At 39.2% G+C, this 144179-nt stretch overlaps 1 long non-coding RNA gene across 1 annotated transcript; it reads right to left on the bottom strand.

Moving 5' to 3' along the window:
• Positions 1-82150: 82150 nt before the first annotated feature.
• LOC122026352 lies at positions 82151-82744 on the bottom strand. Its single transcript, XR_006124116.1, has 3 exons — positions 82665-82744; positions 82306-82443; positions 82151-82219 (listed from the first exon to the last, which is right to left on the bottom strand). It is a non-coding gene; the product is annotated as an uncharacterized LOC122026352 (long non-coding RNA).
• Between the last annotated feature and the right edge of the window lie 61435 nt (positions 82745-144179).

Genomic DNA, 144179 nt, shown 5'->3' with positions numbered 1-144179 from the left:
ACTTAACTAACAACATATAATAGATCATACATCATGAAGGAACATAAACAAGCATGATTAGGTCTTAAAATTTTACTCTAAGCCTTGTATTCCATCTTGGCCGAAACCTCAAGAGTGAGGTTCTAGACTTTTTGTTACAACATGAAGCATAAATTGTAAACTTGACAACCATAAGTGACCATAACTCCTTATCTTGGCTGAAACTTGCAAGGAAAATCCTAAGTTTTTCAAACAACTTTTAAACATAAAGCGTACGAGAACTACTTGTACTGCAGGTGAGGGAATATTTACATCCTCTCGCTTAATTTACTAAGAGAATACCCTTTGCTTCTTGAAACTTTTCCCTAGAAGAATTTCTTTGGCTTGGTTTCGGCAATGGTGAGGGTGAGGCTTTGGTTTTTCGGTGGAGAGAAGAAGGAAGGAAGAAAAGAGAAGAAAATGAAGTTCTCTTTCCCGTTTTCTTATTTATGTTGAATGAAGGAAGAAGGCAAATTCATCTTTTTCCATTAGGGAGGAAGAAGGCAACTCCAACTTTTCCTTCTAAGTCTCCTTCTAAATGAAAGGCCTTCACCTTAACTACAATTCCCCTTCTTTTCCTAATAGCACACCCCTGTTGGGGCTACTGGTTATCACATACATGCATCTAACATAAGGTCCAAGGTTCAAACCTTGGTCATGCCTCTTTTTGGTTCTATTTTTCTTTTATTTTGGAAAAATCCACATAAGGCCTATTTTAATCATGGTAAAATTCATAAAATTGCTAGGCATCCTATGGGTGTTACAACGTTTAAGTCAAAAAAAATCATCCTTGAATAGAATCAACTACAGTCAAAGGTCGTGAATATTTAGAAATTCCAATTTAAACCTAGCATCCTAAAACAAGTAGCATACTTAAAAAAAATTAAACTCTTAACCCCTCCAAAACAACTCAGAGTATAAATATCTTAAAATCTTTTAACTTTAGTCATAAATGTTTATCACGATATTGCAGAAAGCTCGCAAGATTCTTAGGTGTGTATTGCCGCCCAGTCCAATCAAGTACCAAGTCCTTCAGGCTCATCATTATTCTCACCTGCATCATTCAAATCCAATGAGTCTAATGACTCAACATGCTCTAACCATTATGTCAAATATTATATAAGCATACACATGCAACAGTAGGAATACCTGTAATGAAATACCTTTAACAAGAAAAAGTGTAGCTTCCTTAAATCATGAGCATCAAATAGCTTAACCATAAGTCATTTAAAATCATGAGCATATGCCTATATCCTTAATCATTAGAAATTGTGAACATCATAATCTTTGCTATAAATCATTATCATATCGTAATCATCATCATAGCTTAATCATCATCTTCGCATCATCATCATCATGAATCATCTATCATAAAATTATTACTATTTAGGTGAAGTTTGATCCTTGTTTGTGACCAACTTATATCATTAGTCGATTGATCAATCTAGCATTAAGAAACCATAGTACTCGATGGCGGGGACATCAGCAACCCTTTTGTCACTGAGCCCTGGCCTATCATTAATCTGGTATTGGGGTCCCACTGGGGCTTTGTCCTGTAAACGGGATCCCTCTGAGGCCTTGGCGCTCATAGTATCATTATTTGTCACAAACAATTCACATTCCTCCAAATAAATTTTAGCTTATCATCACTATGAAATTATCATACTTCATAACATTTTTTTTCCCTTAAGACCATGCATGTAATTTACATCATTAAATTTTCATAAATTAACATATTATTCATGCATGCATAATATTACGTATATTCCATGCAACATGTATTCCATAAAATTACATACATGAAATAATTAGATTCCCTAAATTATCATAAAATGAACATTTTTATTTTAATCATATATTAATGTTATTAGGACGCTGCTGGGACTTCTAAAATACTAAGGTGCAAAATGACCATTTCTTCTTTGAAACCCTAACCTTCCCACTTAATCCTTTGACCATAAAACTTTGACCCGAACGTAATTAAATTGATCATAAGACCCTAAAATAGATCTTTAATCATTCCTTAAACATAAACCCGAGCCCCTCGACTATGTTTCGTAATTCTTTTAAAATTTGAATTGGAGTCTCGATTTTAATCTGAATCAACCCAAAACTTAACTAAATTTTTTTCCCAAACCCAACCATAATTTATCATAACATATTTAAACCATTTATCACCTAATTACAGTAACTCCCAAAATTCCAGAATACTCCAGAAAAATCCCCTGTAATACTCCATACACTACAACAAAATCGCTCATAGACATCAGTGGAACAACAACGATTTTAAGCTAAAACCGATGTCTTTGAGTATTTTACACCGGTTTTTCTAAAAACCGGTGTCTATGAGCGCAGATTTTAGCTCATAGACATCGGTTTTTTAGGCGATGTCTATGAGCGCCCTCTACAGCTGAAGCATAAGGAACTGCTTTCATGTCCTCTATCTCTTTCGATGTCTTTGGAGACATCTCTTTAGATAGAGCTACTCCATGTCTAAAAGGTAAGAAACCTTTCTTGGAATCCTGCATGCTAAAACGAGCAAGGATTGTATCTATATATGAAGCTTGGGACAGACACAACATTCTTTTCTTACGATCCCTTATAACTTTGATCCCAAGAATGTGTGCACAATCTCCTAAGTCCTTTATATCAAATTGTTTGGACAACCATACCCTTACGTCTGATAATACCTTGACATTGTTGCCAATTAACAAAATATCATCTACGTATAGTACAAGAAATACCACCACGTTTCCGTTACACTTCTTGTATACACAAGATTCATCCGGACTTTGAATAAATCCATATGACTGGATTACTTCATTAAACCGGATGTTCCAAGATCTTGAAGCTTGCTTTAGTCCATAAATGGACCGATTGAGCTTGCACACTAGATGCTCTTTGCCTTTTCAATGAACCCTTCGTTACTTCATATGGATGTTCTCTTCAAGACTTCCATTAAGGAAGCATCTTGACATCCATTTACCAAATCTCATAATCCATATGAGCAGAATGGATAAGAGTATCCGGATAGACTTAAGCATGGCTACGGTGAAAAGTTTCCTCATAATCGATTCTCTTTCCGAGTGTACCCTTTCGCAACAAGCCTAGCTTTGAAGGTTTCTACCTTCCGTCTGTCCCTCTTTTCCTTTGTAGATCCACTTGCATCCAACGGCTTTTATACCATCGGTGGTTCTACAAGCTCCCGGACCTTATTAGATTACATAGACTCTATTTCGAATTCATTGCCTTTTGCCAAGATCGCATCTATATCTTGGAGTGCTTCATCATATGTTCGTGGATCAGGTTCATGTTTACCCGGATCAAGTCCAAGACTCTCCCAAAAACATGAATATATCGGTTGCCTTACAACCCTCCCACTACGACGAGGCAATGTCTGTGGTTGTGTATCATGTGTGACACGTGTTGCGTCTCTTGTGGTACTTCATCTTGTACTGTTGGTACAGTAGACATGTCCTCTCTAAGTTCTTCTAAAACAACTTTACTCGACTTGTGATCCATTATATAGTCTTCTTCTAAAACGGGCATTGGTGCTAACAATGACCTTCGGTCTTTAGGACTATAAAATAAACCACCTTTCGCCCTTTGGGATATCCTACAAACATGCGAACTTCACGAGATTCTAACTTATCAAGATCGGTTTCAAAGACATGTCGAACTACCCAAACCGAATATGTCTTAGACGGGTTTCGCCATTCCACAATTCTATGGGAGTAGAAGAAACGATTTAGAAGGTACTAAGTTCGGAATGTTCGCTTTTCCCGAGCATATCCCCAAAATGAATTTGGTAATTCAATAACTCATCATCGATCTAACCATCTCCATAAGAGTCCTATTCCTTCGTTCTGCTACACCATTCTGTTGGGGTGTTCCAGGTGCAGACAATTGGGATTGAATCCCAGCTTCTGATAAGTAATTCCTAAACTCTCCTAAGAGGTATTCGCCACCACGATCAGATCGTAGTGTCTTGATACTTTTACCTAATCGTTTTTCCACATCAGCCTTGTATTCTTTGAACTTATCAAAGCACTCGGACTTGCGGCGCATTAGGTAAATATATCCGTATCTTGAATAATCGTCTATGAAAGAGACAAAATATTCAAAACCTCCTCTTTCCTGGACAGACATAGGACCACACAAATCAGAGTGAACCAATTCTAATACTTCTTTGGCTCTATACCCCTTGGCCTTAAAAGGCCTCTTGGTCATTTTACCTTCCAAGCATGATTCACAAGTTGGAAAATTTTCCAACTCTAATGAACCCAAAAGTCCATCGGCTATAAGCCTCTGAATCCTACTTAAGTTAATATGACCAAGCCTTAGATGCCAAAGATATGCTTGGTTCATTTCTGAAGGTTCTTTTCTCTTATTTGAGTTAGAAGATGAATTATAAATTTCCATGTTTTGCTTTGTGGAAGAAATTGGATTTAAAGTATACAAATTGCCAACTAATGCACCAGAACAGATAATCACTTTATTTCTTTTAATAACTACATCGTTATCGAAAAAACCGAATATCCATCTAAAAATAGTTTAGAAACTGAAATAAATTCTTTCTAAACTGGTACATAAAGACAATTTCTTAAAACCAAATTTTATTTCTACTAAAAGATAAGTAGACGTCTCCCATTGCAACAATGTCACCTTAGTAGCATTGCCCATGTAGACGGTAATCTCCCCTTCAGATAGTCGTCGGGTTTCCTGGAACCCCTGCAAGGAATTGCAGACATGATCAGTGGCTCCCGTATCTACACACCAGGTGCTGGTAGATAACACCGCTAAACATGTTTCAACAACTAGAGCATGAGATATACCTTTGTTTTGGTTCTTACGAGGACAGTCCGCCTTCCAATGTCCTGCCTGCTTGCAGATGAAGCACTTGCCCTTCGGCTTCTTCACTCCAGCTTTAAATCCCGTACTCTGAGATTTATTCACTTTCTTTGCTGAACCAGCTTGTTTCTTCTTCTTTCCTCTCGGTTTAGAAGTAGAACCATTTTCAGCATAGTGAATTTGAGAATTGTGACGAAATAATCCTTTTGCCGCTTGAAGTTCTGTCAGTAGTTCCCCTAATGAATAAATCCTCTTATTCATATTATAGTTCAGGCGGAACTGCTCAAAACTTCTAGGTAGCGTTTGGAGGATCATATCGATCTGGGTTTCCCCATCAATTTCTCCTCCAAGGATCTGTATCTCGTTCAGATAAGCCATCATGTTTAGGATATGATCCCTTACAGGAGTACCCTCTTGCATGGTGGTTGTCATTATCTTTCTCATAGCTTCTTGTCTAGAAGCCCTATCCTGGTGACCAAAGAGTTCATTGAGATTGTTCATAATATCATAAGTCGTTGGTAAATCTTTATGCTAATGTTGCAATACATTTGACATTGAAGCCAAAATGTAACACCGCGCCATCTCATCTGCCTTTACCCATCTCTTATGATATTCAATCTCCTCTTGGGTAGATTCACCAGTGGGTGCATCAGGACAAGGTTCAGTCAGTACAAATTTATAGCTTTCAGCAGTCAGAACAATATCCAGGTTTCTTTTCCAATCTATGTAATTTGGTCCAGTAAGTCTATTTTGTTGAAGTATGATGGACAGTGGGTTGAAAGTCATCCTAAGAATCACAAATAACTTTTGGTCAGAACTCTAAATTTAGAATAATATTGATTCCTCAAACAATACTATTTTAAATTAACCAACACCTCATAACACCGTGAATTTTGTATGCCACGTTAGTGTGGACGTATACAATTTCAACATTTGTAAAAGGAGGGTTTTAACCCATTAATTTTATTATCTTGTCAACCTAACTTTTGACAAATAAAATTAATAGTTGGTATTGGTCACACAAATAATAACAGTGACTCCGTTGGGGAGGATACTATTAGATGTGTCTAAGTGTACACCATTACTTGACACTAAGTCCATTAATAAGATTATGCCCCTTCCATTGGGGAAGATCACACGCTCTTGATTAACTTCCTATAGTCATCCAAAAATGGAAGTCTGTTCTAGTGATCCGCAAACAAGCTCATCCGTTATGGAGGAAGGCACTCAGAGCCAACGCGCAAGCTTGTTTGCATCACTTACAAACCAGTAATGGAGACCATGAGATTTACTTAAAAATCCCTCTCCCACTTAGTTATTTATAAATGAGGAATTTTAACTATGCTAGCCTACTAAACTTGTAAACTAACATGCACACACAGCACAATATAAAAGCAATAAATAGAAAATCTAATTTTCAACTATTATGGCTTTTATCTTTAATTGTCTTCCGTGTGTTGTCATCCGAAGCTGCTGCCATATTTGGCCACCGCCACCGGGTCTAACTGTCGCATCCATCTTGCTCCTAGTTCCGCTGCGCCTCTGGTCCTTAGAAGGTTCCACGCTTTGCAAGATTCGATCCGCGACATAAATAGAATTTTACATTTTGATCCTATATTCCATAAAAGGAATGTACATGTATCTAGATCAAAAATAAAATCCTAATAAAACTAAATACAGCTCCTGCTGTATTTTAATACAATCATGCACACACATATAAATGCCCTTGACATGTCCAAGGGTCCAATCACATAATAACTAAAAGCAAAATAGTTGGATCCTGCATCCATAGAGTTAGCACATCCTACTATTAACCTGCCTAAATTATGTATGACATGTGCATAATTAACCTAATACCAAATACACAGAGGCAAAACCCTAGCTCTGATACCACTTGTTGGTTGCTACTCGGAAAACCTATAGGTTCCACTGTACAAAAATTTTGTACAAAGGTCTGAACCTTTTCCTAGCTACCATGTGTTCTTTTAAATTAAATTTTGGATCGCCTGCGGAACTTAACACGTTTGATCCAAAACTTAATCTATTTGTTCTTTTAGGTTTTGACTTGGATCTCCTGGGGAACTTAACACGTTCGACCCAAGTCTCCTTAAGTTATTAATTCCATTAAATATTAATTTCCATAAAAGGTTCCCAGTACTGACGTGGCGAGGCACATGGCCTTCTTGGATATGGGAGCAACCACCACCGACTAGACAAAACCTTTAATAGAAAGCTAATATTTAATTTCCTAAAATAACTTTAGGTTAACCAAAAAGAACAATCAAATCACAAGGAAAAGAAAGAAACAAAAGAACACAACTTCGAAAAACATATTCAAAATTCTAGAACGTAAGCCTCTTGTATTTGGTATTATTTCCATAAATAACTAGCATGATGCGGAAAAGGAAAAACTACTAGTTATACCTTCTAGAAAGGCCTCTTGATCTTCTACCGTATTCCTCTTCTAACCTCGAACGTTGTGTGGGCAACGATCTTCCGAGACGAGAAACCACCAACCACCTTCTTCTCCTCCTAGCTAGGTTCGGCCAACAAAGAGGAAGCTTCACCAAGGAAGAAAATCAAAACACTAACCAAGCTCCAAGAGATGCTAGCTTTTTCTCCTTCTTCTTCTTCTTCTCCGAGTAGTATCCGGCCACCACAAGAGCTCCAAGGGAGAGGGAGAGGTTCGGCCACCACAAGAAGAAGAGAGGGAAAGGGTGTTGGCCGGCCACACCAAAGAATAAGAGAGGAAGAGAAATAATAAGGGTTATACCATGAAGGCACCCTCACCCCTTCTTTTATATTCCTTGGCCTAGGCAAATTAGGAAATTTAATTACAATAAAATTTCCTCAATTTCCTTGACATGATTTAATTTAGAAAAATAAAATAAATTTTCCAAATCAAACTTCAATGGCCGGCCACATCATTGGAGAACAAATTGGACAAGTTTTAATCAACAATTAAAACTTCCTAATTTGTTTCCGGAAATTTTAAAAAATAAAATTTCTCTTTAAAATCTCTTCATGGTTGATAAAAGGAAATTTCTATAATTTTAATTTTATCAACATGTGAATAATATTTAAAGAGAAAATAAAACATCTCTCCAATCTATAAATAAGGAAAGAGATCTAATCTCTTTCTTTAATCTTTTGTAGATCTTTTACAAGAGAGATATTTTATTTTTAATTCTCTTTAAATTATATCTTCCACATAATAATAAAAATTAAAATTAAATTTCTTTTTAATTTAATTTGGCCGGCCCTACTAGCTTGGGTTCAAGCTAGGGCCGGCCACCCAATTTTATACCTAGGCCGGCCCTAGCTTGTTCCCAAGCTAGCTTGGCCGGCCCCTATTGGGTGGGTATAGAAGGTGGGTATAGGTGGATATAGAACTCTATAAATAAGAGGCTACGATAGGGACCGAGAGGAGGAATTGGTTTTGGTCTCCCGATAAAATTAAGCATCCCGTGTTCGCCCCGAACACACAACTTAATTTTATCAATGATAATTCATTCCACTAGAGAAATATAATTGAACTACCGCACCAATCCCAAATTATATTTTTTGGGCTCCTTCTTATTATGAGTGTGTTAGTCTCCCTGTGTTTAAGATATCGAATGTCCACTAATTAAGTGAGTTACTGACAACTCATTTAATTAATGTCTAAGTCCAAGAGTAGTACCACTCAACCTTATCGTCATGTCGGACTAAGTCTACCTGCAGGGTTTAACATGACAATCCTTATGAGCTCCTCTTGGGGACATTATCAATCTAGTATCTCTAGGACACAGTTTCCTTCTATAATCAACAACACACACTATAAGTGATATCATTTCCCAATTTATCGGGCTTATTGATTCATCGAACTAAATCTCACCCATTGATAAATTAAAGAAATAAATATCAAATATATGTGCTTGTTATTATATTAGGATTAAGAGCACACACTTCCATAATAACCGAGGTCTTTGTTCCTTTATAAAGTCAGTATAAAAGAAACGACCTCAAATGGTCCTACTCAATACACTCTGAGTGTACTAGTGTAATTATATAGTCAAGATAAACTAATACCTAATTACACTACGACCTTCTAATGGTTTGTTCCTTTCCATTCTGGTCGTGAGCTACTGTTTATAATTTATAAGGTACTGATAACATCATCTTCTGTATGTGACACCACATACTATGTTATCTACAATATAAATTAAATGAACAACTACAAACAAATGTAGATAATTAGACCAAATGTGATTCTTTATTCATAATGAATGTTTACAAAGCTTAGGCTTTCAGTATACACTCCAACACAACCCCCTTATAACCATAGAGAACGTGAGGTTTTATGACTAAACACAAAAAAAATAATCATGTTTTCCATGCTATAAGCTATAAAAATGTGAATAAAATCCTATTATCATATTTTTCATGCATAAACATACAATCACATGTAATATGGCTTAAATGATGAGAAAAAGATGGTTTAAGCATGCCTTTGTGTATTACACACACAAAACTTGATTCTAGACGCGAGGGGGTAACACCGGAGGGACAAGGAATGATTTTAACTTGAAAAACTCCCTGAAGACCTTGATAAACTTTCTATAGCTGTTGGGGAAGGGGGCGCCGCCAGAGAGGGTAGGGTTTAGAGACTTTAGGCGTGAGATTTTGTTAAGGTTAAATTAGGGATAAAGCCTCTAAGTTTAATATATATAGATGTTATAAGTTAGGCCAAAAAAACATCAATCCCTAACAGGTCTATTAGGCCCTTTAGCATGTGAGCAGAATAACTCATTTAGATAAGTTCTCAAAAAAAGATGATAACCAGACCCTCAAAAAGTCTTCATCTTTGATAAAACTTGAATATCGGTTTAAAATAGACCTCGACATGTATAATAATCATAAAATATCATATACATATTGATAGATCGTTTGGAGCGATAGAGGGGGGGGGTGAATATCGCGCCTTTTAAAACTATTCTTTTCTTTCAAATCAAAGTCGTGCAGCGGAAATAAAAAGGAGACAAAGTATTTTACTTCGTTCGGAGTCTAGCTCGACTCCTACTCGAAGGCCCGCAGTCCTTGACTGCACCGATGGGCAAAGCACTAAAAATCTTCTTTCCGAAGTCAAAGAAGCGAATCGTACAGATACAAGAATATTAAGATAGTAACACACCTACTATCTTATGTAAATTAAGTGCAATATAAAATAAATATACCGACAATAAGATTTGAAAGACGAAGCTTGGTCGGCACTAATGAAGTTGCTTGCTGAAATCGTAGGCGTGAATAGCTTGCAGAAGAGCACCAGAATTGATTAGAAAGTTGTATCCTGCCTCTGACTTCGAGCCTCAATTTATAAAAGTACTGGAGGTTCGGTCTACCGATCCCTCTTTTCGGTCGACCGAATCAGCTCCATTCCTTCCTCGCTGAAGACTGCAGCTGGCTCGATCTGTCGCAGTAAATGCTCATGAATGGTTCGGTCGACCGAACCCATTTTTCAGTCGACCGAACAGTCTATTTCCCTATCCGTCGAAATCTGCCGAGATCCTCATTAATGCTGTAACAACTTTAAGCAAATTAGACTTGGAATAAATTGTTACCATATTTGGATCTTCCTATCCGGGACTTCTCTCATAATCGAGGTCGATTTCGGACTCGTATTCTTCTTCGGACTCGGAGTCAGAATCTTCGTTTCTTGCCATAAATGCAAGAAGGCTCGAGTGCTTCGTTTGTTCCGCATCGGATTCGTCGGAAGAAGTTTGTCCCATGTCGCTTGAAGAGCCTTCTTCCGTCTTGTCGATTTGGGTCTTTCTTCTTTCCGATTTGGGCATTCATTTTTGAAATGCCCCTTCTTGTTGCATCCATAACAAATCATTTCTGATTTGTTTTGGATCTAGTTCGGTGGAGTCTTTTTAGTGCTTCTTCTAAACTTCTTCTTAGTCAACAGTCTTCGGACCATGTTGACTAATTCTTCTTCGTTAGTTGAGTCAGAGTCTGATTCGCTTTCTAACTCGATCTTCGTTTTTGATTTTGTCTCCTTGCTCGACCCTGCATACAACGCAACACCTTTCTCGCCATGGCTCATGTTAGATTGCTCGTGTAGTTCTAATTCATAGAATAACTCGTCTAACTTAAGAATTGAAAGATCCTTAGAAACTTTATAAGCATCTACAATTGATGCCCACAAAGCATTCCTCGGAAAGGCGTTCAAAGCATACCTTATAGTGTCACGATTTTCGAGATTGTGTCCAATCAGGTGAAAACCGTTGAGGATGTCCTTCAATCGAGCGTGTAATTGCGAGGCCGTCTCTCCAGGAAACATTTTTATATTTAACAAATTGTTTAAAAGTAGATCTCGTTTGTTTACCTTCGAGTCATCCATTCCTTCGTGTAGTTTGACTAGCGAGTCCCACAATTCTTTGGCGTTGTCGTAGGGACCAACTCTATTAAACTCCTCCATCGTGAGCCCGCACTGAATGCTATTGATTGCTTTGTAGTTCAGTTGTGCCTTCTTGATCATCTGAGGAGTCCATTCTTCTGGTTCTAGGGTTGTTCCGTCCTTCATTGGGGGAGTATAGCCTTTCAAAACTGTGAACCAGAGCTCAATGTCAGACTTTAAGTAGCACTCCATTATATTCTTCCAGTAACTAAAATTCTCTCCTTTGAATAGTGGAGGTCGGACCGTACTATAGCCTTCTTGATATGAGTTCAACATCCTTGCAAGAAAAAGTTGAAGAACAAAATATTTCCAAGACTTTCGTCTTGGGATTAGTAGTGCTTGAAGAAAAAATATTCTAAAAGGAAACGAAAGAGTTTTAAAAATTCTTTGAAAATCGGTTAATAAATTTCATAGCTAACCAGCTCTGATACCAATTGATAGATCATTTGGAGCGATAGAGGGGGGGTGAATATAGCGCCTTTTAAAACTATTCTTTTCTTTCAAATCAAAGTCATGCAGCGGAAATAAAAAGGAGACAAAGTATTTTACTTTGTTCGGAGTCTAGCTCGACTCCTGCTCGAAGGCTCGCAGTCCTTGACTGCACCGATGGGCAAAGCACTAAAAATCTTCTTTCCGAAGTCAAAGAAGCGAATCGTACAGATACAAGAATATTAAGATAGTAACACACCTACTATCTTATGTAAATTAAGTGCAATATAAAATAAATATACCGACAATAAGATTTGAAAGACGAAGCTTGGTCGACACGAATGAAGTTGCTTGCTGAAATCGTAGGCGTGAGCAGCTTGCAGAAGAGCACTAGAATTGATTAGAAAGTTGTATCCTGCCTTTGACTTCGAACCTCAATTTATAAGAGTACTGGAGGTTCGGTCGGCTGATCCATCTTTTCGGTTGACCGAATCAGCTCTATTCCTTCCTCGCTGAAGACTGCAGCTGGCTCGATCTGTCGCAGTTAATGCTCATGAATGGTTCGGTCGACCGAACCCATTTTTCGGTCGACCGAACAATCTATTTCCCTGTCCGTCGAAATCTGCCGAGATCCTCATTAATGCTGCAATTAATTTTGATTAGATCGGTCGATCGATCAGCCTTTTCCCTTTTTTGCTGATCGATGTTTGTTAACTTGGTCTGTGCTGAGTCACCAGGGATCGGTCGACCGATCTTACTATTCGGTCGACCGATCAAGCTTTGATCAGATTTTGACTTTGATCTGGTCTGAGCCGTTTGCTTTTTGATTTTGTCTGTTATGCTTTGTTCGGTCGACTAAACTGCTGGTTCGGTCGACCGATCCAGTCTGACATGTAGCACAGTGTTAGAACAAAAACTTCCTACAACATAAATGTTAGCATACAGCATAATAATGAATGAGTAATAAAAGAACAGTAGAACTGATCTCAAATTGAAAACCTTCCCGATTTCTTCAGTTGGATCAGCGACCTAGGGTTGTTCCCTTCTGGAACTCGACCTCACAGTCGCTCCTCCAATTTGTTTACCTCAACCCACCTGCTAAAATTTGATCCTCCAGATCTAGTTTGGACTTTTCACTCAGCCTTGATCGGCTCCCCAGGACTTTTCCTTCGATCTTCGGCCCTCCAGACCTCTCGATCATACCACCAAGCATTGGGTCCCCTTGACCTGCTTGGATTTGCACCTGGGTTCCATGATCTGCTAAGATTTCGCCACCTAGCCTCCAGCTAGGGCTTTCTCGGTTGAGTAAACATCCTGCACACTCAGTCAACTTGTTAGATCACAACAAGACTTAACTTGAACCTTTGACAACATCAAAACTCAGGTTTGATTCTGGTGTAGCTTGCACCAACACATATATATCATTTCATTTTATTTTATTTTTATCGAACTTTCATTTAAATTTTTCACATATTAAATAATTAAGAATAATTATTTAATAAAAAAATTCTTTCCCATTAAATCTTGCTGATAGTATACCACTAATGCAATTAAAATCAATTAATTATCATGTTTTATTATTTCTTAAATTTACATGCATGTGGTTTATGTTAGTGTATTTTATTTTTTTTTATTTTTTTTATTTTAGATGTTACACTCCGTGTTTCCATTGATTAGAAATTACTCTAACATTTGATCATATCAAACTTTATTTGTGCATTCACTGTTTGATCATATCAAACTTTGTTTGTCAAATTCAACTCCTTGAATTTGACTTTCTCAATGGAAAATAGGGAAACCAATAGTTGTGTGACCCTCAATGGTTCAGGGATACAACTAACTGTGGGTTCATAACTCTTTGTGATTCAAGACTATGCTTGTCCTTTATTCGAGCATACCCTTAATAGCCTCATCCTATGATTAACTCCTTAATTAGAGGATGTCTGAGCTAATTTTGATTAACACCTAACGAATCATGGTAAGAGCATCTAGTAGCACCGCCCCATGATTCCCTAGGTATCACTGAATAGTATCTGCAAGAACCAGTCGATTATGGTTAACGTACAATCCGATCCCTTTATCTCATATCTCCAGGTGGAATCTACAATCATTGGTACATTGAGGATTGTATATTGATTCAACAACTATGTGATATATCTTATAGTGATATCTCATGTGTAATTAGGAAACTCCTTTCCTAAAGTACATCATATAGCTCTGATCAGAGAATTCATTCACTATAAAATAATATATTATATAGGATATCAACACCTATGGGTGTATGGTGAATCCTCGACTACAATACACTGACTCTTACATGTTTCATTACTACACCCAATCTCACCACTTAATAACCCTAATAGAGTTGGTAAATGAGTCAAAGTGCAGCCCCAGCATATAAAGTCTCAGTGTTGCCCTAGGTCAAAAGTACTATTAGTGTACCACAACTAAAGACTTACCCACTGGATAAATAATAACCACTTGGAAAGTCTGTGTGAGGGAGTTCGATGAACTCATCATATGATCACTCATCTATATGTTTGAACATCTCTATGCCTTTACCAGTGCAACATGGTACACTACATCATAGATGCTAGTCTCTAACTCAAACAGTCTTTTACCCTTATTTATTAGGTGGCCCAATTGACTAGGAACAAATTTAGAATATACAGTGAATATTAATGTATTTTATGATGACCATCATATGTACCACCACATCTCACTATAGTATATTCAAGGATTTTATCTGTGCATATAACATGAGTATAAAGATAAAGTAATACCAAATCGAATTGAATTATATTAAAATAATGATTATTTATTTACAAGAGTCAATAAAGCCCTAGCCAACAGTTGTAAAAATAAAGTCCTAGCCAACAGTTGACTTTACAGGACACCTACTCTAACAAACTCCCACTTGCCCTAATGCCAACTACTCACTAGTTTCAAACTCATTAGTTCGTGATGCTTTTTCAAAAGATGGTCTGGAAAGGGCTTTGTAAGTGGATCAACAATATTATCTACAGAGGGAACTTTCTTAACTTTAGTGTCATCTCTTCCCACAATCTCTCGGATGATGTGGAACTTTCTCAGTATATGTTTGAATCGATGATGAGATCTCTCGGACAATAGCACCAGTATTGTCACAGTAAACCTGTACTAAATCAACTCCATTTGGATTAACACCCAGCTCTTGAATAAAATTTCTAATCTAACCTGCCTCCATTGCTGCTTCTGAAGCCGCAATATATTCTGCCTCTATGGTGGAATCCGCAATTGTGTCTTGTTTGGAACTTTTCCAAGAGCTGCACCACCATTCAATGTGAATACATATCCAGAGGTTGATTTCGAATCATCCACATTTGATTGGAAGCTAGAGTCAGTATAGCCTTCCAATTTTAATTCTATAACCCTATATGTCATGAACAAATTCTTTGTAACGCCCGCCCTTTCTACTACTTAGAAAGGACGGGGTTACTGGGAACATACATACATACATATATAAATCATGGCAGCAGAAGAATTCTTTTTCTTTATTAAATCATAAAATCATATTAACAAGACATGACATGTGAACAATATATAATCATGTAATAATCATGTAACATATTAAACATGTGACATGCTAATCCTTTCAACATATCATGTGAACATACTAGCATTCATACATATAATTTTGTTTAATATCTACTACTTGAACATAATACATGATATTTTAAACTAGAACATAAATCATGCAAACATGGAATAAGGAAAAACATAAGTGTATAAACCATCCAAACAGGTTCAAGTTAATATCAAGTAGTATCCATTAAAAGCATCAAGTAGCATAATAGGTTCACATGTGAAACTTAGACATATATAAGTCTTGAAACATAAATAGATCTATTCCACCATGCCACTGCCACACACATCTTTGCCTTTCCTGCCGCTCCCCTTAATTTAGCAATTCTTTACCCTTTTCTGCAGTACAAGGAAACATAAAACTATAAGCACATAGGCTTAGTAAGATCCTTTCCTACTCACAAAAACCATAAATCATGAATTAAGCATAGAGTAGTGTCATGTTCATTTACCCAACATCTAGGTTTAAAATAATGTCATACTTATTGTGCAAACCATAAACCTAGCATATAAGAGCATAAGCATAAGGTAGTAGCATGTTCATCTAGGCATCATAAACATATCTCAACGAACATCTTCTTAAGGCATAGACATCATATAGCATGAAAAACATATCAAGAGAGAATCTACCTAAAGCATACGAAATCAAATAACATGAAATATGTTGATGTAAGAAGATCTTTTGAAAACGTATATCATATAGCATGGAATGAGTAAATGCAAAATGATCTTTTGAAAACATATATCATATAAGTACTTAAACATAATCTCAACATGAGGGTCCGACATTGTACCACATACATGAATTTTTGTGCGCATTCTAAATAAATCCGAGATAGCTAATCTCGAACTTATTAGGAACTAGGCCCGTTTCTTTGACCATCGACCTAAGGGCAACTTAGGAGCCCATCCCGTGGACCATGCTTAGGGTCCGGTACAAGCCATACAAAAGTAAAATAGCATACATGTTCCTTGTCATATCATAGCATATCATGTTTCTTGTCATATCGTGAGAGTGCTCTTTCATGTTTCTTGACATTTAGAAGCCCTAGGTAGCTCCTTAACCTAATTTCCTTGTCTTGGCCGAAACATATAATCATACTCATGGGCTTTCAAGCAACATAAAAACATGGAATCATTAACCTAATATCTCATGACACTTAGCATAACATGTGAGACATTTAGAAGCCCTAGGTAGCTCCTTAACCTAATTTCCTTGTCTTGGCCGAAACATATAATCATACTCATGGGCTTTCAAGCAACATAAAAACATGGAATCATTAACCTAATCTCTCATGACACTTAGCATAACATGTGAGACATTTAGAAACCCTAGTTAGCTCCTTAACCTAATTTCCTTGTCTTGGCCGAAACATGTAAGCATGTTCATATCATTTTAAGCAACATAAGACATGAAAAACTTTAAACTAGCATCCTACAGTGGGTTACACATCATAAGGAATTATATGCAAGCATAGTTGAGTTTCTAACTTCCTCTAATTCATTTATTCCTTCTTGGCCGAAACCTTAAAGGAGCATGATTCTAGTTTCTTTTAAACCATTTTAAGCATGAAACTTTTAAGCTAATACCATACCATACATTTCATAGCAAGTGAGTAAGCACAAATGAGTTTCCAACCCTAATGCTCAAGCCTTGGCCGAAACCTATAAGCATGTTTCTAGTTTTCTTTTAACAATTTAAAGCATCACACTTCATCACATAATAGTTACTCATCATAGGGGGTCATAGGCAAGCATGGTTAAAAACATTTGAATCTTATTTCATGTCTTGGCCGAACATGTAAGGCTTATTCCTAAGTTGTAAGCAACATTAGAACATGGAAAACACTCAAAGCTACTTGTACTGCAGGTGAGGGGAATACTTACATCCTTTCGCTTGGTTTACTAAGGAAAAGTACCCTTGCTTTGTGAAGTTTCCTAGGAAGAAGACCTCTTAACTTGAATTCGGCAATGGGAAGGAGAGAACTTAGGGTTTTGGTGGGAGGAAGAAGAAGAGAGGAAAAAATGAATTTTCCATTCTCTTTCTCATATTTATTCTAAATGAAGGAAGAAGGTAAAACCATCTTTTCATTAGGAAGGAAGAAGAAAACTCAAACTTTTCCTTCTAAGAGAAGGGAGTATTCACCTCCCTTACCCTTAACTACCATGTCTCTTTCCTTCTTAACAGCACACCCCTGCTGGGGCTACTAGTTATCACATATCTCATAAGGCTTGTAACTTGCTAAAAGGTCCAAGGTTCAAACCTTGGACATGCCTCTTTTTGATTTTATTTTCTTTCATTTTTGAAAAATCCACATAAGGCCCATTTTAATCATGCATAAATTTATGTAGAATTTCTAGGGATCCTAGGGGTGTTACAATCCCCCATACCTCATAAAAGTTCGTCCTCAAACTTAGAATAGCTCTGGGTGTTTGTGTTTTATATCATCTTCGCGTTCCCAAGTTGCTTTTTCGGACCGTTGATTTTGCCACAGGACCTTTACTAAGGGCACCTCTTTGTTTCTTAGTCTTTTGACCTCTCAGTCTAGTATCTGAACCGATCGACTCTCATAACTTAGGTCTTCTTGAACCTGCACTGTCTATGGCTCGATCACTTGGTCTGTGTTAGAAATACATTTCTTGAGCAATGAAACATGGAACACGTTGTGAATAGCCGACATTTCCGGAGGTAGCTCCAGTTCGTAAGCTACCTTGCTGACTCTTCTCGAGATCTGGTATGGTCCCACATAGCGCGGGCTTAGTTTTCCCTTCTTTCCAAATCTCATCACTCCTTTCATTGGAGCTACCTTGAGAAAAACTAACTCCCCGACACTGAATTCCAACGGCCTACACCGCTTATCCGCATAGTTCTTTTGCCGACTCTGAGCAGTTTCTATTCTTTGGCGAATGTTCTGTATAGCACGGGTGGTGTTGTCAATGAAATCTGTTCGGAATCCCATCTCCTTCTTCTCAGCACCTTCGTACCAGCATATAGGGGACCTACATTTCCTCCCGTACAAAGCCTCGTAAGGTGCCATTCCAATAGTAGCTTGGTAGCTATTATTGTAGGTGAATTCCGCTAAGCATAGATATCGGCACCAGCTCCCCTTAAAGTCTAAGGCGCAAGCTCGTAACATATCTTCTAGTACTTGGTTCACCCTTTCTGTTTGTCCGTCGGTCTGAGGGTGGAAGGCAGTACTGAACAATAGTTTCGTGCCAAGAGCCTTCTGAACACATTCCCAGAAATGTGAAACAAAGCGACCATCTCTATCAGAAATGATGGTCTTAGGAATCCCATGTAATCTAATAACTTCCTTGACATATAATTGAGCCAGTTGCTCAATGGAGTAGGTCATCCCGATTGCTAGGAAGTGGGCGGATTTCATCAATTTGTCCACGATTACCCATATGGCATCGTAGCCGTTCGTCGTTTTGGGTAGTCCGAAGATGAAATCCATAGAAATATCCTCCCATTTCCATTCTGGGATCTGAATTGGCTGCAGTACTCCTCCAGGTCTCTGGTGTTCCGCTTTAACTCTCTGGCAGGTCAAGCAGGTACTGACATACTGTGCCACGTCTCTTTTCATACCGAACCACCAGAATTTCTTTTTCATGTTTTGGTACATCTTGGCCGATCCAGGATGCATCGCATAGGGGCTACATGGGATTCCTCCAGTATCTTCTTTCACAACTCTGGATCATCGGGAATACATAAGCGATCCCTGAGGTGTAGTATTCCACTGTCAGCGATACGGAATCCATTATTCTTTCCCTCTAAGACCTCTTGCTTGATCCTTTGGATGCTTGGGTCACGGGTTTGTTTCCCCAATATATCGTCGAACAATGTCGGTGCTATTGTCAGGGTAAAGAGCTGTCCGGACATATTGTCGACCCCATAACACATAATTTCCCTTGGCTTCCCAATAAATTCAAACATCAGTTCTGCTTCAGGCCAAAAGACCACTTTTCTTTTTCGGCACTCAATCGAAGCACCGTACTTACTCAGGAAATTCATGCCCAATATAATATCATAATTCTGCATGTCAAGCACTATCAGATTGCAATAGAGTTCTTTGTCTGCGATTCTGATGGGTGTGGCTCGCATCATATGAGTACATGGCATCGCTTCTCCCGAAGGCAGGGTTGTTAAGAACTTGTAATCTAAAGCTTGTGGTGGCATGTCTATCTTCCTTGTGAAAGGTGTAGAGACGAACGAGTGTGTCGCCCCAATATCAAACAATACAGTAGCATGCTGACTGGAAATAAATATCAGACCTGTGACAACCGTAGAAGTGTTCGCCACGTCCTCCTTGGTGAGGGAGAAAATTCTGGCATTGGTCCTAACTCGCGGCGCTTCCAATCTCCCTTGGCTTATTTGAGTCCCTTCTATGGCAGTATGCATCTGGCGTAGCTGTGAGGGAACACCCCTGTTTTGGACATACTGCTGAGGAGGTGTCTGAATCTGGGTAGGGCAGTCTCTGGCTCTATGCCCTTCCAGTCCACAGTTGTAGCACTTATTTGTGCCCATATGGCATTTTCCAGGATGCTTCTTTCCACATGTGATACACTGAGGGAACATGGGTTGCTTGCTCGCTGGACCACCCTTAGAGTCGTTCCATTGCTTTCTCTTACCAGTGTGGCTTCCTTTCCAGCTGGCTTTACTACTTTGAGGTTTCTGTCCTCCTGACTGGACTTGACTCTTTCCCTCATTCAGCGCCATCAGATAGTGTTCAGTGATCAGGGCACTGCTGATTAGCTCTTCTGCGGTCTGAGGTCTATTAACTCCGCCGGCCACGTTCAGAGCTATTTCGGGTCTGAGCATCTTCAGCATGAGTCTGACCCTTTCTCTTTCTATACTGACCAACTCTGGACATAGGTGTGCTAATCAGTTAAATCTTTTCACCGCTTCGTTAACTGATAGGTCACTTTGCCGGAACTCGGTGAACTCATCGTAGTGCTTGTTGGTGACACGCATATGGAAGAATTCTTCGAAAAATTCTGCTTCGAAGTCCGTCCATCTCATTTGGTTCACTTGTCTTTTTGCTTTAACCCTATCCCACCACATTCTGGCATCTCCCGAAAGGCAGAACGATGCACACTTGACCTTTTCATGTTCAGGCCAATCCAGCAGCTCTACTATACTTTCTACTGTCTTGAACCAGGCTTGAGCGTCCCATGGTTTACAAATACCAGAGAAATTTTTGGGCTTCAGCCTTTGCCACTGAATTAGGTACGCCTCTTGTCGAATTACTGGGGTTGGGCCTATTGGTGGTACTGGTGCAGCTGCAGGTATGACTGGCATCGTATTCTGGTTCACTGGTGGGGTGGCAGGGTTCCCTTGTTGATTCATTAGAGTATTAATCACTTGTTGTTGTTTCGTAACCAGATGGTGAAGTTCAGTAACTACATGCATCAGATCAAGTGGGGGTACGCCCTCATCAACCCTGTTATTGCGTCTTCTAGCCATGCTTATCTTCATAAATGACAACAAGGCTAACATAAGTTATCATCATTCCTACCTATATTCATGCATACTTAGCCTAAAAGCATTCCTTATCGTACATAAAGAAATAAGGTAGGCATATATCATACATGAAAGAAAATAAGGTAGGCATAGAATTTCTTATCAGTCTAACTTACATTCATACATATTTAGACTAAATCATTCCTTATCATACATAAAGAAATAGGGTAGACATAGAATTTCTTACTTGGAGAGGCAGGATGGAAGCTTGATGTGCGTGTAGTGGGAAGGCAGAACTTTGCTCTAATACCAAACTGTAACGCCCGCCCTTCTTACTACTTAGAAAGGACAGGGTTACTGGGAACATACATACATACATTCATAAATCATGGCAGCGAAAGAATTCTTTTTCTTTATTAAATCATAAAATCATATTAACAAGACATGACATGTGAACAATATATAATCATGTAATAATCATGTAACATATTAAACATGTGACATGCTAATCCTTTCAACATATCATGTGAACATACTAGCATTCATGCATATAACTTGGTTTAATATATACTACTTGAACATAATACATGATATTTTAAACTAAAACATAAATCATGCTAACATGGAATAAGGAAAAACATAAGTGTATAAACCATCCAAACAGGTTCAAGTTAATATCAAGTAGTATCCATTAAAAGCATCAAGTAGCATAATAGGTTCACATGCGAAACTTGGACATATATAAGTCTTGAAACACAAATAGATCTATTCCACCATGCCACTGCCACACAAATCTTTGCCTTTCCTGCTGCTCCCCTTAATTTAGCCATTCTTTACCCGTTTCTGCAGTACAAGGAAACATAAAACTTAAAGCACATAGGCTTAGTAAGATCCTTTCCTACTCACAAAAATCATAAATCATGAATTAAGCATAGAGTAGTGTCATGTTAATTTACCCAACATCTAGGTTTAAAATAATGTCATACTTATTGGGCAAACCATAAACCTAGCATATAAGAGCATAAGCATAAGGTAGTAGCATGTTCATGTTAGGATGTATACTAAAAGCCTAGCTTTTGGTATAAACATTTATCTAGAAATAAAAAATCACATTGGTCAAATGTCTACATTTATGATAAATGTAGTTGTTCAATTAATTTATATAGTAGATAACATGGTGTGTGGTGTCACACAGAGAGCATCATGTTATCAGTACCTTATAAATTATAAACAGTAGTTCACGACCAAGATGGAAAGGAACAAACCATTGGAAGGTCGTATTGTAATTAGGTATTAGTTTATCTTAACTATATAATTACACTAGTACACTTAGAGTGTATTGAGTAGGACCATTAGAGGTCGTTTCTTTTATACTGACTTTATAAAGAAACAAAGACCTCAGTTATTATGGAAGTGTGTGCTCTTAATCCTAATATAATAACAAGCACATATATTTGATATTTATTTCTTTAATTTATCAATGGGTGAGATTTAGTTCGATAAATCAATAAGCCCGATAAGTTGGAAAATGATATCACTTATAGTGTGTGTTGTTGATTATAGAAGGAAACTATGTATTAGTGATCTAGGTTGAGAATGTCCCCAAGAGGAGCTCATAAGGATTATCATGTTAAACCCTGCAGGTGGACTTAGTCCGACATGATGATAAGGTTGAGTGGTACTACTCTTGTACTAAGATATTAATTAAATGAGTTGTCAGTAACTCACTTAATTAGTGGACATTCGACATCTTAATCACAGGGAGACTAACACACTCATAATAAGAAGGAGCCCAAAATGTAATTTGGGATTGGTGCGGTAGTTTAATAATAGTTCTTTAGTGGAATTAATTATTATTGATGAAATTAAGTTGTGTGTTCGGGGTGAACACGGGAAGCTTAATTTCATCGGGAGACCAAAACCAATTCTCCTCTCGGTCCCTATCGTAGCCTCTTGTATATAGATATTTATACCCACCACATACCCACCTTCTTACCCATCCAATGGGGCGAGCCAAGCTAGCTTGGAACCCAAGCTAGGGCTAGCCAAGACCAAGTGGATGAGCCAAGTTGTTGGCCGGCCAAAGCTTGGGTACCAAGCTTAGGTGGTCGGCCACTAGAATATTAAAAAGGATTTTTATTAAAATGATTTCTTATGTGGATATCATGTTTTTAAAAGAGAGTTTAAAAATTAAAATTTTCCTTTTATAGCTTTCTACAAAAGATTAATAGAAGAGATTAATCTCTTTCCTTATTTATAGATTAAAAGGATGGTTTTAATTTTTGGTAAAAACTTTCCTTATTTATAAATCATCTACATGTTTAAAAGAAAGTTTAAAATTTAAAATCTTTCTTTATGTGATGATTAAAAGGTGGATTTTAAATTTTAAGAAAACTTTCTTTTTTAAGCATGTTCATGATTTAAAAGAGAGTTTAAAAATTAAATATTCTCTTTTATAAGTTTCTACAAGAGATTAAGAAAAGATTCGATATCTTTCCTTATTTGTAGATTAAAAGAGATTTTAATTTTTAGAGATAACTTTCTTTTTATCCTCATGTTTAAAAGAAAGATTTTAATTTATAAAATTTCCTTTTTACCAATCATGAAGGGATAAAAATTATTGGAGAAATTTTTTATAAATTTCTGGAGACAAATTAGGAAGTTTTAATTAATTAAAACACTCCTTGTTTGTAGCTTTAATATGGTCGGCCATTATAATTGATGAGAAGAAAGTTGTTTTTAATTAAATAAATTTTCTTTTTCAATGGCAAAAGAATTAAGGAAGTTTTTGTTAAAATTTCCTTATTTGCCAAGACCAAGGATTATAAAAGAGGGGGTAGAGGTGCCTTGATAGGTGAACGACTCTATTCTATTTTCTCCCTCTTTTCTTCCTTGGTGTGGCCGACCCTTCTCCTTTTCTCTCTTCCTCTTGTGTGGCCGAAATCCTTTATCTCTTGGAGCTTGGAGGACGTGGCCGGATGTAGCTTGAGGAAGAAGGAGAGAAAGCTTGCATCCCTTTGAGCTTGGTTGATGAAAAAGGTTCTTCATCCTTTAGAAGATATGCTTGGCCGAAACTTGAAGGAAGGTAGAAGAAGGTGCCTTGGTGGTTCTCATCTCGGAAGATCCCACACAATGTCTGAGGTTAGAAGAGGAATACGGTAGAAGACCTAGAGGTTTTTGTTTGCAAAAGAAAAGGTACACTAGTATTTAATTTCTGCATCATACTAGTTTTATTTCTTTGTAAAAATACCAAATACAAGAGGCATGCGATTCTAGTATTTCGAATTAGTTTTCGATGTTGTGTTCTTTTGTTTTATTTTCGAACTTGCGCTTCGATTGTTCTTTTTGGTTAACCTAGAGTTATTTAAGGAAATTAAATATTTGCTTTCCTTAAAAGTCTTTGTCTAGGCAGTGGTGGTTGCTCCCATATCCAAGAAGGTCATGTGCCTCGCCATGCAGTCCTGGAAGCCAATTTTGGAAATTAATATTTAATGGAATTAATAACCTAGGTGATTTGGATCAAACGTGTTAAGTTCCACAGGAGATCCAAGTCTAAACCTAAAAGAACAAATAAGTTAAACATAGGATCAAACGTGTAAAGTTCCACAGGCGATCCAAGTTTAATTTAAAAGAACACATGGTAGGTAGGAAAAGGTTCAGACCTTTATATAAAATTTTTGTCCAGTGGAACCGTTAAGCTTTCCGAGTAGCAAACAACAATTGGTATCAGAGCTAGGGTTTTGCCTCTGTGTATTTGGTATTAGTTTAATTATGCACATGTCATACATAATTTAGGTAGGATAATAGTAGGATGTGCTAACTTTGTGGATGTAGGATCCAACTATTATGGCTTATAGATATTGTGTGTATGATTGGACCCTTGGACATGTCAAGGGTATTTTATTGTGTGTGCATGATTGTATTATAAAATACAGTAGGAGCTGTATTTAGTTTTATTAGGATTTTATTTTTTGATCTAGTTACATGTACATTCCTTCGAGGAATATAGAATCGAAAAATGTAAAATTCTATTTATGTCGCGGATCGAATCTTGCAAGGCGTGGAACCTTTTGAGGACCAAAGGCGCAGCGGAACAAGGAGCAAGATGGATGCGACAACTAGACCCAGTGGCGGTGGCCAAAGATGGCAGCAACTAGGGTTGGTGACACACGGAGGACAGCAATAGATAAAAGCCATAATAGTTGAAAATTAGTTTTTCTATTTATTGCTTTTTATGCTGTGCTGTGTGTGTTTGTTAGTATGCATGTTAAGTAGGCTAGCATAGTCAAAATTCCTCACTTTAAATAACTAAGTGAGAGAGGGATTTATTTTTTAAATAAATTCCATGGTCTCCATTACTGGTTTATAAGTGATGCAACAAGCTTGCGCGTTGGATCTGAGTGCCTTCCTCTATATCGGATGAGCTTGTTTGCGGATCACTAGATTAAACTTCCATTTTGGATGACTATAGGAAGTTAATTAAGGGCGTGTGATCTTCCCCATCGGAAGGGGCACAATCTTATTAATGGACTTAGTGTCAAGTAATGGTATACACTTAGGCACGTCTAATAGTATCCTCCCCATCGGAGTGACTGCTATTATTTGTGTGACCGAAGAAAACCAACTATTAATTTGTCAAATAAATAGGTTGACAAGATAATAAAATTAAAAAACTCCTCTTACAAATGTTTGATTTTGTATACGTCCACACTATCGTGACATACAAAATTCACGGTGTTTGAGATAATTTTTATTTTGTCATAAAGATTTATTGACAAAGATAATTAATGGGTAAAACCCTCCTCTTACAAATGTTTAAATTTTGTATACGTCCACACTATCGTGGCATACAAAATTTACAGTGTTTGGGGTGTTGGTGAATTTAAATAATATTGTTTGAGTAATCAATGTTATTTTAAATTCAAAAGTTTTGACCAAATATTTGATCAAAGACAAATCAACTATTAATTTTATTCGTCATAAAGTAAAGTTGACTAGATAATAAAATTAATGGATAAAATCTCCTCTTTGATTTTGTATACGTCCACACTATCGTGACATACAAAATTCATGGGGATTTTAAGGAATTGATCTTGACCAAATATTTTTGTGATTCTTAGGATTTAAAATGTTTGTCAATTCTCTAGTTGTTATACTATAGAAAAGACTTAGTAGTCCCAATTGTAATAATTGGAAATAGGACTTGGACATTAAGGTAAGCTATCTTCTTAGAACTAAGAATAATATAGGTGTATTTAATTCATTAGTTGAAACATGTTTAGTGGTGTTATCTACCAAAACCTGGAGTGTAGATACAGAGGCCATTAATCATGTCCACAATTCATTGCAGTGTTCCAGGAAAGCCGACAACTAAATGAAAATAAAAACACCGTCCACATGGGCACTGCTATAAAAGTGGCAGCTGTTGCAGTGGGAGATGTTTATCCTTTGATAAAATATGGATTTTAAGTAATTGTCTTTACGTACCAAGTTTAGAAAGAACTAGTTTTCAGTTTCTAAACTATTCAAAGAACTTGATATTCTGCTTCTTTTAATAACAAAGTTGTTATTAAGAAAAAGAGGGAAGTTATATGTTCTGGTACGTTGGTTGGAAATTTATAAATCCAATAACTCCCACGATGCAACAAATGAAAATTAGTAACACATCTTCTAACTTTAAGAGAAAGCAACCTTCGGAAATAAACCAATTATATCTTTGGCATCTAAAGCTAGGTTATATTAACTTGAGTAGGATTCATTGGTTGCTGATGAACTTTTGGGTTCATTGGTTGTGGAAATCTTTCCAACCTACGAGTCTTACTTGGAAGGAAAAATAACCGAGAAGCTTTTAAAGGGTATGGAGCCAAAGATACATTGGAATTGGTTCATTCTGATTTGTGCGACTATCCAGACAAGAGGTAGTATCGAATATTTCATCTATTTTATAGAGAACTATTCAAGATACAAATACATTTACTTAATGTGCCACAAGACTAAGTGCTTTGATTAGTTCAAAGAGTACAAGGCTGATGCGGAGAAACGTTGAAGTAAAAGTATCAAGTCACTATGGTATGATCGTAGTGGCAAGTACCTCTTGGGATAATTTAGGAGTCACTTATCAAAAGTAGGGATTCAATCCCAACTAACTGCACCTAGTATACCCCAACAGAATGGTGTATTAGAAAGAAGGTATAAGACTCTTATGGAAATAATTAGATTGATGATGAGTTATTCAGAAAATTATCAAGTTCGTTTTAAGGAAATACTCTGGAAAAGATAGTGAGCATAGTACCTTCCAAAGTCAGAACTCTCTAGTCATATAGAATTGCTGAATAGGCGTAAGCCTATTTTGAAGCATATTCGGATTCGGGTAGTCAAGCACATATGCTAAAGAGAGACAATGATAAGTTGGATAGGAATTCACTTGTTTGTGGGTTATCCTAGAGAAACGAAAGTAGGTTTATAGTCTTAAAAATCAGAAGGTCATTGTTAGCATCAATGACTGATTTTTAGAACAGGACTATATAATGAACCACAAGCCCATAAGTAAATTTGTTCTTAATAAAAGACACGTCTAATCTAGTACAAACTGTACAAGATGAAATATCACAAGAAACTGCAACATGTATCACAATTCATACACAATTATAGACAGTGCATCATCGCAGTGGGAGGGTTGTCAAACAACCTAAAAGATTCATGTTTTGGAAAAATCTTTGGACTTGATCCCAAATGAACATGAGCCTGATCCCGGACATATGATGAAGCACTCCAAGATAAAGATGCAACATCTTGGCAAAGAGCAATGAATACAGAATTAGAATATATGTATTCTAATAAAATCTGGAAGCTTGTAGAACCACCAGATGGTGTAAAAGCCGTTGGGTGAAAATAGGTCTATAATAGGAAAAGATAGATAGACAGGAAGGTGGAAACTTTCAAAGCAAGGCTTGTGAAAAAGGAAACTTTTTCACTGGTAGCCATGCTTAAGTCTATCCGGATTCTTTTATCTATTTGGCAAGTGGATGTCAAGACAGCATTCCTTAATGGAAGTCTTGAAGAAAGCATCCATATAAAGCAACCAGAAGGGTTCATTGCAAAGGGCAAAGAGCATCTTGAGTACAAGCTCAAACAGTCTATGGACTGAGACAAAGCTTCATGGTCTTGGAACATCCAGTTTATCAAACTAATCCAGACCTATGGATTTATTAAGTAACCGGATAAGTTTTGTGTATACAAAAGGTGTGATGGAAACGTGGTGGTATTTCTTGAACTATACGTAGATAACATTTTTGGTAGTTGGAAACAATATCAAAGTGTTGTCAGAAGTAAGGGTATGGTTGTCCAAACAATTCGATATGAAGGACTTGGGAGAATGTATATATTCTTGGGATCAAAGTAATAAGGGATCGCAAGAAAAGAATATTTTACTTATCCCAAGCTTCATATATTGAATAAATCCTAGCTCGTTTTAAGCATGCATAATTCCAAGAAAGGTTTCTTACCTTTTTAGCATGGAGTAACTTTATCTAAAGAGATGTCTCCGTAGACATCCAAGGAGATAGAGGAAATGAAGGCAGTTCTTTATGCTTCGGCTGTCGGAAGCCTAATGTATGCCATGCACGAGATCAGAAATCTGTTTTGCCAAGGGCATAGTTAGCAGATATCAATGTAACCCTAGACAAGGGCATTGGACTACAGTAAAGCATATATTGAAGTACCTTAGAGGCACTAGAGATTATATGCTAGCTTACAAGGCAGTTAATTTGGTCCCTGTGGGTTGCACGGATTTTGACTTCCAATCGGATAGGGAGGTAAAGTCATAACTATGGAAGAGTGATAAGCATAGGTGTTTTTCTGGACTCCACCATAGAAGCTGAGTATATGGCAAGCCTCTGAGGTAGTCATAAAAGCTGAATGACTCAATAACCTCAAGATAGACTTAGATATGATTTCTTGTTTGTCCAAAGATTATTACAATTTATTGTAATAATAGTGGTGCAGTAGCAAACTCGAAGAAACCATGAGTCTATAAGGCAAGTAAACACAATAGAGCGCAAGTACTACCCAATACAAGAAATCGTATAAACGAGGAGAAGTTGTTGCTGCCTAGATTGTATGAGATGATGACCTATAGATCTTTTCACTAAGGCCCTTAAGGCAAGAGCTTTTGATGGGCATGTTGAAGGGTTGGGATTCAGATGCATGGCAGCAAATATAGTAGCTTAGTCTTTTAGTATAAGTGGGAGATTGTTAAGATGTATACTAAAATCCTAGCTTTTGGTATAAACATTTATCTCGAAAATAAAGAATTACATTGGTCAAATGTCTACATTTATGATAAATGTAGTTGATCAATTAATTTATATTGCAGATAACATGGTGTGTGGTATCACACACAGAGGATCATGTTATCAGTACCTTATAAATTATAAACAGTAGCTCACGACCAAGATGGAAAGGAACAAACCATTGGAAGGTCGTAGTGTAATTAGGTATTAGTTTATCTTAATTATATAATTACACTAGTACACTTAGAGTGTATTGAGTAGGACCATTAGAGGTCGTTTCTTTTATACTGACTTTATAAAGGAACAAAGACCTCAGTTATTATGGAAGTGTGTGCTCTTAATCCTAATATAATAACAAGCACATATATTTGATATTTATTTCTTTAATTTATCAATGGGTGAGATTTAGTTCGATAAATCAATAAGCCCGATAAGTTGGAAAATGATATCACTTGTTGTGTGTGTTGTTGATTATAGAAGGAAACTGTGTCTTAGTGATCTAGGTTGAGAATGTCCCCAAGAGGAGCTCATAAGGATTATCATGTTAAACCCTGCAGGTGGACTTAGTCCGACATGATGATAAGGTTGAGAGGTACTACTCTTGGACTAAGATATTAATTAAATGAGTTGTCAGTAACTCACTTAATTAGTGGACATTCGACATCTTAAACACAGGGAGACTAACACACTCATAATAAGAAGGAGCCCAAAATGTAATTTGGGATTGGTGCGGTAGTTCAATAATAGTTATTTAGTGGAATGAATTATTATTAATGAAATTAAGTTGTGTGTTCGGGGTGAACACGGGAAGCTTAATTTCATCGGGAGACCAAAACCAATTCCTCCTCTCGGTCCCTATCGTAACCTCTTGTATATAGATATTTATATCCACCACATACCCACCTTTTTACCCATCCAATAGGGTCGGCCAAGCTAGCTTGGAACCCAAGCTAGGGCCGGCCAAGACCATGTCGATGAGCGAAGTTGGTGGCCGGCCAAAGCTTGGGTCCCAAGCTTAGGTGGCCAGCCACTAGAATATTAAAAAGGATTTTTATTAAAATTATTTCTTATGTGGATATCATGTTTTTAAAAGAGAGTTTAAAAATAAAAAATTTCCTTTTATAGCTTTCTTCAAAAGATTAAGAGAAGAGATTAATCTCTTTCCTTATTTGTACATTAAGAGGATGGTTTTAATTTTTGGTAAAAACTTTCCTTATTTGTAAATCATCTACATGTTTAAAAGAGAGTTTAAAATTTGAAATCTTTCCTTATTTGTTGATTAAAAGGTGGATTTTAAATTTTAAGAAAACTTTCCTTTTTAACCATGTTCATGATTTAAAAGAGAGTTTAAAAATTAAATATTCTCTTTTATAAGTTTCTACAAGAGATTAAGAAAAGATTTGATATATTTCCTTATTTGTAGATTAAAAGAGATTTTAATTTTTAGAGATAACTTTCTTTTTATCCACATGTTTAAAAGAAAGGTTTTAATTTATAAAATTTCCTTTTTACCAATCATGAAGGGATAAAAATCATTGGAGAAATTTTTTATAAATTTCTGGAGACAAATTAGGAAGTTTTAATTAATTAAAACTCTCCTTGTTTGTAACTTTAATATGGCCGGCCATTATAATTGATGAGAAGAAAATTGTTTTTCATTAAATAAATTTTCTTTTTCAATGGAAAAAGAATTAAGGAAGTTTTTATTAAATTTTCCTTATTTGCCAAGACCAAGGATTATAAAAGAGGGGGTAGAGGTGCCTTGATAGGTGAACGACTCTATTCTATTTTCTCCCTCTTTTCTTCCTTGATGTGGCCGGCCCTTCTCCTTTTCTCTCTTCCTCTTGTGTGATCGAAATCCTTTATCTCTTGGAGCTTGGAGGAGGTGGCCGGATGTAGCTTGAGGAAGAAGGAGAGAAAGCTTGCATCCCTTGGAGCTTGGTTGGTGAAAAAGGTTCTTCATCCTTTAGATGATATGCTTGGCCGAAACCTGAAGGAAGATAGAAGAAGGTGCCTTGGTGGTTCTCATCTCGGAAGATCATTGCCCACACAATGCCCGAGGTTAGAAGAGCAATACGGTAGAAGACCTAGAGGTTTTTGTTTGCAAAAGAAAAGGTACACTAGTATTTAATTTCCGCATCATACTAGTTTTATTTCTTTGTAAAAATACCAAATACAAGAGGCATGCGATTCTAGTATTTCAAATTAGTTTTCGATGTTGTGTTCTTTTGTTTTATTTTCGAACTTGTGCTTCGATTGTTCTTTTTGGTTAACCTAGAGTTATTTAAGGAAATTAAATATTAGCTTTCCTTAAAAGGCTTTGTCTAGGCGGTGGTAGTTGCTCCCATATCCAAGAAGGCCATGTGCCTCGCCATGCAGTCCTGGAAGCCAATTTTGGAAATTAATATTTAATGGAATTAATAACCTAGGTGATTTGGATCAAACGTGTTAAGTTCTGCAGGAGATCCAAGTCTAAACCTAAAAGAACAAATAAGTTAAACTTAGGATCAAACGTATAAAGTTCCGCAGGCGATCCAAGTTTAATTTAAAAGAACACATGGTAGCTAGGAAAAGGTTCAGACCTTTGTACAAAATTTTTGTACAGTGGAACCGTTAAGCATTCCGAGTAGCAACCAACAGTTCATCTAGGCATCATAAACATATCTCAACGAACATCTTCTTAAGGCATAGACATCATATAGCATGAAAAACATATCAAGAGAGCATCTACCTAAAGCATACGAAATCAAATAGCATGAAATATGTAGATGCAAGATGATCTTTTGAAAACATATATCATATAGCATGGAATGAGTAAATGCAAAATGATCTTTTGAAAACATATATCATATAAGTACTTAAACATAATCTCAACATGAGGGTCTAACATTTTATCACATACATGAATTTTTGCGCGCATCCTAAATAAATCTGAGGTAGCTAATCTCGAACTTATTAGGAACTAGGCCCGTTTCTTTGACCACCTAGGGGAAACTTAGGAGCCCATCCCGTGGACCATGCTTAGGGTCCGGTACAAGCCATACAAAAGTAAAATAGCATACATGTTCCTTGTCATATCATAGCATATCATGTTTCTTGTCATATCGTGAAGAGTGCTCTTAATCCCAACTTATAGGGAAGCATCTCTTAGGCTTTTCATTATACATAAGCCTTGCATAAGCATAACATGATGGCATAAAGTGCACATAACATATAGCATATCATAGGGAGTCATAACATGATGGCATGAGTGCACATAACATATAGCATATCATAGGGAACCATAACATGATGGCATAAGTGCACATAACATATAACATATCATAGGGAATAATAACATGATGGCATAAGTGCACATAACATATAGCCTATCCTAGGGAATCATAACATGATGGCATAAGTGCACACAACATATAACATATCATAGGGAATCATAACATGATGGCATAAGTGCACACAACACATAGCATATCATAAAAATCATTTTCATGCTTGGATGGGGTTTTGAACTTTCTACAAACCCTAAATCATGACTTGGCCGAAACATATAAGCATACTCATGGGTTTTCAAGCAACATAAAAATATGGAATCATTAACGTAATATATCTCATGACGCTTAGCATAACATGTGAGACATTTAGAAGCCCTAGGTAGCTCCTTAACCCAATTTCCTTGTCTTGGCCGAAACATATAATCATACTCATGGGCTTTCAAGCAACATAAAACATGGAATCATTAACCTAATATCTCATGACACTTAGCATAACATGTGAGACATTTAGAAGCCCTAGGTAGCTCCTCAACCTAATTTCCTTGTCTTGGACGAAACATATAAGCATACTCATGGGTTTTCAAGCAACATAAAAACATGGAATCATTAACCTAATATCTCATGACACTTAGCATAACATGTGAGACATTTAGAAGCCCTAGGTAGCTTCTTAACCTAATTTCCTTGTCTTGGCCGAAACATATAATCATACTCATGGGCTTTCAAGCAACATAAAAACATGGAATCATTAACCTAATATCTCATGACACTTAGCATAACATGTGAGACATTTAGAAGCCCTAGGTAGCTCCTTAACCTAATTTCCTTGTCTTGGCTGAAACATATAATCATACTCATGGGCTTTCAAGCAACATAAAAACATGGAATCATTAACCTAATCTCTCATGACACTTAGCATAACATGTGAGACATTTAGAAGCCCTAGTTAGCTCCTTAACCTAATTTCCTTGTCTTGGCCGAAACATGTAAGCATGTTCATATCATTTTAAGCAACATAAGACATGAAAAACTTTAAACTAACATCCTACAGTTGGTTACACATCATAAGGAATTATAAGCAAGCATAGTTGAGTTTCTAACTTCCTCTAATTCATTTATTCCTTCTTGGCCGAAACCTTAAAGGAGCATGACTCTAGTTTCTTTTAAACCATTTTAAGCATGAAACTTTTAAGCTAATACCATACCATACATGTCATAGCAAGTGAGTAAGCACAAATGAGTTTCCAACCCTAATGCTCAAGCCTTGGCCGAAACCTATAAGCATGTTTCTAGTTTTCTTTTAACAATTTAAAGCATGACACTTCATCACATAATAGTTACACATCATAGGGGGTCATAGGCAAGCATGGTTAAACACATTTGAATCTTATTTCATGTCTTGGACGAACATGTAAGGCTTATTCCTAAGTTGTAAGCAACATTAGAACATGGAAAACACTCAAAGCTACTTGTACTGCAGGTGAGGGGAATACTTACATCCTTTCGCTTGGTTTACTAAGGAAAAGTACCCTTGCTTTGTGAAGTTTCCTAGGAAGAAGACCTCTTAACTTGAATTCGGCAATGGGAAGGTGAGAACTTAGGGTTTCGGTGGGTGGAAGGAAGGAGGAAGAAGAAGAGAGTAAAAAATGAATTTCCCATTCTCTTTCTCCTATTTATTCTAAATGAAGGAAGAAGGCAAAACCATCTTTTCATTAGGAAGGAAGAAGAAAACTCAAACTTTTCCTTCTAAGTGAAGGGAGCATTCACCTCCCTTACCCTTAACTACCATGTCTCTTTCCTTCTTAACAGCACACCCCTGCTGGGGCTACTAGTTATCACATATCTCATAAGGCTTGTAACTTGCTAAAAGGTCCAAGGTTCAAACCTTGGCCATGCCTCTTTTTGGTTTTATTTTCTTTCATTTTTGAAAAATCCACATAAGGCCCATTTTAATCATGCATAAATTTATATAGAATTTTGAGGGATCCTAGGGGTGTTACATTCTTAGTCCTTCGTAAGTACTTAAGAATATCTTTCACATCTTTCTAGTGTAATGGACCGAGGTTTGACTGATATCGGCTCGTGACACTCAGAGTGTATGCTATTTAGGTCTTGTAGATATCATACTATACATGATACTACCAAAGGTAGAAGCATAGGGAATGTGTTTCATCATCTCTATCTCTTTGTTTGTCTTAGGGAACATTGACTTGGATACAGTTATACCATGACACATTGGTAAGTACCTTCTCTTAGATTATTCCATTGAGAATCTTCTGAGTATGGTATCTATATATGTGGATTGAGTCAGCCCCAGCATTCTCTTTGATCTATCTCTACAAATCTGTATTCCCAATACATAAGATGCTTCACCCAAATCCTTCATAGAGAATCTACTGGCTAACCATACATTTTTATTGACTGAATCATTCCTACATCATTCCCAATGAGTAGAATGTCATCAACGTACAATATTAGGAATGTCACTACACTCCCACTAACCTTCTTGTACACACATGGTTCCTCAAGATTTTTAATAAAATTAAACGGTCTAATTATATCATCAAATCTGAGGTTCCAACTTCTCGATGCTTGTTTGAGACTATAAATTGATCTCTGAATTTTACATACTTTATGCTCACTTCCCACAAATGTGAAGTCTTCAGGCTAAGACATGTAAATCTCTTCCTTAATATCACCATTAAAAAAATGGCATCTTCACATCCATCTACCATATCTCATAGTTATACTCTGTAGCTATGGCAAGCAATATCTGAATGGACTTAAGCTTTGCGACTGGTGAAAAAGTTTCATCATAGTCAATTCCTTGTCTTTGATTATATCCTTTTACTATCAATCTAGCTTTGAAGGTTAATACCTTTCCATCAACTCCAAGTTTCCTCTTATAAATCCATTTGCATCCTATGGGAATGATTCCTTCAGGTGGATCCACTATTGACCAAACTTGGTTTGAGTACATGGAGTCCATTTCGGATTTCATGGCTTCTAGCCATTGCATCAAGTCAATATCAGATATTGCTTCCTTAGGATCTAGGATCACATCCATGATTAAGATCATTCTAATTTCCTTCAAGGAGTAGACCATACCTTACAAGTAGTCTTGAGATCCTATCTGATCTCCTTAAAGTGTGTACTTGTTCAACTGGTGTTGGGGTGTGGGCTCTATTATTTCAGTTATGGAATCGTCTCGAACCTCTTCAAGTTCTATCACCCCACCTTTTCTATCTAATAGAAACTTCTTCTCTAAGAAGGTGACATTTCTTGAAACAAATACTTCTATTTTCTTGGGATTATAGAAATAATATCCAATAGAGCTCTTTGGATATTCCATAAAATAACACAAAGTCGATCTACTATCTAGTTTGTCTCCCACTACCTGCTTCACATAAGTAGGATATCCCCATATTTTCAAGTATGAATACTTGGAGGGTTTTCCCATCCATATATCATATGGTGTCTTTTCTACTACTTTTGTATGGACTTTATTCAACAACATTGCCATAGTTTCGAACGTATAGCCCCAAAATGATGGTGGTAAATTAGTGAATCCCATCATAGATCGAACCATGTCCACCAGTGTTCGATTACAATGTTCTACTATACCATTAAGTTGTGGTGTTGCAAGAGGAGTCCACTGTGAGAGAATCTCATTCTCTTTTAGATAGTCCTTAAACTCTATACTTAAGTATTCTGCACCTCGATCTGATCAAAGCTTCTTAATACTTTTTCCTAGTTATTTTTCTACTTCATTTCTGAACTTTTTGAACTTTTTAAAAGATTCAGACTTATATTTTATCAAATATATGTACCCATACCGTGAATAATCATGAGTAAAAGTAATAAAGTAGTAATGACCATATTTCATGTTAACACTTAATATGTAAAATACTGAAAAAGGGCGAATAATCATAAGGGAATTTTCTGGAATTTTTAGAAATTTTTTGAAAAATTTTCGGAGGTCGTATGGTGTTGGTTACGGGGACAAAAACTAGGTCTCGGGAAAGCCTGTTTGAGCTACCCTATTAAAACGAGGAAATGTTTGAATTTCCTTTTTAAATATTTTTCATTTATTTTTCTTTTTTCTTTTCCTCCGTTCCTCTATTGTGTCGTTTCATACACCGACCCACACCTCACCCATTGTCGTTTCTTCTTCTTCCCAAAACCGATGACGACGCCCCCGTTGGTTCCTTTTCTCCTTCCCTCGCATACAAAACTGTCGGTCGAAGGAAAACCTAGAGCAATTTCCTCCCATTCTTCTCCTCTCTTCCCCGGTGTGTTGGTCCCTTTGGAGGCCGGTAAGAGGGGAGGGGTGAATTGCCCTACAAAATAAAACTCGAACCTTTCTCGGATTTCAACTATATAATGAACACTTGTAATAAATAAATAAAAGAGACTAAGTAAAGAAAAACAGACACCAGAGTTTTACTTGGTTTGCAATCAGGGGATTGCTAATCCATGGAATGTAAGCGCACTATCTGTTTCTCCTCTGGGCGGAGTAGCCTCTTTACAACGTTGGCAGCACAAATGAAAAGAACAGAATTGGAAGCACAGAAAGAATTGATTACAAGTTCGTTGATCTGAATGTGCAGACCAGTACTATATTTATAGTACTGGTCCGGGCACCTTGAAGGAGTTCCGGGCGCCCTGGAGGGGATAAAATTCTATCCCCAACGATCAGATCGCGTTTGATGCGATCCTGGTCAAAAGTCAGCTCCGGGCGCCCGGACCCTCAATAGTGCCCAGGGCGCCCGGAATGATTCTGGGCGCCCGAACCCCTTAAGTCAACTTTGTTGACTTTTTGTGGTCCGATTCTATTGCTCCGGTTTAGCTCGTTTCGGTCCGGGTCTGTTCGCTCCCGCTCCGTTAGCTTGGGTGATCTCGGCCTTCCGGAATAGGACTCTCCCGAACCCATGTTCCGGCCTTCTCCTCGAGCAGCCTTCCTTCCCGGTTTCTCGTCCCTCGAGCGCCGCGCACGCTCTTCTCGTCGACCGGTGTACTCTTCCACGGACTCCTCGTCCCTCGGACGCACCGAGCCCGTCGGATCTCTCCCGTGCCGTCCTTCTCGCTAGCCGCATCTTCCGCTCGACTTCCTGTGTTCCTAAGCTCCTACACACTTAGACACAAGGGTTAAACAAACGCAGGACCTAACTTAGTTTGTTTGATCACATCAAAACACCTTGGGGTTCCAACAATCTCCCCCTTTTTGATATAAGCAACCCAAGTTAAGTTAGGGTAAACATATGCAATAAAAACAATTTATATTCAAATAAGTCCAAGTATTTTTCAAATGAAAAATTATATTACCTTCCCCTAGACTTAACATATTTCTCCCCCTTTGATCACATAAAAATTGGGGTTATAAACAAGTCTAAGGTAAATTAAAAAAACTTAAAGTGTAACATATTAAAAAAATGTCTTAGTAAAGGCACCCTTCAGAATTTTTCTTTCGAGAAAAGTAAAACATTTTTCAGATAAAAAAAAGTCATAAGTGTAAAAAAAAATTTTAAGTTTGAAACTTATTTCAACATTCCAAAACAAATTTCTAATTTAATATTCATAAGAAACAATTCTAAGTCAATTTTAAGCAAAATTATAAGGCAAAAAAAATTCTGAGACAATTTTCATAAAAATTTCTAAGATAATAAAAAAAAATTCTAAGTTAAGTTAAAAAAAATTTTAAATATTTTCTAACACAAATTGAATAACTCTTTTTAAAGCATTAAATAATTTAAATTAATGCTTTTTCAGTTTAGTCAATTAAACTTTTCATTTCGATACTTGGCTTCCAGGTCGTGGCGAGGCACTAGGCCTTCTTGGTTATTGGAGTAACAACCACTTCCTTAGACAAAGCCTCATAAAGAAATTAGTTGCTTAATTTCCTTGCTGAAAATGCTAAGTCTGACTTTAATTTTAAGTTAAACAGGTTTTTGGAACCCAGTAGAGGTTCCTACCTACAGGATTAACCAAGTATTTCCTAGGTATATAGATTTTTGATATATTTCTAATTTGACTTTGATGAAATCTATAATACCAATTTAAACCTCTATAATTTCTAAAAGTAGAAATATTTGAACCATTTGATTTTTTCAATCTTTCTATTTCTTCTTTTAGTTTTTCATTTTCAATTTTTAATTTTTCAAAATCCTCTATAAGACATGATTTTGCCAAAATTCTCTTTGTTTCTAAAATTTCATTTTCTAATTTGGCATTTTTATTTTCTAATTTATACATGGATTTAGTCATAGCTTTGATACCGGAGTAAAGCTGATCAGGGGGTAAGAGGCATACCTCACTTACCATGTCGGACTTGAAGCCTGAATCTCCCCCTGCTTCACTGCTTTCATCCGAGGTCGCTCCCCCTTCATCGATGCTAGGTTTTGATATACTTTGTCTATCATAGCTTGCCATTAGTGCTATCCCGGCATATTCTTGAGCTTCTGAGTCGGATAAAGAAGTGTCGTCCCAAGTTGCTTTTAGGTTGTGTTTCTTGGGAGACTTCCTTTTGACCTTTTTGAGTTCTGGGCAGTCTTCTCTTAGGTGTCCCTCCTTCTGACACTAGTAGCACCGCACCTTTCTTCCACCTTTTTGATTCTTTTTATTCTGCATTTTAAATTTATTAGATCTAAAAAACTTTTTAAAATTTCTTACCATGTATGCTTCTTGATCGTCTTCGGAGTTTGACTCAAGTTCATCCTTCTGGGTTACGTTCAGCGCGATAGTCTGGGTTGTATCCTTTGTCGTTCCTGCACACCTGGTTTCATGCAATTCAAGAGTAGAAAACAACTCTTCTAAAGTACTTACCTCCAGGTCTTTTGAGATGTAGTAGGCGTCGATGATTGATGTCCATTCCGGAGTTCTTGGAAACGCGTTGAGCGCGTAGCGTATAGTGTCCCGGTTTGTTACCGTTTCACTGAGGTTCTCGAGACCAGTAACTAGTTCTTTTACCTTTGCGTGCAAACCAGCTACTTTCTCACCTTTCTCCAGACGGATGTTCATCAGTTTGTTGCGGAGGATGTCCCTTCTAGCGAGCTTCGCTTCGGACGTGCCTTCGTGGAGTTCCAAGAACTTCTCCCAAAGTTCTTTAGCAGATAAATAGTTTCCGATGCGGTTGACCTCTTGAAGCGGTAACACGCTCAGCAGGTGATGTTCCGCACGGCTGTTTGCTACCGACTCATTCTGCTCCTTCTTTGTCCAGTCGCTCTCTTCTTTATCTTTTCCATCTTTATCTATTGGAGCTACAAAACCATATTTCATAATAAACCGAATTTCAAAATCTATTTTTAGGAATACCTCCATACGGCGCTTCCAGTCTGCGAAGTTCCCCTCGAATTTTGGTGGAACAATGCTTGGTCCGGCCATCTTTGTTGCTTCGATCGACGATTAGTCCTCCTGAAGCGCCTTGCTCTGATACCACTTGTTGGTCCCTTTGGAGGCCGGCAAGAGGGGAGGGGTGAATTGCCCTACAAAATAAAACTCGAACCTTTCTCGGATTTCAACTATATAATGAACACTTGTAATAAATAAATAAAAGAGACTAAGTAAAGAAAAACAGACACCAGAGTTTTACTTGGTTTGCAATCAGGGGATTGCTAATCCAAGGAATGTAAGCGCACTATCTGATTCTCCTCTGGGCGGAGTAGCCTCTTTGCAACGTTGACAGCACAAATGAAAAGAACAGAATTGGAAGCACAGAAAGAATTGATTACAAGTTCGTTGATCTGAATGTGCAGACCAGTACTATATTTATAGTACTGGTTCGGACGCCTGGAAGGAGTTCCGGGCACCCTGGAGGGGATAAAATTCTATCCCCAATTATCAGATCGCGTTTGATGCGATCCTGGTCAAAAGTCAGCTCCGGGCGCCCGGACCCCTTAAGTCAACTTTGTTGACTTTTTGTGGTCCGATTCTACTACTCCGGTTTAGCTCGTTTCGGTCCGGGTCTGTTCGCTCCGGCTCCGTTACCTTAGGTGATCTCGGCCTTCCGGAATAGGGCTCACCCGAACCCATGTTCCGGCCTTCTCCTCGAGCAGGCTTCCTTCCCGATTTCTCGTCCCTCGAGCGCCGCGCACGCTCTTCTCATCCACCGGTGTACTCTTCCACGGACACCTCGTCCCTCGGACGCACCGAGCCCGTCGGCTCTCTCCCGTGCCGTCCTTCTCGCTAGCCGCGTCTTCCGCTCGACTTCCTGTGTTCCTAAGCTCCTGCAAACTTAGACACAAGGGTTAAACAAACGCAGGACCAAACTTAGCTTGTTTAATCACATCAAAACACCTTGGCGTTCCAACACGGTGCTCTAGGGTTTTGTTTTCCCTCTTCGTCCCTTCTGCCGAAGCCGTCGACGCCCTCTCCGATCTCCTCTGTGCCAGCCACCGAGACCCCACAGCGGATCTCTCACCGTGCCCTAGTCTCCCGCAGCATCGCCTCACCCGATCCCCATCTTCCTCACGTTGCCTGTGCCCTAGGTCCTTCGCCGGCACATCTTTGCTTAAGTTGTTTCCGGCCAGGAGCAAGGAGGGTTCAAGTCCTAGTTTCTTCCTCGTGCCCTAGCTTGCGATCCTCCTTAGTCGCCGCCTCTGCTCGATCACATCAGCGACCTCCTGCTTGATCTGGTTGATATCAGTGGGGTTCAGTGAGGTAAGATTAGGTTGTTGCATGATTTGTGATCCCACTTATTGAATTCAACTTGATCTAATCAGTGGGAAGGATTTCAGCAGGGAGATTTCGTTCTGTGGAGTGTTCTTGATTCTGGCAGCAAACCCATCCTGCAACACCTTGTTCCAGCAGCAACAACGGCTGTGAATTGAGGTAAGGGTAGGTATTTGATACGTTTTATAGTTAGACGAACATGTGTAGATTGATTAGGTTGATGGGTTGAATTAAGTATGAGTTGGATTACATAATTAGTTGTTTATGTGAAGTGGGTTTAGGTTTGGATTTCTAATCTAATGGATTGAATGGGATTAGGGTAACTAATCCTAATTATCCATTGGATTTAATTTAGATAGGTCAATCGTGATGTGATTAGTGTAACACCTGCCCTTCATCTACTGATAGCAAGGGCGGCGCTACGCGAACATACATACATGCATATGCAATCATTACAACGGAAGTAATTAAAGTTAAGCATATAAACAAAATATGTGAACATGCTAGCATTCATGCATATAACTTGATTTAATATCTATTACTTGAACCATGATACATGATTGTTTTTAACTAGAGCATAAAGCGTACCAAATAAGAGGGAATGAACTACTAAACATGTATTTCGTTCTCTAAAGGGGCACTTGGTATTTTTTTTAAGAAAGTTCATGATAACTAACATGATGGAAATATAGGAGTCTAACACAATTTATGAACAAGAATGTGGGGTTCGAAGCATAAACCAAGTATCTAGTCATCCATCACTTAACAATTCAAGCATGATGAGAAGGATCTTAACAATTCTCTACTTATACAAGTTCTTAACATTTCAAGGTTTCATGGAAGCAAAAGAGAGTATAAGTTCACATTACGCATCAACCATCCAAACAAGTTCAAGTTAATATCAAGTAGCAACCATCAAAAGCATCAAGTAGAAAAACAAGTTAACATGCAGAACTTAGAATATGCATGTCTTAAAACACAAAACAGATCTCTTCCACCATGCCACTGCCATACACATCTTTTGCCCCTCCTGCTGCTCTCTTTAGTTTAGCCATTCTTTACCCTTTTCTGCAGTACAAGGAAAGTAAAACTATAAGCACATAGACTTAGTAAGATCCTTTTCTACTCACAAAAAAAACATGCATCATGAATTAATATAGAGTAGTGACATGTTCATCTAACCCACATATAGCTTTAACATTTGCATACTAGCATAAAGTAGTGTCATACTCTTTTGGGCAAATCATAAACATAGCATACGAGAGCATAAGCATAAGGTAGTAGCATGTTCATCTAGGCATCATAGACATATCACAAGAGAGCATCTTCATGAAGCATAAAAATCAAATAGCATGAAATAAGTATATGCAAAAATGTTCTTTTGAAAACAAATATCATATAAATACTTAAACATAAATCTCAACATGAGGGACCGGTATTGTACCACATACATGAATTATGCGCATCCCTAAATAAATCCAAGGTAGCTAATCCCGAACCTATTAGGGAACTAGGCCCGTGTTTCAACCTAGGGGCGACGTAGGAGCCCATCCCCTGGACCATGCTTAGGGTCCGGTACAAGCCATACAAAAGTAAAATAGCATATCATGTTCCTTGTCATATCATAGAGAGTGCTCTTAATCCTAACTTATAGGGAAGCAACTCTTAGACATTTCATCATACATAAGCCTTGCATAAGAATAACATGGTGACATAAGGTTCACATATCACATAGCATATCATAGAGAGTCATTATCATGCATAGTTGGGGTTTTGAACTTTCTACAAACCCTATGTAATGCCCACTAAGCTTGTAAGATAAATATATGAAGGTGGGATTTGGCCTTAGAAAAATAATAGGAAGTGAGTTGAAGCAAAAAGAAATAAAATGAAATAAAAAGAAGTGAAGGTCAAGGATTGAACCTTGAACCTCTTATATTATATTTCATAGAATTAATTAGTAGAAACCAATTGGGATAGAGAGAAGATATTGATAGCAAAGGAGGAAAACTCATGATAAAGGTAAGAGTAAAAGCTAGCCAAAAGAAAACAAGAAAAGAGCAAGAGAAAGGCAACTTGCCTTCCTCCCTTTCTCTCCCTCTTCCTCTTTGGTTTTGCCGAAAATTTAAAGAGGAATTAAGGGGATTCATTCCCCCTTATTTCACCATGAATGATGAGGATAAATAAATAAATAAAAATAAAAATAAAATAGAAAAAAAGTCTAAGGGAGAAGGAAAGCAAAAACTAAGTTTGCTACCTCTTCCCCCTTAACATAAAAGAGAGCAAGAAAAGAGAAAATTATTTTTCTCTCATTTTCTCTCATTCATCCTCTCCCTCACCGAGAACACCACAGTCCCCTCTCCTCCATCTTCAGCCCCAAAGCCAAGTTTTTTCCCTAAGAAAGCCTAAGATACAAGGAGGACTAAGCAAGGGAATCAAGGGAAAAAGAACTAGAAGAAGAGGCTATTTCTTCTCCACCATACCTTAGATCCACAAGCGAAAAAGATGTAAGCTTCCCCTCACCCATGGTACAAGGCTTTTAAGTGTTTTTCGGATTTTATGAAGATTTTAAAACCTAGAAACAAGTTTGAGAAAATTCGGCCAAGAAGAGCTTTCAAAATCTAATGGTGTTTAAACTAGTCTTCACTACATGATAGATTTTCTATGCTATGTAGAGGGGTTCTTCTTCATGTTTTTATACCAATATGATGCTTGATCAGAGGAGTACTGAACCCTAGAATTTCGGCCAAAAATATTCTTAAGAGGCTAGGGAAATTTATTGTTTTACCCAACTAGTACAAGGGTCTCCCTATGAAATATTAAGGATCATGTATTAGTTTTTTCTTCCTTAGAAGATATTTTGAAACTAAAAGAAAACCCACTCATATGATTCGGTCAAGAAAGGGTTTAGGGTTAGGAAGACCTTTAAATTTAAATAACCATGCTCATGTGATAGAATACAAAGATCTTAAAGGGTTTGTATGCTTGAATATTGCTAGAATTTCATGAACTCCTTCTTAGGGTTTTTCGGCCATGATGAGGTGGATAGCTTAGAAAGGCTTAAAATTTTTTTAATATGCTCAAGACCTCTGTGCTGTTTAGATATGAAAGTTATTCAATGCCCTCATGCTTAATTAGGGTGTAGAAAAATTAGTGGCATGACATATAACATGTATGACCACAAGGGGTCCTAGCTTATTCATGAATCAATTTGTATATATGTTTCTTAGTAACTTTTGCCATGAAACTTACTTAGGTTTTTCATGCTTTAGGCCACTTAAAAACCTAGCTAAAGAATGGTAGGTTTCGGCCATGAGAAAAAAATAAAAGAAAAAGAGAAAAAGAAACCTAGAAAGCCTAAGACACAATTCATATGTATACTCATTATGCTTGTCTTTATACATGCTATGAAACTTGTATAAATTCTCATGCTTTTAGGCTATTTGAAGCAAGTTTATATTCTGTGAGTTTCGGCCAAGTAGGGTTTAAAAGACCTAGAGGCCTTAGAAATGAAACCAAATGTGTTAAAAGTACTTCTTATGGAAATAGGATAATGTATTGATTTTGTCACATACTTGTATAATTTTTCCATGATCTAAATGGACCATTGTGAGTCTCGGCCATGAAGGTTTAGATGCCCTAGAAACCCTAGGACTTAAATTAAATATGCTCATGTCACTCTACATGAAAAATGATAAGTAGAAAGCCAAGGTTCAATTGCTATATGTTGCTTTATGACCTAAAATGATGCTTGGGTATGTTTCGGCCATAACTATTGGATGATACCTTGTATGAATTTATACATAATGTTAGACCAAGTTCACATGCTTGTATGCTTGTTTGTAGCCCTAATGAGAACTTGTTAAATTTCGGCCATGACATATGTTAAGGGCTTAAAGAACTTAGGAACTAATTCAAATGTGTCAAATGTGTTTACCTTGTTCCTTGGTAAAAATGTTATAAATATGATTTAAAGTTGTCCATGCTTTTATGTCATATGGAACCTTGTTTCACACCTTAAGGTTTTGGCCATATGAAATTAGGGACTTGAGGAACTTAGAAACTAAGTTAATCATGTTTATAATGCTTCCTATGAAAATGTTATGATGATAATTTAGGTGCCACATGCTTGGATGTTGTGTTTAACCTAAATTGAGCTCTAAAGGGTTTCGGCCACAAGGGTTTAGGAAGCTTAAAACCAAGATAAATATGATACCATGTTTCCTATGATAGGATAATCACAAGATACACCCTTATGCTTAATATGTATGCTTGTGATTTATGACTTATGATATGATATGCATGCTTTTATGATATGATATGCTTTGTGCTTAAAATATGCATGCTTATGTTATGATATGTGGTTAAATTATGCATGCTTTGATGTTATATTTAGTGCTTAAAATATGCATGCTTTCATGATATGCTATGTGGTTATGTCACGCCCCGGAGGAGTCTCTGTCCGAAGAAATTTTGGCAGCATCTCCCCTGTACGGCGGACAATATGAAACTTTCTACATATCACATATACATCAGCCACAGGCGGCTGGAATGATAACAAAAATAAAAACAAACACCACGCAGTTTATAAAGATATTCAGCCTCTGGCTGTCACAACCTCACAGTTAATAATAGTAATCAATAACAATAGGACTCTGACTCGAAATCCACCCTACTCCACTACACTCGTAAAGCTCAAATCCAACGAACTCACCTCTTCTGCCGTCCAGGCAGGAACGTAGTAGAATGAAATCCAATATCATATCAAAAATCCATCAAAAGGTATCACTCCATACAATATCCATAGGAAAAATCCAAAGACAATACTAAAACAAAGTCTGATATAGAAAAAGGCCAAAATAAAACAAATAACGAACTAGTAGAGAACTGGCTCTACGTGCAGATGGGGGGCCAGCAACCTCAACTCGAAAATATCAACAATGGAGGCGGGGTGAGTCCTCAGCAAGTACAACTGATATGCATAATAAAACAAATAACATACAACACTAATCATGCATACAGTCTCCGAATACGAGAAGGAATAAATGCAACTGAACGAAATCAGATAACTATACTAACCGGGATCAAGGTACATAGGTAACAGGTCGTCAGAAAGAATATAATCTGTATGCATGTCAATCAAATGCATCCATACAAATGCAGCATAAGTGCAGCAATCACAAATAATAAAATGCAATAAATGCATATGGTGACCATGCACTCGGACATCACTGCTCCGATAGTGACTGAGTGGACGGAATGGTACTCCTGTCCTCTGGCCCCAAATCATAAATGGGGGAGCTCAATGCTCTCATCTCTCGGTACACAATGACGGGGAGGAAAAATCTCTGCCGGCTACCACGCTGAGTCTCCTGACCAACGGAGTCAAACAGAGTCCACCATCTGCCGGCTACCACGCTGCTACACTAAATGCCAACGGAGCCAAACAGAGCGGAACTGATTGCCGGCTACCACGCTGAGTCCTCAGACCAACGGAGCCAAACAGCAGAACCGCCACACACTTGTCTGATATACCACTAACCCATGGGTGGTGGTGGTGTGTGCAGTACATGTAACTGGCGATGGGCTCAACCATAGTGGAGCCGACAATCGCACAGCATGCAAACATGATGCATGATACTAAGCATGGCAAACTCATGAATAGCATAGCAAGATCCATACATAAATAAAAGGTGTACCACAAGTCAATGTATCAGATGGAAGGTACACAAACAGATAGGGTATCATATAAACCCTAGGTCCTGAACATGATGTATCACATGGTTGGGTCACTACCGAAAGCATGTATGGTCTGGTCAATAATAACATGCAGTGAATAATAAATAAAGAAACAACATGTAACAGATCATGTAGTGACCAACCGAATCAAAAGGATAACACAATCATTGCTATATGTTAAACACTTTATTATGCATATCAAAGACATAAGTCAAAGTACCCACCTCCAATCGAAATGGTCCAACTCGGGCGTCGAGATGCTCGTCTCGAATCAAAGTCCTGTAATAAACCGTATAGTTTAGCTACATTTAATTATAACCAAATAGCTAAACTAATTTCAAATCCATCGACCAGTTAGGGTTAGTTTCATTAACCCCAATTACACCGTTGTATAACTTCTAAACCTACATCAATAATTATTGCTAATACATCTAGCAATAATCTACCACAAAGATCAAAACCATAAACCTTACCTCTAACTCTCCTTCAGTCGTGTTTGTTGATCCACCACAAAGACGGATTGAACAATAACAGAGAAGAATATCCAAGCTCTGCACTGCTCGGAAGGATAGAGGTGCCGGAAAGGATTTGCAGCAGTGCTGCTCGATCAACAGTCGGTGGTGGTCGGAGTGGCTCGGGAGCAAGTGTCGGCTAGGGCACAGGGAAGGACTCGGCAGTGACTCTCGTCATCGGCGGCAGAAGCTAGGGCACGGTGGAACCAACAGTGGTACGCGGGTGCCGGAATCGGGGTGGCCGGCGCTTCTCGAGTGGCTGGCGTCGGGTTAGGGCACAAAAAGTAGCAGCCGACGCTAGGAACTCCACGGCAAGAGCAAGGGCTCCGGGTGGTCGACTGTGGCTCTCGACTAGGGCAGAGGAAGGGTCGCCGGCACTGCTCGTGCGTCGGTGGAGATGCTCGGCTCGGCGGCACAGCCCAATTAGAGCACGGCGTCGCTCTGGTGGCGGCAGAGGAGAGGAGAAGAAACGTCGGCACGGCTTTGGTGCACTCGGGGAAGAAGGAAATGAAGAGGAGTAGCGGCGCCGGAGAAGATAAACCGAAGACGCTCGGCGGTTAGGGCAAGGAGATGAAAGGAAGGCGGCGTCGGGCTCGGGTGCGAGGAGGGGGAAGAAACGAAGGATTTAAAGAAAATAAAAAAAATGAAAATGAAAAAGGAAAAGAAAAATAAAACTTTTCCTTATTAAAACTGGGTAGCCTAAACAGGCTTTTCCGGACCCCGTTTTTATCCCCTTCAACTCGTCCGTACGAGCTCCGAAAAATTCCCGAAAAATTTCCAAAAATTCCTAAAAATTCTCTTATTAAGATTCGCCTATTTTCCGGTATTTTACATTTTCCCCCACTAACAAAAATTTGGTCCCCAAATTTCGTTATCTACCATCAGCAAGTACTAACAACAGATATAGAGTATAAATGCTGAACGGTAAATAAATCACATCAAAATAGTTATCCACTAATAGATCATCAAAATAAATATCTAGTAATTGGTCATCAGACAACCATATAACATTTATCCTCATAAATCATTAGAAATCAACATATCACAATACCTGATCTCACAATATCCCTCAACCTCAAACCATTCCCAACAATGATCAAACATGGTAACCCCCAATGATCAATTTCCATCGTACCTAGTATCCTAATATCCAAAAGATATGAGTATAAAACTCTCCTGGCTAAGTCAACAGGAATATGTAGGTATCATCCACTACCCAACTAACAATAGCAGAGGCTAGTATGTGCCTCCATCTCCTACGAGTAGTAACAGAAGCTAACACTACTGATGGTATGATAAGAAAAATCACCAGAGATTATAATCCTTTATCTCTATTAAGGTCAACCATCCTCAATGGCTAACCCATCACAAGTAATATGTGCTACAGCAACCAGACAGGTACTAAATAAAGAATGCTAATACCTGTCATAAACTATAAAATTAAACATCATACCTATATGCCGTCTGGAGATGTTCCATCGCTGTCCAGTCCCCAAAATGACCTCGGAATTCCGTACGAGAAAAACAAACACCGGAAATCGATATAAATCCATAACGGAAGTCCATAACATAATCAAAACGGACAAATCCGTGCAACCGAAAATAACTGGCCACACCAATATGTCTCGCAACTAGGGCTAGTATAAAAAAATATCCAAAATACCATAAGCAAGTATCACACCCTGCTCTGATACCAATGAATTGGTATCAGATAAATCTCAAAAATCCAACACACGTAAATCAAACAAATATCGTCAAACTTTGGCGCTCTGATACCATATCAATTGGTATCAGGTTATATCAATTATCCGAAATACGAAAATAAAGATCGTAAAACTTAAGCTCTCAAAAATCCAGAACACATAGCAAGTATCGTATACTCGCTCAGATACCACTAAATTGTCACGCCCCGGAGGAGTCTCTGTCCGAAGAAATTTTGGCAGCATCTCCCCTGTACGGCGGACAATATGAAACTTTCTACATATCACATATACATCAGCCACCGGCGGCTGGAATGATAACAAAAATAAAAACAAACACCACGCAGTTTATAAAGATATTCAGCCTCTGGCTGTCACAACCACGCAGTTAATAATAGTAATCAATAACAATAGGACTCTGACTCGAAATCCACCCTACTCCACTACACTCGTAAAACTCAAATCCAACGAACTCACCTCTTCTGCCGTCCAGGCAGGCACGTAGTAGAATGAAATCCAATATCATATCAAAAATCCATCAAAAGGTATCACTCCATACAATATCCATAGGAAAAATCCAAAGACAATACTAAAACAAAGTCTGATATAGAAATAGGCCAAAAAAAAACAAATAACGAACTAGTAGAGAACTGGCCAGCGACTGGAACTGCTCCGGACAGCCTCAACCTGAAAATATCAACAATGGAGGCGGGGGTGAGTCCAACACTCAGCAGGTACAACTGATATGCATAATAAAACAAATAACAGACAACACTAATCATGCATACAGTCTCCTGAATACGAGAAGGAATAAATGCAACTGGAACGAAATCAGGAGATAACTGTACTAACCGGGATCAAGGTACAAAGGTAACAGGTCGTCAGACCGAAGAAATCATAATCCTGTATGCATGTCAATCAAATGCATCCATACAAATGCAGCATATAAGTGCAGCAATCACAAACAATAAAATGCATATGGTGACCGTGCACTCGGACATCACTGCTCCTGACAGTGACTGAGTGGACGGAATGCTGTCGGAGTACTCCTGCCCCCAAATCATAAATGGGGGAGCTCAATGCTCTCATCTCCCGGTACACAATGACGGGGAGGATATCTCTGCCGGCTACCACGCTGAGTCTCCTGACCAACGGAGCCAAACAGAGTCCACCATCTGCCGGCTACCACGCTGCTACACTAAATGCCAACGGAGCCAAACAGAGCGGAACTGACTGCCGGCTACCACGCTGAGTCCTCAGACCAACGGAGCCAAACAGCAGAACCGCCACACACCTGTCTGATATACCACTAACCCATGGGTGGTGGTGGTGTGTGCAGTACATGTAACTGGCGATGGGCTCAACCATAGTGGAGCCGACAATCGCACAGCATGCAAACATGATGCATGATACTAAGCATGGCAAACTCATGAATAGCATAGCAAGATCCATACATAAATAAAAGGTGTACCACAAGTCAATGTATCAGATGGAAGGTACACAAACCGATAGGTAATTCTGGTGTCGTTCCTGGTTCGGTCCGGGTGGGGACCCGCCCGAGCCGGGGCGTTACAGATGGTATCAGAGTCGCCTTGCGGTCGTGAGTGCGCCTGTGGCAGGAGCACCCAAGGCACCACCTAGCAAAGGAAATTCTGGGATTTGTGGTTTACAATGAGGACATTGTGTCTTTAAGTGGGGGTGATTGTAATACCCCGGTTCTGAGATTCTGGTTAAGTATGACTTAAAAGGTTAGATGGTACTATCCATATCACCAAGGTGCACCTTCCTTTTCGGAAGCCCAAACTTAAGAACTCCAAAGTTAAGCGTGCTTGGCTTGGAGAAATCTTAGGATGGGTGACCTCCTGGGAAGTTTTCCAGGGTGCGTGCGAGTGAGGACAAAGCACGCTGAAAGGACCTTCGGTGGTTTGTGGAGCTAGTCATCAACCCGATGGGTAATTCTGGTGGCGTTCCCGGTTCGGTCTGGGTGGGGCCCGCCCGAGCCGGGGCATTATAGGTTAAATCATGCATGCTTGATGATATGCTTTATGCTTAAGATATGCATGTTTTTATGATCTATGCCTAAGTGATGCATATTGTTATGACATGATGTATGCCTAAGTGATGCATACCTTTATGATATGATGTATGCCTAAGTGATGCATACCTTTATGACATGATGTATGCCTAAGTGATGCATACCTTTATGATATGATGTATGCCTAAGTGATGCATACTTTTATGACATGATGTATGCCCAAGTGATGCATACTTTTATGATATGATGTGTGCCTAAGTGATGCATTCTTTTATGATACATGATATGTATGACATGTACTTTACTTTATATGTGAGTGGCTTGTACCAAGGGTGGGCTCCATAAGCGCCCCGGGGACTAAGGACCTCGTTAGGGATGGGCTCCTAAGTGCCCCTAGGACTAAGGGCCTAGTATGTTTGCCTCGTAGGGTTCAAGACTTGCTACCTTGGACCTACAAGGTTGCACGCAATATGTAAGTGGTACATAGCCGGGATCCCCCTTATGTTGAGATTATTTTCAAGTATATATGTAAAAGAAAATGGTTTTAAAGATCATGAGACATACACATGCTTTTAGGATACATGTTTTCCAAAATCATATTGCATACACCTTATGATTATGCTATGTTTCATGTTATGCTCTTGATTATTATATGCCATGATAAGGTATGATTATGTTATGTTCATGCTATACCTTATAGACATGTTTCGGCCATGGATTTGTTGATGCTTGATATATAGATTTCGGCCATGGATATGATGATGCCTTGATGTACATGCTTCGGCCATAGTATGATGCTTTGATATACATGTTTCGGCCATGCTTTGATATACCATGATACTTGTTTGCTATGCCATGTCTAGCTATGTTTTATGCAATGCACTATGTATATGTTTCGGCCATGGTGATGCTTGATATGCTATGACTAGTTGTGATTATATTATGATGCATGATATGCTTGAATAGAATGCTATGTTATGCCATGATTAGTTGAGATTATGACTTGTTGATGCATTCTTGATTATGTGCTGATTGTTGGTTTTAGTGAGTAGGAAAGGAACTTACTGAGCCATGAGTGCTCATAGCTTACTTTCCTTGTACCACAGATAAAGGAAAAAGCTGGATGAGTTAGAGGAGCAGCAGGAGGGGCAACGAAGATGTGTGTGGCAGTGGCTAGGCAACCAAATAAATAAGAACCTGCTTAAAGTTTCTTTAAAGAACTATGCATTGGTATTTTATGACTTGTGATACCTAAACATGTGTGGCTTGACATTATGGTTCCACTGGATTTGATGTTATGATTTTGATGCCATGTGATAGTATAGTTCAAAAGAAATTTAAAAGAAAAGTTTTATTAAAACTATGAAAATTATTTTAAGTCTTCCGCTGTTTTAAAAAGAAAAAAATTTATACGTAGAGTATCGTAGCCCCGTCCCTTAGGGTAGCAGGGAGGGCGGGCGTTACACCCTAATTCCATGTCTTGGCCGAAACCTATAAAGCATGATTCTAGGTTTCTTTTAAGCAACTTTAAGAATGAAACTTTAAATTAATATCACATGATACATGGCATAACAAGTGAGACTTTTAGCAAGCATAAATGAGTTTCTAACCCTAATTTCAAGTCTTGGCCGAAACCTATAGAGCATGAATCTAGATTTCTTTTAAGCAACTTTAAGCATGAACTTTAAACTAATATCACATAATACATAGCATAACATAGAAGAAAACATAAGCAAGTATAGTTAGAACTAAACTTCCTTAAGCCTTTTCATTTCCTTCTTGGCCGAAACTTACAAGGCATGCCCCTAGATTTTTAAGCAACATAAAAACATGGAGACATCAAACTAACATCACCTAATGGGTTACACATCATGAGGAATCATAATCAAGCATGGTTAAAGTTTGACTCTCTTCAAACCCTAATTCATATTTGGCCGAAACTTACAAGGGTATGTTCCTAGGTTTTAAGCAACATCAACCATGAATAGCTTCTTAATAACATCACATAACATATTAGGTATCATGGGAAAAAGCATAAGCAAGTCTAATTGGAGTTTAAACTTCCCTAAGCCTTTTATTTTTTCTTGGACGAAACTTCACGAGCATGATCCTAGGTTTTTAAGCAACATCAACCATGAATAGCATCTTAATAACATCACATAACATATTAGGTATCATGAGAGAAAGCATAAGCAAGTCTAATTGGAGTTTAAACTTCCCTAAGCCTTTTATTTCTTATTGGCCGAAACTTCAAGGGCATGTTCCTAGGTTTTTAAGCTACATAAATCATGAATAGCATCTTAATAACATCACATAACATATTAGGTATCATGAGAGAAAGCATAAGCAAGTCTAATTGGAGTTTAAACTTCCCTAAGCCTTTTGTTTCTTCTTGGCCGAAACTTCAAGGGCATGTTCCTAGGTTTTTAAGCTACATAAATCATGAATAGCATCTTAATAACATCACATAACATATTAGGTATCATGAGAGAAAGCATAATCAAGTCTCATTGGAGTTTAAACTTCCCTAAGCCTTTTAATTATTCTTGGCCGAAACTTTAAGGGCATGTTCCTAGGTTTTTAAGCTACATAAATCATGAATAGCATTTTAATAACATCACATAACATATTAGGTATCATGAGAGAAAGCATAAGCAAGTCTCATTGGAGTTTAAACTTCCCTAAGCCTTTTATTTCTTCGTGGCCGAAACTTCAAGGGAATGTTCCTAGGTTTTTAAGCAACATAAACAAAACAACGAGGAAAACTACTTGTACTGCAGGTGAGGGGAAATACTTACATCCTATTGCTTGGTTTACTAAGAAAATACCCTCGGTGGAGAAGAAGAAGAAGACTTTTCGCTTCTAGAACTCCCTTTTCCTTTTTTTTCTTGTAAGAAGAAGTATGTTTTAAGGACCTCTCTTTGTGAAGTTTTCCTAGGAAGAAACCTTTAGCTTGAATTCGGCAATGGGAGAGAAGAGGCTTAGGGTTTCGGTGGAGGGAGAAGAAGGAGGAAGAAGAAAAAGAATACCTTTTCTTTCTCTTATTTCCATTTATTCTAAATGAAGCGAGAAAAGAAAATGAACTTTTCATTCTAAGTGGAGGGAGAAAGGAAAGATAAACTTTTCTTCTAAGTGAAGGGAGAAAGGAAAGATAAACTTTTCTTCTAAGTGAAGGGAGAAAGGAAAGATAAACTTTTCTTCTAAGTGAAGGGAGAAAGGTGTCCCTTCACCCTCCCTACCCTTAACCACAAATTCCATTTCCTTTCTAACAATACTTCCTCCTGGGCTATTGGTTATCCCATACTACTTAAAACTTGCCACTTGTTAAGAGGTTCAAGGTTCAAGCCTTGACCACTCTTTTTTTTCTTTTCTTTTTGGTTCCATTTTTTCTTATTCTTAAAAGAAATTCATATGAAATTGTTGGGCGTTACAATTAGGGTTTTACTCTAAATTAGTCCTAGGGATTTTATTTAGCTGTTCTTATGAATTTAGCTAAATAAAATATTTGTATATTGTTTGGCGCAAGACTGTGATTCGAGATGGGCGTCTCGACTTTGGATTTGACTGGATTGGACCTTCTACATTGGAGGCGGGTACCTTGACCTATCTATTTTGATATGTCTTATTGATATGTTTAGTAGATTTTAACAAGTAGTACTAAATATGTTATATCTGCATTGGCATGTCATGTAACACCCACTAAGCTTGAAAGATAAATATATGAATGTGGAATTTTGCCTTAGAAAAATAATAAGAAGTGGGTCGAAGCAAAAAGAAATAAAATGAAATAAAAAGAAGAGGAGGTCAAGGATTGAACCTTGAACCTCTTATATTATAATTCATAGAATTAATTAGTAGAAACCAATTGGGATAGAGAGAAGATATTGATAGCAAAGGAGGGAAACTCATGATAAAGGTAAGAGTAAAAGCTAGCCAAAAGAAAACAAGAAAAGAGCAAGAGAAAGGCAACTTGCCTTCCTCCCTTTCTCTCCCTCTTCGTCTTTGATTTTGCCGAAAACTTAAAGAGGAATTAAGGGGATTCAGTCCCCCTTATTTCATCATGAATGGTGAGAATACATTAGAAAATAAAATAAATAAAAGAAAAATATAAAATAGGCTAAGGGAGAAGGAAAGCAAAAACCAAGTTTGCTACCTCTTCCCCCTTAACATAAAAGAGAATATGTAAAGGGAAAATTCTATTTTCTCTCATTTCTCTCATTCATCCTCTCCCTCACCAAGAACACCACAGTCCCCTCTCCTCCATCTTCGGCCCCAAAGCCAAGTTTTTTCCCTAAGAAAGCCTAAGATACAAGGAGGACTTAGCAAAGGAATCAAGGGAAAGGAACTAGAAGAAGAGGCTACTTCTTCTTCACCATACCTTAGATCCACAAGCGAAAAGGATGTAAACTTCCCCTCACCTGTGGTACAAGGCTTTTATGTGATTTTCGGATTCTATAAGGATTAGAAAACCTAGGAAAGAATTTAAGAAAATTCGGCTAAAGAAAGGGTTTTTAAATCTAAGATGATTTAAACAAGTCCTTATTTCATGATATTCTTTCTATGCTATGTAGGAAGGATTTTCTTCATGTTTTTATACTTAAATGATGCTCGATCAGAGGAGTACCTAACCCTAGAATTTTGGCCAAAAATATGTTAAGGAGGTTAGGGAAAAATATTGTTTAACTAAACTAGTACAAAATTTCTCCCATGAACTACTAAGGGTTTTTATTGGTTTTCTTGCTTGAAAGTTACTTGGAACCAAAGAAATCCATTTATATGTTTCGGCCAAGAAAAGGGCTTAGGGTTAGGAAGACCTTTAAATTTAAATAACCATGTGTGTATGATAGAATATAGAGTTCTCTTAAAGAATTGCATGTTGTATTGCTAGAAATTCATGAACTCTTATTTTAGATTTTCGGCCATGATAAGATGGATAGTTTAGAAAAGCTTAAACAAAATTCTAATATGCTCAAGACCTCTGTGATATTATGATATGAAAGTTTTTTAATGCTCTTATGTTAAAATTGAGTATAGAAAATTAGTTACATGATATATGACATGTAAGATCACAAGGGTCCTAGCTTGTTTATGAACCAACTTTGTATATGATATTCTTAGTAATTTTTGCCATGAAACTTATTAGGTTTTCCATGCCTTAGGCCACTTAAAACCTAGTTTAGAGATTGGTAGGTTTCGGCCATAAGGAGAAATAAAAGAAAAAGGGAAAGAAACATAGGAAGCCTAAGACACAATTCACATGTATGTTTATTATGCTTGTCTTTATACATGCTATGAAACTTGTATAATTTCTAATGCTTTTAGGCTATTTGAAGCAAGTTTATATTCTATGAGTTTCGGCCAAGTAGGGTTTAAAAGACCTAGAGGCCTTAGAAATGAAACCAAATGTGTTAAAAGTGCTTCTTATGAAAATATGATAATGTGTTGATTGTGTCACATATTTGTATAATTTTTTCCATGACCTAAATGGATCATTGTGTGTTTCTTCCATGAAGGGATAAATGCCCTAGAAACCCTAGAACAAAAATTAAATATGCTTATGTCACTCTACGTGAAATATGATAAGTAGAAAACCAAAGTTCTCATACTATATGTTGTTTAGTGACCTAAATGAGGCTAGGGTAAGTTTCGGCCATACCTATTGTATGATGTCTTGTTATGAATTTATACATGATGTTAGTTCAAGTTCACATGCTTGTATGTTTGTTTTTAGCCCTAATGAACACTTGTTAAAAGTTTGACCAAGACATACGTTAAGGGCTTGAAGGACTTAGGAACTAGCTCAATATGCTTACTATGCTATTTGGAAAAAAATGCTATAAATATGGTTTAAGGTTTCCATACTTTCATGACATTTGGGACCTTGTTTATATACTGATAGGGTTCGGCCACATGAGTTTAAGGACTTGGAGAACTTAGAAACCAAGTTAATCATGCTTATAATGCTTCCTATGAAATTTATGTGATGATGATTTAGGTTTCACATGCTTGGAGGTTGTTTTTACCTATATTGAGACCTAAGGGGGTTCGGCCATGATAGGAAACCAAGGGTTTAGGAAGCTTAAAACCCAAGTTAACTATGTTACCATGTTTCTTATGATAGTATAATCACATGATACACCCTTATGCTTAACCATGTATGCTTGTGATTTATACTTTTTTTATGATATGATATGTGGATAGAGATATGCATATTTTAATGATATGTTATGTGCTTAGAAATATGCATGTTTTAATGATATGTTATGTGCTTAGAAATATGCATGCTTTAATGATATGCTATGTGCTTAGAATATGCATACTTTTATGATATGCTATGTGAGTAGAAATATGCATGCTTTAATGATATGCTATGTGCTTAGAATATGAATGTTTTTATGATATGCTATGTGGATAGAAATATGCATGCTTTAATGATATACTACGTGTTTAAGTGATGCATACTTTTTATGATATGATGTATGCCTAAGTGATGCATACTTTCTTAAGACATGATGTATGCCTAAGTGATGCATACTTTTTATGATATGATGTATGCCTAAGTGATGCATACTTTTATGACATAATGTATGCCTAAGTGATGCATACTTTTATGCTATGCTATGTGACTAAATGATGCATTTTTAATACATGCTACTTTACTTTGTAAGGCTTGTACTAAGGGTGGACTCCTAATCAATCTATAGGCCTTGCTTTGTGATCTAGGCTAATAAGGGATGAGCTCCTTAGTACGCCCCTAAGCCTTGCTTTGTGATCTAGGCTAATAAAGGATGGGCTCCTTAATACGTCCCTAGGCCTTGCTTTGTGATCTAGGCTGATAAGGGATGGACTCTTTAAGTATGCCCCTAGGCCATGCTTTGTGATTTTGACCTAGTTCCTAGTATGATTCAAGACTTGCTACCTTGGATATACTTAGGAGGCGCGCATTTATGTTATGTATGTATGGTACAAGCCGGGGCCCTAAATATGTTGATATTATGTTCAAGTATATATATGTAAGAAGAAAATGGTTTTAAAAGATCATGAGACATACACATATTTTTCGGATACATGTTTTTAAAATCATGATGCATATGATCTATGATTATGTTGTGTTGAGACTATGATTTAAGATATGCCATGATATGATTATGTTATGTTTCATGCTATGTTTTAAGAGATGATATACCATTATATAATTATGTTATATTTCATGCTATGTTTTAAGAGATGATATGCCATGATATGATTATGTTATGTTTCATGCTATGTTTTAAGAGATGATATGCCATGATATGATTATGTTATGTTCCATGCTATGCTTTAAGAGATGATATGTCATGACTAGTTATAATGTTAGTTATGTTGCATGATAAGCTTAAAGAGTATGATATGTTATGCCATGACTAGTTGAGATCATGTTAAGTTGAGACATTATTTGATTATGTGTTGATTGTTGGTTTTAGTGAGTAGGAAAGGAACTTACTTAGCCATGAGTGCTCATAGCTTACTTTCCTTGTGCCACAGATAAAGGAAAAAGCTGGATGAGTTAAAGGAGCAGCAGGAGGGGCAACGAAGATGTGTGTGGCGGTGGCTAGGCAACTAATTAAGAACCTGCTTTAAAACCTTTAAGAACTATTCTTTGGTTTTGTGAAATGTAATACAATATGGGTGACTTGATGTGGAGTTTTTATTTATTTTGTTATCATGTTATGAAACCATGTTAGTGTAGTTCGGTTTTAATTAAGTTAAGAAAAATAATTTTAAGTCTTCCGCTGTAATATGTACGTAGAGTATCGTAGCCGCAGGGAGGGCGGGCGTTACAGGTTGGTATCAGAGCCAAAGTTTTTGCCAGCTCACTACACACACATCAAGCCTCCTACCTGCCGCTCCAAGTAAGAATGTTTATGCTTAATTTACTTGTTATATGCTTATGTTTAATTTTCTTGTTACATGCTTATGTTTAGTTTCATGTTATATAACTTATGCTTTATTTTTCTTTCTTGTTATATTGCCTATGTTTTATTTCTTTACTACATTGCTTATGCTTTATTTCCTTATGTTACATTGTTTGTCATTATATTCCTTATTTTTCCTTATGTTGTTTATGCTTTAGATTCATGTTTTACTTGCTTATATTTGATGCTTTATTCTATGCTTTTAGTTATAAATTAGATTAGGAGTACATATTGGTAGGTTAGGAATAATACCATAACAAATAGATAGAAACAAACCAGTACGTTAGATTGGCTAAAATCGATAACCACTTACACTAGTCTATTTCTTTTAGATAAACATGGTTAGGACACGCAATGCCCGAACCGGAGGGACAGTGACTCCACCAGATCTGACGCAGGTAGTCGCAGACCTCCAGCATCAGATCGCAGAACAACAACAGCTGATCACTACCTTAATGGGTCAACAAGGCAACCCAGTTACCCCACCGATGAATCCACTACCTGTTGTACCTACAGCCGCACCAGTGCCCCCGGCAACCCCTACTCCGATGGTCCGACAAGAGGCCTATCTGATTCAGTGGCAAAGGCTTAAGCCGGAAGCATTCTCGGGAAACTGTGAACCATGGGATGCGCAAGCCTGGCTCAAAACCGTGGAGAACATAATGGAATTATTGGATTGGCCTGAACACGAGAAGGTCAAATGCGCGTCGTTCTGTCTTACCGGAGATGCCCGGATGTGGTGGGACAGAGTAAAGGCAAAAAGACAAATAAACCAAATGCAGTGGATAGATTTTGAGACAGAGTTCTTAGAGGAATTCTTCCATATGCGAGTGACCAACAAGCACTATGACGAGTTCACTGAGTTCCGACAAGGTGATCTGTTAGTTAATGAAGCCGTTAAGAGGTTCAAACGCCTAGCCCGACTGTGCCCAGAACTGGTACGAACTGAAAAAGAAAGGGTCCGGTTAATGTTAAAGATGCTCCGACCCGAGATAGCTCTTAACGCGTGAGTTAATAGACCGCATCGAGGAGCTAGTCGCCAGCCGTTGACACGAGCACTATCGAAGCAATGAACAAGGCAAGAACCAAGCACCGACCGGAGCACAAAATCGCACAATACCGAGCCGATCGAAAGGAAACTCGGTGGAAAGAGGAAGCATGGAATAAATCCAAAGGTGGTCCGCCCCAAGTACCCTCGAGTGTGCCACATGTGGGAAGATGCATTCGAGTATGTCGTCGAGCACCGTAAAGTGCTACAATCGCGAAAGGAAGATCATTTGATAAGAGATTGCCCTACTCAGCCTCGGGCACCACCTTCGCAGAACTTCCAGAGCAGGAGTGCCCCCGCACAGCTTCACCAGATGCGACTTCAATCAGCCAAGGAAGATTGGAGGTCCCTCCCACTATGACCAATGCCTGAGTCTACTCTCTCGCTCAGGACGACGTGGCAAACGCCTCTACTGCTGTCACAGGTCAGCTATCTAATTTCAGTTAGTATGCTAGAATTTTTATTCAATGCTGAAAGCAAACTGATGAGGGAATCCATCAAGAAACTGAAACATGTCTCGTATCCATTAGTTGAAACCATGTCCGGACGACTCTCTACCCTCACCATAACGCCAACGTTATTCGAGAACATGTTAGAGAAGCAAACCAGGGACCCGAGCCTTCAAAAATTTAAACAAGAGACCACAGAAGGAAAGAATGACGGGTTCCGTATCGCAGACGATGGAATATTATACCTCAGGGATTGATTATGTATTCCGGAGGATCCAGAGTTGCGAAAGAAGATACTGGAAGAAGCCCATACAACGCCTTATGCAATGCACCCGGGTTCCACTAAGATGTACCAGGACCTGAAAAAGAAATTTTGGTGGTCCGGTATGAAAAGAGAAGTGGCTCAGTACGTCAGTACTTGTCTGACATGCCAAAGGGTAAAAGCTGAACACCAGAGACCCGGCGGATTATTACAACCTGTCCAAATTCCAGAATGGAAATGGGAAGAAATCTCCATGGATTTCATTTTAGGTCTACCCAAGACGACAAACGGGTATGATGCTATATGGGTGATCGTGGACAGACTGACGAAGTCTGCACACTTTTTGGCAATCAAGATGACTTATTCAACTGAACAACTAGCTCAACTATATGTTAAGGAAATCGTCAGATTACATGGTATCCCTAAGACCATTATTTCTGATAGAGACGGACGTTTTGTCTCGCACTTTTGGGAGTGCGTTCAGAAGGCCCTCGGCACAAAGTTGTTGTTTAGCACAGCATTCCACCCACAGACTAATGGGCAGACTGAAATATGGGAGGATATGTTAAGAGCTTGTGCCCTGGACTTCAAGGGGAGCTGGTGCCGATATTTATACCTGGCAGAATTCGCCTACAATAATAGCTACCAAGCTACTATTGGAATGGCACCTTACGAAGCTCTATATGGGAGGAAGTGTAGGTCTCCTATATGCTGGTATGAAAGTGGTGAAAAGAAGGAAATGGGGTTCCGAACGGAACTTATTGATGACACCACCCGAGCTATACAAAAGATCCATCAACGAATAGAAACTGCTCAGAGTCGGTAGAAGAATTATGCCGATAAACGGCGCAGACCGCTAGAATTCAAAATCGGAGACTTGGTATTCCTTAAAGTATCCCCCATGAAAGGGATAATGAGGTTCGGAAAGAGGAGCAAGTTAAGCCCACGATACGTAGGACCATACCGGATTTTAGAAAGAGTGGGCCAAGTCGCATACAGACTAGAACTACGTCCAGACATGGCAGCCATTCACAATGTGTTCCATGTATCGATGCTCAAGAAGTGTACCCCCAGCACAGATCAAGTGATTGAGCCTCAATCGGTATAGGTGCAGGAAGACCTGAGTTACGAAAGTAAACCCATCCAGATTCTGGACCGAGAATTCAAGAGGTTAAGGAAAAAAGAAATACCCCTAGTAAAGGTCCTGTGGCGGAATCAACGATTCGAAGAAGCCACTTGGGAACGCGAGGACGATATGAAACAAAAGTACCCGGAGCTATTTTAAAGTTCGAGGACGAACTTTTTATGAGGTACGGGGTACTGTAACACCCACTAAGCTTGAAAGATAAATATATGAATGTGGAATTTTGCCTTAGAAAAATAATAAGAAGTGGGTCGAAGCAAAAAGAAATAAAATGAAATAAAAAGAAGAGGAGGTCAAGGATTGAACCTTGAACCTCTTATATTATAATTCATAGAATTAATTAGTAGAAACCAATTGGGATAGAGAGAAGATATTGATAGCAAAGGAGGGAAACTCATGATAAAGGTAAGAGTAAAAGCTAGCCAAAAGAAAACAAGAAAAGAGCAAGAGAAAGACAACTTGCCTTCCTCCCTTTCTCTCCCTCTTCCTCTTTGATTTTGCCGAAAACTTAAAGAGGAATTAAGGGGATTCATTCCCCCTTATTTCATCATGAATGGTGAGAATAAATTAGAAAATAAAATAAATAAAAGAAAAATAGAAAATAGGCTAAGGGAGAAGGAAAGCAAAAACCAAGTTTGCTACCTCTTCCCCCTTAACATAAAAGAGAATATGTAAAGGGAAAATTCTATTTTCTCTCATTTCTCTCATTCATCCTCTCCCTCACTGAGAACACCACAGTCCCCTCTCCTCCATCTTCGGCCCCAAAGCCAAGTTATTTCCCTAAGAAAGCCTAAGATACAAGGAGGACTTAGCAAAGGAATCAAGGGAAAGGAACTAAAAGAAGAGGCTACTTCTTCTTCACCATACCTTAGATCCACAAGCGAAAAGGATGTAAGCTTCCCCTCACCTATGGTACAAGGCTTTTATGTGATTTTCGGATTCTATAAGGATTAGAAAACCTAGGAAAGAATTTAAGAAAATTCGGCTAAAGAAAGGGTTTTCAAATCTAGGATGATTTAAACAAGTCCTTATTTCATGATATTCTTTCTATGCTATGTAGGAAGGATTTTCTTCATGTTTTTATACTTAAATGATGCTTGATCAGAGGAGTACCTAACCCTAGAATTTCGGCCAAAAATATGTTAAGGAGGTTAGGGAAAAATATTGTTTAACTAAACTAGTACAAAATTTCTCCCATGAACTACTAAGGGTTTTTATTGGTTTTCTTGCTTGAAAGTTACTTGGAACCAAAGAAGTCCATTTATATGTTTCGGCCAAGAAAAGGGCTTAGGGTTAGGAAGACCTTTAAATTTAAATAACCATGTGTGTATGATAGAATATAGAGTTCTCTTAAAGAATTGCATGTTGTACATTGCTAGAAATTCATGAACTCTTATTTTAGATTTTCGGCCATGATAAGATGGATAGTTTAGAAAAGCTTAAACAAAATTCTAATATACTCAAGACCTCTGTGATATTATGATATGAAAGTTGTTTAATGCTCTTATGTTTAAATTGAGTATAGAAAATTAGTTACATGATATATATGACATGTAAGATCACAAGGGTCCTAGCTTGTTTATGAACCAACTTTGTATATGATGTTCTTAGTAATTTTTTCCATGAAACTTACTTAGATTTTCCATGCTTTAGGCCACTTAAAACCTAGTTTAGAGATTGGTAGGTTTCGGCCATAAGGGGAAATAAAAGAAAAAGGGAAAGAAACCTAGGAAGCCTAAGACACAATTCACATGTATGTTTATTATGCTTGTCTTTATACATGCTATGAAACTTGTATAATTTCTCATTATTTTAGGCTATTTGAAGCAAGCTTATATTCTGTGAGTTTCGACCAAGTAGGGTTTAAAAGACCTAGAGGCCTTAGAAATGAAACCAAATGTGTTAAAAGTGCTTCTTATGAAAATATGATAATGTGTTGATTGTGTCACATATTTGTATAATTTTTTCCATGACCTAAATGAATCATTGTGTGTTTCAGCCATGAAGGGATAAATGCCCTAGAAACCCTAGAACAAAAATTAAATATGCTTATGTCACTCTACGTGAAATATGATAAGTAGAAAACCAAAGTTCTCATACTATATGTTGTTTAGTGACCTAAATGAGGCTAGGGTAAGTTTCGGCCATACCTATTGTATGATGTCTTGTTATGAATTTATACATGATGTTAGTTCAAGTTCACATGCTTGTATGTTTGTTTTTATCCCTAATGAACACTTGTTAAATGTTTGACCAAGACATACGTTAAGGGCTTGAAGGACTTAGGAACTAGCTCAATATGCTTACTATGCTATTTGGAAAAAAATGCTATAAATATGGTTTAAGGTTTCCATGCTTTCATGACATTTGGGACCTTGTTTATATACTGATAGGGTTCGGCCACATGAGTTTAAGGACTTGGAGAACTTAGAAACCAAGTTAATCATGCTTATAATGCTTCCTATGAAATTTATGTGATGATGATTTAGGTTTCACATGATTGGAGGTTGTTTTTACCTAAATTGAGACCTAAGGGGGTTCGGCCATGATAGGAACCCAAGGGTTTAGGAAGCTTAGAACCCAAGTTAACTATGTTACCATGTTTCTTATGATAGTATAATCACATGATACACCCTTATGCTTAACCATGTATGCTTGATATTTATACTTTTTTTATGATATGATATGTGGATAGAGATATGCATATTTTAATGATATGTTATGTGCTTAGAAATATGCATGTTTTAATGATATGTTATGTGCTTAGAAATATGCATGTTTTAATGATATGTTATGTGCTTAGAAATATGCATGCTTTAATGATATGCTATGTGCTTAGAATATGCATACTTTTATGATATGCTATGTGAGTAGAAATATGCATGCTTTAATGATATGCTATGTGCTTAGAATATGAATGTTTTTATGATATGCTATGTGGATAGAAATATGCATGCTTTAATGATATACTACGTGTTTAAGTGATGCATACTTTCTATGATATGATGTATGCCTAAGTGATGCATACTTTCTTAAGACATGATGTATGCCTAAGTGATGCATACTTTTTATGATATGATGTATGCCTAAGTGATGCATACTTTTATGACATAATGTATGCCTAAGTGATGCATACTTTTATGCTATGCTATGTGACTAAATGATGCATTTTTAATACATGCTACTTTACTTTGTAAGGCTTGTACCAAGGGTGGACTCCTAATCAGTCTCTAGGCCTTGCTTTGTGATCTAGGCTAATAAGGGATGGGCTCCTTAGTACGCCCCTAAGCCTTGCTTTGTGATCTAGGCTAATAAGGGATGGGCTCCTTAGTACGTCCCTAGGCCTTGCTTTGTGATCTAGGCTGATAAGGGATGGACTCTTTAAGTATGCCCCTAGGCTATGCTTTGTGATCTTGACCTAGTTCCTAGTATGATTCAAGACTTGCTACCTTGGATATACTTAGGACGCGCGCATTTATGTTATGTATGTATGGTACAAGCCGGGGTCCTAAATATGTTGATATTATGTTCAAGTATATATATGTAAGAAGAAAATGGTTTTAAAAGATCATGAGACATACACATGTTTTTCGGATACATGTTTTTAAAATCATGATGCATATGATCTATGATTATGTTGTGTTGAGGCTATGATTTAAGATATGCCATGATATGATTATGTTATGTTTCATGCTATGTTTTAAGAGATGATATGCCATGATATGATTATGTTATGTTTCATGCTATGTTTTAAGAGATGATATGCCATGATATAATTATGTTATGTTTCATGCTATGTTTTAAGAGATGATATGCCATGATATAATTATGTTATGTTTCATGCTATGTTTTAAGAGATGATATGCCATGATATAATTATGTTATGTTTCATGCTATGTTTTAAGAGATGATATGCCATGATATGATTATGTTATGTTTCATGCTATGCTTTAAGAGATGATATGCCATGACTAGTTATAATGTTAGTTATGTTGCATGATAAGCTTAAAGAGTATGATATGTTATGCCATGACTAGTTGAGATCATGTTAAGTTGAGACATTATTTGATTATGTGTTGATTGTTGGTTTTAGTGAGTAGGAAAGGAACTTACTGAGCCATGAGTGATCATAGCTTACTTTCCTTGTGCCACAGATAAAGGAAAAAGATAGATGAGTTAAAGGAGCAGCAGGAGGGGCAGCGAAGATGTGTGTGGCGGTGGCTAGGCAACTAATTAAGAACCTGTTTTAAAACCTTTAAGAACTATGCTTTGGTTTTGTGAAATGTAATACAATATGGGTGACTTGATGTTGAGTTTTTATTTATTTTTGTTATCATGTTATGAAATCATGTTAGTGTAGTTCGGTTTTAATTAAGCTAAGAAAAATAATTTTAAGTCTTCCGCTGTATTACGTACGTAGAGTATCGTAGCCCCGTCCCTTGTTGACAGCAGGGAGGGCGGGCGTTACATGTCATTATTTGTTTCCGAGCTTGTTTTGTTTGTTACTTATTTAGCGTTCATGCCCTATTTGTTATGTATTTTATGGAGGTAGTGACATGCCATACTTTATGATGTATCAGACTGGTTAGATACTCTACCTGACCTGTGTACCTAGATCATATTATTTGATCCACGTATATGGTACATGTTTGTTTTTATGGAGGTAGATAGGGTCAGGATATTTTTATGCTTAGTATCATGCACCATATCGCATGATTGCATGCTGAGCGATTGACAGCTCCATTATTGTTGAGCACATCGCTAGTTACATGGATCTACACACACCACCACTCACGGGTTAGTGGTATATCAGACAGGGTGTAGTGCTGGCTCTGTCGGTGCTCCGCTGGTCCATTCATGGGTAGCGTGATGCAGCGTGGTAGCACGTCAGGGGTCCCTCCACTGGATTGTCTCAGGGAGATGAGAGCATTGAGGTCCCCCACTTATGATTTGGGGTAGGAGGATAGGTGTACTCCGACAGCATCCCGTCCACTCGGTTGCTTAGGAGCAGTGATGGCAGAGTGCACGGTTGTCACAGCCCTACCCACTCGGTCTCACCATCGTGTGTGAGATGGCTGACTAGCGTCAGAGGTGACCAGGACATGTCATGGGCATCATATGCATAATGCATTTATTGTTTGTATTTGCTGGGCATCATATGCATTGTTTGCATTTATTGCTTGTGTTTGCTGCACTTTATATGCTGCGTATTTGGTGGATGCATTGCTTGACATGCATACAGGATTTATGATACTCTGGGTCTGACGTCCTTGATATCCTTATACCCAGATTCTGGTTAGTACAGTTACTCCTTACCATATAGTTTGCACTTTCTATTTGTTATATCCAGGAGACTGTACACATATTTATTACTACTGGTTATTATTTACTATGAATGTCAACTAGGTATCCGCTGAGTGTTGGACTCACACCCTCTTTCATTGATATTTTCAGGTTGATGCTATCAGGAGTTCCAGTCGCTAGTCCCCCACCACTGCGCGTCACGACGAGTTCGCACATTTCGGCTTCTTATTATGTTAGACTATGTTTTCAGACTTATAGCTTTTGAAATTTGGATCTTGTCTGGTTTGTTATTTGGCGATGGTTTTTCATTTGGAAGTATGCTGGAGTTTTGTGCTTTATGGGTGTAGTTGAATAGGATAACAGTTTTATGATTATGGGTGTAGTTGAATAGGATTTTTGAGAGTTTTCTTTATTGTTGCATTAGTTTAGTTTGTTTACTATTAAACTACGTGGATGCTTGTTTGTTGTATTTTTATTATACATATGTTCCGGTCGTGTTGGCTGAGGTATCTAGATTGTACAGGGGAGATGCTGCCGAAATTTCTTCTGGCATGGACTACCTGGGGCGTGACAATTTATTTGGTATAAAAGCTAAGATTGCGAGTCAAACTGGTACTTTCGGATTTGTACGGATTTCCATTATATGTATGTTTCGAAATTCTGTTTCGGATTTGTACGGATTTCCGTCGATTTTCTCGTACGGGATTCTGAGGTCATAAAGGGGGACTGGACAACGACGGAACATCTCCAGATGGCATATAGGTATGATGTTTAATTTTAGAGTGTGATACTTATAGTAATATTTGTGTGTTATAATTTAACATATATGATGCGAGGTGCACGTGCTTCCGTGCCGAGACGTGGTGTTTGAAGGCCACGTAAGAGGAGTTTGGAATCTCTGGCAACGGACTCTCCAGAGATCCCTACTGGGGTTGAGCATGTCGATTAGGGACAGACTTTTCATGGTACTGTGGGCGCGTCGGGCTCCCAGACCCCGATGGCTACTTTAGAGGTACCTACCTCAGCGGCACCCGTGCCCCCATTGCCTACTGCACACCCGACACCCGCACCAGCAGCAGCAATTGCTCCACCTCCAGTACCACCACCCACCGTACCTCTAGCCGCGCCCACCTATGCTGACCCTGCAATGCCACCAGTGGCACCTGCCCCAACCTATGCAGTAGCACCGGGAGTACCTTCCCCGGTCTATTCAGTGGTACCACCTGTAGTACCAACTCCAGGGATTCCGCCAGTTCCCACGACGATCCCTAATCATCACACGGATATTGTCGCGGCACAAGGCCCGATCCCAGCAATGGTAGAGTCGATGAAGAGTCGATTCACAGTCTTCTAAGGAGAGACTGATCCGAGTGTGGCTCAGTCCTGGATAGAGACCATGGAGCGGACCTTCTTCTACATGGCTTGCTCTGAGTAGGAGAAAGCAGAGCTGACTGCTTTCCATTTACGGGACGAGGCCGACACCTGGTGGGTTACACAGCGTTCCGTCATAGGCGAGCAAAACATCACCTGGGCCAGATTCAGAGAGGCTTTTGAGAGTCGTTACTTTCCACGGGCCTATCAGATGACTCGCCGTCAAGATTTTCTAAGTCTGCGACAGAACAACCGATCGGTGATAGAGTATAATACCGAGTTTAATCGGTTGGCCAAATTTTTATCCAAAACTGGTTGCTGAGGATAGTTCCCGTATGAAGCAGTTTATTCAGGGGCTAGATGGACATCTGCAAGTAAAGCTTGTCAACTTTGGGAACTCATCTTACGTAGAGACACTGGACAGAGCCCTGATGATAGAGTCAGCTCATCAGAGAGCGTATCCAGACAAGAAAAGGAAGCAGACGAGTCAGACATCAGGGCAGATCCAACAGGCACAGGCTACCGGACAGTAGTAGAGTGGTCGCGGTCTACCAGGTCAGGGTACTTCTGGGACTTATGGTCAGCCTCAGTAGTCAGGGCGATCTTCATCAGGACGTTCCCGGTCTTCTTAGCAGAATCGGAAATAACCCGCCAACGACACTCACTGCACCAGATGTGGGTCCAGAGACCACGTCACCACAGCCTGCTCCCTAGGATAATCGCTTTGCTATTATTACAAACTGCCCGGGCACCTGAGCCGAGATTGTTCGCTGAAGGCTCAGCATATGACTTCCGGAGTGATTGGTCATGGAGGACAACCCAATCAGACAGGGACTTATCGAAGAGGGCGGAGAGCCCAATCTTCACATAGCCAGCAGAGGACAGCTCCCCCGGCAGCAGCTGCATTTGGCATACTAGGACATGAGTACCCCAGTTCTCCACTAGTACCACAGAGCTTTGTTCCGGGACCATAGTATCTGACTCAGGGACAGTACGAGTCACAGCCCCAGCCGCCGGTCCAGTATCAGTCTCAGTCTACCTATCCATCTCTGGCTCAGTACCCGGCACTCTTGCAGTGGCAGGCTCAGACTCAGGCGCAGCAGCCTTTGGCAATACTACCACCCCACCACCGCCAAACACTGGACATATTCATGTGGTTACCAGAGAGGATGCACAGTGGGCCGACGAATCTGTTTTCCGCGGTATGGTTTTACTTTATGCATTATCCGTTGATATGCTGATAGATACTGGTAGCTCACATTCTTTTATTTCCCGTGCCTTTATGAGGGACATAGGTAGACTACCTACTCTTAGACCGCAGCGATTAACCGTCTCCCTACCGTCCGATGATACATTGGACGTCACTCAGGAGGTCAAAGGTTGCCCGTTAGACTTTGGCAACATGATACTTACGATAGATCTTTTAGTACTGGAAATGGTCGACTTTAATATTATTCTTAGCATGGATTGTTTGTCAGCATATCATGCCACTGTTGATTGCCAGATGAGGGTGGTCACATTCCGGCCATTATGAGTTTTTGGTAATGCCATTTGGGCTTACCAATGATCCAGTGGTATTATGGATTGTTTGTGGTGGAGTGTTGCTCCCACATGTTATGGATTGTTATGGTGGAGCATTGCTCCCACATATTATGGATTGTTTGTGGTGGAGTATTACCCCCACACGTTATGGATTGTTGTGGCAGAGCATTGCTCCCACATATTATGGATTGTTGTGGTGGAGTGTTGCTCCCACATGTTTTGGATTGTTGTGGTGGAGCGGTGCTCCCACATATTGTAAATTGCTTGTAGAGGAGCACTGCTCCCATATAGGTTGCATTGATGGTGGTAGAGCGTTGCTCCCACATATGTAGTATTTCTTGTGATAGAGCGTTGCTCTCACATTCGATGATCTATTTCTTTGGTGATTTGTATCTAGTGATCAGATTTCAGACTTGTTGTCAGGGATCTTATAGTTGAGTATGCCTGTTGTACGAGCATTATGAGTTCTAGGTTTTACCATTTAGGCTTACAAAGCCCTAGCTGTTTTCATGGACTCGAGGATTTCGGTATTCCTAGGTTGTTTGGATCGGTTTCCATTGTCTTTATTGACAATGTTATAATCTATTTTTGATCTGAGGAGAATCACATACACCTCCTTCGCATACTTCTAGAGATTTTTCGACAGAAACATCTATATTTGAAGTTCACATGGGTAGAAGCCTACGAGACCAGCTTCCAGGAGTTGAAGCGGAGATTAGTGTCGGTTCCAATTTTGGTTTTGCCTTCCGGAGAGGATGGATGCGCACGTGTTCTACACCGACGCATCCCTACATGGTTTGGGCGCTATTCTGATGTAGCATGGTAGGTGTAACACCCACTAAGCTTTTAAGATAAGCATATGAATGTAGGATTTTGCCTTAGAAAAATAAAAGGAAGTGGGTTGAAGCAAAAAGAAATAAAATGAAATAAAAAGAAGAGGAGGTCAAGGATTGAACCTTGAACCTATTATATTATAATTTATAGAATTAATTAGTAGAAACCAATTGGGATAGAGAGAAGATATTGATATCAAAGGAGGGAAACTCATGATAAGGGTGAGAGTAAAAGTTAGCCAAAAGAAAACAAGAAAAGAGTAAGAGAAAGGCAACTTGCCTTCCTTCCTTCTCTCCCTCTTTCTCTCTTCTCTTGCCGAAAATAAAAGAGGCTAATTAAGGGGATTCATTCCCCCTTATTTCACCATGAATGATGAGGATAAATAAATAAATAAAAAGAAAAAGAAAATAGAAAATAAGGCTAAGGGAGAAGGAAAGCAAAAACTAATTTTGCTGCTTCTTACTCCTTAACATAAAAGGGAGCAAGTAAAGAGAAGAATTCTAATTTTTCTCTCATTTCTCTCATTCTCCCCTCTCCATCACCGAGAACCCCAGCCCCCTCTCCTCCATCTTTGGCCCCAAGCCAAGGTTTTCTCCTAAGAAAGCCTAAGATACAAGGAGGACTTAGCAAGAGGAACAAGGGAAGGGAACTAGAAGAAGAGGCTACTTCTTCCATCACCATACCTTAGATCCACAAGCGAAAAGGATGTAAGCTTCCACTCACCTGTGGTACAAGGCTTTTTATGTAATTTTCAGATTTTATGAGGATTAGAAAACCTAGAATAGAATTTAAGAAAATTCGGCCAAAGAAGAGTTTCAAATCTAGGAAGGTTTAAACAAGTCATCATTTCATGATATTTTTCTATGCTATGTAGGAAGGTTTTCCTTCATGTTTTTATACCTATATGATGCTTGGTCAGAGGAGTACCTAACCCTAGAATTTCGGCCAAAAATGTTTTAAAGAGGTTAGGGAAATCATTGTTTAACCAAACTAGTACAAGATTCCCTCCATGAATTACTAAGGATCTTTTATTGGTTTTTCTTGCTTGAAAGTTGCTTGGAACCAAAGGAAATCCCCTCATATGTTTCGGCCAAGAAAAGAGATTAGGGTTAGGAAGACCTTTAAAATTTAAGTAACCATGTTTATATGATAGAATATAGAGTTCTCTTAAAGAATTGTATGCTGAATATTGCTTGAAATTCATGAACTCTTCATTAAGATTTTCGGCCATGTTAAGATGGATAGCTTAGGAAAGCTTAAACAAAATTTTAACATGCTCAAGACCTCTGTGATATTAAGATATGAAAGTGGTTTAAATGCTCTCATGCTTAATTAGGGTATAGAGAATTTAGTTACATGATATATGACTTGTAAGGTCACAAGGGTCCTAGCTTGTTTATGAACCAAATTTGTATATGATGTTCTTAGTAATTTTTGCCATGAAACTTACTTAGGTTTTCCATGCTTTAGGCCACTTAAAACCTAGTTTAGAGAATGGTAGGTTTCGGCCATGAGGAAAAATAAAAGAAAAAGGAAAGAAACCTAGGAAGCCTAAGACACAATGCACATGTATGTTTATTATGCTTGTCTTTATACATGCTATGAAACTTGTATGACTTCCTATGCTTTTAGGCTATTTGAAGCAAAGTTAACCACTGATGGGTCTCGGCCAAGTAGGGTTTAAATGACCTAGAGGCCTTAGAATTGAAACCAATTGTGTTAAAAATGCTTCTTATGGAAATATGATAATGTGTTGATTGTGTCACATGATTGTATAATTTTTCCATGACCTAAATGGACCATTATAGGTCTCGGCCATGAAGGGATAGATTCCCTAGAAACCCTAGAACAAAATTTAAATATGCTCATGTCACTCTACATGAAATATGACAAGTAGAAAGCCAAAGTTCTCATGCTATATGTTGCTTAATGACCTAAAATGAGGCTAGGGTAAGTTTCGGCCATACCCTTTGTATGATACCTTATTATGAATTTATACATGATGTTAGTTCAAGTTCACATGCTTGTATGCTTGTTTTTAGCCCTAATGAATACTTGTGAAATTTTGGCCATGACATATGTTAAGGGCTTGAAGAACTTAGGAATTAGCTCAAATATGATTACTATGTTACTTGGAAGAAAAATGCTATAAATATGGTGTAAGGCTTCCATGCTTTCATGACATTTGGGACCTTGTTTCAAACCTGATAAGGTTCAGCCACATGAAGTTTAGGGACTTGGAGAACTTAGAAACCAAGTTAATCATGTTTATAATGCTTCCTATGAAATTGATGTGATGATAATTTAGGTTCCACATGCTTGGAGGTTGTTTTTACCTAAATTGAGATCTAAGGGGGTTCGGCCATGATAAGAACCCAAGGGATTAGGAAGCTTAGAATCCAAGTTAACTATGTTACCATGTTTCTTATGATAGTATAATCACATGATACACCCTTATGCTTAAACATGTATGCTTGTGATTCATACTTTCCATGATATGACATGTGCTAGAAATATGCATGCTTTTATGATATGCTATGTGGATAGAAATATGCATGCTTTTATGATATGCTATGTGGTGAAAATATGCATGCTTTTATGATATGCTATGTGGTGAAAATATGCATGCTTTTATGACATGATGTATGCCTAAGTGATGCATACCTTTATGATATGATGTATGCCTAAGTGATGCATACTTTTATGACATGATGTATGCCTAAGTGATGCATACTTTTATGATATGATGTATGCCTAAGTGATGCATACTTTTATGATATGATATGTGCCTAAGTGATGCATGCTCTTATGATGTGTGATATGTATAAGTATGACATGTACTTTACTTTATATGGCTTGTACCAAGGGTGGGCTCCATAAGCGTCCATGGAATAAGACTCGGGCCTCGTTAGGGATGGGCTCCTAAGTGCCCCTAGGTCGATGGAGTAAGACTCGGGCCTAGTATGTTTGCCTTGTAGGGTTCAAGACTTGCTACCTTGGACCTACATAGGTTGCGCGCAATATGTAAGTGGTACATAGCCGGGATCCCCTTTAAGTTGAAAATATGTTCAAGTATATATGTAAGAAGAAATGGTTTTAAAGATCATGAGACATACACATATTTTTCGGATACATGTTTTCAAAATCATATTGCATATACCTTATGATCATGTTGTGATGATGCTATGATTTATGATATGCCATGATTAAATATGATTATGTTATGTTTCATGCTATGCTTGATATGCCATGCTACCTTATGATGATGCTATGATTTATGATATGCCATGATTAGATATGATTATGTTATGTTTCATGCTATGCTTGATATGCCATGCTACCTTATGATGATGCTATGAGATGCCATGATTAGATATGATTATGTTATGTATCATGCTATGCTTTAAGAGATGATATGTCATGACTAGTTATGATTTTGTTATGTTGCATGATATGCTTAAAGAGTATGATATGTTATGCCATGACTAGTTGAGATCATGTTATGTTGAGATATTCTTTGATCATGTGATGATTTTCGGTTTTAGTGAGTAGGAAAGGAACTTACTGAGCCATGAGTGCTCATAGCTTACTTTCCTTGTACCACAGATAAAGGAAAAAGCTGGATGAGCTAAAGGAGCAGCAGGAGAGGCAAGGAGATGTGTGTGGCGGTGGCTAGGCAACCAAATAAGAACCTGCTTTAAGAACTTTTAAGAATTACGCTTTGGTTTCGTAAATTGTAGTACTATATGGGTAACTTGATGTTATGTTTCTATTTATCTTGTTATCATGTTATGGAAACCATATTAGTGTAGTTCGGATTTGAAAACAAAAGAAAAGTTTTATTAAACTAAGAAAAAAATTATTTTAAGTCTTCCGCTGTAATATGTACATAGAGTATCGTAGCCCCGTCCCTTAGGATTAGCAGGGAGGGCGGGCGCTACAGTAGGGTAGTCTCATATGCTTCTAGATAGTTGAAGGAGCATGAGAAGAACTACCCAGTACATGATCTGGAGTTGGCCGCCATTGTATTTGCCCTGAAGATTTGGCGGCATCACCTATATAGTATTACATTTGAGATTCTCATTTACCATAAGAGTCTCAAATATCTATTCACCCAGAAGGAACTTAATCTCCGACAGAGGAGATGGATGGAGTTCCTGAAGGATTATGATTATACCATTAGCTACCACCCGGGGAAAGCTAATGTGGTTGCCAATGCACTCAGCAGGAAGTCCAGAGGGACTTTGGCTTGCTACCCAGCTTCAGTCACGGATTTGATTCAGGGTTTCTCCGAGTTGGGCCTTCAGGAGCAGGGACGGACAGAGCAGGGTATGTTGGTTACCATGGTTGCTCAGTCGTCCATCAGGACGAGGATCCGAGAGACCCAGGCCGATAATCTGCACTTACAATTCATTGGCAGCCAGATAGCTTCCGGGCAGCGGATCGAGTTCACACAAGATGAGGAGGGTATATTTTTTATTGTAACGACCCGACCCCTCGGCCCCTTGGGCGGCCCAACTGGCGGCCCCTTGGCGGTCCCTTGGGTGACCCAATTGGCGGCCCAATTGGCGACCCCTTATGTCGTCGACCAATGACCCTCGGCCGTGCCATTACTCACTAGGACTTCCCACCCCTGGCCAGTGGATTTTTGCCTTACCCAGGATTCGAACTCTTGTACTTAGCCTGGAGGTCTAGAGTTCGAATCCTGGGGAAGGCAAAAATCCACTGGCCAGGGGTGGGAAGTCCTAGTGAGTAACGACACGGCCAAGGGTTATTGATCGATGACATAAGGGGTCGCCAAATGGGCCGCCAGTTGGGCTGGCCAAGGACCGCCAAGGGGCCGCCAAATGGGCCGCCAGTTGGGCCGCCCAAGGGGCCGAGGGATCGGGTCGTTACATAATAGACCACACACATCAGTATAGATCAAATGCAACATATCATGCGCACATTCCACTTGAACTTTAAAAGGTACCTTAGTCATTTTTCCTTTCAGACAGGATTCACAAGTTGGTAGGGAATTTATGTTTGACGAATCAAACAATCCTTTAGTTACTAACTTAGTCATCCTTCTTTAAGAAATATAACCCAGTCTAGCGTGCCATATGTGTGCTTGATTTATACTATCTTCTTTTCTTTTCTTTATTGTTGATTGCGCTTGTATATTGTTTACTGGAATATCTTTTAATTTTAAGTTATAGAGATTATTTTCTAATTCACCAGTACCGATCAAACATTCATCCTTGTAAATATTGCAAACACCTTTGCAAAAGATAAGAATAACCACATCTATCAAGCATAGAAATAGAAATAATATTTTTAACTAAGTCTAGAATAAATAAAATATCTCTTAAATATAACTTAAAATCATTTCTCAAGATCAAAGTAATGTCTCCTATAGCTCTCGCAACAACTCTTGCTCTGTTCCCAAGTCTCAAGAAGGCCTCACCCTCTTTGAGTCTTTTACTTCTTGTCATCATTTGCAAATCATTGCAAAGATGAGAACTACACCCAGTATCCAATACCCAAGAAGTAGAGTTAATAGAGACATTAACTTCTATATAGAGCATACCTTTGCCAGAACGCTTATGAGCATGATACTCCTTACAATTTTGCCTCTAATGTCCAGGCTTATTGCAGTGGAAACAAACATGTTCTGACTGATTAAGTTTTGTGGGCCTTGGTTTCTTATTAGGTTTGATCTTCATAGGGGCAGAACGCTTCTTTTCCTTTTTCTTGGGTCCTTTCTTGGATCTAGAAGATGAACCCACAAGGAAAACATATTTTTCCTTTTTCATGGTTGTTTCATAATTTACAAGCATATTGACTAGCTCTTCAAGGGTAGCCTCTAACTTATTCATATTAAAGTTGACCACAAAATTGTCAAATGAGGAGGGGAGAGACAACAATATGATATCTGTCGATAGCTCATGTGGAATAACCAAGTAAAGTTTCACTAACTTTTCAATATGCCCAATCATCTTGACCCCATACTCATGGATCGAAGCCCCATCTCGCATACGAGTTATCATGAGCTCCTTGACAGTCGCATGTTGACTGAATGTGTCTATGCACCATACAACTCTTGTAGGTGTATGTGAATATCTTTAGCATACACAGACTCCTCAAACCACCTTTGTAGTTCATTTGACATTAAAGTCAACATATAACATCTTGCTTGAAGATTATGGTCTGACCATTTTTCAAGCTTTTCCAACTCATCAGGGGTGGTATTAATAGGAGCCACTTTTGGAGGTGTCTTATCCAATGTATATATGTAATCTTTTCAAATGCCAAAACAATCTTTATGCTGATTATCTTTGTGTGTCAAGTTGACCCATCAATGTTAGATTGTAATGGACGATCACCATATGTTCCCTCAATGATACGTGTCGAAGTCATGGGAGTTCCACCTAATCCACATCATTTATGTTAGTGGAAGACATAACTTTCCGGCGTTCAAGCCTCCCTAATGAAATGAGCCAGACATTGACCGCGGGTAGTTTTCATCATGCAACCACCGTTGACCGAAGACAGTGAAAAATATACTCTTTTATTTTTCCCTTTATGGCTTGATATAAAATTTGAATCATATTCAAAATGAGGGATTTTAATTTAAATATTTATATCATCACTTGGAAGGTATAATATGTTTTATGTATATTTATCGGATTCAAGCAACTATGTTATAAAATAACATACATACATATATCTAATACTATATATCAAATATATCATATTTAAGGATGAGTAATCAGTGAGAGCAATTTGATCATCCTTCTTGCATCGTATGCATAATATCAAATATTTTATATCAATTAATTAATAATTAATTAATTGATCAATTTATGTTTCTTTAAATTTGATTGCAAGATTATCAACTAAATTGATAAATCAATTTATCAATAATCAATTTTGGTAAACCAATTATTATAGGTAAAATCATGTTTCACTATAATATGTTACCAAATATTTTATGTGGTCAAATCAATTAGCAAGAACATATATACTTTTGTGTTAAAGTCCATACGACAAACAATGATAACCTGGTTCTACTATGACTGTTAGGATCGAATTCGAAATTCGGTGATCATGTTTCTACACTCCTATGCATAGCAGAAATTTAAAATTTTATTTGTGATTTAACAATTAAATCAAAGGAGTGTTCGTATGCTTTTTAAAACAAATATAAACATGGTCTTTATCTAAACATGCATTACAATCTAACCATATAAGTAAGATCCTAAAAGCATAACAAAGATAAACCATGTGATTGATTCAGCTAATGCTCATTTAATTATTTTATTTAAGCATGCTAAACTATCTAAAATAAGTATATTAGATCATTTAAGCAAAAACTAAATAAAACTATTAACACATGCATCAATATACATATGAATCATAGTACAAGCATAAACATACCTTCCAAATAAATTGTGTTTGGGCATGACTCCAACTATTTCGGTTGTAGCGAAATAACTCCTTGTTGTTGTCACAAGCTCGTACTTCATCTAATCTGGTCCACGATCGGATTCCTCTTTCCAACACTTGATCGCACAAAAGATCAAGTGTCATTTTTCATCGAGACGGTCGAAACGTCTTCTTCGAAGATGAGGAAGGAGCTGCCTAATTATCCCTTCACAAGGGGTTGTCTAATAGCCCTCAACAAGGGGCTACACCTTCTATAATTCTTCAAAAAGTTGGGCGGCTACAATGCTTCCCGAAGAGGAGAAGCAACAACAAGAAGATGGATCCTTTTCGATGGAAAAGAGGGAGAAGATCTCTATCTTCTTTCTTTAGGAGGGGCTGCCGAAACTCTCAAGGAGAGGATGTGGCTGACAAAAACTCTACTCTCCAAATTCTGCAAGCTCCAAAAAGTTTGGCTACCCTAACTATGCTATCCAAATTCAGCAAACTCAAAAGAGGTGGTTGTCGTATCTCTTTTCTTCAAGAATGAAGCACTACCGATGGCCACCAAAAGACGAATTAATTCAAAACTTCACTCACCACCCTCCATTGAAGAAAAAACTGAAGCAAAAATTACCTTTATTCTTCTCTAAAAAGAAAAGAGTAAAAAACATGGAGTTCATTACATGTGTTAGTGGAGTGAGTGGAGGAATGGAGAGATTGAGTGGGAGAATGGAAAACGTGGTGGAGAAAAAAAAAATCTCTTTTCTTTTCATTACACGTTGAACCAACATCCCCTTTTTCCATTTTTTTAAATTTATTTCATGATTTCATTTCACGTTGAAATGAGATGCAAACCTTTCCTCTTGGGCTTGAGATTTCAAGGCTAATGATCTCTTCCATTTTAGTAAAAAAAAAAAAAAAAAAAAAAAAATCTAATAATACGAGCCCATTGTAATCATATCAATGATTCAATATCATTGACGCAGAAAACACATTTGCTCTCTATTACAATAATATAAATCAAATTATATACTTTGTGTGGAACTCTTCCACTCTCCTTGTTTCCATTGATTAGAAATCACTCTAACATTTGATCATATCAAACTTTATTTATCAATTCACTGTTTGATCATGTCAAACTTTATTCGTCAAATTCAACTTCTTGAATTTGACTTTTTCAATGGGAAATAGGAAAACCAATAGTTGAGTGACCCTCAATAATTCAGGAATACAACTAGCCATGGGTTAACAACTCTTTATGATTCAGGACTATACTTGTCCTTTATTCGGGCATGCCCTTAACAGCCCTATCCTATGATTAACTCCTTAATTATAGGATGTCAGAACTAATTCTGATTAACATCCAATAAATCATGGTAAGAGTGTCTAGTAGCACCGTCCCATGATTCCCTGGGTATCACTGAAGTGCCTGCAAGAACTAGTCAATTATGGTTAACATACAGTCCAGTCCCTTCATCTTATATATCTCAGTCGAATCTACATTCATTGGTACATCGAAGATTATATATTGATTCAACAACCATGTGATATATCTTATAGTGATATTGCATGTGTAATTAAGAAACTCCTTTCCTAAAGTATATCTTACAGCTCTGATCAGAGACTTCATTCATTATAAAATAATATATTATATTAGATATCATCACCTGTGGGTGTGTAGTGAACCCCCAACTACAATACACTAACTCCTATATGTTTCATTACTACACCCAATCTCACCACCTGATGACCCTAATAGAGTCGGTAAATGAGTCAAAGTGCAGCTCGAGCATATAGAGTCTCAGTGTTATCTTGGGTCATAAGGACTATTAGTGTACAACCACAACCAAAGACTTATCCACTCGATAAATGATAACCACTTGGAAAGTGTGTGTGAAGGATGTTCGATGAACTCATGATATGCTCACCCATCTGTATGTTTAATATATCTATGTCCTTACCAATGAAACATGGTATACTACATCACAAATGCTATTCTCTAGCTCAAGCAGCCTTTTATCCATTTTTTATTAAGTGGCCTAATTGACTAGGAACAAATTTAGAATATACAGTGAATATTGATGTGTTTTATGATGGCCATCATATGTACCAACACATATCATTATAGTATATTCAAGGACTTTATCTATGCATACACTACAACAAAAACCCTCATAGACATCGGTTTTCCACCGGTGTCTATTACATTTTCGACCGATGTCTATGAAGCCGATGTAAAAGGTATGCCATTTTAGACATCGGGTTAAAACCGGTGTAGTATCACTTAACGACATCGGGTGTAAAACCGATGTAATATTATATGTTAATAACATCAGTTTTGGCAGCGGTATACAACCGATGTAATATTAGTTAATGACACCGGTTTTACAGCGATGGAAAATCGATGTAATATCAGTATTATTTAACAACACAAATTCGATTTCCGAAACAGTGAAAAATCGACAGTATCCAAGAAAATACAAATATTCACAAATTGCACAAATATTCTTTTTCCAACAGTATCCATAAAATACACAAATATTCACAAATTACATAAATATTCTTCTTACAACAGTATCCATAAAATACACAAATATTCTTTTTACATCAAAAGCTAATAGATATTGTACACATCAAGGTAGAACATCGATTAAGTTGCACAAACTACAAGCTCAAATACAAGCTCATTCGATTAACACTAATAGATATCGTTTCGAATAAGATGTGCCTGTATTGGTAGAGGCAGAGGTTGGACCATGACTAGAAACTGTATTTTCCCAAACTACAAGCTCATTCCCAGATAGATGATTTGATGTTCGTTCCTCTTCTTGATGTTCATAAAACACAGGCTGCTTACCCTTTCCATCTGCAAAATTAAAAAAAAGAGTATAAATACATGAAAACAATAAAATGATTTGGAAATACGTGTTTTTTCCTGCAATAGGTGTATAGCAAGAAAAGAATTAGAACTTATAACACAAAATTTTTGGACATCAACCAGAGAACAAAAGAAGCATTACCTGAAGTTGAGACACGAACCACTTCATTTGCATCTTGTAGAGAGAATGATGATTCATGAGAAGTGGCAATTGAGGGTAGAATTTCTACAAGAATAGATTCCGCTGCATCATCAATATCATTAGGATGCTCAAGAGCGACAGCCTTCAATATTCGCAGATCAATCTGTAAGGACATTAACAAAAGTGACGAAATATTATGCTAGTGTAGGAACACTAACTAACATTTAAAACCAAATTTCAAAATATAAATTGCTCAAAGTTATTGAAGATTAGAGGCAATAAATAAATTTAAAATACAATCACGTTCAAAATAATTTAACTAATTACAAAAAAAAACTCATTCCAGCTTCAAGTGAATTTGATCAGTAACTTAAAAATATATCTGCAAAATATTTTCCAACAAGTACAAGCATGACATTTGTTATACATTTATACAAGGGTGGACATATGAAGGGTTGTGGGTTCAATTGACCTCACAGAAACTTCAATTATATATTTTACCAAGTAAATTATTTTTTGAACTTACACAAATTACCTTGAAATCATTCATTAGTTATTTAGAAAATATTCTCCCTCAGCAACTTTCTTCATAGCATTATCAAATTAGCCGTTAACTTAATGATGAAATCCAAAAATTTAAAGCATGATAAGATCAATTGGGTTCAATATACACAACCACATCAGCTTAATGGAAATTAAATAAAAAAAGACTAATACAATCTAAAATTTCATCTTGATATTGTACATATCAAGAAGACTGTCATAAGATGTTGCACTTGCCTGAACTTAAGGATCGATTGAACAGGACCGTAGATCTCATCTTGTGCTATTTTCATTTCATCCTATAAATTTCAAATATCACAACTGTCATCACAAATGCAGATTGAGAGTTTACCAAACCTTTATAGATTTAAGGACTAAGCCATACTTGTACATCAGAGAAGATAGTCGGCTGAATGTAATAACCTTTGTTTCCAATTCGATCTCCACCTGTTACTAGCGTAGCACCACTGTTGATTCCCGATTTGATGTAACGCAAGATCTTGCTAAACTACTCCTCATCAATCTGAGATATGTGTGAAGAACGAAAGTACTCAATATGGACAGGTTTCAGAACTTATTTGTTAAGAAGCTAGACGACTTTTTCATACATGTTTTATACGAGTTATGCACGATCAAACAATAATCGAATGAGATGAAAATTAGTATGAGCACATAAATTAAGACACAAACAAATACGGCAGTTTCTACCTTTCAGAGAGAACAAAGACAGAAAAAGGAGGATACCTGAGGACCTTGTTCAACACCCTTTTTAAAGGGGTCTCCAACAATGCGTTTTAAGGCACGGACTTTTGCTTTCTCTACAAACTCATCGTATATACGCTCCTGAACAATGGAATCAATCTCATCAATGAAGATAATTGAGGGTGCATTTTTCCTTGCTTCCTCAAAAGCCTTCCTCAAATTACTCTCACTCTCCTGAGAATCATCCTCACCTATAATGTAGACATCATGAGTCTACGGCCCAGCAAGCACAATCCATTATGAATAAAAGGACATCCATGAAATAGTAGAGATAGCAACTAGAAGTCAAATAGAGAAACAGAATGTATTAATTACTAAATAAAAATAAAATATTAATAAACATGTACAAGTGATACCCCATAGCTAATAGAGTGAATATGTCACATATCCGGTAACCACAATTAGAGTCAGTCAACAGTTAGCCAGTCAACAGTCCCATGAACCTAGAGGTACCTCCTAGAGAACATGCAGTCAGTCATATAGCTGAAGCTACCATATATAATTTATCAGTCATGTTTGGATGGGTCCTCCCCGGAGCTCATCCCGGGTCACTCATCCCGTACTATCGCCACATATGCTCATACTCATTCTATTAGCTATGTAGAAAACCATAAACAACTACCTTATCATGTGACAATTTATCATGCCTAGCTATTTCATTCTTACAGTCAACATATCCATTCACAGTGCCCATTCCTTATCTGTATTTCATATAGCATAGCTATACACAATATAAGCATGCGTATCAAAACCCAGGAAACTATCACAGAATATTCATATTATCATGGTAGAAAGCAGTCACGATTTTTAAGAAAAGCATGCAATCATACAGGGTATTAGATCACAGAACTAGTAACAACCAAAGATTAGATTTTTGAACTTCTACCAAAAACCACAATCAAAACACCTCTGCTCGGAAAAAATTAGAACCCATCAACACCGTAACAATTTCGAAGAGAGAAGCTTAACTACAATTTCAAATCGTCTTTGAAATCCCAGCCACCATAAACGGACCTTCCAGCTTCAAAGGTCACCCCCACTTCCAAACAAAATTTCAAAGTCTAGTACACCACAATTAAGTCCGAACCGAAAAGCAAAACAAATCTCAAATTCATCTCGAAGATGTCGCAAGAATCAACACACCAGAGCTCCACAGAAATCCCAATTCATGACACATTCCACCAACCAGCCATTAAGCCAAGCATATCAACGAACAGGTAACGTGCAAGGTGTGCAAAACACTTACAGCAGCAACAATATGGTGGAACTCGATTAAAAACTCATACACAGTCAATCAAACATTGCAAGATTTGTATTAAGAACATTCCAGTGGTTATCAAGCTTCAACAATAACCGAATACACCGACCAGATATTGAAATCCAGAAATCAGGCGATTTCAACTGCACTTCGATGAACCTTCGATTCAAATCGATAAATCTCAGGGGAAACCGAGTACAATCTCATTCACAGACAAGCGAAATCCACAAGATTCACCACAGAGTAGACCATCGGAAATCCATTTCCATCATAATAGAACGCAGGGAAAAAACTCAGAAACCACGCGATTCAAACTAAGAAATCCCCAATGAAACCTCAACAGAACAAGGCTCTAAAGAACGTAAACCTTTCGCAAATCATTTCACCAATCTCTGCACCTAAGAGAAATGATCCACACCTCCTAAGTTCCTACCACCTTACCTCACAGATCTCGCACAATCATAAAGGGAATGAACTTGCCTTTCCTTGCGTTTCCCCTTTCCAGTGTTGCTTCTACGAGTCCTCACGCGATGGTAGCACGGTCGTGAGGTGGTGGCAGGAATCCATGTCTAGGCGCATTGCCCCTTGAGAACCGCCTGCGTGAGGTGGCGCCTGGCGGAGAGCTCGGTCGTCGATGAGGTGCTTCGCCAATTTGGTGGAGCGACAGCCCCGAAAGGAACAGCGATCGCGAGTGGAGATGGTGTGGTTCGATGTTGTTTGGCGTGTTTAGGGCTACAGTGAACGGGTCGGTAAAGTTTAGTTTTTATAAGTAAGTTATCTTGCCTAACTTCGGATGTGGTCATGGGCGTCCTCTCGCTGTTAGGATCTCGTCGGCCCCTGCCTCAGCCGGGAAGAGCGAAGAGAGGAAGGAGGAGGAGGAAGAGATGATCGGACGAGGAGGCAGAACGGAACGATTTATGTTGCGGTTTTGCTTAGGACCGAAGCAGGTGGTTTTGTTCCTGATCGGAAGAGGCAAGTACGTCGATCTAGAAGGAGAAGAGGGGGATAAGGCTGAGAGAGATGGCCGGAGGAAAGTGGTGGTGGCGTCGCGACGATATAGGTTTAGGGCTAAGTATGAGTGGAAGACGCGATATAGGTTCAGGTTTGGAGGGAAGAGTGAAGTGTTGCAAATTTCGGCTAAGTATGGGTGGAAAAATTAAATTATTTTATTTTATCATAGACATCGGATTTTAAAAACCGTTGTTAAAATCGGTGTCTATTAACGAAAAAAATGCGCTCATAGACATCGCCTAAAAAACCGATGTCTATGAGCAAAAATCTGTGCTCATAAACACCGATTTTTGAAAAAACCGGTGTAAAATACTCAAAGACATCTGTTTTTGCTTAAAATCGTTGTTGTTCCACCGATGTCTATGAGGGTTTTTGTTGTAGTGATATAGCATGAGGACAAAGATAAAGTAATGACAAACTGAATTGAATTATATTAAAATAAAGGTTGTTTATTTACAAGAGTCAATAAATCCCTAGCCAACAGTTGGCTTTACAAGGCACTTACTCTAACACCCATGCCGTTAACGACTGCTATCATTGCCTTCTATTCCTATGCACCATAAGCAGCCATTCATCGCTCTGTCCAAGAAGGTTGTAATGTTGTCATTGTTGTTGTCTCCTCAACGAGCCGTCGCCATGTCTTGTAATCTTTGTTGGCCTGAGTAGGACAGCTAAAGGGGGTGAATAGCTTGAAAAAGAAGGTAGCACCTTTCTTAATCTTTGGACTTTAGTTAACACACGCTATTTAGGCAAGCCATAAAATCATAAAAAGAAAGTAAGAGACATAAGGAGATTACTTGATTTGCAACCAGAGAGGTTGCTAATCTAAGGTAGTGGAAGCTCATTAAGATTCTCCTTCGATGTAGGTGGAGAAGTCTCTTACAAGTGTTGAAAGCACGAACAACTAAAAACATTATTATGAAAATGAAGTTGAAGTGTTGTGTTAAACTCCTAGGACTAGGACTCTATTTATAGCTAACTGGTCGAATTTATCCGTTGGGTGACATGGTAAGTTCGGGCGTTTAAAACAGGTCCTAACGCCCCTAGAAGGGCACCTTATGTTAGATAACGAATAAATAAATATTATATATGTAATAGATTTAGGATTTAGGATGACTAACTATGAAATACTTAAAAATTTTATATACGTAAAGTTGTTGAGGGATGATAATTTGATAAATAATAAGAACATATATTTATAAAAGTTATTGAAAGTTTACAGATTTACTAGCATTTTCTAGATTTTGTTATCGAAGTTAAGAATAAATCATAGGGATGATTCGATTAGGGCTGGAAAAGACCCTTTGAATTTACCTATTTAAAGAGGAGTTGATTAATTAGATGAGACCTAAGTTATTTTCTTTAACCTAGCTCTATTTTCCCTTAAGAGACCCTTCTCTCATGATTTTTCACTGACCTCCTCCTCTATGATTTTTCTCCCAACACCACACCACCTTCACTCGACACTGCTGGCGTCGCAGAGCAAACACTGCTAGCGGTTGCCATCTTGGACAAGGAAGGGGACAGTCGGCTATTGTGGACCATCGTCAGAGACCTAGGATGGGCTGGAACATTGATCTTCAGCCACCCAAACCCAACAGACCTCGGGCAGCAGATCCTGTTGCTGCCACAATTGTTGTCACTACCACCTTAACTCAAGTTGTTGTTTCCATAAGCCATCGGGTGCCACTATCAGAGAAGAAGATGAAGCCTAACGGTAATAACCTTGTCTTACTTAAATTTTATTCAAATTGGTCCTATTACCGTGTAGAAGTTGGAATTTGAGGTTGGTTATAGATTTTTGGATTTATTGCTATTAATATTAAGGAAGATGAATTAAATCCCCTTCAATTGATTGTGGTATGCTAACCTTGACTTACCTAAGTTTTGTTCAAATTGGTCCTATTACCATGTACAAGCTGGAATAGTGAGGTTGAGGAGCTAAGTCTCATCCAATGTATCATCACCAGCTAATAGTAGGGTAAGGTTTACTAATAGGAATCAAAAGCTACTTGTTGAATTGGGGTTTGAATAGCTGGCTGTTAATAATAAGGTTAATAAGTTAACTTATTATTACATGCTAACAGTAGGGGTAAGCTTGTGACTTAATTGATTAAGTACATGTTGGTTAAATTATAGAATGATAAATGGGTAGATAGATTAATGGAGCTATGAATCTAATTACTAAAATACTAACAAGCAATTAAGAAGGTGGTACGACCAATACCAAAGAATACCAAAGAATAGAGGAATAAATTGTTTATATGAAGTTGTTCTTGGTATTCCTTTGTATTTTTAGGATGAGAGAGAGAGAGAGAGCATCATATTTGAAGACTACTAGAATGTTCTACATCTGAGGTGGGTAGTTCCCTCTTATTCTCTTTTAGATCCTTTGTACTTGGTGTATGATTTTATTTTATTCTTATGATAGTATACATAGCTCACTTTAACGCTATGTTTGATTGATTCTTGATATTGATACTCGTTCTGCTTACCCTTATATTTATTCCATTGGACATCAATGCAGTCTCCTTGTTGTTATGTTTGATTATACATATATAATACCTTTAGACAATGATATAACTAGTAGCGTGTACTCTAGTATATGGTGATGTCTATTTCTTGTCTTTATTAGTTGGTTACTTGTATTTGACTACCAACGGGACCATCCATGGTAGCGTGTTCACCTACAGTCCATAGCTAAATAGTTATGCTCATGCCTTGTCTGCCCACGGGACCATCCGTGATAGAGTGCTCCCATAGGTAGTGGCTACGAGTCTACCCATGGGACCATCCGTGGTAGTGTTCTCCCACAAATAGTGACGTCTTACATGCCGTGGTTTGTGGATTTCTAGGTAGGTGTTTTTGCTCTTACCTTCACTAGTAAGTGGTATACCTGAGACTACTCCTTTAACTTTCAATATCATTTACTATCTATCATATGCCCATGGAGTATCTTTTCCTCACTAGCCCCTTTGCTTCCTTTATTTTTTTTCAAGTTAGCAGGTAGGAAAATAAAGTCATGTTGCTCGGAGGTCCTAGCTGTCGGTCCCATGCCGTTTAAGAAGTCTTTTGGTTATTTTTCATTGTCATAGCATTTTGACTTTCTGGTATACAAAATTGCTTTGAAATTTGTTTTGAAAACTTATTTTATTTTACTTTCATAGTTACTCTACTTGGTCGATTTACAAATAAACTATGTGATTTGTTAGACATGCACGCATGCATGCAATTTCCTATTTTTATTGTTTATGTTGGTTTATGTGAGTTCCCCTATGCCTTCTGTGGTGATTGTTCGTAGTCATGTGGGCTGAGGTTATTTTTTATGTATACATGATTGGCTATGCATCCATATTCTATATGTTGTCATAAGGGAGGAGATGTTGTCTCTTTGTTGGGTAGAGACTCCTTCGGGGTGTGACACCTTATCTGCTTGAAAATGGCTCTTCAATGACTTGATGATAATATTTTATCCTTGCTCAGACATCTGGACCGATCCGGGCACCTAGATTGGTACTAAAGCGGACTCCAAGAGTTATCCTCACTACAACAATTCAAAGAGGTGCCTGCACTATACCAGGCTGGTCTGGTGCCTAAACTGGTCTGGGAAATAAATTTATAGAATTTTTAGATATTTTTGGGATTTTATGTGAATATTTTTATATTTTATGGGAATAAAGGAATAAAAGAAAAACCTCTTTTAGAATACCCTATTTAAGGTGGGAGTTGATTGGATTAATTTCCCCAAGTTATTTTCCTAAACCTAAGTTTTTATTTCTCACCCTCGTGTCTCTTCCTCACCCATGCACACATGACATTTCTGCCATGTTCAGGACTAGCACCACTCAACCGCCAATACTGCTCCTCCATCGATGCGAGCAAGCCAACACTAACATTACACCCCTTCCCTTACTAACCACTGGTTGTCCCTCTCCACCCACGTCGTGAATGGTTGTTGCCATTGTCTTCTGTTCCTGCACACCACAAGTAGCCAGTCATCACTCTATCTGAGAAGGTAGCGATGTCAGGTGAACCCTACCTTACGCGGGCCAACATTACCGATGCTGCAGTCTCCTCAGTGAGCCGCTACCATGTCTTGTGATCTTTGTTGGTCCTGAGTAGGCTGGCTAGAGGGGGTGAATAGCCTGAAAAAGAAGGTAGCACCTTTCTCAATCTTTGGACTTTAGTTAACACACACTGTTTAACAAGTAATAAAAGCATAAAAAGAAAGTAAGAGAGACACAAGGAGATTACTTGGTTTACAACAAGGGAGGTTGCTAATCCAAGGTAGTGGAAGCTCAATAAGATTCTATAAAATATGACACTCAAATAATAATTAAATAATAAGATTATTTGAGAAATAATCTTGTAGGAATTTTTGGGGATTTTTAGAAATTTTTCTAGATTTAATCTGGGTTCAAAGGAGACATTTTATGGAGTAAATTAATTAGACTTAGAGAAAGCCTATTTGGATACCTAATTAAGTTAGGAGTTGATTAGATTAATTAACCTAAAGTTGTTATTAATAACCTAAGTATATAAACCTAATACCTAAGTTTCCTAATCTCATTCTCTCGATTTTCTTATCCTCTCCCTCACGCATCCCTACGCCAATCTCGATCCTTCTTCTCTCCTTCATCACAACTTTGCTGACTCCGCCATCTTGCTGCATGCTGCTACTGTTAGTATTAGCCCTAGTACCAATTATGAGATGATTGTCAAGAGCTCATTTTGTATCATATTTCATTACTAATAAAAGGCAAAGTTGGTTATTATATTTTTTCAATTTAGTGCTAAATGAATAAGTATAATAATGTACTTGGGTAGTAGATTCTTATCTACAGTATATCAATTGGTTAAATTGATAGTGAGATATTGTAGATATACATAGAACACTACTCTTAACTATTTCTAGTCAAGCATTAATATACAAGGACAATATTAATGCATTGAGACAAGCATGTAGATCAACGAATGACTTAATCTCACAAGTCATGGATATGAAATATCAGGTTGATACTATTGGTGCGGGAAGCATCCGGTAATCGAACCTGTGCTTTGGTTATATCAAAGGGTTCAAAGTTAAGTTGTTTTGTTATCTGATATGTTGATTGAGATTGCAGGTAAGTCCTAAAGTTACTCAAGCAAAAGTCCTAGCTGCGGTTAGGCAAAGGAAAAACCCTAGGGGTTGGTAACCCTAGGTCCTAGGGGGTGGTAACCTTAGGCGGAAAGTCTTGGCAGGTTGAAGCTTCGGGCAGAAATCCTTGGGGGTGGTAACCCTAGGTGGAAATCCTGGTGTTGCGAACCAGGTGGAAGTCTGGATGAGTCGTGGAGTCCAACATGAAGACCGGAAGATTCGAGCGCCGAGCAAAAGTCTAATCGGTCTGGTGGACCGAACTAGCATCAGGTATGATCTCCAGAGTGGAGTAGGTGAGGACGCGTTCCCCGGAAGAGGGAACAGTAGGCGTCGGTTTGACCTAGGATTTCCGGTCGAAAATTCGAAGTCAGAACCGGACAGTCCAGAGACTGTCAAATACTCTTTTTATTGGATTTATATGTGTGCTAACTCTATCTTGTAGGGTATGTGGGTGTTTAGTTAACTAACACTGTAAAATGCCGGAAAATAGGCAAATATTAATAAGGGAATTTTCTGAAATTTTTGGAAATTTTTCGGGAATTTTTCAGAGCTCGTACGGACAAGTTAACGGGGATAAAACGGGACCCGAAAAAGCCTGTTTGGATTATCCCATTTAAGCGAGGAAATGTTTATTTCTTAAATTCCTTTTTCTTTTTATTTTGTTTTCTCTTTTTCTTATTTCTTCCGCTTCCTTCCCGTGCACCCGACGCCGAAACCACCCGCGCCCAACTCTCCTCTGCCCTAATCGCCGCGCTGCGGTTTCTTCTTCTCTTCTCCTCTCACGCCGAAGCCTTTCCTCTGCCCTCGAGCCCGAGCACTGCCGACGCAGAAGTTCGCTGTGCCCTAGATTTGCAGCGCCGCCGTCCCATTTTGCCCTAGCCACCGTCGTCCCTTGCCCTTGCAGTGGTGATCTTTAGCGCCGGTGCCCTATCGCAGACGCCTCGCCAAAGTGTTTCCTTCTCTGTGAAGCCGAGCCACCGCCTAGCGCTGAGCAGCAGAGTCGCCGACACCACCGATCGCCAGGTGCTGCTCCTCCTCAACCCTAGCGCCGGCCACCGTTTTGTTCCTCTGTGCTCGTGCCCTAGCTAGCCTCACTATGCCACCTCACCTCTGCTTCTGCCGGTTTCCCGATTATTACCGATCATCTTCCCTAGCTGACGACGTGGGCACGAAGTCGTCTAGCAATGATCTTGGAGGTAGAAGATCTACTTGATTTCCAGTCATCTTCACACTTGATTCTTTCCTTGAGTTGATTGATTCCAGTGGGTTGTGATGTTCGGTGGATTTAGAAATTTAGGTTTTGTGGGCTGTTTCTGGTTCCGGCAGCAACTCCATCTAGCTACTCTCTTTGATTTCAGTAGCAAGAACGTCTGAGATGTTGAGGTAAGATGAGTAGATTTTGTTCTTGAATCAGGTTATTGTTGGTTTTGGATATTCTTCTCTTGATCTGAACAGTGTAGTTGTTCCTAGCTATGAGTTGGTTCGTTTGGGATATGGAATTTGTGCTTGTTTTCCAACAGCACTTACTTCATTTGGCAACAAGTTGTCCGACGGTGGAACACCTGCTGAGGCTTCGAATTTAGGTAAGGTTGTAGTGTTTTGGGGCTTAATTCTAGTAAGAATTGTTTGTGCTAACTGGGGTTGTTTGTAGTAACTTTACAGTAGCACCATTACTAGATCTTCAGCAAGAGCTACCTCCGGATAGCCATTTATTCCTCGACAGCAACATCCACTTTGTTCCAGCAACTTGTTCCGCTGTGAATTGAGGTAAGCATAGGGATTTGATTTATGCTGTTGATCATGTATAGGTTGATTAGGATCTTATCTTATTAGTCGTTGAGATTTTATTTAACTATTCGATGAGTTCTAGCTAAATAAATGTACGTATATTGGTGACACAGGAGTTTGACGCGAGACGAGTATCTCGACGTCGGATTGGACCATATTGGACATTTCTTATCGGAGGCGGGTACTTTTGACTTATTGTCTTTGATATGCTTAGTAATTAAATTAACAAGATGCATTAATTGTGTTTCTTACTTGTTTCGGTTAATCACTGCCCAATACATGCTACCTGTTGATTAATTGTTTGTTTACATCTTGTATGGATATGTACCTGATTCCACATGCTCATGGGTAGTGATATAACCATATTTTACCATGTCAGGACCTAGGTTTGATACCTTATATGATCAGATACCTTGATATGATTCATTCGCTTTGGTGCACATTATGATATGTCCAGAGATTGGTTTAGTATATTACCATGTTTAGTGACATGCACCATTCGCATGATTGTATGCTGAGTGATTGATTGCTCCTTTATTGTCGAGCACTTTGCCAGTTTCATCACTGTTCGGTGCTCCGTTGTGGCCTCATGGGTAGCGGGACACTGCGTGGTAACACGTCGGTTTGGCTCTTCGGTGCTCCGTTGGTCCGCTCATGGGTAGTGTGACGCAGTGTGTAGCGTTAGAGATCCCTCCCGTTACGTGTACTGGGAGATGAGAGCATGGCGCTCCCCATTTATGATTTGGGGTAGGAGTATGTACTCCGACGGCATCCCGTCCACTCGGTCACTCATCGGGAGTAGTGATGCAGAGTGCACGGTTGTCACCGGTCTCACCCATGTTGTTGTGAGATGGTGATGGCGTCCGGGGTGACCATGACATTGGCATCATATGCATGATGCATTTATTGTTTGTGTTTGTGTTTATTGCACTTATATGCTGCACATTGCTTGGATACCTTGATTGACATGCATACAGACTGTTTGTCCTTTTACCGGGTCCTGGTTAGTGCAGATTCTCTCCTGTTCTCTTCGATTTACATCTATCTTTATTATTGTCAGGAGACTGTACGCATGATTAGTGCTAAGTGTTATTTCTTTACTTTGCATATCAACTGTACCTGCTGAGTGTTGGACTCACCCCGCCTCCATTGTTGTTATTTTCAGGTTGATACTGACAGGAGGGAGTTCCAGTTGCTAGTCCCCTGCAGACCTCCAGCTATTTGCTATCGTTTGTATTATTTTTGATTCTCACTTGACTATATTTGGATTTGGATGTTGAATACTTAGATATTATATAATTTATCTCGTTGATGGATTTGTTTTCGATTTTTTACTACTACATGCCTGCCTGGACGGCAGAAGAGGTAAGAAAAATCGGATTTGGGGCTTTACGAGTGTAGTTGAGTAGGGTTGATTTCGAGTCAGAGTATTACTATGTTGTTTATTTTATTAACTGCGTGGTTGTGACAGCCAGAGGATGAATACTTATATAAACTGCGTGGTGATTGATTTTATTTACTGTTATTATTCCAGCCGTCTGTGGGTTATTGTCCGCCGTACAGGGGAGAAGCTGCCGAAATTTCTTCGGACAGGGACTCCTCTTGGGCGTGACAATTTAGTGGTATCAGAGCACAGGTATACGATCTTTTGTTTTCGTATTTTGATGTTTGGGATAACCTGATACCAATTTATTTACTTTGTATCAGAGCGACAAGTTTGGCAATACTTGTTGGATTTTTGTATTTTGGATTTTCGGGATTTATCTGAACCAATTTATTGGTATCAGAGCAGGTTATGGATATCTGCTTTTGGTGTTTTGGAGATTTATCGGATACCTGTTGTTAGTATTCTGGATATTTGGGTTAGCCAGGTTTGCGAGTCAAACTGGGCATTTTCGGATTTTCGATATGGTTATGTTTCGGATTTCCATTTCGGATTTATTTGGATTTCCGGCGATGTTTCTCGTTCGGAGTTTGAGGTCAAAGGTTGGGGACAGGACAGCGACGGAACATCTCCAGACAGCAAATAGGTATGATGTTTATTTTATGATAGTTATGACATGTATTAGCACTTTATCTTTAGTACCTGTCTGGTTGTTGTAGTCATATTACATGTGATGGGTTAGCCACTGATCTGGGTCGACCCTCATAGAGATCAAGGATTATAGTCTCTGGTGATTTTTCATATCATACCATCAGTACTTTTAGCTTCTGTTACTACTACTAGGAGATGGAGGCACATATCAACCTCTGCTATTGTTAGCTGGGTAATGGATGATACCTATATATTCCTGTGGACTTAGCCAGTAGAATTTTTTTTTTTTATACTCGTATCTTTTGGATAATAGGGTATCCGATACGATGAAAATTGGGCATTGGAGAGTTATTATGTTTGATCATTGTTGAGAATGATTTGAGGTTGAGGATATTGGAAGATCAGATATTGTGATGTGTTGATTTCTAATGATTTATGAGAGTAAATGTTATGTGGTTGTTTGATGATCCATTATTAGATATTTGTTTTGATGATCTATTAGTGGATAACTATTTTGATGATTTATATTTGGGTTGTCATTGATGGTGACATAGTGAGTGTCATTTATAATATTCACAGGTTTGATGATTATGGTTGGTGATCAGATTATAAATTGGGTGCTAGAGAGTTTATGGTTGAGTGTGCCTATGAGATTTTAATAATATGGTTAGTTGTGGTTAGTTAAAAGGATGATAAAATGGATAATTGCTTCCTCTGATATTGGACTTCGTGGATAAATAATGATTTGATGTTTTGAATGCTAACTTGCCCTCATGGGGAGTAGAGACTGATTCATCTGATATTATGTGGGCTGATATTTTTGAGGATGAAAATGAGAGTGTCTTGATGTTCCTAAATATTGACTTTTTCTTTTGGGTTGTACACATTTATACATATGATATTATGTGGTTGGATATACCTTAGTTGCTTGTGGAGGATTAAGGTATTCTTGATTAGTTAGTAGATGAATGATTTAGTTTTTGTTGGGTGATCAGTAGAGGATTGCCATATTCTATTTTTAGAGGTTCGAACCTTTAGGTTATTTGTGCTTAGTTATGTATCTAGAGCACATTTGAGTACATGTTTTGTACTGACGTGAAAATGACTGATTTAGCCATATATCATTATCGGCTTGGATAGGTTATAAAGGATCGATGTATCTTATTCCATGAAGATTTTGACCGTGGATTGTATATACCTGGTGGGATAACTTAGAGGGTGCTTTGGGATATGTGACCCCGCTAATGTAAGGAAGTGTAGAGCTAATTGCTTAACACTTATGGGATACAATCGTTACTAGTGTATACTGGAAGAGTACATTTGGATTTATGATGATAAAATTTTCCCCATTAGATATAGTCTTGGTAGTGTATGACATTGACTTGCAATGTTACACCATGGTGTGTATATCTTTCTTGTCCGATACTAGTTCCTTTGAACCTATAGCAGGGATGTTACTGGATGATTAGGCTGCTTTATTTTGGGTTGCTTTTGATTGATGTATTCATGCTTGATACATATGCATGAATTTTGTTAAAATATACCGGTAACCCATGAGTGTTGGTAGCATAAGGTTGGTCTCTTTGATTGAGCTGGTGTGCAGATTTTGCATGTCTATGTTGGATGTATATTATGATTGTTATGTGTTGTAGGAGTCCTGTGGTAGACTGTCCATTTGCAAGTAGTATATGTATCCATGTTCTGATATGGTTGAAGGTTCCTTGTGGATTATAGATATATAGTTCGGTGTATGTATCTGGATGTATTATTGAAGATATCTTGTTGATTAAATCTGAGATGTAGTATGAGTACATCGGTGGTGTTTTGATGGAGGCATTTTGTTGATTTAATCTGAGTTGGGATATGTACATATGTGTTTGGTGTGGTATCTGAGGTAACTTGTTGATTATGTTTGATTTGTGAGTGCACCTGAGTTTAGTATGCTTTATTGGAAGTATATGTTGGTTATACTCTTGGCATAGGTGAAGATATGTTATGTGAGTGTTGTTTGAGGTGTATTGTTGATTTTACCTACATTGATTTTTCACACGTGTTCGGTATGTATTGTTGGAGGTATCATACTGAATATACCTGAGTTGTGAGTATGTTTGGTGTATAATAATTGGAGGATTTTGTTGATCATACATATGTTGTGTGAGCATGTGTGCTAGGTGTATACATTGGTAGCAGTATGATGATTCTACTTATACTGAATACAGAATGTGGAGTGACTGCATTATGTCATTTGTTGAATTAACCCATCAACTAATTTTCCTATCAGTGGATGACCCACTAGGATGCTGATAGAGTTGATGATGGATTTGATTAGTTACTAGGTTGTTATATCCTAGGCTAACCACAGCGAATTGTGGTAGAGAGATTTTGTACAGTCTCTAGCTGGATAGTTAGGTGCCTTGGGGTACTTAGGTATTGTTTTGTGGTGGAGCGTTGCTCCCACATATCATGGATTGCTGGTAGCGGAGCATTGCTCCTATATTTATTGCAGATACATATTTCAGATTATTTGTGGTGGAGTGTTACTCCCACATATTGAGGAGTTCTTGTGGTAGAGCGTTGCTCCCACATATGTGGTGTTTCTTGTGATGGAGCATTGCTCTCACCCTGGAGGATTTATTCTTTGGTGATTTATGTTATTGATGATCAGATTTTTTCGATTTATTATTCGAGATCTTATGGATAGGAATGTCTGTGATACAGACATTATGTGTCTTAGTTTTTGTCATATAGGCTTACAGTGCCTTAGATGTTTTCAGGGACTCGATGATCCTGGTATGTCGAGGATGTTTGGATAGGTGTCCATTATCTTTGTGGACGATGTTGTGATCTATTACGGATCCGAGGTGAGTCACGTACACTACCTTTGCATATATCTAGAGATGATTCGACGAGAACATCTATATGTGATTATCAGTAGTGCTGGTTTGGATTGTCTTTTGTTATGATGTTTGGGACACATGGTCACCAGCAGGAGTGTACCGTGGTTCCACAGGAGATAGATGGAGTTCCTGAAGTATTATGATTGTACGATTAACTATCACCTGGGAAAAGCTAATGTGGTTACCGATGCACTTAGCTAGAGGTCCAGAGGGACTTTAGCTTGCCACCGAGTTGTGGTCACAGATTTGATTCAGGATTTCTCTGAGTTAGACATTGAGGAGCAGGGACAGACAGAGCAGGGTATTCTTGTTACCATAGTTGCTCAGTCGTCGATCAGGACGAGAATCCGAGAGACCCAGTTGTTGAGACCTCATAGAGCTCAACGTGAGGCAAAGTGGTCCATATTATCAGACAGAGGATGTCAGAGGCATAAGACTGCCAGAAGTGTTATACTGACCGGAGTCGGAGACCCTTAGAGTTCTCCATTTGCGACCATGTATTTCTGTGAGTTTCACCCACGAAAGGAGTGAAGAGATTGGCCTCAGAGGTAAGCTAGCCTGCGATACATTGGACCTTTCCAGATCTTGGAAAGGGTTAGAGAGGTAGCTTATCGTTTAGCGCTACCACCAGCTTTGGCGGGCGTTCACGACGTATTCCATGTGTCTATGTTGATGAGGTATATATCCGACTCGACACGTGTACTGACAGATATCACAGTGTTGTTCAGCCTGACGTCACCTATGAGGAGGTTCCGGTAAGGATTCTGGACCGGAAAGAACGTCAGTTGCGGAACAAGACTATCAGGCTGGTTAAAATCGGATGGCAGCATCATTCCGACGAGGAGGCTACTTGGGAGCTTGAGGATACGATCCGAGCTCGATATCCCCATCTTTTCATTTGAGGTATGTGATTTATTTACCGTTCGACATTTATACTTTATATCTGTTGTTAGTACTTGCTGATGGTAGATAACGAAATTTGGGGACCAAATTTTTATTAGTGGGGGAAAATGTAAAATACAGGAAAATAGGCAAATATTAATAAGGGAATTTTCCGAAATTTTTGGAAATTTTTCGAGAATTTTTCGGAGCTCGTACGGATAAGTTAACGGGGATAAAAACGGGACCCGGAAAAGCCTGTTTGGACTATCCCATTTAAGCGAGGAAATGTTTATTTCTTAAATATCTTTTTCTTTTTATTTTGTTTTCTCTTTTTCTTATTTCCTCTGCTTCCTTCCCGTGCACCCGACGCCGAAACCACCCGCGCCCAACTCCCCTCTGCCCTAATCGCCGCGCTGCGGTTTCTTCTTCTCTTCTCCTCTCACGCCGAAGCCTTTCCTCTGCCCTCGAGCCCGAGCACTGCCGACGCAGAAGTTCGCTGTGCCCTAGATTTGCAGCGCCGCCGTCCCATTTTGCCCTAGCCACCGTCGTCCCTTGCCCTTGCAGTGGTGATCTTTAGCGCCGGTGCCCTACCGCAGACGCCTCGCCAAAGTGTTTCCTTCTCTGTGAAGCCGAGCCACCGCCTAGCGCCGAGCAGCAGAGTCGCCGACACCACTGATCGCCAGGTGCTGCTCCTCCTCAACCCTAGCGCCGGCCACCATTTTGTTCCTCTGTGCTCGTGCCCTAGCTAGCCTCACTATGCCGCCTCACCTCTTCTTCTGCCGGTTTCCCGATTATTACCGATCATCTTCCCTGGCTGACGACGTGGGCACGAAGTCGTCTAGCAATGATCTTGGAGGTAGAAGATCTACTTGATTTCCAGTTATCTTCACACTTGATTCTTTCCTTGAGTTGATTGATTCCAGTGGGTTGTGATGTTCGGTGGATTTAGAAATTTAGGTTTTGTGGGTTGTTTCTGGTTCCGGCAGCAACTCCATCTAGCTACTCTCTTTGATTTCAGTAGCAAGAACGACTGAGATGTTGAGGTAAGATGAGTAGATTTTGTTCTTGAATCAGGTTATTGTTGGTTTTGGATATTCTGCTCTTGATCCGAACAGTGTAGTTGTTCCTAGCTATGAGTTGGTTCGTTTGGGATATGGAATTTGTGCATGTTTTCCAACAGCACTTACTTCATTTGGCAACAAGTTGTCCGACGGTGGAACACCTGCTGAGGCTTCGAATTTAGGTAAGGTTGTAGTGTTTTGGGGCTTAATTCTAGTAAGAATTGTTTGTGCTAACTGGGGTTGTTTGTAGTAACTTTACAGTAGCACCATTACTAGATCTTCAGCAAGAGCTACCTCCGGATAGCCATTTATTCCTCGACAGCAACATCCACTTTGTTCCAGCAACTTGTTCCGCTGTGAATTGAGGTAAGCATAGGGATTTGATTTATGCTGTTGATCATGTATAGGTTGATTAGGATCTTATCTTATTAGTCGTTGAGATTTTATTTAGCTATTCGTTAAGTTCTAGCTAAATAAATGTACGTATATTGGTGACACAGGAGTTTGACGCGAGACGAGTATCTCGACGTCGGATTGGTCCATATTGGACATTTCTTATCGGAGGCGGGTACTTTTGACTTATTGTCTTTGATATGCTTAGTAATTAAATTAACAAGATGCATTAATTGTGTTTCTTACTTGTTTCGGTTAATCACTGCCCAATACATGCTACCTGTTGATTGATTGTTTGTTTACATCTTGTATGGATATGTACCTGATTCCACATGCTCATGGGTAGTGATATAACCATATTTTACCATGTCAGGACCTAGGTTTGATACCTTATATGATCAGATACCTTGATATGATTCATTCGCTTTGGTGCACATTATGATATGTCCAGAGATTGGTTTAGTATATTACCATGTTTAGTGACATGCACCATTCGCATGATTGCATGCTGAGTGATTGATTGCTCCTTTATTGTCGAGCACTTTGCCAGTTTCATCACTGTTCGGTGCTCCGTTTGTTAGTTAGAGCCCTAGAGCCAATCATTTGATGATTGTATGGACTCATGTATATCATATTCTTATATATATATTAAGGCATTTGGTTTTTGGTTATTATGCTTATTTGTATTAGTGCCAGATAAAATAAGTATAGTAGCGTCTTTGAGTAGAAGGTTCATACCTATATCAATCGATTAGTTGAATCGATAATGAGATAATATAGGGAACACTACTCTAATTTATTCCTAGTCGAGTATTAACATTCAGGGACAATGTTAATACAATAAGACTAGCATGTAGGTCAGCTCGATGACTTGATCTCACAAGTCATGGATATAGAGATATCAAGCTGACATATGGGTATGCATTAGAGAATGTATACTGAATGACCCGCCATGAGAAAGTATCATGGATCGTTATATGAGTGTCATATACTTTCTCATGTGGCTATTAGTATGACTATTAGTCCTTAGACCTGAAGTCACCATGGATCCCTACATAAGGAGTTATGTACTTTGGTTTCGTCAAACGTCACCCGTAACAGGGTGGACTATAAAGGTGATTACTGGGTATGTAACAAATTATGCAGAGGGATGTGAGTGATGTAGATGGGATCTATCCCTCCCATATGACGGGAGCGACATCAATATTCTTGATAGAGTTAGACCACGAAGTGCATGGCCATGCCCAAATGAGTCAACATTAGATGTTGAGCTCATTTGATCGAGTGAGTCTACTTGGAGTTCAAGATTTAGATTGATTAGAGGATGACACGGTCTATGCCTCATATTGATCAATCTAGATGTCTAGGATAGAAGGACAATGTCACATATTGTGAGGAGTCACAATTAGTAGTCACAAGGTGATGTTGGATCTTAACATTTCTTGTAACTTGGGTAGCAATGATGTATTGCTAGATGCCGCTCATTGCTTATGTTTCTAAAAGAGTTTAGAAACATTGCCAACGTTACAAGAACCTATTGGGTCACACACAAAGAACATGTGGATGGAGATTAGGTTCATATGATGATCCAATTGGATTAGGTTCATATGATGCACCAAAGATTGGATTCAAAATTAGACTTATTGAGTTAGACTCAATTAGATTCAAATATTGAATGAGTCTAATTTAAATTTGATTCATTGGGTCAATTTATATTAATGAATTAGATTCATTAAATTAAAATTGACTTGAATCAAAGGTTGGATTTAACTCAACAAGGAAGAGAATTGGTCAAGTTTGACTTGACCAAATGGAAGTTGAAACATCAAGTTTGACTTGATGTCTTGCCACATCATCATGAAGGTTGACTCATCCTACTTGGCATGACCAACCTAGCCACATCATTAGCCACATCACCACCTCATAATGGTATGCCACCTCATTGGAGGTTACACATCCAATTGGTTTTAATGTGGCCGGCCACATTAATGAGGGGTTTTATGGTGTGGCCGGCCACACATTAGATGGTGTGGAGGTTTTTGTTTTGGGAATTGATGTGGTGTCATTATTCCTTCTTCTTCCTTGGGTTCCCCTCTCCTCTTGAGTTGCTGTGGTCGTGGCTATCATGGTGAGGAGAAGATGTTGAGTTGTTTCCAAGAGCACAAGGGAAAGTGAAGGTCACAAAGGAGGGTACTAAAGGAGTGTATGTGATTCTCTCTTCTATTTCTCTCTTTTCTCCTTTTTGTTCCCATCCGAGAGCTCTAGAAAAGTGCTAGCACACTTGAGGCTCTCTTCTCCATATTTGAGTGGTAGAAGACCACTCCTTGTTCGTGTGGATATCACTAGAGAAGTATCTACCTTGATACTTTGGAGATCCGACAAGTACCTTGGACGAGCGGGATATTGCAAGGGCACGCATCGAAGGTAAAATGGTTTTTCCTTTGTAGATCTACTGTAGATCGTAGTATAAAACTCGTATTTGTGTTTTCGAAATTTTTCCTTGCACGGATCTACGGCTTTGGGTAATTCGGGGTTTCCGCGACACGAAAAACGGTTTTCGCGGCCCGAAAAACCCAACACCGTTGTGACGCTCATGGGTAGCGGGACACAGCGTGGTAGCACGTCAGTTTGGCTCTTCCGGTGCTCCGTTGGTCCGCTCATGGGTAGTGTGACGCAGCGTGTAGCACGTTAGAGATCCCTCCCCGTTACAGTGTACCGGGAGATGAGAGCATGGCGCTCCCCCATTTATGATTTGGGGTAGAAGTACGTGTGTACTCCGACAGCATCCCGTCCACTCGGTCACTCATCAGGAGTAGTGATGCAGAGTGCACGGTTGTCACAGCCCTACCCACTCGGTCCCACTGTTGTTGTGAGTCGGCTGACTGGCGTCAGGGGTGACCATGACATTGGCATCATATGCATGATGCATTTATTGTTTGTGTTTGTGTTTATTGCACTTATATGCTGCACATTGCTTGGATACCTTGATTGACATGCATACAGGTCTTCTATACCTTTCGGACTGTTTGTCCTTTTACCGGGTCCTGGTTAGTACAGTTTCTCTCCTGTTCTCTTTGATTTGCATCTATCTTTATTATTGTCAGGAGACTGTACGCATGATTAGTGCTAAGTGTTATTTCTTTACTTTGCATATCAACTGTACCTGCTGAGTGTTGGACTCACCCCGCCTCCATTGTTGTTATTTTCAGGTTGATGCTGTCAGGAGGGAGTTCCAGTTGCTAGTCCCCTGCAGACCTCCAGCTATTTGCTATCGTTTGTATTGTTTTTGATTCTCACTTGACTATATTTGGATTTGGATGTTGAATACTTAGATATTATATAATTTGTCTCGTTGATGGATTTGTTTTCGATTTTATACTACTACATGCCTGCCTAGACGGCAGAAGAGGTGAGTGTAGTTGAGTAGGGTTGATTTCGAGTCAGAGTATTACTATGTTGTTTATTTTATTAACTGCGTGGTTGTGACAGCCAGAGGCTGAATACTTATATAAACTGCGTGGTGATTGGTTTTATTTACTGTTATTATTCCAACCGCCTGTGGCTGAGGTATATGGGTTATGTAGAAGTTTCAGATTGTCCGCCGTACTGGGGAGATGCTGCCGAAATTTTTTCGGACAGGGACTCCTCTGGGGCGTGACAAACACATTTTGCAGGGATTAAAGTTCACATCTTGCCTCGGATGAACAATACCCGAGGCACCCTCATGGAGCTTGGAGGCGCCTCGGGTGCAGAGTGTGAGCTGGCTACGAAGTGGAGCTAGAGGCGCCTTAATGGTCATTGGAGGCGCCTTGGACCGCTTTGAGGTGCCTCAAAGGGTGATGGAGGTGCCTTCAAGTAGATAAGTTGCGACCAGTTCTATTCTGATCCGCGCAGCTGACTCGGCAAGTTGGCGGCGCCTTCCGTAGGTTATATAAGCATATTTCGAGCATCACTTCAAAAAATCAACGCTTAACTGTTTCTTTTCCTATGTGCTAGTAACGAAAGGTTCCAGCCAAGCTACGACAAGTCCCCGACAACCCAGCGCTTCGATTTTTGTAATTTAGTTGTTGGTATTGCTTTAAATTTCTATTGTATCTATTTCATACTTGTACTGAATTTTGCGATATTATAGTTGTTGTCCACCGAAAGCGATCAACGATCGCGGGCCTTGGAGTACAAGTAGGTCAAGGCTCCAAACCAAGTAACTCTTGGTGTTCTATTGTGTCTTTTAATTATTCCACTACTTTTCTCGTCGATTTACGAATACGAAACGCGTGAAAGCCACGAGCACTATTCACCCACCCCTCTAGCGGGGTCTCGATCCAACAATTGGTATTAGAGCGGGGTAGCTTCGATTTGGTGCAACCACCAATCAACCATTTTTCGTGGTATTTCCAGTTTTACGGAGTCGATCGGAATTAAGTATAGTTGCTGTATTCCGATCCATTTTCTCGTTCGAATCAATTTTTGCTCGAAGTTGGTGCAACACCACTCGAGTTTGTTTTCCTTTTATTATACATCTCGCACTACTAATCCAAGACCCAGTCTTGGAACAGATCTTGTCTTTATTTTTTTTGTGCAAGTTTTCAAATGGCCCAACAAGAATGCTATAGCATAGTCCGTCCCCCGCTCTTCTCCGGTGAAGACTTTGGCTACTGGAAAGGGCAAATGAAGTCATACCTGCAAACCCAGTTCAAGGTCTGGATGATCACCAAGACAGGACTCAAACTTCCAATTGACGGTGCCGGGAAGCCGATACCTTATGAGAACTATGACGCATCCCTAATAAAGAAAGTAGAAGCAAACGCAAAGGCAACCTGCATACTCCAGTGTGGGATGACAAAGGAGGAACTCAACAAAGTAGGATCGTTCTCAAGTGCAAAGGAGCTATGGGAAAAGTCAATCGAACTATATGAGGGTACATCAAAAACCAAGGTAAGTAAGCGAGATCTGCTTTTCAATAAATTATATAATATAAAAATGCAGGAGGATGAGACAGCAAGCCAGCTTCACGCCAGAATTCAAGATCTGTTGAATGGACTCCACGTAATAGGATAGAAAGTGGAGAACAGGGATGTAATAAGGTATGCACTCAATGCCTTCCCTAGGAATACCTTGTGGGCATCCATGGTAGATGCGTACAAGGTATCCAAGGACTTATCTTCAATTAAATTAGATGAACTCTTCTCTGAATTTGAATTACATGAGCAGACTAATGCACGCTCGGTCGAGAAGGGTATAGCTTTTGTCACGCCCCAGAGGAGTCTCTGTCCGAAGAAATTTCGACAGCATCTCCCCTGTACGGCGGACAATATGAAACTTTCTACATATCACATATACATTAGCCACAGGCGACTGGAATGATAACAATAAATAAAAACAAACACCACGCAGTTTATAAAGATATTCAGCCTCTGGCTGTCACAACCACGCAGTTAATAATAGTAATCAATAACAATAGGACTCTGACTCGAAATCCACCCTACTCCACTACACTCGTAAAGCTCAAATCCAACGAACTCACCTCTTCTGCCGTCCAGGCAGGCATGTAGTAGAATGAAATCCAATATCATATCAAAAATCCATCAAAAGGTATCACTCCCTACAATATCCATAGGAAAAATCCAAAGACAATACTAAAACAAAGTCTGATATAGCAAAAGGCCAAAATAAAACAAATAACGAACTAGTAGAGAACTGGCTCTATGTGCAGATGGGGGGCTAGCGACTGGAACTGCTCCGGACAGCCTCAACCTGAAAATATCAACAATGGAGGCGGGGTGAGTCCAACACTCAGCAGGTACAACTGATATGCATAATAAAACAAATAACAGACAACACTAATCATGCGTACAGTCTCCTGAATACGAGAAGGATAAATGCAACTGAAACGAAATCAGGAGATAAGTGTACTAACCGGGATCAAAGTACAAAGGTAACAGGGTCGTCAGACCGGGGAAGTCATAATCCTGTATGCATGTCAATCATATGCATCCATATAAATCCAGCATCACAATCACAAACAATAAATGCAATAAATACATATGGTGACGTGCACTCGACATCACTTGCTCCTGCGAGCGGCCAAAGTGGACGGGATCTTGTCAGTACTCTCCCTCTAGCCCCAAATCATAAATGGGGAGCTCAATGCTCTCATCTCCGGTACCAATGACGGGGAGGAAAAATCTCTGTCGGCTACCACGCTGCAACAGAGCCAAACAGAGTCCACCATCTGCCAGCTACCACTTGCTACACAAAATGCCAGAGCCAAATAGGCGGGCCAGGCGGCTACCAGCTGAGTCCTCGGACCAGCCCAAGCAGTGAACCGCCACACACACGATATACCACTAATCCATGGGTGGTGGTGGTGTGTGTATAACTGGCGATGGGCTCAACCATAGTGGAGCCGACAATAGGACAGCATGCAAACATGATGCATGATACTAAGCATGGCAATCTCATGAATAGCATAGCAAGATCCATACATAAATAAAAGGTGTACCACAAGTCAATGTATCGGACGAAAGGTACACAAACAGATAGGGTATCAAATAAACCCTAGGTCCTGAACATGATGTATCATATGGTTGGGTCACTACCGAAAGCATGTATGGTCAGGTCAATAATAACATGCAGTGCATAATAAATAAACAAACAACATGTAACAGATCATGTAGTGACCAACCAAATCAAAAGGATAACACAATCATTGCTATATGTTAAACACTTTATTATGCACATCAAAAGACATAAGTCAAAGTACCCGCCTCCGAAAATAGAAAGGTCCAATTCCGACTCCGAGATGCTCGTCTCGCGTCAAGGTCCTGTATATCAAACATAAGGTCTAGTTTAGCTAATTCTATCATACCACAATTTGCCAAACTAAATTCTAACCCAATTTAAGAACTTCTAAATTGGATCCAACTACAAAAGATGGTTGCTACTGGAATTAGAACAAGTGACCTCACTGCTAGGGCACGGGTTAAAGGCTTCTGCAGTAGGGAACTAGGCCCAGGTGAGCAAGCAACGATCTAGGGTTCGGCTGACGGCAATAGGGCGAACAACGGCGACATTGTGCAGAGAAACAGCGGCGGCAGTACACCCAACTAGGGCACTGTGGTCGGCTGAAAGAAAAATCATGCAGTTGAATTAGGGCACAGAAAGGAACCCCAAAACTTGAGTTGCTGCTGCCAACCGAAGACGTACCTAATCCTCTAAATACTGGCAATCTAGGGCAGAGACAGAAATGGGGGTGCTGGTTCTTCCTGCCGGCGAGTTCTTGTGGCTAGCTGGTCGGCAATGTCAGTGCTAGGGTTCGGGCACAGGAAGAAGAGGAACTGGGTGGCGGCGTCGGCGCTAGGCTCGGATGTCGACACAGAAAATCGGCAGTGAACTCACACCAGGGCAGAGGAAGAAAGGGTGATGCACGGTGATCGGCTCTAGGGCACCGGGGGTTTGCGGCGCTGCTCCGTGCGTCGCCGGCGGCTAGGGCACAGGCCGGAGATGGTTCGGCTGAAGCTTTCGCGCGGGCACAGGCACAAAGAGGAGAAAGTGTCGGCTTCTCCCTTGGTCCGAGGGTTTATGCACGCGTGGGAGAGGAGAGGAGGGAAGGGAACCGCCGAGTGGTCGGCGGTTAGGGCTTCGGCACGAGAGGAATCGGCGTCGGGAAAGTTGGGGAAGAGATGCGGCGGGGAAATGGCTCGGGTTCATCGACAACAGAAAACAAAAAGAAATAAAGAAAATAAAAAGGAAAAGGATATATATAAATATAATCTTTTCCTCGCTTAAATCGGGTAGCCTAAACAGGTTTTTTTTTTCCCGGCCCCGTTCTTTTCCCCGTTAACTCGTCCATACGAGCTCCGAAAAATTCCCGAAAAATCTCTAAAAATTCTGGAAAAATCCCTTATTAATATTCGCCTATTTTCCAGAATCTTACATTCTCCCCCACTAATAAAAATTTGGTCCCCAAATTTCGTTATCTACCATCAGCAAACACTAACAACAGGTATAGAGTATAAATGCTGCACGGTAAATAAATCACATACCTCATGTAAAAAGATGGGGATACCGAGTTGGATCGTATCCTCAAGCTCCCAAGTAGCCTCCTCATTCAAATGATGCTGCCATCCGACTTTAACCAGCCGGATAGTCTTGTTCCGCAACTGACGCTCCTTCCGGTCGAGAATCCGTACCGGAACCTCCTCATATGTAATGTCAGGCTGAACTGCCAGACATGCGTCGGGTCAGGACGTATCTCCTCAGCATGGATACATGAAATACATCGTGTACGCGGCAGGGACGGTGGTAGTGCTGCCGGTAGCTACTGCTCCGATCCTCTCAAGATCTCGAAAGGACCAATGTACCGCTAGCTTACCTCGATGCCAAATCTCTTCACCCCTTTCGTGGGTGAAACTCGTGAAATACATGGTCAACAGAGAACTCTAGTGGTGCGTCTCCATCGGCGTGGCTCTTACGGCGATCCTGCGCCTCGACATCCTACGTGCGATGTGCGGACCAACTCTGCATCTTCTTGAACTCTCGAGGGTGGCCTCTCAACCTCATCCCGGAGGGCGGTGAGGTCTACCATGCGCCTCAAGCGGTGCCATCCGAATATGCATTGTTGTAAGCAAACTCTACTAACGGCAGATGGTCCTCCCAACTGCCTCCAAAATCCATAACACATGATCTCAGCAAGTCCTCAAGAGTCTGAATAGTCCGCTCTGACTGTCCATCTGTCTATGGATGGAAAGCTGTACTAAGTCGGAGCTGTGAGCCCAAGGCCTGCTGCAGACTCTGCCAGAAACGAGATGTGAACCGTGGATCTCTATCCGAAATAATACTCAACGGAACACCATGTAGTCTGATGATCTCCCGACAATACAGATCTGCCAATCGATCCAGGGGATCAGTCATCCGGATCGCTAAGAAATGCGCGGATTTGGTTAATCGATCAACGATTACCCAAATCGCGTCATGGCCTCGTCGTGTTCTCGGCAATCCTACCACAAAGTCCATGGTAATGTGATCCCACTTCCACGCACGCTGAAGTAATCCTGCAGGTCTCTGATGCTCAGCCTTCACCTGCTGACAGACAAGACATCTAGCTACGAAATCCGCGATGTCTTTCTTCATGCCGTTCCACCAGTAGGAACGTCTCAAGTCTCGATACATACGGGTCCCTCCTGGATGGATCGCAAATCGAGAGCGGTGTGCCTCCTGAAGTAGCTCCTGTAAGACCGGATGAGACTGAGGTACGCATAATCTGCCCCCTCGTCTCGTGTAAACTCGGTCTGCTGCCCGGAAGCTATCTGACTGCCAATGAACTGACAATGCTGATCACCAGCCTGAGCCTCTCGGATCTTCGTCCTGATCGACGACTGAGCAACCATGGTAACCAGAATACCCTGCTCTGTAGATCCCTGCTCCTCAAGGTCTAACTCGGAAAAACCCTGAACCAAGTCTGTAACTGAAGTCCGGTGGCAAGCCAAAGTCCCTCTGGACTTCCTGCTGAATGCATCGGCAACCACATTAGCTTTCCCCGGGTGGTAGCTAATGGTACAATCGTAGTCCTTCAGGAACTCCATCCATCTCCTCTGTCGGAGATTAAGCTCCTTCTGAGTGAAAATGTATTTGAGACTCTTATGATCAGTAAGAATCTCAAATGTAATACCGTACAAATGATGTCGCCATAGCTTTAGAGCAAAAATGATGGCAGCTAACTCTAGGTCATGAACTGGGTAGTTCTTCTCATTAGAACCAAAACTGGAGCCGACACTAATCTCCGCTTCAGCTCCTGAAAGCTGGTCTCGCAATCCTCAGTCCACGTAAACTTCACGCCTTTCCTGGTAAGGCGTGTCAGCGACATAGCAATACGCGAGAAACCCTCGACAAATCATCGGTAATATCCGGTAATCGAGCTGCGGATCTCACTGTGACTTGCTGCTCCCAGCGGTGTGACCTCGATCTTCGAGGATCAACTGAAATACCTCGCTAGAAACCACATGTTCAAAAGCCGTGAGGATAACGGAATGCACACTTCTTGAACTTCACGTCTGGTGATGTCGTCTAAGAATCTCAAAGCGCGAAGATCTTGTCGTGCTCCTCCTCGGAATCGAGTAGACCAATATGTCATCAATGAAAGCGATAACAAACTGATCAAGATACTCCAGAAATATGCGGTTCATCAAATCCATAAACACCATTGGAGCATTGGTAGCCAAATGGCATTACAAAACTCATAATAATGAGTATCGAGCCGCATCTTCGAATATACGAGTCTCGACTCTCGGTGATGATATCGGATCGCGGATCAATCTTAGAATACACTGACCTCTGAGGTGATCAAACAAATCCTCGATCCGTGGTAAGGATATTTATTTCTAACGGTCACCGCATTCTACCGTAGTCAATACATAACCTCATGGTGCCGTCCTTTTCTTGACAAATAATCAGGAGAACCCATGGGAAACACTAGAGGCGAATAAATCCCTGTCTAAAAGCTCACGGGTTGAACCTTCACTCGTTCAACTCTTTTGGTGCTATCGATATGGAGCTTTAGATGTCGGTGCGGTTCCGGAATTAACTCAATAGCGAACTCCAGGCCCGGGAGGCAAACCTAGCGACTCCTCGGAAATACATGGGTACTCCGGACTACGGGAAAGTCGGAGGCTGCGAGCATCCTCGTCTTGATCAAAGATAACGAAAACCACAGCGGCCATGTGACAACCTCGAGCTGTATCGTCGAAATGATCGATAAGCCGTCGTCTGATGCTAGTGAAATCCCACGAGGTTGGTTCGGAGGCGAAATGTTGCCACCCTCGTGCAGCAATCAAGCGTGGCATGATATGCTGACAAACAGTCCATGCCAAGAATAATATCAAAATCGACCATTTCTAATACTAAAAGATCCACTGTAAGTATTAAGTTGCCAAAATCTAACGGGCAACCACGGACCCCCTGGGTGACATCCAATGAATCACCGGACGGTAGGGAGACGGTCAATCGCTGGGGTCTGAGAGTGGGTAATCTACCAACCTCCCGCATAAAAGTGCGAGATATAAATGAATGCGAGCTACCAGTATCTATCAGTATATCTGCAGATAAGGCATAAATAGAAATCATACCGCGGAAAATGGATCCGTCGGCTCGCTGCGCATCCTCTCTGGTCATCGCATGAACACGTCCAGTCTCTGGCGGAGGAGGAGGAGGTAACGCTGCCAGCGGCTGCTGCGGCTTCTTGGATCTGAGGAGGAGGCCGTATCTTGTCTGTTGGTGGGGTGAGTCTGTCTTGACCTATGGAGGTGCATCGTCGCTGCGTCGGATAATAAAGTCCCGGAACATAACTCTGGGGTGCTATGGAAGCACTAAAGTACTCCTGTCCAAACATGCCAAATGCCGCTGCTGCAGGTGAAGCACTCGACTGCTGGCCAGGCAAAGGTTGGGCTCTACGCCCTCCTCGATAAGTACCGGACTGACTGGACTATCCTCCATGATCCGTCCCTCCGGAAGTCATATGCTAAGTCTTCTGCGGACAATCTCGGTTACGGTGCCAGGCGGTTTGCAATGAAAGCATCGAGCAGTGATCAAGTGACATGATCTGGATCCACAAAACAGCGAATGTCGCTGGCGGGTTGTTTCCGGTTCTGCTGAGAAGACCGGAAACGTCCTGAAGAAGACTGCCCTGATTTTTGAGGTTTACGTGATACCCCAGATGTACCCTGATCTGATCGACTACGCCTGCTCTACTGTGGTGTAGTCTGAGGCTGCTGGCTCTGTCCAGATGTCTGACTCGGCTGCTTCCTTTTCCTATCCGGAAAAACTCTCTGCTGAGCTGACTCAATAATGAGGGCTCTGTCCAACATCTCCGCATAAGATGTGATACCAAGACCAACAAGTCTTAGTTGCAAATGTCCATCGGTCCACAATGAGCTGCTGCATCGTGGTCTCGACAACTAGCTACGGACAAAACACGTATCTGTCAAACTACGCATTATACTCGATCGTCGATTATTCTGCCATGAACTCGGAAATCCTGCGTGAGCCATCGATAAGCTCGTGGAAAAGCGGCTCTCAAAAGCCTCTCTGAACCCATGTGATGTTACGCTCACCGATGATAGAACCTTGGGTAAGCCACCAAGTGTCGGCCGTCCGTAAGTGAAAAGCAGCCAGCTCTGCTTTCTCCCACTCGGAGCAAGCAATATAAAAGAAAGTCCGCTCCATAGTCTCAATCCAAGACAAGGCCACACTCGGATCCTGTCTCCTCGGAAGAGTGTGAATCGACTCTTCATCGACTCGCCTAACTGGAATCTGGCTCGTGCCGTGGCAAAGTCGATGAGATGTGTCGGAGCAGTGTCGGGACAGGCTGTCGGGCGAACCAGCCGGTACTACAGGTGGTACGGTGCATAAAAGGAGGTACTCCGGTCTTTGGAGTAGCAAGGGCATATCTTTGTCGGTGGCCAGGGTGAATGTGGGTGGCCGGTGGAGATCTGATGAGCAGTGGGATGTGAACAGCGGTATCCTAATCTGGGAGGCTGCTTGGGTACACGATGGGTAATGGGGGCGCAGTGGCCGTGATCAGGTGCTGTAGGCCCGGTGGCGGTGGTCTGAGTCTGTGATAGTGGCCGTGTCGGATATGCTAATGGTATCCACAGGTGGTGCAGGAAATACAGGAGTAGTGGATCTTGTCGGTGCGGTGAGGTAGGCACCTCTAAGGGAGCCATCGGAGTCTGAAGGCCCACCGCACTCGCGATTGATGAGTCTGCACCCCGAGGCTCGGCCTCGTATAGCATCTATGAGACTGATCCAGATCCTCGATCCTCGTAATCAGCTTTGACCTGAAGCGGATCGGTCGATCGATCTCCGGTTAGATCGACTGATCAGATGATCTCCACCTTATCTGATCCGCTAGCTTCGCTTCGCTCTGGTCAAATCCTATCCAATTTGTCGACCAATAAACAGGTTCGGTCCACTGATCAGTCTACTATAACCCGATAATCGCGGTCCACTCTAGTTGATGATCATCCTTGGAACGGGCAAGTATAAAATGTCCAAAATACCAAAGAGTATCACACCTGCTCGATACCAATGAATTGGTATCGGATAAATCGAAAATCAACACGGAAATCAAAAAATATCGCCAAACTTTGGCGTGTTGATACCAATAAACGATATCGATTATTCAAAGTATCCATAATCTGAAAACAAAGATCGTATAAATCCGAACACACAGCAAGTATCGTATACCAGCTAAAATTGTCACGCCCGGAGGAGTCTGTCAGAAGAAATTTTGACATCTCCCGTATGGCGGACAATATGAAACTTTCTACATATCACATATACATCAGCCACGGTAGTGGAATGATAACAATAAATAAAAATAAACACCACGCAGTTTATAAAGATGAATATACACACAACCACGCAGTTAATAATAGTAATCAATAACAATAGGACTCTGACTCGAAATCCACCCTACTCCACTACACTCGTAAAGCTCAAATCTAACGAACTCACCTCTTCTGCCGTCCAGGCAGGCATGTAGTAGAATGAAATCCAATATCATATCAAAAATCCATCAAAAGGTATCACTCCCTACAATATCCATAGGAAAAATCCAAAGACAATACTAAAACAAAGTCTGATATAGCAAAAGGCCAAAATAAAACAAATAACGAACTAGTAGAGGCGGCTCTACGTGCGGATGGGGGCTAGCGGGACGACCTCGACACGAAAATATCAACAATGGGCGGGGTGAGTCCAACACTCAGCAGTACAATGATATGCATAATAAAACAAATAACAGACAACACTAATCAAGCCTGAATACGAGAAGGATAAATGCAAGTGAAACGAAATCGGGAGATAAGCGTACTAGGGATCAAAGTACAAAGGTAGCAGGGTCGTCAGACCGAAGTCATAATCCTGTATGCATGTCAATCATATGCATCCATATAAATGTAGCGCAGTAATCACAAACAATAAATGCAATAAATGCATATGGTGACCGTGCACTCTGACATCACTGCTCCTGCAGAGCGACCGAGTGGACGGGATGCTGTCGGAGTACTCCTGTCCTCTGGCCCCAAATCATAAATGGGGGAGCTCAATGCTCTCATCTCCCGGTACACAATGACGGGGAGGAAAAATCTCTGTCGGCTACCACGCTGAGTCTCCTGACCAACGGAGCCAAACAGAGTCCACCATCTGCCGGCTACCACGCTGCTACACTAAATGCCAACGGAGCCAAACAGCATAACCGCCACACACCTGCCTGATATACCACTAATCCATGGGTGGTGGTGGTGGTGTGTGCAGTACATGTAACTGTCGATGGGCTCAACCATAGTGGAGCCGACAATCGCACAGCATGCAAACATGATGCATGATACTAAGCAATGCAATCTCATGAATATCATAGCAAGATCCATACATAAATAAAAGGTGTACCACAAGTCAATGTATCGGACGAAAGGTACACAAACAGATAGGGTATCAAATAAACCCTAGGTCCTGAACATGATGTATCATATGGTTGGGTCACTACCGAAAGCATGTATGGTCAGGTCAATAATAACATGCAGTGCATAATAAATAAACAAACAACATGTAACAGATCATGTAGTGACCAACCAAATCAAAAGGATAACACAATCATTGCTATATGTTAAACACTTTATTATGCACATCAAAAGACATAAGTCAAAGTACCCACCTCCGAAAATAGAAAGGTCCAATTCCGACTCCGAGATGCTCGTCTCGCGTCAAGGTCCTGTATATCAAACATAAGGTCTAGTTTAGCTAATTCTATCATACCACAATTTGCCAAACTAAATTCTAACCCAATTTAAGAACTTCTAAATTGGATCCAACTACAAAAGATGGTTGCTACTGGAATTAGAACAAGTGACCTCACTGCTAGGGCACGGGTTAAAGGCTTCTGCAGTAGGGAACTAGGCCCAGGTGAGCAAGCAACGATCTAGGGTTCGGCTGACGGCAATAGGGCGAACAACGGCGGCACTGTGCAGAGAAACAGCGGCGGCAGTACACCCAACTAGGGCACTGTGGTCGGCTGAAAGAAAAATCATGCAGTTGAATTAGGGCACAGAAAGGAACCCCAAAACTTGAGTTGCTGCTGCCAACCGAAGACGTACCTAATCCTCTGAATTCCGACAATCTAGGGCAGAGACAGAAATGGGGGTGCTGGTTCTTCCTGCCGGCGAGTTCTTGTGGCTAGCTGGTCGGCAATGTCAGTGCTAGGGTTCGGGCACAGGAAGAAGAGGAACCGGGTGGTGGCGTCGGCGCTAGGCTCGGATGTCGGCACAGAAAATCGGCAGTGAACTCACACCAGGGCAGAGGAAGAAAGGGTGATGCACGGTGATCGGCTCTAGGGCACCGGGGGTTTGCGGCGCTGCTCCGTGCGTCGCCGGCGGCTAGGGCACAGGCCGGAGATGGTTCGGCTGAAGCTTTCGCGCGGGCACAGGCACAAAGAGGAGAAAGTGTCGGCTTCTCCCTTGGTCCGAGGGTTTATGCACGCGTGGGAGAGGAGAGGAGGGAAGGGAACCGCCGAGTGGCCGGCGGTTAGGGGCTTCGACACGAGAGGAATCGGCGTCGGGAAAGTTGGGGAAGAGATGCGGCGGGGAAATGGCTCGGGTTCAGCGACAACAGAAAACAAAAAGAAATAAAGAAAATAAAAAGGAAAAGGATATATATAAATATAATCTTTTCCTCGCTTAAATCGGGTAGCCTAAACAGGTTTTTTTTTTCCCGTCCCCGTTCTTGTCCCAGTTAACTCATCCATACGAGCTCCGAAAAATTCCCGAAAAATCTCTAAAAATTCTGGAAAAATCCCTTATTAATATTCGCCTATTTTTTGGTATCTTACAGCTTTGGTTGCAGCTACTAACAAAACGCGCGAACCGAAATCGAGGCACAGAACCGAATCGGAATCAGAAGAAGAACCTAATTCAGATGATGAAGATGACAAGCTTACTACCGAACTCATAAAGCTTGTATGGAAGATGTTCAAAAAGAAAAAGTCAACCCAAATTAGCACGAAGATCAAGACGGGAGTTACATGCTACGTCTGCAACCAGAAGGGCCACTACAAGCCAGACCGTCCAAATCAAAAGCAATGAAGAAGGAAGGTGCTGAAGGCAACATGGTCTGAGTCCTCAGATAAATCCGACGAAGAAGAACAAGCAAGCCTCCTCACTCTACCAGTGCTAGCACATGTTGCTGAAACTGAGTCTAAGTTCGAGTCCGACATCAAGAGCAAATCAAAAATCGAGTCCTAGCAAAGTTACAGATCCGTATCTGTTTCCGAAGGAATGAACCCCACTGTAAGTTCTCTAGTCGCTGGTACTCAAGTAGAAGAATTAGAAAATTTAATTTCTTATTTGTTAAAGAAATTAGCTAAGTCCAATGTCCGGATCAAGTCACTCCAAAAGGAAGTAACAACCCTTAAGGAAGTGACTGACTTGAGTACTTTGACTGAGCCAGTTCAGATTGGAAGTTCAACCCAAGTCCAACTTGAGGAAGAAAATTTTAATTTGAAAACTCAAGTTAAAGAACTCAAGGATACACTGGAACGGTTCACATTAGGTTCCAAGAATCTTGATATGATTCTTGAAAACAAAAAGTCATTTATAACCGATCCGGACTTGGATTCAAGGCTAAAAGGAAATATCGTTCGTATTTGTCAATTGTTAACAAATCTAATAGAAAGGTAGTCCAAGCATGGGTACCAAAGTCCAACTTGGTAATCAAGTTGGATTTGGTCAATATTAGATCCCCAAGGATCAAGTCCATTACCTTGATCGACCATATCGAGGCTATGATTCAGGGGGAGCAAATAGAAAAACTATTTTAATAAATAGATAAAATTGCTTGATGATTGTTTATTTATTTTCATTGTAATATGCATGTTTAGTTTAGAATAGATTAAGGACCTAGGTGTAATTTACACTTGTTCAGTTAATCCTAGGGGTTTCAAAAAGATGATTAAATATATAATTTCATTGAGCAGCTCTGTCTAGAAAGTGGTGGATGGTCCCATACCCAAGAAAGCCTAGTGTCTCGCCACTGCCTGGGAGCTAATCTTTGAAATGTGTATTTAATTGACTAATTGAAAAACATAAGCTTAACTCAAATGTAAATTAATCCTTAGAAAGAATCTAAATCAAAGATAACCATCTCACAAAATTATTTAAGATCACATGATTGATAACTTAGAATCGGGTGAGATGGATCTAGATTGAACTTAGTCTAAAATAATATCAACTTAATTATTTCAGTTTAATCAACTTAATAATTAATTAACTAATTAAATTAACTTAATTAACTCTATAATCAAGTTTATAAAATCATTTTAAAAATTCTTTAGAAAATCATTTTAAAAATTCTTTAGAAAATCATTTTAAAAATTCCTTAAAAATCCTTTTAAAAATTATTTAAAAATCCTTTTAAAAATTATTTGAAATTATTTAAAAATCATTTTAAAAATTATTTGAAATTATTTAAAAATCCTTTTAAAAATTATTTTGAAAATTATTTAAAAATCCTTTTAAAAATTATTTGGAAATTACTTAAAAATCCTTTTAAAAATTATTTTGAAAATTATTTAAAATTCCTTTTAAAAATTATTTGAAAAATTATTTAAAAATCCTTTAAAAAATTATTTGAAAATTATTTAAAAATCTTTTTAAAAATTATTTGAAAATTATTTAAAAATTATTTGAAAATTATTTAAAACCATAGATAACTCTGTCTCATACTCACTCATAAGTTGAACTTGCTTGATAACCTAGAATGAGTGATGATGGTAAATTAGGAAAATAATTACTTTTAAAGACATGTTTGGACTCTAGGATTCTCAAAACTTTTAAGGCATTAATCAAGGGGGAGTGAAGGGAGTCGAGCTAAGTTTTTTAATATTTCCAAAAAAAAAAAATATTATTATCTACAAAAACTAAGTATTTGTGAAATTCTATTTTCTTCTGAAAATATTTTCTTTTGAAAATTCTATTTTTTTCCAAAATCTGGTTTAAGTTGAGAACTTTTTCAAAGTTTTAAAAGGGGATAAGTCTTAAACTAAGTCTTTTTCAAAACTAAGTTTTGTTAAGGCTATACACTTGACAAAACAATTAGTTTCAAAAGTTTAGCTAAGTTTTTTGATAAAAGTATTTCCAAAGAAAAAATTTTAGTATAAAGTCTCTGATGAGAGTATAAATGTTTTCAGAATTAAGTACTCAAACTAAAAGAAAATCCGTTTAAAAAGTTAAGTATTTATCAATACTTGTAAGGGTTTGTCAAAATCTTCTAAAGGCTTTTCAAATTTAGCAAAGTGTTTTCCAAAGCAATTATTTTCAAATGCTAAGTTGTACCAAGGTTTTGAAAAAGCTAAGTATTTTCTCTACTTATTCTTTTTGATTTATGTCAAAGGGAGAGAGTAAGCATGGAGCATAAGATTGAATTTTCAATTCTAATTATTTCATTTATGCTCATGTTTAAATGTCTTATTTTTAGCTTAACTTTGAACCATGTTGACATAATCAAAAAGGGGGAGATTGTTGGTGCGGGAAGCATCCGACGATCGAACCTGTGTTTTGGTTTTGTCAAAGGATTCAAAGTTAAGTTATTTTGTTATCTGATATGTTGATTGAGATTGCAGGTAAGTACTAAGGTTACTTAGCCGAAAGTCCTAGCTACGGTTAGGAAAAGGAAACACCCTAGGGGGTGGTAACCCTAGGTCCTAGGGGGTGGTAACCCTAGGCGGAAAGTCTTGGCAGGTCGAAGCTTCGGACAAAAATCCTAGGGGGTGGTAACCTTAGGTGGAAATCCTGGTGTCGCGAACTAAGTGGAAGTCTGGACGAGTCATGGAACGGGCGTCCAGCATGAAGACCAGACGATTCGAGGGTCGAGCAAAATTCCAGTCAGTCTATTGGACCGAACTTGCATCAGGTATGATCTCCATAGTGGAGTAGGTGAGGACGCATTCCCTAGAAGAGGGAACAGTAGGCGTCGGTTCGACCTAGGGTTTCCAGTCGGAAATTTGAAGTCAGAACTGGACAGTCCAGAGACTGTCAAATACTCTTTTTATTGGATTTATATGTGTGTTAACTTTGTCTTGCAGGGTATGTGGATGTTTTGTGAACTAACACATTTTGTAGGGACTAAAGTGCACATCTTGCAACGCATGAACAGTACCCGAGGCACCATCATGGAGCTTGGAAGCGCCTCGGGTGCAGAGTGTGAGCTAGCTGCGAAGAGGAGTTGGAGGCGCCTCAATGGTCATTGGTGGCGCCTTGGACCGCTTTGAGGTGCCTCAAAGGGTGATGGAGGTGCCTTCAAGCAGATAAGTTGCGACCAGTTCTGTTCTGATCCGCGCGGCTGACTCAGCAAGTTGGAGGCACCTCAGGCAGGCTTGGAGGTGCCTTCAGCAGGTTATATAAGTAGATTTCAAGCAGCACTTCAAAAAATCAACACTCAAGTGTTTCTTTTCCTGTGTGCTACTAACGAAAGGTTCCGGCCAAGCTACAACAAGTCCCCGACAACCCAACACTCCGATTTCTTTAATTTAGTTGTCAATATTGCTTTAAATTTCTATTGTATCTATTTCATACTTGTACTGAATTTTGCGATATTAAAGTTGTTGTCCACCAAAAGTGATCAACGATCTCGGGCCTTGGAGTAGGAGTCGCTTAAGGCTCCGAACCAAGTAAATCTTGGTGTTCTGTTATGTCTTTTAATTATTCCGCTGCTTTTCTCGTCGATTTAATAATACAAAATGCGTGAAAGCCACGAGCACTATTCAACCCCTCCTCTAGCGCGGTTACAATCCAACAGACACATGGGTATATATTAGTGAATATATACTGAATGACCCGCCATAGGAATGTATCATGGATCGTTATATTAGTGTCATAAACATTCTCATGTGACTATTGGTATGTATAGTGTTTAGACTAGAAGTCACTAAGATTCCCTACATAAAAAATTGTGTACTTTGGTATCGACAAACATCACCTGTAACAAAGTGGATAATAAAGTCGATCATTGGGTATGCAATGAATTATGCGGAGGGATGCAAGTGATGTAGATGATATCTATCCCTTCCATATGATGGAAGCGATATCTATGGGCCCCTTGATTAGTAGAATACAAGAAAACATGGTTATACACAAATGAGTCAATATTGTTGGATCGCGACAACCGGCTAGAAGGGCGGGGGTTGAATAACCTGAAAATAAATAAACGCAAAACCTTTCTCGAACTCTTAAACTAACACTTGCATAAAAGTAATAGCAGAAAGTAAATCAGAAAAAGACGAGGCACACCGAGATTGACTTGGTTACAACGGGGGAGGTTGTCAATCAAAGGAAGATGATTGTACTAAAAACTCCTTCAGGATGAGAAGCCTTGTACAACGATGAACCGCACAAAAAGAAGCTAATCTACAGATGAAGTACACTAGTGTTGAAAGAATTGCTTGAGTTCTGATTGATGAAAAGCTTCGGGACCAAGGCTATATTTATAGCCTTGGTCGGGGCACCCTAGGGGGATAAATTTTATCCCCCAACATTCAGATCAAGTCAAAACTCGATCTTGTGAAAAAGTCAACTCTGGGCGCTCAGAAGGGTTCCGGGCGCCCCGGACTGTTCTGGGTGCCCCGGCTGAAAAAGTCATCCCTGTTGACTTTTTCCAGCTCGGGACTTCTGCTTCGGCTCCGTTCGCCTCAGACTGAGTCTTTCGCTCGCTTGGGTGATCTCTACCATCCGGAATAAGGCTCACCCAAACCCAACTTCCGGTCTTCTCGAGCAGGCTTCCGCTCCGGCTTCTCGTCCCACGGAATCGCCGCGTGCTTCCTTCTCGTCCGCCAACATACTCATCCCCAGTCTTCGTCCCTCAGTCGCACCTCATGCTGACCTTCTTGCTAGTTGTGGCCATCAGCAGTATCACGAAGCCTCGGCCATCAGCTCCAGTAGTGACCTTCTCTAGCAGCGAGTCATCAGTGGGGGCATTCGGATTTGGGGGTAAGTTTATTGAATCTGAGTTTAAATTGGATTACATGATTGGTTATGGATTTGATATCAGATTGCATTAAGTTGCTATCCGTGATGATTGATAGTAGCATTAATATGATTAAGGTTAATTATGGGATTACTCAATGATCATGTTCAATTTCAGATACCCTAATTAGATTGGAGATTTTATTTAGCTATTTGCTACATTTGTAATTATCTAAATACATTATGTGATCATAGGATTTGATTCGGGATGAGTGTCTTGACATGGGATTGTTTAGCATGATTGATAGATTAAGGTGGGTATTTCTTCCTTGACCTATTTAGTTCTTTGAACTTAGTGCATGGTTGTTTTTATATGATAGATTAGGTCATTTTATCTTAAATCTATTCGTATTGTTAGTCTGCTTGATACATATGCTTGACCTTTCAGATGATCTATTTATTTCATATACAGTCTTAGATTTTGGATATCTGTACTCTGTTGTGTGTATACATTTAGAGTATGTATAATAGAGAATATCTTATGGACTGAGTTAACGTGCTAATTATGCATTTGATGTTGAGTTACACATGATGGGTATGAATTATAGGAGTCACCTTATTGACTGTCTATTTGCATGTTGTGTGTGTACACATGTCCGGTGTCTACTATTGGAGGAACCATATTGGTTGTATTTATGTTGTGTGCACATGTGTCTTACTATTGGGGATATTATGTTGATAATAACTATGTTGGTGATTCTTTGTCTGGTGTGATATTAGAGGTATCATGTGATTATACCTACGTTGTAGGATGTGTACGTATGTGGTGTGTATTTGTCTGGTGTTGCATTAGATGGGAGATTGTATTGGAGGTATTTATGGTGGATTGAGGTGTTATATTGATGATGATCATGTCTGTATCAAGATTATTACATCATTCTCATCATTTGCACTGCATGCTGACAATCAAATGTATCCCTTATGGTTGAGCGGGTTGTCATTCATTTTTAGCGCCGCACACTCGGCCATTCATGGGTAGTCTTTTAGTATAAGTGGGAGATTGTTAGAGTGTATACTAAAAGCCTAGCTTTTGGTATAAACATTTATCTAGAAATAAGAATCACATTGGTCAAATGTCTACATTTATGATAAATGAAGTTGTTCAATTAATTTATATTGTAGATAACATGGTGTGTGGTGTCACACACAGAGGATCATGTTATCAGTACCTTATAAATTATAAACAGTAGCTCACGACCATAATGGAAAGGAACAAACCATTGGAAGGTCGTAGTGTAATTAGGTATTAGTTTATCTTAACTATATAATTACACTAGTACACTTAGAGTGTATTGAGTAGTACCATTAGAGGTCGTTTCTTTTATACTGACTTTATAAAGAAACAAAGACCTCAGTTATTATGGAAGTGTGTGCTCTTAATCCTAATATAATAACAAGCACATATATTTGATATTTATTTCTTTAATTTATCAATGGGTGAGATTTAATTCGATGAATCAATAAGCCCGATAAGTTGGGAAATGATATCACTTATAGTGTGTGTTGTTGATTATAGAAGGAAACTGTGTCCTAGTGATCTAGGTTGAGAATGTCCCCAAGAGGAGCTCATAAGGATTGTCATGTTAAACCCTGCTGGTGGACATAGTCCGACATGACGATGAAGTTGAGTGGTACTACTCTTGGAGCTAGATATTAATTAAGTGAGTTGTCAGTAACTTACTTAATTAGTGGACATTTGTTATCTTAAACACAGGGAGACTAACACACTCATAATAAGAAGGAGCCCAAAATGTAATTTGGGATTGGTGCGGTAGTTCAATAATAGTTCTTTAGTGGAATGAATTATTATTGATGAAATTAAGTTGTGTTCGGGGTGAACACGGGATGCTTAATTTCATCGGGAGACCAAAACCAATTCCTCCTCTCGGTCCCTATCGTAGCCTCTAGTATATAGAGATTTATACCCACCGCATACCCACCTTCTCACCCATCCAATGGGGCCGGCCAAGCTAGCTTGGAACCCAAGCTAGGGCCGGCCAAGACAAGTGGATGAGTCATGTAGGTGGTAGGCCAAAGCTTGGGTCCCAAGCTTGGGTGGCCGACCACAATAAAAAGATTTTTATTAAAATTATTTCTTATGTGGATATCATGATTTTAAAGAGAGTTTAAAATTAAAATTTCCTTTTATAACTTTCTACAAAGATTAAGAGAAGAGATTAATCTCTTTCCTTATTTGTAGATTAAAAGGATGGTTTTAATTTTGGTAAAACTTTCCTTATTTGTAAATCATCTACATGTTTAAAGAGAGTTTAAAATTTGAAATCTTTCCTTATTTGTTGATTAAGGAGGATTTTAAATTTTAGAAAACTTTCCTTTTAACCATGTTCATGATTTAAAGAAAGTTTAAAATTAATAATTCTCTTTTATTAGTTTCTACAAAAGATTGAGAAAAGATTTGATATCTTTCCTTATTTGTAGATTAAAAGAGATTTTAATTTTTAGAGATAACTTTCTTTTTATCCACATGTTTAAAAGAAAGATTTTAATTTATTAAATTTCCTTTTTATAAACCAATCATGAAGGGATTAAATTATTTGAGAAATTTTATAAATTTCTGGAGACAAATTAAGAAGTTTTAATTAATTAAAACTCTCCTTATTTATAGCTTGATGATGGCCGGCCATGTAAATTGAGAAAAGGAAAATTGTTTTTAATTAAATAAATTTTTCCTTTTCATGGCAAAAGAATTAAGGAAGTTTTTAATTAAATTTCCTTATTATCCAAGACCAAGGATTATAAAAGAGGGGGTAGAGAAGGCTTCATAAAAAAAACAACCTCTATTATTTCTTTCCCTCTTTTCCTTGGTGTTGTGGCCGGCCAACCTCTCTTCCTCTCTTCCTCTTGGTGGTGGCCGAACCTTCTCTATTGGCTTGGAGCTCTTGTGGTGGCCGGATACTACTATGAGAAGAAGAAGAAGAAGGATAGAAAGCTTGTATCCCTTAGAGCTTGGTTGGTGTTTTGTTCTTCGTCCTTGGTGAAGCTTCTTTGTGTTGGCCGAACCTAGCTAGGAGGAGAAGAAGGTGCTTAGTGGTTTCTCGTCTCGGAAGATCGTTGCCCACACAACGTTCGAGGTTAGAAGAGGAATACGGTAGAAGATCAAGAGGCCTTTCTAGAAGGTATAACTAGTAGTTTTTCCTTTTCCGCATCATGCTAGTTATTTATGGAAATAATACCAAATACAAGAGGCTTACGTTCTAGAATTTTGAATATGTTTTTCGAAGTTGTGTTCTTTTGTTTCTTTCTTTTCCTTGTGATTTGATTGTTCTTTTTGGTTAACCTAAAGTTATTTTAGGAAATTAAATATTAGCTTTCTATTAAAGGTTTTGTCTAGTCGGTGGTGGTTGCTCCCATATCCAAGAAGGTCATGTGCCTCGCCACGTCAGTACTGGGAACCTTTTATGGAAATTAATATTTAATGGAATTAATAACTTAAGGAGACTTGGGTCGAACGTGTTAAGTTCCGCAGGAGATCCAAGTCAAAACCTAAAAGAACAAATAGATTAAGTTTTGGATCAAACGTGTTAAGTTCCGCAGGCGATCCAAAATTTAATTTAAAAGAACACATGGTAGCTAGGAAAAGGTTCAGACCTTTGTACAAAATTTTTGTACAGTGGAACCTCTAGGTTTTCCGAGTAGCAACCAACAATTGGTATCAGAGCTAGGGTTTTGCCTCTGTGTATTTGGTATTAGTTTAATTATGCACATGTCATACATAATTTAGGCAGGATAATAGTAGGATGTGCTAACTTTGTGGATGCAGGATCCAACTATTATGACTTTTAGTTATTATGTGTGTGATTGGACCCTTGGACATGTCAAGGGCATTTATATGTGTGTGCATGATTGTATTATAAAATACAGCAGGAGCTGTATTTAGTTTTATTATTTTTGATCTAGATACATGTACATTCCTTTTATGGAATATAGGATCAAAAATGTAAAATTCTATTTATGTCGCGGATCGAATCTTGCAAAGCGTGGAACCTTCTAAGGACCAGAGGCGCAGCGGAACTAGGAGCAAGATGGATGTGACAGCTAGACCCGGTGGCGGTGGCCAAATATGACAGCAGCTTGGGATGACAACACACGGAGGACAACTAGAGATAAAAGCCATAATAGTTAAAAATTAGATTTTCTATTTATTGCTTTTATATTATGTTGTGTGTGCATGTTGGTTTACATATTTAGTAGGCTAGCATAGTTAAAATTCCTCGTTTATAAATAACTAAGTGGGAGAGGGATTTTTAAGTAAATCTCATGGTCTCCATTACTCGTTTGTAAGTGATGCAAACAAGCTTGCGCGTTGGCTCTGAGTGCCTTCCTCCATAACGGATGAGCTTGTTTGTGGATCACTAGAACATACTTTCATTTTTGGATGACTATAGGAAGTTAATTAAGAGCGTGTTATCTTCCCCAACGGAAGGGGCATAATCTTATTAATGGACTTAGTGCCAAGTAATGGTATACACTTAGACACATTTAATAGTATCATCCCCAACGGAGTCACTACCATCACTTGTGTGACCAAAGGGAAACCAACTATTGATTTGTCATAAAACTAGATTGGCAATATAATAAAATTAATAAACCCCTCTTACAAATGTTTGAATTTGTATACGTCCACACTAACGTGGCATACAAGATTCATGGTGTTTGAGGTAATTTTATTTGTCAAAAAGTTATATTGACAAGATAGTCAATAGGTAAAACCCTTCTCTTACAAATAATGAATTTGTATACGTCCACACTAACGTGGCATGCAAAATTCACGGTGTTTGAGGTGTTGGTGAATTTAAATAATATTATTTGAGGAATCAATGTTATTTTAAATTCAAAGAGTTTTGACCAAATATTTGATCAAAGATAGATCAACTATTAATTTTATTCGTCATAAAGTAAAGTTGACGAGATAATAAAATTAATGAATAAAATCTCCTCTTCGATTTTGTATACACAAAATTCATGGGGATTTTAAGGAGTTGATCTTGACCAAATATTTTTGTGATTCTTAGGATATTTGCCAATCCCTAGTAGTCATACTATAGAAAAAGACTTAGTAGTCCCAATTATAATGATTGGAAATAGGACTTGGACATTAAGGTAGACTGTCTTCTTAGAACTAAGAACAATTAAAGTGTATTTAATTCATTAGTTGAAACATTTCTAGTGGTGTTATCTACCAGAACCTGGAGTGTAGATACAAGATGTCATTAATCATGTCTGCAATTCATTGCAGGGTTCCAGGAAACCCGACAACTAAATGAAAGGTAAATCACCGTCCACATGGGCACTACTGTAAAAGTGGTAGCTGTTGCAGTGGGAGATGTTTATCCTTTGATAAGAATAAAATATGGATTTTAAGTAATTGCCTTTACGTACCAAGTTTAGAAAGAACCTGATTTCAGTTTCTAAACTATTATAGATATTGTGTCTATTTTGATAACAAAGTTGTTATCAAGAAAAATAGGGAAGTTATCTATTCTGGTATGATGGTTGACAATTTATAATCCAATAAACTCCCACGATGCAACAAATGAAAATTAGTAACACATCTTCTAATTTAAGAGAAAGCAACCTTCAGAAATGAACCAATTATATCTTTGGCATCTAAAGCTAGGTTATACTTGAGTAGGATTCATTGGTAGCTGATGAACTTTTGGGTTCATTGGTAGTGGAAATCTTTCCAACCTACGAGTCTTACTTGGAAGAAAAAAAAAACCAAGAAGCTTTTAAGTCCAAGGGGTATGGAGTCAAAGATATGTTGAAAACGGTTCATTCTGATTTGTGTGATCCTATGACTATCCAGACAAGAGGTAGTATTGAATATTTTATCTATTTTATAGACAACTATTCAAGATACAAATAAATTTACTTAATGTACCGCAAGACTAAGTACTTTGATTAGTTCAAAGATTACAAGGTTGATGCGGAGAAATGTTAAAGTAAAAAGTCACTATGGAAGATCGTAGTGGCAAGTACCTCTTGAGAGATTTTAGGAGTCACTTATCAGAAGTTGGATTTCAATCCCAACTAACTGCATCTGGTACACCCCAACAGAATGGTGTAGTAGAAAGAAGGTAAAGGACTCTTATGGAATAATTAGATAGATGATGAGTTATTCATAAAATTACCAAATTTGTTTTAAGGATAAACTCTGAAAACGAAAGTGAACATAGTACCTTCCAAGTTAGAACTCTCTACTCATATAGAATTGCTGAATAAGTGAAAACCTATTTTGAAGCATATTCGGATTCGGGTAATCCAGCACATATGTTAAAGAGAGACAATGATAAGTTGGATAGGAGTTCACTTGTTTGTAAGTTATCCTAGATAAACAAAAGTAGGTTTATAGTCTTAAAAATCAGAAGGTCATTGTTAGCATCAATGACTAATTTTTAGAAAAGGACTATATAATGAACCACGTGCTCATAAGTAAATTTGTTCTTAAGGAAATAATAAAGGACATGTCTAACCTAGTACCAACTGTACAAGATGAGATACCATAAGAAAACTGCAACACGTATCACAAATGATACACAATTGCATAAAGTGTCTTGTCGTAGTGGGAGGGTTGTTAGGCAACCTAAATAGGTTCATGTTTTGGGAGAGTTTTGGACTCGATCCCGAAGGACATAAACCTGATCTCCGGACATATGATGAAGCACTCCAAGATAAATATGCAGCATCTTGGCAAAGAGTAATGAATAATAGAATTAGAATATATGTATTCTAATAAAATCTGGAAGCTTGTAGAACCACCAAGTGGTGTAAAAGCCTTTGGGTGTAAAAGGTCTATAATAGGAAAAGAGGGATAGACAGGAAGGTTGAAACCTTCAAAGCAAGGCTTGATGAAAAAGGAAACTTTTTTCACTGGTAGCCATGCTTAAGTCTATCCGATTCTTTATCTATTTGGCAAGTGGATGTCAAGACAGCATTCCTTAATGGAAGTCTTGAAGAAAGCATCCATATAAAGCAACCAGAAGGGTTCATTGCAAAGGGCTAAGAGCATCTTGTGTAAAGCTCAATCAGTCTATGGACTGAGGCAAAGCTTCAAGGTCTTGGAACATCCGGTTTATCAAAGTAATTCAGACCTATGGATTTATTTAATAACCGGATAAGTCTTGTGTATACAAAAGGTGTGATGGAAGCGTGGTGGTATTTCTTGTACTATACGTAGATAACATTTTTGGTAGTTGGAAACAATATCAAAATGTTGTCGGAAGTAAGGGTATGGTTGTCTAAACAATTCGATATAAAGGACTTGGGAGAATGTATATTCTTGAGATCAAAGTAATAAGGGATCGCAAGAAAAGAATATTTTACTTATCCCAAGCTTCATACATCGGAAAAATCCTTGCTCGTTTTAAAGCATGCAAAACTCCAAGAAAGGTTTCTTACCTTTTCAGGATGGAGTAACTTTATCTAAAGATATGTCTCTGTAGACATTAAAGGAGATAAAGGAAATAAAGGCAGTTCTTTATGCTTCGGCTGTCGGAAGCCTAATGAATGCTATGCACGAGATAAGAAATCTGTTTTGCCAAGGGCATAGTTGGCAGATATCAAAGTAACTCTGGACAAGGACAGTGGACTGCAGTAAAGCATATATTGAAGTACCTTAGATGCACTAGAGATTATATGCTAGCTTACAAGGCAGTTAATTTGGTCCTTGTGGGTTGCATGGATTTTGACTTCCAATCGGATAGGGACAATAATAAATCAACCTCGGGGTTTTGTGTTTACTTTAGGAGGTAAAGTCATAACTATGGAAGAGTGATAAGCATAGGTGTTTTTCTGGACTCCACCATAGAAGTTTAGTATATGGCAAGCCTCTAAGGTAGCCATAAAAGCTGAATGACTCAATAACCTCAAGATAGACTTAGATATGATTTCTGGTTTGTCCAAAGATTATTACAATTTATTGTAATAATATTGGTGCAGTAGCAAACTCGAAGAAACCATAAGTCTATAAAGGCAAGTAAACACAATAGAGCGTAAGTACCACCCAATACGAGAAATCGTATAAACGAGGAGAAGTTGTTGCTGCCTAGAATGCATCAGATGATGACCTATAGATCTTTTCACTAAGGTCCTTAAGGCGAGAGCTTTTGATGGACATGTTGAAGGGTTGGGAATCAGATGTATGGCAGCAAATATGGCAGCTTAGTCTTTTAGTATAAGTGGGAGATTGTTAGAGTGTATACTAAAAGCCTAGCTTTTGGTATAAACATTTATCTAGAAATAAGAATCACATTGGTCAAATGTCTACATTTATGATAAATGAAGTTGTTCAATTAATTTATATTGTAGATAGCATGGTGTGTGGTGTCACACACAGAGGATCATGTTATCAGTACCTTATAAATTATAAACAGTAGCTCACGACCATAATGGAAAGGAACAAACCATCGGAAGGTCGTAGTGTAATTAGGTATTAGTTTATCTTAACTATATAATTACACTAGTACACTTAGAGTGTATTGAGTAGGACCATTAGAGGTCGTTTCTTTTATACTGACTTTATAAAGAAACAAAGACCTCAGTTATTATGGAAGTGTGTGCTCTTAATCCTAATATAATAACAAGCACATATATTTGATATTTATTTCTTTAATTTATCAATGGGTGAGATTTAATTCGATGAATCAATAAGCCCGATAAGTTGGGAAATGATATCACTTATAGTGTGTGTTGTTGATTATAGAAGGAAATTGTGTCCTAGTGATCTAGGTTGAGAATGTCCCCAAGAGGAGCTCATAAGGATTGTCATGTTAAACCCTGCAGGTGGACATAGTCCGACATGACGATGAAGTTGAGTGGTACTACTCTTGGAGCTAGATATTAATTAAGTGAGTTGTCAGTAACTTACTTAATTAGTGGGCATTTGTTATCTTAAACACAGGGAGACTAACACACTCATAATAAGAAGGAGCCCAAAATGTAATTTGGGATTGATGCGGTAGTTCAATAATAGTTCTTTAGTGGAATGAATTATTATTGATGAAATTAAGTTGTGTGTTCGGGGCGAACACGGATTTCATCGGGAGACCAAAACCAATTCCTCCTCTCGGTCCCTATCGTAGCCTCTAGTATATAGAGATTTATACCCACCGCATACCCACCTTCTTACCCATCCAATGGGGCCGGCCAAGCTAGCTTGGAACCCAAGCTAGGGCCGGCCAAGACCAAGTGGATGAGCCATGTAGGTGGCCGGCCAAAGCTTGGGTCCCAAGCTTAGGTGGCCGGCCACTAGAATATTAAAAAGAATTTTTATTAAAATTATTTCTTATGTGGATATCATGATTTTAAAAGAGAGTTTAAAAATTAAAAATTTTCTTTTATAACTTTCTACAAAAGATTAAGAGAAGAGATTAATCTCTTTCCTTATTTGTAGATTAAAAGGATGGTTTTAATTTTTGGTAAAAACTTTCCTTATTAGTAAATCATCTACATGTTTAAAAGAGAGTTTAAAATTTGAAATCTTTCCTTATTTGTTGATTAAAGGAGGATTTCAAATTTTAAGAAAACTTTCCTTTTTAACCATGTTCATGATTTAAAAGATAGTTTAAAAATTAATAATTCTCTTTTATTAGTTTCTACAAAAGATTGAGAAAAGATTTGATATCTTTCCTTATTTGTAAATTAAAAGAGATTTTAATTTTTAGAGAAAACTTTCTTTTTATCCACATGTTTAAAAGAAAGATTTTAATTTATTAAATTTCCTTTTTATAAACCAATCATGAAGGGATTAAATTATTTGAGAAATTTTATAAATTTCTAGAGACAAATTAGGAAGTTTTAATTAATTAAAACTCTCCTTGTTTATAGCTTGATGATGGCCGGCCATGTAAATTGAGAAAAGGAAAATTGTTTTTAATTAAATAAATTTTTCCTTTTAATGGCAAAAGAATTAAGGAAGTTTTTAATTAAATTTCCTTATTTGCCAACACCAAGGATTATAAAAGAGGCGGTAGAGAAGGCTTCATAAAAAAAACAACCTCTATTATTTCTCTCCCTCTTTTCCTTGGTGTTGTGGCCGGCCAACCTCTCTTCCTCTCTTCCTCTTGGTGGTGGCCAAACCTTCTCTATTGGCTTGGAGCTCTTGTGGTGGCCGGATACTACTTGGAGAAGAAGAAGAAGAAGGATAAAAAGCTTGTATCCCTTAGAGCTTGGTTGGTGTTTTGTTCTTCGTCCTTGGTGAAGCTTCTTTGTGTTGGCCGAACCTAGCTAGGAGGAGAAGAAGGTGCTTGGTGGTTTCTCATCTCGGAAGATCGTTACCTACACAACGTCCGAGGTTAGAAGAGGAATACGGTAGAAGATCAAGAGGTCTTTTCTAAAAGGTATAACTAGTAATTTTTCTTTCCGCATCATGCTAGTTATTTATGGAAATAATACCAAATACAAGAGGCTTACGATTCTAGTATTTCGAATATGTTTTTCGAAGTTGTGTTCTTTTGTTTTATTTTTCCTTGTGATTTGATTGTTCTTTTCGGTTAACCTAAAGTTGTTTTAGGAAATTAAATATTAGATTTCTATAAAAGGTTTTGTCTAGTCGGTGGTGGTTGCTCCCATATCCAAGAAGGCCATGTGCCTCACCACGTCAGTACTGGGAACCAATTATGGAAATTAATATTTAATGGAATTAATAACTTAAGGTGATTTGGGTCGAACGTGTTAAGTTCCTCCGGAGATCCAAGTCAAAACCTAAAAGAACAAATAGATTAAGTTTTGGATCAAACGTGTTAAGTTCCGCAGGCGATCCAAAATTTAATTTAAAAGAACACATGGTAGCTAGGAAAAGGTTCAGACCTTTGTACAAAATTTTTGTACAGTGGAACCTCTAGGCTTTCCGAGTAGCAACCAATATATATTATATACACTTTTATGCATGTTTTGACACACATATACTTGTATTTCATTAGTATGATCTATGTTTATTGAACCCTATTTTATTATAATGTCATACTTCCTTTATATTCTGTTCGAAGATATGTTGTTTACATATTTTGATTGACAAGACGTATATTGGAGCCAAAATGGAGTAAAAACACACACGGGAGTAACTCCAGAATAAATCAAGCCGTGTAGCCATCCTGATGTGAATCATAGTAAGGTCGTGCCAAATGGCATGATAGTGCAAATCTCCCCGTGGCCAGGCAGCACATGACCATGGCAAATGGCACGACCGTGCCAACAATCCAGAGGCAAAGCAAGGCAAGGTTGTGCCATTTCTCCAGAGGCTGTGCATGCCCAGGCCCTGTGACCCACACGGTCGTGTGAATCTCCCCGTGCCAACATTCTAAGGACAAGCAATGTCAGGCCATGTGAGCTACATGGCCGTGTCACCTTGGCTGAAAGCAAGATGTATGAGGTTGTGTGGATTCACACGACGATGTCATCGGTCGTGTGGTGCCCATGCCCTGCTCTATAAAAGGGGTTTTTTCTCCCCTTTTCGATATCTTTGGCTTGGGGCTCTTCCCCATTGCTTGGGGAAGGGTTGCCCCCTCTTGAGAGAACCTTAGAAACCACATCTTCACTGATCCATCCACGTTCGGAGCAAGGGAACGCCTTCAAAGATGCCACACTTCAAGGATAAGCACTCTCCTCTCTTTACTTCTTTGTATTGGGTTGCAGTTTGCCTCTTTCTTCGTCTTTGGTTGTATTTCCTTTGCTATGGAGTAGATCTCTAGATCTAGGATGTAGGAAGTAGTTGTGATGTGATTGTGGATGTATGAACTATGTATTTGGATATTTTCCTATGTAATGAAGTGTATATATCTTCATCTATGTGTGTTGTGCCTTATATGCATTTGATGAAATGTGTGTGAGGTAAATCCATGAAGATGTAGGGTTAGATCACCATGTAGAGGAAGAGCCTTGGAATGTAAGATAATGGGACCTTGTGATAGAAGGTATCCCTTACTTTCTATAGCAGTTCCTTGAAACAGGGATCAACTCTCTACTAGGAAAACTAATTAGAGTTTAAAGGGTTCTCTGTTGTGCACGGATTAGTCATCAGTAATATAAAAGATTGTCGAACCACAGGGACTGTTGATTAAGTACTAGAGATGTCACAAAGTAAGTTATCTAGACTGTCGAAAGTCGGCTTTGGCGCTTACAAACTAACGAGAGTGATTGAAGAGAGAAAGAGAAGGATGAGAGAATCGATCTTGGAGTGAATTTATCTTTGGGAAATGTATTCTAGGATTTCGGTTTCGTTGTGGTAGAACCTGATGCATCATGTTCTATCTTTTACTCATTGTCAATCAACATACCTTCACCGAAAGTTAAAGCTATTATCCTTAAGTACTAATCAGAGAAGATCCCTATGAAATCCTGTTACGGTTAACCCCTGTCACTAGGGCGCCTCGGTAGATCACAAGAATACAAATCTAATTGGTATCATTAGGGATAGAGATAGGGGATTGGTTTGGTCTCTTACTTCCTTGTGGAGAAGTTGCCTCTCCTTTCAAGGGAATATCCTAGACGTCCGTGAACGGGTTACCCCTGTCACTAGGGCCCCTCGAGTATATGATCTAAGATCCTCTCTTTATGAAATTAGTAATTCTTACACAACTAATTAACATGACAAGCCAACAAGTCCCATGCATATCAAATAGAAACGAAGCAAGAGAAATCATCCAACGAGTAAAGGTACAAACATGAGTCTTAAATCAAACCCTATCCAAAACTACTCCCTACTGTTGGAACCCCAAGGTTGTTTTGGTGTGATCAATAAGTTAAGTTAGGTCTTGCATGTTTCTAACCTTGTATCTAAGTGTGCAGGAGCTTAGGAGCACAGGTAGTTGAGCGGAAGATGTAGCTAGCGAGAAGGACGGCAGTCCGAGGGACGAGGTGCTGCAGAAGAGTACACCGGCGGATGAGAAGGAAGCGTGCGGTGGTTCCGAGGGACGAAAGCCGGAGCGGAAGATTGCTCGGGGAGCAAGAGACGTAGCTAGCGAGAAGGACGACACGCATTGCGTCTGAGGGATGAATACTGCGGATGAGTACGCCAGTGGACGAGAAGGAAACACGCAGTGATTCCGAGGGACGAGAAGCCGGAGGGAAGCCCGCTCGAGAAGACCGGAACTTGGGTTCGGGTGAGCCCTATTCCGGATAGCAGAGATCACCCAACCAAGCAGAGGACCCCGGCAAAGTCAACTGCAGTTGACCAAGCATCCGGGGTGCCCCGACCAGCCCGGGGCGTCCGAACAAGTCCGAGGCGCCCGGAAGTTAGTTTTTGACCGGATCGAGCTTTGACTCGATCTAAACATTGGGGGATAAAATTTATCCCCCCAAGGGCGCCTGGAACCCTTCCAGGCACCCCGACCAAGGTTATAATATAGCCTTGGTCTAGAAGCTTTTCATTAGTTCAGAAATTGTAAAAACACTTGCGCGCTTTCCACTGTTTAGATTAGCTTCTTTTTTTTTGTGCTTCAACGCTGTAGGAGGCTTCTCCGCCTAAAGGAGATTGATAGTGCACTTCATCCTTTCCTTGGATTAACAATCTCCCCGGTTGTAACCAAGTAAACAACTGTGCCTCATTATTTTCTGCTTTTAATTTACTGCTTTGATTATTTTACAAGTGTTAGTTTGAAAAGTCGGGAAGGGTCTTTGTTTATTTTTTACAGGGCTATTCAACCCCCCCTTCTAGCCGTCCCAACGGTCCTACAAGTGGTATCAGAGCCGAGACGCTTCAGGAGGACTAACCGCCGAACGAAGCAACGAGATGGCCGAATCTAACATCCACCCGCCAAAATTTGATGGGGACTTTTCAAGTTGGAAGAAGCACATGGAGGTATTTTTCGGTACTGATTTCGATTTATTACTAACAATGGAACTCAGTTTTGAAGCTCCCGAGGGCAAAGCGAAAACTCAATGGACAAAAAAAGAGCAGGCCAAGTACGTGGCAAACAAGAAAGCAGAATTCCATCTGCTAAGTGTACTTCCGCCACAAGAAGTCAACCGTGTCGGCACCTACAACTCGGCAAAGGAGCTTTGGGAGAAGTTTCTTGAACTACACGAAGGAACATTCGAAGCCAAGCTTGCGAGACGGGACTTACTTCGTAACCAGCTCACCAACCTCCGTCTTGAAGAAGGTGAAACAATTGCACATCTACACTCGAGGATACAGGAGCTCATCACCGGACTTTTGAATCTCAGAGAAGAGGTAAGTAACCGAGATTCGCTCAGGTACGCTTTAAATTCTTTTCCTAGAAACTCAAAATGGGCATCACTAGTAGATGCCTTTTACATTTCGAAAGATCTAGAAAAAATTTCATTAGACGAATTCTTTTCAACATTTGAAGTGCATGAGTCAAGATGTGCAAGAATAAAGGAGCCCAAGAATAACGTCGCCCTCAAAGCCTTGAGAGACGAACCAGAATCGGAATCCTCTCTCGACGACGAGGAAATGATAATGATGGTAAGAAGATTCAAGAAACTTTGTAAATTCAAATCTACTAACCATCCGCAGGGGAAGAAGAAAAGGAGGATCCGCTGCTACCACTGCGACGAAGAAGGGCACGTCAAGGACAACTGCCCCAAGCTAAAGAACAAGGATAAAGATAAAGGTAAAAAGCCTGTTCAAAAGCTCAAGGCCCTAAAAGAGACGTGGGACGATACATCATCCGAATCGGAAGTCGAAGCATTCTCCAGACTTGCACTGATGGCGAGTCATCAAGACGATGACTGCGATTCAAGTTCCTCCGAGATGAGCATCGAAAGCATCGATGAAGGGGGAGCTTCATCGGAAGAAAGCAGCAGTTCAGGGGGAGACACGAACAACGAAATCAAGGTAAGTCAGGTACGTTCACTTCCTCCTGACAAACTTTTTAAATTTATTAAATTACTAACTAAAGACTGCTGCAAGTTAGATAAAGAAATTACAAATTTAAAAGGAATATTAGCTGAATCTTGCCCGTTAGAAATGTTAGACAAATCAAAACTAGAAAATGAAAGTTGAAGTTAGAAATTCAAAATTTGAAAATTCAAATAGAAAACTTAAAAACCCATACATTTCCATCTAAGACCAATTTTAGAAGATCTAATAATTTAAATTGGTACTTTAAATATCACCCGGGATAAATTAGGAACATTTCAAGAAAATATGTCCCTAAAAACTTTTTAGTTAATCCAGTAGATTGGAACCTATATTGGGTTCCTAAATCATGCTTAAACTAAATTTTAAAATTAAAATTAGCACTTTAAGTGAGGAAATTAAACAAAGAATTTCTTTATGAGGCTTTGTCAAGGAAGTGGTTGTTGCTCCAATAACCAAGAAGGCCTAGTGCCTCGCCACGACCTGGAAGCCAAAATATTGAAATAAATGTTTAAGTAACTTACTAATGAAGCATTAATACAAGAATTAATTAGTGCTTTAAAAAGGTTATGCAAAACATTTTATTTCAATTTAGAAAATTACTTACTTTAATTTTTTTTTTAATTGCCTAAGTTTTTTTTAATGTGCTTAAAAATTTCTCAAGTTAGGATTTTTTTTGAAAAATTCTCAAATCATTTTTCTCCTGAGTTAAATTTTTTTTTTAAACTTAGAATTTTTTTTTAAAATTTCTTAAAAACTTAGACCTTTTCTAGAAATGTTCTTTTTCTAAGTCTTTAACCCTTAGATTGTTTTTCTTGGAACCCCATTTTTTTGTGATCAAAGGGGGAGAAGGGAAAATATAAGTCTAGGGAGAGGTAGATAGATTTAATTTTTCTATCTTTTTGCACTTAAATTGCAAATTAAGTTAATTTACATAATTCTATTTTATGTCTATTTTAACCCTAGCTTAACTTGGGTTGATCACACCAAAAAGGGGGAGATTGTTGGAACCCCAAGGTTGTTTTGGTGTGATCAACAAGGTAAGTTAGGTCCTGTGGGTTTCTAACCTTGTGTCTAAGTGTGCAGAAGCTTAGGAGCACAGGTAGTTGAGCGGAAGATGCAGCTAGCGAGAAGGATGGCAGTCCGAGGGACGAGGTGCTGCGGAAGAGTACACCGGCGGACGAGAAGGAAGCGTGCGGTGGTTCCGAGGGACGAAAGCCGGAGCGGAAGATTGCTCGGGAAGCAAGAGACGCAACTAGCGAGAAGGACGGCACGCAGTGCGTCCGAGGGACGAAGACTGCGGATGAGTATGCCGGCGGACGAGAAGGAAACACGCGGCGATTCCGAGGGACGAGAAGCCGGAGGGAAGCCCGCTCGAGAAGACCGGAACTTGGTTTCAGGTGAGCCCTATTCCGGATAGCAGAGATCACCCAACCAAGTAGAGGACCCGGGCGAAAGTTAACTGCAGTTGACTAAGCATCCGGGGCGCCCGGACCAGCCCGGGGTGCCTGGAACCCTTCCGGGCGCCCGGAAGTGAGTTTTTGACCGGATCGAGCTTTAACTCGATCTAAACGTTGGGGGATAAAATTTATCCCCCCTAGGGCACCCGGAACCCTTCCAGGCGCCCCGACCAAGGCTATAAATATAGCCTTGGTCCAGAAGCTTTTCATCAGTTCAGAAATTGTAAAAACACTTGTGCGCTTTACACTCTTTAGATTAGCTTCTTTCTTTTTGTGCTTCAACGCTATAAGAGGCTTCTCCGCCTGAAGGAGATTGATAGTGCGCTTCATCCTTTCCTTGGATTAACAACCTCCCCGGTTGTAACCAAGTAAACAACTGTGCCTCTTTCTTTTCTGCTTTAAATTTACTGGTTTGATTATTTTACAAGTGTTAGTTTGAAAAGTCGGGAAGGGTCTTTGTTTATTTTTTACAGGGCTATTCAACCCCCCCCCCCTTCTAGCCGGGCCAACAGTCCTACACCTACATCCATAGAAAAGAAGATCTACTCCATTGCAAGAGAGGAACAATCCTAAAACATAAAGTAAAGCACACTTACAACCCTTGATGTGAGAAGCAGGGGAAGAAGTGATGCTTGCCAAGGTTTCCGATGTCTTGCTAATGCCTCCTTAGTCTGGAGATGGACGGAACGTCGAGAGATGACTGTGGATAAAGCTCTAGGGTTTCCTCGAAGGGGAGAACCCTTTCCCAAGGAGAGGGGGCGAAATCCCAAACCAAAGATGATCCAAGAATAGGGTTCTTGGCCCTTTTATACCTCCTCTAAGTTGTCCAGGAAAACCAGGATTACAGGGGTCCGGTAAATCGAGTTTATCACCCATTAAACCAGAGTTTCTCGTGATTTACCCTGAACCAAAGTTGTAGCCCTTGAAATTATCTTCAATCTGATAATTAAATCGAGCCCTGGCTCCAACCGAGCCGTACATTATGGCGGTTCGAAGTTTGGCCTGCGATCTGGGCGGAGGTCCAGTTGAACCCACAGTTGGGAGGCACGACCATGCCATTTACCACGGGAAGACAATGTTTTCTCTCTATTGTATCTGAAGAAAAGTTGTAGATCTTGAAGTTAGCTACGTTTCGGTATAAAGAACATCCCGAAACTCTAACGGAACGCAAAGTTATGGCCATTATGAACGGTCTGCAATCTGTCCAGAATTCTGCACAATCTTGTTTTGGCGTGGCACGACCCGTGTTCTTCGTCACACGACCGTGTGGAATTCACACGGCCTCACACAGCTTCTTCTCGGGTTGAGTCACACGGTCGTGTGAGCCACACGACCATGGCCTTTTTCTTCTCTGCCAAGGTCACACGACCGTGTAGGTTCACACGGTCGTGACCTTTCTCTCCACTGGAATGTTGGCACTGTTAGAGTGTATACTAAAAGCCTAGCCTTTTGTAAATATTTTATTTTGAAATAAAGAATCACATTGATCAAATGTCTATATTTATATAGAGACATTTTACTAAAAGCCTAGGATTGTGCCCCTTCAGTTGGAGAAGATCACACGCTCCTAGATAATTTTCTATAATCATCCATAAAAGGAAGTTTGACTAGTGACCCACAAACAAACTCATCCGTTGTGGAGGAAAGCACTCAGAGCCAACACGCAAGTTTGTTTGCATCACTTTAAAACCAGTAATGGAGACCGTGGAATTTATTTAAAATCCCTCTCCCACTTAGTTATTTAAGGTGAGGAATTTTAACCATGCAAGCACACATCACACACATCACAGTAAATAAAAGCAATAACTATGGAAATTAATTTTCTAACGATTATGGCTTCTTCCATCACTGTCCTCCATGTGCTGCCAACCCTAGCTGCTGCCATCTTTAGCCACCGCAATCGAGTCTAGTCATCGCATCTATTTTGATTTTTATTCCGCTGCGCCTCTGGTCCTCAAATAGTACCATGCCTTGCAAGGATACGATCCACGAAAAAAATAGAATTTTACATTTATCGATCCTATATTCCACAAGGGAATGTACATGAGGTCTACATCGAACAAAAAGTAAAATCCTAGGGCTAATACAGCTCCTACTATATTTAATAAATACAATCATACACACACATAAAATGCCCTCGACATGTCCGAGGGTTCAATCACACACAATCACAATAAGCCATAATAGTTGGAGCCTACAACCACAGAGTTAGCATATCCTACTATTATACTGCCTAAATTATGTATGACATGTGCATAATTAAACTGAAAACCAAACACACAGAGGCAAATCCTAGCTCTGATACCAATTGTTGGTTGCTACTCGAAATATTGTACTGGTTCTCCTGTACAAAAATTTTGTAGAAGTCCCGAACCATTCCTAACAACCTATTTTGTTCTTTAGAAATTAAATTTGGAATCGTAAACAGAACTTATCATTATTGATTCCAAATTCAACTTATCTGTTCTTAGAGGTTTAGACTTGGATCACAAATGATGTTTAACATTATTAATTCAAATCCACCTATGTTATAAATTTGATTAAATATATATTTTAGAGATCGGCTTCCAGGTTAAACATGGTGAAGCACTAGGCCTTCTTGGGTATGGGATCATCCACCACTTTCTAGACAAAGCCTTTCAACGAAATTCAATATTTAATCTCCTTATAGTAACCCTAGATTTAACCATTAAGAACAATCGAATCACAAGATCAAAAAATAAAAGAAACACAAAATCGAATCATAAATCTGAAACCTAGAATCGTTAGCCTCTTGTGTTTGGTATTTCGAGATCTAAACAAAAGAATAAACTAGTTATGATGCAGAAACTAATAACTAGTTATACCTTTTGTAGCTTATAGACCTCACGATCTTCTATCGCATTCCTCCTTTTATCTCCGACATCGTGTGGGCGACGATCTACCGAGATGAGAATCCACCCAAGCCTCCTTCTTCTCCTTGCAAGTTTCGGCCACCAACAATCTCCTAGAGATGAAGGACTTTGGCCACCAACCAAGCTCCAAGGGATGCTAAGAAACAATGCCTCCTATCTCTCCTTCTTCTCCAAGCAAAATCTGGCCACAAAAATCTCTCCAAGACTAGATGGCGCCGATCACCAAAGAAGAAGAGAAGAGGAAGAGCAATGGAAGAGGGCCGGCCACACCAAGGAAGAGAGGAGAGGAAATAGATGTGTTGTCTAAGGTGAGGCACCTCTACCCTTTCTTTTATATTCCTTGGTCTTGGCAAATAAGGAAAGTTTTAGGCATAATTAAAACTTCCTTATTTTCCTTGCCAGTAAAAGGAAAATTTAATTAAAAATTTCATTTTATTCTTTTAATGGTCGGCCCCTACATGTCTTCCAAATAAGGAAAGTTTTAAACAAAAAAATTAAAACTTCCTAATTTGTTTCCGGAAATTTTTAAAATAAAAATTTCTCTTTTAAAATTCCCTTCATGGTTGGTTATAAAAGGAAACTTTTATAAATTAAAATCTCTTTATTAAAACATGTGGATGATTACAAAAAGGAAAGTTTTCTCCAAAATTAAAATCTTCCTTTTAACTACAAATAAGGAAAGATATCAAACTTTTCTCTTAATCCTTTGTAGAAACTATAAAAGGAAAAATTTAATTTTAAAACTTTATTTTAAATCATGGCTTCCACATAAGAAAAGATTTTAAAATTAAAATCCCTTTTATTTTTGTTGTGGCCGGCCACCTACTTGGGCTCCAAGCTAGGGTCGACCACCACTTGGACCCATCTCTCCTTGGTTTGGCCGACCCTAGCTTGGGCTCCAAGCTAGGCTTGGCCAGCCACCTTAAGGTGGGTAAGAAGTTGGGTTTAGGTGGGTATAAGACTTTATAATTAAGAGGCTACGACAGGGACCGAGAGGAGGAATTGGTTTTGGTCTCCTGATGAACTTGAGTTTCCCGTGTTCGCCCCGAACACCCAACTCGAGTTCGTCAATAATAACTCATACCAATAAAGAGTTATTATTGAACTACCGCACCAATCCCATATTACTATATGGGCTCCTTCTTATCATGAGTGTGTTATTCTCCCTGTATTTAAGATATCGAATGACCACTAATTAAATGAGTTACTGACAACTAACTTAATTAATATCTAACTCCAAGAGTAGTACTACTCAACCTTATTGTCATGTCGGACTAAGTCCACCTACAGAGTTTATATGACAATCCTTATGAACTCCTCCTAGGGACATCATCAACCTAGATTGTAGGACACAGTTTCCTTCTATAATCAACAACATATACTATAAATAATATTATTTTCTAACTTATCGGGCCTATTGATTTATCGAACTAAATCGCACCCACTGATAAATTAAAGAAATAAATATTAAATATATACGCTTGTTATTATATCAATATTAAGAGCACACACTTCCATAATAACAAAGGTCATGTTCTTTTAAAAAGAAACTATTTTAAATGTTCCTGCTCAATATACTCAGAGTGAACTAGTGTAATTTTATAGTCAAGATAAACTAATACCAAATTATACTACGACTATTCCAATGGTTTATTCCTATCCATCTTAGTCGTGAACTACTATTTATAATTTATATGGAACTGATAACATGATCTTCTGTGTGTGACACCACACACCATGTTATCTATAATATAAATTAATTGAACAACTACACTTAGCATATAAATGTAGACATTTGACAAAAGTGATTCTTTATTTGAAAGTAAATGTTTACAAAAAGCTAGGCTTTTAGTATACACTCTAACACCACATAACCGTGCCAATCTCCCTGTGGCCAAGCAGCACACGATCGTACCAACAATCCAGAGGCAAAGCAAGGCATGGTCGTGCCAAATAGCACGGCCTTGCCATTTCTCCAGAGGCCGTGCATGCCTAGGCCGTGTGAGCCACACAACCATGCAACATTTTCTAGAGAGAAAGTATAGCTAGGCCGTTTGAGGCACATGGCCGTTTAGGCCTTCCGGTACTAAAAGCATAACACAGTCATGTGAATCTACACGGCCGTGTCATCTTGGTCGAGAGGAAGAGACACGAGGTCATGTGGACCACACGGCCGTGTCACGGGCCGTGTGGTGCTTGTGCCCTACTTTATAAAAGGGGTTTTCTCCCCTTTTCACTCATCTTTGGCTTGGGGCTCACCCCCATTCCTTGGGGAAGGGTTCTCCCCTTTGGGGAGGCCGTAGATCTCCTTCATCTTCTCTAATCGATCCTCCTCTGGAGCAAGGGAGCTCTTCCAAGGATGCTACACTTCAAAGATAAGCATTCTCTTCTCTCTATCTCCATGTATTGAGTCGTGGTTTGCTTACCTTATCATCTTTGGTTGTAATTCCCTTGTAATGGAGTAGATCTGTAGATCAAGGATGTAGGAAGCAGTTGTGATGTGTTGTGATGTATGAACTATGTATTTGGACATTTGCTTATGCAATGAAGTGTTTATATCATCATCTATGTGTGTTGTGCCTTGTATGCGTTTGATGAAATGTGTGTGAGGTAAATCCATGTAGATGTAGGGTTAGATCACCATGTAGAGGAAGAGCCTTGGAATGTAAGATCATGGGACCTTGTGACAAAAGGTATCTCATACTTTCTACAGTAGTTCCTTGAAAAGGGGATCGACTCTCTAATAGGAAAACTAATTAGAGTTTAAAGGGTTCTCCCAAATTAATGTTAGGAAGTGACTTGTGTAATCTAGGAACGTGGACCATGGGCCCTTGTGTGAGAAGGATGTTCCATATAATCGGACTTCCTAAATTACCTCTTCTATTTAATGGTGGTAGAACTTAGGCAAACTCTTCGGTGTGATCTTCGTGAGATAGTACTGGACTTTAGTTAGAACTCCTACACGAGTGTAAGCATGAAGTTGTTGGGTGCTACTTGGAATTCCGTTCTCTTTCCCCTGTACAAAAATTTGTACAAGTATAGAACTTTTTCTAGCAACACATGTGTTCTTCAAAAGTTAAACTTGGATTGCAAATGAAACTTAACATTATTAATCCAAGTTCAACTCATGTGTTCTTCAGAAGTTAAAGCATATTACAAAAGTTGATTAAATATCTATTTTAATGGATTGGCTTCTAGGTCGTAGGCGAGGCACTCGACCTTCTTGGTTTTGGGATCATCCACCACTTCCTAGACAAAGCCTTTCAAAGAAATTGAACATTTAAATTCCTTACAGTAAACCCTAGGTTTAACTACAGAGAACTCAATTGAAGCACAAAATCGATAGCCTCTTGTGTTGCTATTTCAGGATCCATACAGAGAAAAACTAAACTAGTTTCGCTGCGGAATAAAGGACTAGTTGTACCTTTCTTCGTAGACAAATACCTCTTGATCTTATGTTGTATTCCTCTACTCCTCTTTGTTGGATAGAGAAGTGCTAGAAGGGGGGGGGGGAGTGAATAGCGCTCGTGGCTTTCACTTGTTTTGAATTCGTAAAGCGATTGAAAATTAAAGTAGTGGAATAAAAAACACGCACAAAAGACCCAAGTGTTTTTACTTGGTTCCGAGCCTTGGGCGACTCCTACTCCAAGGCCCACGTTGGTAATACCGACAACAAAAATTAAGGAGATCGGAGTGTCAGGTTGTCGGGGGCTTCTCGTAGCTTGGCCGGAACATCTCGTTAGCAGTTTGTTGCTCAAAGGTTGTTTGGAAGGTGATGATATGTACTGCTGGTCGAGATGTCCTTTTATTGGACGTTGAAGGCGCCTCCAATGCTAGTCAAGGTGCCTTAAACCCCAACACTTATCCCGGATTGAATGCTGAGATGAGACGCGTGTCGCTGCCTCTTATCCACCTTGAGGCACCACAATCATCACTCTGAGGCGCCTTGAAGGTAGCTTTCTAGGCGCCTCAGATGTCCTCTAAGGTGCCTCCAGCTCCTTTGCGCAGCCATCTCCTGCCTTGCACCCGAGGCGCCTTCAAGCTCCATGGAGGCGCCTCAGACACTGTTCATCCGAGGCTTAAGGTTGCTCCTTTGCACTTGCAAGATACATTAGTCCCAAACAATACCCTGCAACCCAAAGTTAGCACAAAATACCATAAATATGATAAATTGAATACTTGACAATCACTGCACTGTCCGGTTCTGACTTCAGATTTCCAACCGGAAACCCTAGGTTGAACCGACGCCTATTGTTCCCTCTACCAGGGAACGCGTCTTCACCTACTCCACTCAGGAGAGTTACCTTTTTCCAATTCGGTCCTCCAGACCGACAGGAGTTTTGTTCAGCGTCCGATGCTTCCGGTCTTCATGCTGGACGTCCGGTCCTCGACCCATCCAGACTTCTACCCGATTCATGACACCAGGATTTTAACCTAGGGTTACCACCCCCTAGGATTTTTGTCCGAAGCTCCTACCCGCTAAGGCTTTCCGCATAGGGTTACCACCCCCTATGACCTAGGGTTACCGCCTCCTAGGGTTTTCCCTTTGCCTAACCGCAGCTAGGACTTTTGCCTAAGTAAACTTAGGACTTTCCTGCAATGCTCATTCAAGATATCAGATAATAAAACACCTTAACTTTGAACCCTTTGACATAATCAAAACATAGGTTCGATCATTGATCTTCTTGCACCAACAATCTCCCCCTTTTTGATTATGACAATATAGTTCAAAGTTAAGAAAATATAGCAGTAATATTAGGAATTTACAGCAAAGGAA

Source organism: Zingiber officinale, chromosome 10A (genome assembly GCF_018446385.1).
Source record: "Zingiber officinale cultivar Zhangliang chromosome 10A, Zo_v1.1, whole genome shotgun sequence".
In the NCBI taxonomy this organism is placed as follows: domain Eukaryota; kingdom Viridiplantae; phylum Streptophyta; class Magnoliopsida; order Zingiberales; family Zingiberaceae; genus Zingiber; species Zingiber officinale.
This window is presented reverse-complemented; position numbering and strand designations above follow the sequence as displayed.